The 144179-nt window shown below is 45.7% G+C and overlaps 2 protein-coding genes across 12 annotated transcripts in view; both read left to right on the top strand.

Annotated features, from left to right (window-relative positions):
* HYOU1 (hypoxia up-regulated 1) overlaps positions 1-40293 on the top strand; it is a 46333-nt gene extending 6040 nt beyond the window's left edge. For 2 of the 8 annotated variants that reach the window (XM_040425452.1, XM_040425444.1), the window contains exons 3-25: positions 15943-16036; positions 16266-16344; positions 16753-16907; positions 17997-18073; positions 18945-19126; positions 19640-19755; positions 21412-21598; positions 21690-21824; positions 22234-22316; positions 23156-23288; positions 23379-23563; positions 23664-23802; positions 24461-24521; positions 25065-25147; positions 27134-27277; positions 28996-29174; positions 31108-31195; positions 31301-31423; positions 34448-34581; positions 36156-36240; positions 36952-37195; positions 37388-37468; positions 40107-40293. In XM_040425452.1, coding sequence (XP_040281386.1) covers positions 15943-16036; positions 16266-16344; positions 16753-16907; positions 17997-18073; positions 18945-19126; positions 19640-19755; positions 21412-21598; positions 21690-21824; positions 22234-22316; positions 23156-23288; positions 23379-23563; positions 23664-23802; positions 24461-24521; positions 25065-25147; positions 27134-27277; positions 28996-29174; positions 31108-31195; positions 31301-31423; positions 34448-34581; positions 36156-36240; positions 36952-37195; positions 37388-37468; positions 40107-40159 — 2840 coding nt within the window. In that variant the 3' untranslated portion in view covers positions 40160-40293. Of the gene's footprint in view, positions 1-15942; positions 16037-16265; positions 16345-16752; positions 16908-17996; positions 18074-18944; positions 19127-19639; positions 19756-21411; positions 21599-21689; positions 21825-22233; positions 22317-23155; positions 23289-23378; positions 23564-23663; positions 23803-24460; positions 24522-25064; positions 25148-27133; positions 27278-28995; positions 29175-31107; positions 31196-31300; positions 31424-34447; positions 34582-36155; positions 36241-36951; positions 37196-37387; positions 37521-40106 lie in introns of all 8 variants that reach the window. The other 6 variants (XM_040425479.1, XM_040425461.1, XM_040425508.1 and 3 more) reach the window with 6 other exon arrangements.
* A 34167-nt stretch (positions 40294-74460) lies between these two features.
* SLC37A4 (solute carrier family 37 member 4) lies at positions 74461-137667 on the top strand. Of its 4 annotated transcripts, none has more exons than XM_040425395.1 (10): positions 74461-74595; positions 104609-105091; positions 111160-111392; positions 113025-113268; positions 115574-115735; positions 116080-116165; positions 118008-118121; positions 118264-118329; positions 130408-130546; positions 136715-136881. In XM_040425395.1, exons 2-10 carry the CDS (start codon positions 104938-104940, stop codon positions 136879-136881), a joined length of 1365 nt encoding a protein of 454 aa, XP_040281329.1. In that variant the 5' UTR covers positions 74461-74595; positions 104609-104937. The 4 variants fall into 4 exon arrangements, with proteins under 4 accessions (XP_040281329.1, XP_040281354.1, XP_040281336.1 ...); XM_040425402.1 differs by lacking the exon at positions 74461-74595 and adding an exon at positions 100046-100147; XM_040425420.1 differs by lacking the exon at positions 118264-118329 and having other exon boundaries at positions 74463-74595; positions 136715-136916.
* The last annotated feature ends 6512 nt before the right edge of the window (positions 137668-144179 follow it).

The raw sequence follows: 144179 nt of genomic DNA, 5'->3' as shown, positions 1-144179 counted from the left end.
TCTCTAAGGAGTTCATTCTGTCCACCTGACCCGGACGGGCTCTACTTGCTCTCTGCTGCACGGAGCTGGGTGGTACTCATTCATTTAGTTGGCCCTTCATCCCAGGGAGTGTTCGTGGTTCCTAGATGCGTGCCCATTCGTCCTTCCGCGGTATTGCTTCCCTGCGTTAGTGGTCACATGGTCGGGAGTGCTGTTGTCTGGAGCGCCCTCGAATTCTTCGTTGGCTCTGGCAGGACTGCGGTTCCCTTGCCTGCTGCAATTTCCTCCTCTTCGGATGTAGTGTGGTATGAGTCCTTCCTCTTGGCGCCTCTACGCTTCAGTCTGATCTGCTACCAGGTGCGGGCCGCTTTTCTCGGGGAAAGTCACCCAAATTCTCTTGGGTGCTCGATTACCCAGGTCCGGAGGACCTCCACCTTGGGTTCTCAGGGTATTCGCCTTCTGCGAGGCGGTGAACCGGGCATCTCACAGTGTAGCAGGGTTCTGCTTTTGAGCTGTCCTATGGCTTCCCTGTTGCCCACTCCTCCTTTCGATTGGAGGGTGTTATGCCGGCCTCTGTCTCGACTACCTTATCTCGCCGGCTCTGTTTGGCTCCCGCTCGGTACAGATCACTCCGATGTGGCTTCTGTCCCGCCAGACTTCAGAGGCTGTTCCTTCACTGTCCTCCCCTCTGGGGAGAGCATGGTTGTTCATGTGGATGGTTCCGGTGTTCCTTTTGGCCTCGTACTGTCTCCCTTGTTCACACTGGCTGTATTAGCTGTGCCTATTTACCGAGTCTACCGCGTTCTGTCCTCCCGCTGAGTGCAGATTGCGTGGTCCATTCTAAGTCAATGGTCCTGCTGTAGACTTACCTTCTCGGTAACTTGGGGGGACTACCTTTCGGTCCAGATTGTCCTTTGATCTCCCACACCGGGACTGTAGAACATGGCTACATCAGCATGGACTTTAGCCTGTCTTGTCCTGGCATCTGGCGGATGCTGGGCGGGCCCTTTGGTTCCTTTCAGTCTGTCCTTCTACTCCCCCGCTAGGGTGGATACGGGACAACGTTGCCCGGGGGCCGACGGGACCAGTTTTGTCGACTTCTGCCCGTGTTACTGGTCTGCGCCTGATCACATTGTTTTTTTTTTTTTTTTTCGCCCGCTTGCCAGGCGACTCCAGCGGGTTTGCTACTGTCCGCTCCTGGCTGTATTTCGTCCAGGATCTGTCGTAAGACTTATGGTTCTTTTGTCTGGGGTTCTGTGGGAAGCTGTGCATTCCCCACTCTGACCTTTTCTCTCCCCATGGTTCTGTCTTTTTTTTTTTCCAGTCCGGCCTGGACCTGGGACTGGGATTCCTTTACTTGAGGTGTCAAGTGTCAGCGCTGTTCTTCCTCTTCCAGCGTTCCCCGGCCCTCTGGGCCTGTCAAGACCTTCTTACTCGAAATGGCTCTTTGGTTCCTCTGTACTGTCCTTCGGTATCGCCCTGGGAACTACATACTGAGTTCTCGGCGCTCCAATCTTGTCCTTTGGAGCCGTTACAGAAGTTCTCTCTACCCGCCTGTCCTGTACGGTTGTGTTTCCGTATCAGTCGTGTCTCTGACTGGTGCCTGAATGGCCCCTTTTTGTTCTGAGCCTTATGTCTTTTTCCAGGACAGGGCTGTTCTACATCCCGTTCCTTCCTTCTGAAGGTGGTGTTTGCCTTTCGCTTCAACACTTCACCGATTTGGACGTTGTTTGGGCCTTGCCGGTTTTACTTGGAGATCTCCGACTCTTGTCGACGTTTGGTCTCTTGGGTTTCCTGGAGGTCCGCACTTAGAGTTGACGGACTCCAGGGTGGTTTTCCTCCGCCTTATCAGATTGGCTATTGCTGAGGTTACCGCACCGAGGGCAGGATTCTGCCTTTGCTGTCACCGTTCATTTCACCAGAGCGATCGGTGCCTCCTGGGCCGGAGACATTGGGCTTCGGCCATGCATTTGAGCAGGGCGGCCACAGGTCTTCCGTGCACGCTTTACAGAGTTCTACAGGGTGCATACTCTGGCTTCGGCGTATGCTGCCTTGGTCCGCCTGGGTCTGCAGGCGGAGGTTCCTTGATGCCTTCGGGTGCTTCGCCTTGGAGCTGTGGTCCCTCCCCTTTTGGACTGCTTTTGAACGTCCCAAGGTCTTCTGTGTCCCCCAAGGAAACTGGGCGAGAAAACGAGATTTTTGTATAACTTACCAGTAAAATCTCTTTCTCGCTCTTTCCTTGGGGGACACAGCACCCACCCATTCATTGTTTTTCTCTACACGGTTTCCGAGTTTGTGTTACCCGTTGGGTAGTTGGCTTGTTGGTTCCTTGTTGGACTTTGCCTTTTCTCACTGCTTGGACACGCAACTGGCAGTCTCTCTCTCCAGGCTGAGGGTATAGCTGTGGAGGAGGGGCTTAACAGCTTTCACTTAGTGTCACGCCTCCTATGGAGATGAGCTATACCCAAGGTCTCCTGTGTCCCCCAAGGAAAGAGCGAGAAAGAGATTTTACTGGTAAGTTATACAAAAATCTCGTTTTTACAAACGTCGTTAACCCTTTAGGTGTTCCACAAGAATTAATGGAAAATAGAGATACAATTTTAAAATTTAACTTTTTTGGCAGATTTTCCATTTTAATATATTTTTTATTTCCAGTTACAAAGCAAGGGTTAACAGCCTGATTCTGTAGTTTACAGAAACACCCCATATGTGGTCGTAAACAGCTGTACGGGCACACGGCAGGACATAGAAGGAAAGGAATGCCATGCGGTTTTTGGAAGGCAGATTTTGCTGGACTGGTTTTTTGACACCATGTCCCATTTGAAGCCCCCCTGATGCACCCCTAGAGTAGAAACTCCATAAAAGTGACCCCATTTTAGAAACTACGGGATAGAGTGGCAGTTTTTTTGGTACTAGTTTAGGGTACATATGATTTTTTTGTTGCTCTATATTACACTTTTTGTGAGGCAAGGTAACAAGAAATAGCTTTTTTCGCACTTTTTTATTTTTTTTTATTTACAACATTCATCTGACAGGTTAGATCATGTGGTATTTTTTTAGAGCAGGTTGTCACGGACGCGGTAATACCTGATATGTATACTTTTTTTTTTTTTTTTTTTTTTTTTTTTTTTTTAAGTTTTACACAATGATTTCATTTTTGAAACAAAATTTTTTTTTGTTTTAGTGTCTCCATAGTCTCAGAGCCATAGTTTTTTTTTTTCGGTTTTTGGGCGATTATCTTGGGTAGGGTATGATTTTTGCAGGATGAGATGACGGTTTGATTGGCACTATTTTGGGGTGCATATAATTTTTTGATCGCTTGCTCTTACACTTTTTGTGATGTAATGTGACAAAAAAATAGTTTATTTAGCACAGTTTTTATTTTTTACGGTGTTCATCTGAGGGGTTAGGTCATGTGATATTTTTATAGAGCCCGTCGATACTGACGCTGCGATACCTAATATGTACATTTATGTAAGTTTTACACAATAACAGCTTTTTTAAAACAAAAAAATGATGTTTTAGTGTCTCCATATTCTGAGCCATAGTTTTATTTTTATTTTTTGGGCAATTGTCTCAGGTAGGGGCTCATTTTTTGCGGGATGAGGTGACGGTTAGATTGGTACTAGGGGTGCACCGAAATGAAAATTCTGGTCCGAAACCGAAAATTCAGGATGCCCTTGACCGAAAACCGAAACCGAAACTGCCTTTTTGCCCAAATACTTTTAAAATACTTTTTTTTTAAATGATTTTATTAATAATTCTTTTTCATGAATGAAATTCATCTGTGGGTGGCGCTGTTATGGAGAGGGGGATCTGTGGGTGGCGCTGTTATGGAGAGGGGGATCTGTGGGTGGCGCTGTTATGGAGAGGGGGATCTGTGGGTGGCGCTGTTATGGAGAGGGGGATCTGTGGGTGGCGCTGTTATGGAGAGGGGGATCTGTGGGTGGCTCTGTTATGGAAAGGGGATATGTGCACTGTTATGGGCATAACAGTGCACCGATCCCTTTCCCCATAACAGTGCACCGATCCCTTTCCCCATAACAGTGCACCGATCCCTTTCCCCATAACAGTGCACCGATCCCTTTCCCCATAACAGTGCACCGATCCCTTTCCCCATAACAGTGCACCGATCCCTTTCCCCATAACAGTGCACCGATCCCTTTCCCCATAACAGTGCACCGATCCCTTTCCCCATAACAGTGCACCGATCCCTTTCCCCATAACAGTGCACCGATCCCTTTCCCCATAGCAGTGCACAGATCCCCCCTCCCCATAGCAGTGCCATAGACCGATCCCCCTACCCATAACAGCCCCGGCCCTGCTGCTCACAGCATCACTCACTGCATCTTTATTTTACCTTACAATCGTCACGCTCCAGTAAGAACTCTGCAGGCAGAGCGGAGGGCGGCGTAACGTCACTTAGTCACGTGACGCACCTGCTCCGCCCACTTTATGAATGAAGGAGGCGGAGCAGGCGCGTCACGTGAGTAAGTGACGTTACGCCGCCCTCCGCTCTGCCTGCAGAGTTGTTAGTTACTGGAGCCTCACGATTGTAAGGTAAAATAAAGATGCAGTGACAAAGTAAACCGCCCGCCCGCAGATGGTGGGTGACAAATCCCACACCCCATATTTTCGGCCGATATGTAACAATATCGGCCGAAGTGGATTAGGTGCATTTTCGGCCGATATTTTCGGCTGCCGGAATTTCGGTGCACCCCTAATTGGTACTATTTTGGTGGGTGTACGCCTTTTTTGATAGCTTGCTGTTGTACTTTTTGTGATGTAAGGTGACAAAAAAATTGTTTATTTAGCACAGTTTTTATTTTTTACGGTGTTCATCTGAGGGGTTAGGTCATGTGATATGTTTATAGAGCTGGTCGATACGGACACGACGATACCTAATGTCTATAGGTCTTTTCACTATTTTTTACAACTGATGACCTTTCCTCTGAATAGGTCATCAGTACCTGATCAGTGGTGGTCTGACACCTGCTTACCAGCTGCTTGAGAAGGCAGCAGTGCTCAGATTTGCCCAGGCCAGTGACGTCACCGTATGTTGGTCATGTGGCCTAGAAGCAGCTCAGCCCCATTGAAGTGAATACAGTGTATGGGGCTGTGTCTTGATGAGCAGAGAGAAGGTTGCGGTGGGAATCAGCTGATCAGCAGGGGTCTTGTGTGTCGGACCCCCCACAAACAGATACTAATTACCTGTCCAGAGGGTAGGTCATCAGTAAAAAAAAAAAAAAAAAAAATCAGAAAACCCCTTTAATATCGTCGGTGGGTAAGTGATAAATTTACATTTACGAACAGGGATCCCAGAGTCCCCTGTGTGGATGGAGCTGTGCCGCGTGTGACCTTTGCTCCATTGACCTCTGTCTGCCTGAGATAACGGAGTGCTGTATGTGGCAGTCCTATAGAAGTCTATAAAGCGGAGCTCAGGTCTTCACTCATTCAGTCTGATTGTCTCCTATGTTAGGCTACTTTCATATTAGCGTTTTCAATTCCGCTATTGAGATCTGTCATAGGATCTCAATAGCGGAAAAAATGCTTCAGTTTTGTCCCCATTCATTGTCAATGGGGACCAAACTAAACGGAGTGAACCAGAATGCATTCCGTTACTGTTTGGTTGCGCTCCTATCGTGGACAGAATAACTCTGCAAGCAGCGGGTTTTTTTTCTGTCCGTGATGTGGTGCAGAGCAAGATTATATTATATTATATTATATTATATTAGTACAGACCAAAAGTTTGGACACACCTTCTCATTCAAAGTTTTCTTTATTTTCATGACTATGAAAATTGTAGATTCACACTGAAGGCATCAAAACTATGAATTAACACATGTGGAATTATATACATAACAACAAACAAGTGTGAAACAACTGAAAATATGTCATATTCTAGGTTCTTCAAAGTATCCACCTTTTGCTTTGATTACTGCTTTGCACACTCTTGGCATTCTCTTGATGAGCTTCAAGAGGTAGTCCCCTGAAATGGTTTTCACTTCACAGGTGTGCCCTGTCAGGTTTAATAAGTGGGATTTCTTGCCTTATAAATGGGGTTGGGACCATCAGTTGCGTTGAGGATAAGTCAGGTGGATACACAGCTGATAGTCCTACTGAATAGACTGTTAGAATTTGTATTATGGCAAGAAAAAAGCAGCTAAGTAAAGAAAAACGAGTGGCCATCATTACTTTAAGAAATGAAGGTCAGTCAGTCCGCCGAAAAATTGGGAAAACGTTGAAAGTAAGGGCTATTTGACCATGAAGGAGAGTGATGGGGTGCTGCGCCAGATGACCTGGCCTCCACAGTCACCGGACCTGAACCCAATTGAGATGGTTTGGGGTGAGCTGGACCGCAGAGTGAAGGCAAAAGGGCCAACAAGTGCTAAGCATCTCTGGGAACTCCTTCAAGACTGTTGGAAGACCATTTGAAGCTCATCAAGAGAATGCCAAGAGTGTGCAAAGCAGTAATCAAAGCAAAAGGTGGCTACTTTGCAGAACCTAGAATATGACATATTTTCAGTTGTTTCACACTTGTTTGTTATGTATATAATTCCACATGTGTTAATTCATAGTTTTGATGCCTTCATAGTCATGAAAATAAAGAAAACTCTTTGAATGAGAAGGTGTGTCCAAACATTTGGTCTGTACTGTATATCTATCTAATCTTACCATTGAAAGTCAATGGGGGACGGATCTGTTTTCTATTGTGTCACAGAAAACGGATCCGTCCTGACCCACAATGTAAGTCAATGGGGACGGATCCGTTTTCTGTGACACAATAGAAAACGGATCCGTCCCCCATTGACTTTTAATGGTGTTCAAGACTGATCCGTCATGGCTATAGAAGACATGATACAACCGGATCCGTTAATGACGGATGCATGCGGTTGAATTATTGTAACAGAAGCGTTTTTTTCAGATCCATGTCTGCTCTGCAAAAAATGCTAATGTGAAAGTAGCTTTACCTTGGAAGACACCACATGGAGCTTCAAACGTGGTCACGCCTTGTCCTAAAGAGTTCCAAGTAGGATCTGCCTCCAGGACGGTAGTCATTTCAGTCCATTGCATCATGTGAATTGTCTCCTATGGACTGCCAAACTTCTACAAGTCCTGTAATCTGCGTGCACCAAGCATTGCAATCAGTAGGGATTAGGATCCGGTCTCTTACTGCAGGAGCTTTCCTCGCCACCTACAGTATACAGCAAGGTCTGATTAGGACTACTGGGGGACCAATCCAAGTGATATGATTTACACAGAGACTCATGGCCACCCATATCTGAGGTCGTCGAGGTTTTCTCGGGGTCATGTGGACCTGTGGGTGGGGTGATGGGGAGTATAGATTAGACATGGGTATAGTTAAAGGGGTTTCTGGAAATTAAGTATTTGACCTTTTCTCAGATCACTGGGGGTCTGACTAAATGCAGAAGGCCAAAAACAAACAGACATATCTTGGTCCTTAAAGGGGTATTCCCAACTCAGTCCTTTATGGCATATTCAAAAGACATGTCCAGTAGATGTGGGCCCTACCTCGGCACCTGTTTTCAGGAGTGGAGCCCTGAACTGGAACCCTTTGGCTATTTTCTCTAGAAGTCACAGAGGCCATGAGATGTGCTCCAGTTTTTGAGATATTTGCAGGTCCCAGCAGTGGGGCCCACACACATATTTATGTATTCAATATGCCCCTTTCGTGTTAAAATTGGCTCAGTCCTTAAGGGGGTCATCTTTTGGATGGGTCATCAGCATCTGATTGGTGGGGGCCTGACACGTAGGACCCCTGCTGATCAACTGTTTGAAAAAAACAAACAAACTGGTGCCTTCTCACTGACGTCATGACTATTGGTCACGTGGCCTAGGCGCAGCTCAAGTGAATAGGGTGAGCTGCACAAGGCCACGTGGCCGATGGTCATGACGTCACTGGCCTAAGGCAAGAAGGCCCGGCGCTCACAGGAACACTGGTGTCTTCTTAAACATCTGATTGGCGGGGGTCCTGGGTGTCGGAGCCCCACCAGTCAGTTACAAGAAGTCGAATAACCCCTTAAAGGGATTAATGACTCCAACTTTTTTAAGCGGGGAGGTCTACTAAGATCATTTTTGTCTTTTTTATCTCTGCCCTTTTTATAGTAATTTTTTTTAAGTAAGTTAGTTTTATTGGGGGTAATTGTATGGAATTTGTATAGTCTTGGGTGCTCGGGGGTGGATGTTGTGTGACTTCTGCAGATCAGGGATTAGTTGTGAGAAAAAAGAATGGGGAAGTTGGTGAAAATTAAAAATAGGAACTACTTTCACTACTTTTACGAGTGCACACAATGTAATAGGAGGAAGGCGTTGGTCTGCACGTACTAAATGTACTAGGGTTATTTTATAACTTTACGATTGGCGCTGCTTTTCCAGTTCAGACAATCTGTACATCACTACAATGTGCTTTTATCTCCTGGAAGCATCTTATACCCAGTCCCATCAGGGGAGGCCATCAGCGGAGGAGGCCATCTGTCAGCATTCTATAAAGTGCTCCAACCTTTGATCTAGTCAAGTATTTCCTTCACTTTAGGCCTCATGTACATAACCGTTGTTTTGGTCCGCATCCGAGCCGCAGTGTTTGCAGCTTGGATGCGGATCCAAGCACTTCAATGGGGGTGCAAAAGATGCGGACAGCACACAGAGTGCAGTCCGCATCCGCTGCTCTGTCCTGTGGTCAGCAAAAAAAAATATAAGCTGTCATATTGTCAGTTTTGTGGACAAGAATAGGCAGTTATATCAATGGCTGTCTGTGCCGTTCCATCCGTGTTTTGCCGATCCGCAATTTGCAGACTGCAAAACACCGGTCGTGTGCATGAGGACTAAAAGGGGTCATCCTAGTTGAAAAAAATTGTTAGTTCATCAATATCAGTTTGCCAGGGGTCCAACACCCGCCACCTCCATTGATCAACTGCGCTGCGGCCTTCTTGTAGCATACCGAGAACAGCGCCCTCCATTGAATAGTGGTTGTGTTTGGTATTGCAGCAGGGTGCTGGACCCCAGCTGATCAGCTAGTTATAGGCCATCATTTAAAGGCTGGACAATCGTTTTAAAGCTATATGCCCAACTGGACATTTATGGCACATCCTCAGGATATGCTATAAATGTCTGATAGGTGCAGGTCCAACCGCTGGAGCCCACTCCTGTCATCAGTGGGGCCCTGTCACACGCCACCAGAAATAAATAGTTCACACTGCCATGGAACTCAACCGGTTTCAGAAATCCCACAGCAGTAAATGGAGATATTTGCCCCAGATGTGGGACCTGCACCCTTCGGAAATTTATGGCAAATCCTGTGGATATGCCATAAATGCCCAGATGGGAATACTGCTTTAAAGGGGTACTCTGACGTCATGTCCATCGGTCACCTGGCCTTTCTGCAGCTCTGAAAGGGATTGCTCTTCTGGGGTAGCTCCGTCGCTGGAAGTCTGCGCCAGAACGCAATGTATGACCCTGTGCTTGGTATATTAAGAGGGAGCAATGATCGTCCGAGAATCACAGCCCAGTTTGGTGGGGGAGTCGGGCCCCCACTCATCAGATATTGATGGCCTGTCCTGGGTGTAAGTCATCAATGTTTGGGGAAAACCGTTTTCATTTGAAAGCTGGGCTCCCTTTAAGAATTTTTTTGTGTTGTGTGCCGTAGAGCCTTGACCTTCTCCCTTTCTGGGATTAGTTCCAGTGGTTTAAAAAATCTGCCAGTGTACGTCTCAATTTACATCCGTGTTGTGGTTTCCATTCATCACGGGTGCCACAGTGCTATGACGGATCCATCGTATGGGAGATTGCATAGGGATCCGTCAGGTTCTGGTAAGTGCCTGCAGTTTTAATGGGGAAAAAAACACCGACTGCCTCATATGTTTAAATGGTGGCAATATCTGCTGCAGGACCTGTAGTAGAAATCTGACGCCGAGCTGTGATTATGCATGTAGTTGATGCCCCAGATTTGGCGCCATTCAGTGGGGCTGATCTTCATGGGAAAAAATGCCAAATGAGCAAGCACTGAGGGGGAATTTATCAATTTCACACGACCGTCTAGATCCCCTGTTCGCTGGTGTTAGACTACTTTCACAATGGCGTTTTTGCTGGATCTGGCCGGGTTCAGCAAAAACTCTTCCGTTACTGATAATACAACCATCTGCATCTATTTATGAACGGATCCGGTTGTATTATCTTTAACATTGCAAAGACAGATCCATCATGAACTCCATTGAAAGTCAATGGGGGACGGATCCGTCAGAGAAAACGGATCCATCCCCATTGACTTGCATTGTGGGTCATGACGGATCCGTCTTGCTCCTCATCTCGGGACGGAAAGCAAACCGCAGCATGCTGCTCTCCGGTATGAGAACGGAACAGAATGCATTTTGAAGCACTCTGTTCTGTTCAGTTACGTTTTGTCCGCATTGACAATGAATGGGGACAAAACGGAAGTGTTTTTTTCCAGTATTGGGACCCTATGACTGATCTCAATACCAGAAAACATTAACGCTAGTGTGAAAGTAGCCTTAGATGCCCCCAAGTTATTACCCAGCATGCTTGCTAATGCATTATAGGCATCTTTTGCCCTGTGAGGCTACACCCCTCTCATTAAGGGCTAGTTTACGCAAACGTAAGGGCTCCGTGTTCCCGTATTGTGGCACGGACCCGTTGACTTGAATGGGTCTGCAATCCGTAAAATACAGCAAAAGATAGGACGCGCGTCCTATCTTTTGCATTGTGGAGGAACGGAGGACACTGAAGCGCTTCTGTGGCCTATCTGTTGCCGTATTTTTTTTATTTATTTTTTTGGCAGCGATTCTCTTGTACGTTACAGCTATTAACAGCATCTCAAAACCACAGCAATTTGCCATAAAACACATGCAGCCTTTCTACTTTTTATTTGTTTTATTTATGTGCAGCACGCCACTGCAGAGTGTGCACCCAGCCTTCATTTGGCCAAAATTCATAACCGTTGCCACGCAAACAGGTAGTCTTACAGGGATTTTTTTTTTTAGATTTTAATACCGATGGCCTATCTACAGTATAGGCCATCAATATCTGATTGGTGGGGGTCTGACACCCTGCCCCCCACTCCTCTGATTCTGGACCTCCACGGCTCCGTCCATTGTGTAGTGGACAATGCTGGTTACTGCAGCGCTGCTCCCACTGCAGTGAAGACTGCAGTTACCAGCTGCTATAGTTCCAATTTCGGTCAACAGGGCTACACTGAAGCGGTAAATCTGCAAAGGTGCAAGTTGTCAGACTCCCACCATTCAAATCAGATAGTGAGGATAAACCATCTGTATTAAAGTCCCATTAAAAAAAGCTTTTAAGGCTCTACCCCTGCATAACCAGGCAATGTTTCAAAGAGGTGGGGACGTAGCATGCAGAGAATGAGCAGTGCAACGACAATGCCCTTGTTGCACCCAAGAACTTAATTAACCTATGAATAAAAAACTTTTTTTTCCCTCTGCAATAAAGCCACAGAGCGACATGGGAGTGAGAACATTGGATTTATATAGCAGGGGCTCATCGGACATGTAGGCTGGTTCTAATGGGATGGATTTGATGAACTGTAGGAGGATGCCAGTGCACATTCAGGTTTCTAAAACTAAAATCGGGTGTAGAATCTTACCCATATGCTTCCGTTCTCTCAGGTTTGGCTTCAAAGCTGCCTCAAAAATGCATGTGTGATTCCAACCATATGGTGATTTTCTATCACGCCTGCCATTGACTTGGGTAATTAATGGCGCTTTTAAACCTGCAGGTTTCCCGTGCTCGCAGGTTCCCGCCCCGCTTATCACACAACAGACAGGATATCCTTGTCAGCGTGTAGCCACCTGTCAATATCCAAACAGTGTGGTTAGGTTTCCTGTCCTCCTGCAGCACCTTCCCCAGTCTTACACTGGGACTCGTGGGCAGATCCTCGTAATCCTTTTGGCACAGAGAAGTTTAGAGGATTAATATACCCATCTGGCACAATATATGTTCTGCAGTCGTCTTTACCAATGGAATCAAACTCTGCGTTTCTCTTTCTGGCCGCCTTCAGGTGGCTGTAATGCGAGCTCGTTTTAATGTCTTCATTCCCGCTCCAGCTGCGGGTCCATCGTGTTACGGTTTGCTATGGTGCTGTCAGTTTGGGTCATTAGATCCGCAGTCAGGCTGGGACTTTAAGCCACAATACAGGAAAAAAAAAAACCCTGATAAAATTCAGTAGGGGAAATATAAAACGCCCATAAGGAGTGATGCTAATGTCTGGAAAGTATCGGCGCCATATAAGTGTGTAAAATAAATAAACCTGATGTGCGCAGCGCTTGGGGCATCCAACGCAGAAGTGAACTGACACTAAATAGTAATATTTCTGTCGCATTCCTTAGATCTGCATGCTCTAAAACCATTTAAAACAATAGACACTGCGTCGGAACCAGAAACGCCCTATTATAAATCAATGGGGTCTGTCAGTCCTGCAACACATCCTGCATTGCCTCTTGACTTCAATAGTGCAAATGTGAATAGATCCTCAGAGGACCTGTCAGCAGGATCAGCTCTATTAAAGGGGCATTCCAGTAATTTGAACAGGGGCTCCATGCCTCTCGTGCCACCCCCTCCAGGTTGAGCATACACACTGCCGTTATATTAATCTGTATGGGAACTGCTGGAAATAGCGCTGTACTTGGCTATAGATGTATATACTAATGATGTCTTAAGCGCCCCAAAGGATGGGCCCTCGCCCCACAGTGCACCTCAGCTTCTCTGCAGTTTATGCACCCCACACTGACCGGATCAGACATGATCCCTGTCCTCTTGCCTGACCCTGTAATTACTGCCGTCAGTAACAGGGTCTAACAGGCTGCATGTCCATAGGTATTAAAGGTTAATTATCATTGGTGGCGCAGTGTGCCCCACCAGTATAAAAATAATTGGTGGCGCAGTTTGCCCCCCCCCCCTTCCCCCAAGGGGGGAAATAGTTATTCAATAAACTGTAAAAAAAAAAAAAGTTTAAAAAATACAGCAAAATAGTATAAATCACCCCCTTTCCCAGTTTTACATATTTTATTTATTGTTGATATATTTTATATTACATATCGCTTAAAAAGTCCAAACTATTAAAATATAAAAAAAACTCCTATGCTGTGAACGCCATAACAGAAATGATAAATAAATAAAAACCACACAATTCACTTTTTTTTTTTTTTTGTCACCTTTCCCGCTTTTTTGGTGTTTTTTATTTTTTTACGAGTGGTATCAAGTATCGCAATACTTTTATGTATCGAAACCGAATCAAAATTTGGGTATCGAAACAACCCTAGTCCATAGTATACTCACAGGCCAACATAATTCACTGCACTACATAAATAGTGCAGTGTATTATGTAATTGATTAAACATTTGCTTGCTGGGCTAATAAATGTAATAAAAATTTTTAAAAAAAATCTTTTTTATCAATTTAGTATTATCAGGGGGGAAATAAAACGGCAAAAACGCCTTCACAAATTTATTGACGCAACTGTCATTTTAATCTGTGTGGTAAACAACTCTTTTGCATTGTTTTTCATTATTTGTTCATCCCACCTCGCAACAAATAAATAAAAAGTGATACATAAAATAATTTTATCCCAAAATGGTACCAAACTACAGCTTGTCCTGTATGGCAGCACAAAAACAAAGGAATTTTTTAAATTGTAATTATGGTGCAAAAGAAGTAAAACATAAGAAAACTAGCCCAGAGAACCTCACGGTGAACACAGCAAAACTTAGGCCCCTATCATACGGGTGTGACGTGAACACATAGCAGCCGCACTGAATCCTGACCCATTCATTGCAATGGCTGTGTACATGAGCGCTTTTTTTCATGCATCAGTTCTGCGTTCTATATTCAGTGTTTTTCACGCATCTCTGGCCCCATAGAAGTGAATGGGGCTTCAGTGAAAAACGCATTGCATCCGGAAGCAAGTGCGGATGCGATGTGTTTTTCACTTATGGTTGCTAAGAGATGTTGTTTGTAAACCTTCCGTTTTTTTTTTCACGTGCATGAAAAACGCATTAAAACGCATTGCACCCCCCGCGGAAATGACTGAATGCAGTGGCAGACAAAAGTGACTGAACTTGCAAAATGGTGCGAGTTTCACTGAACGCATCCGGAGCCAATCCGTCACGCTTGTGTGAAAGAGGCCTTATAGTGCAAACAATATTGGTGGGGTAGCTTTTTTTTTTTTTTTTTTGTGTATATATTTCCATCCCACTAGAAAGCGTTAATAAAAGTTAAATAACTGATATGCACCCAAACTAGGGCCATTGAAAAATGCAAATTCCACAAAAGAGAGAAAAAACTATCTGTCATACAACTGGGTCGACAGAAAATAAGTGTTATATGTCTTAAAAAAGCGATATTGCTTTGTCCTAAAGACCAAAAATAGGCTGGTCCTGAAAGGGGTTAAAAGTAGTGATCGTGGCAGAGTCCTTTTTCTGCACTTGGTGTCGACCTCTCCCCAGGATGAAGTATCCGCTTACCGGGGACAATGGATCACACTTCTCTGCATTGCAAATGGAGATCTGATCTGCGTTGGGTACATGAGCAGACTTTGGCAAATGTGACCTCTGCCTCGTTCACTGCTTTTTTGGATGCTTTGGTGAATTAGCTGCTATGAAATCAGGGATCTGAGGCTGACCCTCTAATTTCTGCCTTGGTTTTGCAGTTTGAATGCTGTGGACCTCACCTCAGGTTGGCCTTGTTCAGTGGGGCTAATCCGCATGCAGACCAGGATCTGCGCCAAAAGAAATAAAGGGCAGTGTGAATTCCCATTAATAACCGCAGGAGGCGGGTTCCACGCAGGGAATCCCCCGTGTAAACAAGTGCTTAATTAGATCATATTTTTTTTAAACGGCTTACAGCACTAGGTAGAGGCTCAGGACACACATACTTTTTGTGCATTTTTTTTTTCATTTATTATCAGGAGTAGTGTGAATATGAACCTTATACTTTGATAGATTCTGCTTCTGCAAGGACACAGAAGGCGGAGCTTCTGTGCTCTCTACATTGAGCTGCTTCACAGCCCCGCCCCTCTGCTGTGAGTGACAGCTGTAGCAACCAACCAGGAGACCTCTAAAGGGGTCACTGATGGGAGTTCAGCTGTGAAGACGCTCATTGCAGAGGGCAGGTCACAGTGAGGCTCCGCCTGCTGGGCACTCACAAGAGCAAAACCCGGGAGGATAAAACTTCACACTCACACTACTCCTGATTAGTGTTGAGCGAACTTCTGTTTTAAGTTCGGCGTCTAAAGTTCGGCTTCCGGTTAGCGGAGAATCCCGATATGGATTCCGAATTCCGTTGTGGTCCGTGGTAGCGGAATCAATAATGGCCGAACTTTAGACGCCGAACTTAAAACAGAAGTTTGCTCAACACTACTCCTGATAAGAAATCTCCACATGAGGTTGGTTTATCCTGCTCTCCCCAGTTCCTGCCTACTGCTGACAGACTCCCTTTTAAAGGGGTATTTCAGGATGTTACTATTGATGGCCTATCCCTTTTGGTGATGGGGTTGAACCTGCTTTTTAAAATGATGCCTGTCTTGTGAAAATCGATTGCTTTGCTCCCAAGAAAAGACTTTTATTCTTTATGCAAATTAGGTAGTTGGTGCACTGAAGAATAGGGACTAGCCCCTCTGTGCACCTCAGCTTTCCATTGTTGACGACTCCCCTTGGTGCACAAAAGCCCTAATTTACATAAAGACTAAATCATTGTGTTTTTTTTTTTTTGTATTTTTACCCTCTAGGATACCGGTACCAATTTACAGGTATCGTTTTAAATCAGCAGGATCAACCCTAACAGGTAGTATACATTATCTAACAGGGTTGATCCTGCAAAGTGCTCTTTAAGGGTTAGCCATACACACGCTGACTGTGTAGACTTAAATTTTTTCCAATGTATATCCCTTCTGACCACATGATGTTCTTCTCCTTGCAGAGTCTGTGGCCGTAATGTCTGTTGATATGGGCTCTGAATGGATGAAAATTGCTATCGTGAAACCCGGAGTTCCTATGGAAATTGTTTTGAACAAGTAAGTCTTGCAGGTCAAAAAAGTCCCTCCCTCTGATTGCAATGGATAACCTGTCCTCCCTGGCATTAGTGCTTCATTTCTGTCACAGCAATGTACAATCATCAAGAGCTGCATTCACACTTCAGCTGAATTCTCCAAGCCTTCCTTGCTGACTCAGCGCATCGCCAGAGCCGGGTCTTCACAGATGTGGGACGTGTAGTCTGATGTGTTCGGTCATTTTATTTTACAGGGAGTCGAGGAGAAAAACGCCGTGTGCCGTGGCTTTGAAAGACAATGAGCGTCTCTTTGGGGACAATGCTGTAGGGATGGTAAGTTCCTTCTAGCCTTTCTGTAAGTGTCTTTTTAACCACCTTTATGGCAGGGGGAAAAAAAAAAACGGACAAAATTAAGTTAAAAAAATAAATTGCTCTCCTTACCCATTTCCGGCTGCTGCTGTTCTTGCGCTTACCAGGTCCCCGCACAGGAAATGGCTGAAAACACCCTCTCAGACAGTCACTGACTGAGGTCGGTACCCGCTGTGGCCAGTGATTGGCGGAGCGGGCCTTGCCTGCTATTTCCTGTGCGTTGAGACCAGGACAGGCCTCCGGTAAACATTGGTGGATGGGTGAGATGAATAATGGTTATCTTATTTTGTAACCCATTCTGTCCCTTTTCTTCAGTTATCCCGCTGGACTAGCTCTTCAAGTTTCATCGGACTTATTATTGTCTCTCCACAGGCAGCGAAGAATCCCAGGGTGACAATGCGGTACTTTCAGGACTTGCTAGGGAAGCGGGCAGAGAACCCACAAGTTGAGAGTTTTAGAAACCGGTTCCCAGAGTACAATGTTGTGAAGGATGAAGAGCGGGGCACGGTTCTTTTCAAGCTTTCAGAGTAAGCTTTATTACTGCACTCCACTATAGATTATATATTAACCGTTAAGATGTAAAACATAGCATTAGGCCCCTTTCAGACGAGCGGGTGTTACGCTGCGGACTCGCGGCGCAGCACCCGACCTGACCTTCCAGCACTGCCGGGGTCGCATAGCATTATATCGTTTTATGCTTTGTAACCCTTACAGTTCTGGAATGTATTGGATAACACTGACAGCATTGTGTCAGTGTTATCCAATACATTCCAGACCTCGAAGGTTTACATAGCATCATAAATCAATATAATGCTATGCGACCCAGTCAGTGCTGGAACGTCCGGCTGGGTGCTGCGCAGTGTGACACCCGCTTCGTTGGGCCTTAGGGCGCATTCACACGACCGTCCATATGATGTGATGCCCATGTTGTGTGTGTGTGTGTGTGTGTAGAGATAGTAGAATCAGGGCAGCACACCTGGTAATGAACAGATGGGTGCCGGCGGTGGAAACACTTTGCCAAGGTGTATGATATAGAAAAAGGAAAGACACCGCAGCACATCCGTAGGTGAAAATATAGTGGATCTTTATTCACCCTTACTAGGGTGAATAAAGATCCACTATATTTTCACCTACGGATGTGCTGCGGTGTCTTTTTTATATATATATCTATATCTATCTTGTGATTATACCTCAAGTCTCGGGAGGTGGAGCTTAAGAGGGCGGGAGAGCTGCAGCCTGAGCCAATGAGGGGACAGGAGGCGTGTCCAAGACTACCTCAGACTCCCTGCAGATGAGCTGTAGTCACAGATCACAGCTCTTCCATGATGGAGCAAAGCTAAAAGCCAAGTAGAGAGAGAAATGGCAGGGAATCATCCCCTAGGAGTGCTGACCTGCATATTATTTCTTTAGCCCATGACTGGACATTTGCTTTAATCTGGTTTAATTACTGTATAGTACCATTGCCTGTATGTTCCTGCTTCTGTTGTAGGGAAACTACAACCCCCAGCAAGCCGTGACAGCCCCACATGCTGTTTTTAGTCTCAGAAGAGTAGGGTTTTGTGTGTCTGTGCATAGAATTGCTTGTTCTGATCCTTCTTTTGACTGTGTGGTTTCAGAGAGCTGACTTACACCCCGGAGGAATTGCTGGCCATGATGCTGAATTACTCCAGAATTCTGGCTGAAGAATTTGCAGGTACCTATTAAATGGGTGCATTAGTAGTCGATCTATGTGGGATATTTATTATATAAAGGTGTTGTCACCTGAAACATTGGTGGCACATGACTAGAATATGCCACCAATGTCAAATAGGCGCACCAATCTCTAGAACAGGTCACATGTCGGCGTGCTCTCCTTTCACTTCTGTGGAAGCTCCGATAATAGCTGAGCGAGCTCGTTCAGCTGATTCCGGAAATCCCATAGAAGAGAATGGAAAGTGCAGCGAAGTCTCCATTCACCTCTGTAGGTGAAAATATCCGAGACAATGCTCAGAACTCCCATAAAAGTGAATAGAGGGTGGCCACACTTGTGCAGATCGCTCTTGTTCACTTTAGGTGCCCCGTTCTAGAGATGGGTGCACCCATGTGACATTGGCATATCCTAGCGATATGCTACCGATGTCTCAGATGACACGACTCCCTGGCCGTCACCATACATGTACAGTTGAAGTTGGGTGGATCTGTGTGGGTGTCATAGCGATGGGGTTTCTGCTGTTACACAGCAGACGCCTGGAGGCAAAGTCTGTGACCGGCGATAACTCCGATCATGGACTGCAAACTCCTCAGATGCTGTTGTCAATTGCAAACACAGCATGTGAGAGGTCTTTTGCCAGGAGGGCTGTGCTCCTGGGGCCTGAATGGCTCCCCTGCGCTGAGTTCAAGGGAACCCCTTTAATCACAGGGTAAAGAAAACCTGAGGCTGAGCCTCCGATCACACTTGCAATATTTATGTCCAGTTCTGTTTCTTTTTGACTGCTATTCTAGACTCTTACTGTAATGTTAAAAAAAATAATATAGATATCTATCTATACACACACTTCCATTTATTTCTCATCTTCAATTTTTAGAGCAAACCATTAAGGATATAGTGATTACCGTCCCAGCCTTCTTTAATCAGGCAGAACGCAGATCTGTTCTCCAAGCTGCCAAACTAGCTGGTCTGAAAGTGCTTCAGCTTATAAATGATAACACTGCCGTGGCTCTGAACTACGGCGTTTTCCGAAGAAATGATATTAACTCAACCGCACAGGTTTGTTTGCAAGCTTTCTACTTTCACACTTTGGTACGAACAGTGTGTGGACCAGACATTTTTAATAAAAATTGCAATGATTCCCATCAAAGTAATGTTTCACCAGTTGTCTCTTAAAGGGGTTGTCCAGGCTTTTTCATATTGATGACCTGTCCTCATAATGGGTCATCAATATCAGATCGGCGGGAGTCCCACTCCTGGCACCACTGCCAGTCAGCTGTACGTGCAGTGTGCATGTGCAGTCTCTCTTCCTGTTCGCTGCTGCTGTCCCATTCACCACGTCATGGGTGAGTTTGAGCGTGTCCCTACAGTAAATTGGCACAGCACCTGCAGGCAGTAAGACCCAACAGCACACCTCCTGCCAGGCTAAGCCTTCTTGGCACTGGGCCACACTACCCCATAGGCCCAGCACCACAGTAACGGCAATGGCCATGCAGCACTGCACCCTGTGGACAGATCTCCAAAGCTCCCCTCTCCATGTTTTAAATTGTATATCTGTCTTTTGTGTTACAGAACATAATGTTCTATGATATGGGATCGAGGAGTACCACATGCACGATTGTGACTTATCAGACCACCAAGACTAAAGAGTCCGGCATCCAGCCACAGCTTCAAATTCGAGGTGTTGGGTAAGAAATGAGTTGTCCTGCAAATTAAAATGTGCAAGAATTCAGTAACAAATTGTCATAATATAACGGAATAATATGTCACCTGCCGAATTGTGCTTTAGGCTGCACCTGTGAGTGCAGTTTTTTTTTTTTTTTTTTTAATATACACAAAAGGATTCATTCATTTTGTAATGAATAAGGACTGAGCACAGTCTGAAACACGTTGACTGGTGTTAGAAAATGTCCTGCTGTGTGCCATTTTTGTACTTAAAAAAATAAAATAAATTGAAATAAAAGATTTATGGTTTTATTCAAGGCCCGAGTGCTGGTCCCGCTATTTTGCCCGTACACAATGTGACCCATCAGCGGGATCCAAATCGTAGGGCTAAAGCCCGCTTCACATAGATCAGGTCTGCCCAGCTACTTCAAGCTGGAAGCCGGACACCACTTATTTATGTCCTGCATGTCGGTGCACAGATCCAGTGACTGTATGCTGATGGCGCTGGACAGAATAACGGAGCATGCAGTGTATTTCTATCTGGCGCTATTTGACATCTGGCATCACAACAGGGGCATCGGGATGTATAACAAGGATCCCATAGAAACCTATGGGATCCATTCTGGCTTCGGTTCCCCTCTGCCATTTAGCTATAAAATAGTTAAAGGGGTTCTCCCACAAATTACATTTATCACCCATCCACCCGAGAGATAAATGTCCGATCCTTGGGGGCTCCACCAAGGGTCCCAAGCCCTCTATTCTTTCTCAATGCAGTTTGGTTAAAGCTGTGGTCATGTCACTCCATCCATTCATTATTATTTTTTTTTATGGGACTGACTGGAACAGCCGACCATTATACTTACAGGTGAAACTCGAAAAATTAGAATATCGTGCAAAGTTCATTTATTTCAGTAATGCAACTTAAAAGGTGAAACTAACATATGAGAGACTCATTACAGGCAAAGCGAGATATTCCAAGCCTTTATTTGTTATAATTTGGATGATTATGGCTTACCGCTTATGAAAACCCCAAAATCGCAATCTCAGGTCCCCTTTGCTCAGGGGGTATGGATTAATTAGCTGACTTGAGTGTGACACTTTGAGCCTAGAATATTGAACCTTTTCACAAAATTTTAAGCTGCATTAATGCAATTCCTTTTAATTTGCATTACTGAAATAAATGGACTTTTGCCCGATTATTCTAATTTTTCGAGTTTCACCTGTAGATGTCTGTCAGCCCCGTAGATATTGAGTTTTTCCTCACTGCAGTCAAGAGGAGGCATGAGGGACTCGGGATCTCCATACATGTGATTGGTAAGGGCCCTTAGAGTTCAGATATTTATCACCTCTCCTGTACATAAGTGATAGATGTTTGTGGAAAAATCCATTTAAAGTAGTCTTCTAGGATTTCATGCCTGTCTTCTTCCAGAAACGGCACCACACCTGCCCATGATTGTGTCCGGTATTCTGGCTTGGCTCCATCAAGTTGGGCTGAGCTGCAATATCGCATGCATCCTGTGGACAAGTGTGGTGCTGTTTTTGGAAAAAGAATTTTTTTTTTCTAATCCTGGCGAGCTCAAGGAATACAAATGTGCCTAAGGTGCAAATCTCACAACTACTTCTTTTTTTTTTTTTTTTTTTTTTTTCCTTGCTTACTTTATCTTTCGTATCCAATTCAGATTTGACCGATCTCTTGGTGGCTTAGAGGTAGACCTGAGGCTTCGGGAACACTTGGCTAAGCTTTTCAACGAACAAAAGAAATCCAAGAAGGACGTTCGAGAGAACCCCAGGGCCATGGCTAAACTCCTCAAGGAGGCAAATCGTGTTAAGACCATCCTGAGTGCCAACAATGATCACATGGCACAGGTACAATACTCGTGTAATACAGAAACCCTAATAACTGGGAGGACACAATCCTTTATTGTATTCACACATCCACTGTTTTCTTTGTATACAGATTGAGGGGCTTATGGATGACATCGACTTTAAATCCAAAGTAACTCGTCAAGAATTAGAGGAGCTGTGTGGAGATCTCTTTGAAAGGGTTTCTTCTCCCGTGCAGAAAGCTTTGAGTAGTGCCGAGATGAAAATGGTGAGAACAGCACATGGGCAGCATACTTAAAAGGGGTTGTCCCATTTCCTATATTGATGACCTATCTTCAGCATAGGTCACCAATATCAGACTGACATCGATTGACGTTGATGCGCTGTTTAACGAGAACGCACAGCTTGTGCGAGCGCTGCCTTCTCTTCCCTGTTTACCTGCCTGCCTCCGACATTGTAGCCGTGAGCAGGTATAACTGCAGCTCCTCCATCCCCATTCACTTCAGTAGGAAGGAGCAAACTTAATGTAACTGCTCCTTCCCATTGAAGTGAATGAGGTCGGAGGATGTGATGGCAAGCAGGTAGACCGTGAAGAAAAGGCTGTGTTCTCTTCAAACAGCTGATTGGCTGGGGGTAAATATTGTGTTTTTTATTTATTTATTTTTGTTGTTTAATAGGATGAAATTGATCAGGTCATCATAGTGGGAGGCAGCACTCGTATCCCCAAAGTTCAAGAGCTACTCCTTAAAGCTGTGGGCAAGTGAGTATGATGCAAGCCAAAATTTCTTTTTCTGCAACGTTACAAGAGGTTGTCTCGCAAAGTTGACCCCTTTTTGTAATGAAGCCTGTCCTTTAATAGCTGTGGGTTATCATGATGACTGAGTGATCAGATGTTATCGTTGGGGATGTAGCCCTATTTTTATGTAGGGATATAGGGAAAGTCTTTGTGCACATTCACACAACTGTATTTTTCTGTCCACATCCGTTCCGCAATTTTATGGATCTGATGTGGACCCTTTCATTTCAATGGGGCTGCATAAGATGTAGATGGCACACACTGCTGTCTGCATCCTTACTTCCGTTCCGTGGCCCCGCAAAAAAGTTAGAACATGTCCTATTCTTGTCTGTATTTGTGGTCAAGAAATAGGCATTTCTGTTATGGAGAAGGGAGCTCCATTCCACAAAATGCGGGATGCACACGGCCGGTATCTGTGCTTTGCACAAAAAACTGATGCGGCCTTTAGGGTGAGTTAGCATACATCAGTTGTGTCCCAGCAGTGGTTTTATACCTGAGCTTAACACAACTGATAACATTTTTGTGCACCAGTCCAACACTTATAGCTGGACAGAAACATATGCTGCATTTTTCTATCCGGGGTTACAATGCTCTTGATGAGAGAAATGATCCCATAGAAAACCATGGGATCAGTTCTTTCTTTAGTTTCTCTAGCGCTTCACTACCACGCCTTGGGGGGAAAGAAGTTGATGACAGGATATAGGGGAACTCTGCCTAAGTAGGACAACCTCCAGAAGTTCTGAAACCATGCTATTTATTTAACTAATGTAATTTAGTCTTTGTAATTCCCAATTTTGTCACAGAGAGGAGCTTGGAAAGAACATAAATGCAGATGAAGCTGCCTCAATGGGGGCCGTTTACCAGGCGGCTGCTCTGAGTAAAGCATTTAAAGTGAAGCCATTTGTGGTCCGAGACGCTGCAGTTTTTCCAATACAGGTAATATTTCCAACCTGGCACGTTGCGAGTAGTCATGTATAATCGGAGAGGGAATAATGTTTGGTTAAAATGATATCTTGTACCTTTCAGGTGGAGTTTACCCGAGAAGTGGAGGAAGAAAACGTAAAAGGCTTGAAGCACAATAAGAGAATTCTCTTCCAGAGGCTGGCACCGTACCCGCAGCGCAAAGTGATTACCTTCAATCGATACAATGATGACTTTGAATTCAACATTAATTATGGAGACCTGAGCTTCCTGGACGCTGAGGATCTGAAGTCAGTAATCTCAGTCTTCAGAGTGTCTAAGGAATACTTAACTAGTTCTGTAGAAAGGTCTTGTGTGGCCACAATAAACATGTCACTTTTGTCACTTCAGGATTTTTGGATCACTGAACCTCACTACTGTTAAACTCCGTGGAGTCGGGGAGAGTTTTCAGAAGAATGTAGACTATGAGTCAAAAGGTATCAAGGCACACTTCAACATGGATGAAAGTGGAATACTCAGTCTCGACAGGGTAAGATGTCATAATGGAAAATAAATCACAGAAAACAGATAATAATGCACTAACACAATAAATGCAAGCATTATATACTCTATGATAAAATCTGAGACTCTCAGCCAATATATTGTGATTAAAACACATCTGTGCCCGCCTACCTGCGCTAAGGTAATCTCAGTCAGGAAGGTCCTACTCTAAACCTACCTATGCCGTTGGGCATCTACATTCAGGAGAGCAGACCCTACACATATAATGTGCTGCTCCTAGTAACCTCTGTGTGCATCCAGCAACTGATGAGGAGGCGCCCACACAGCTATATGTACCACCTAATAAAGATCGCCTGTGGGATAGGCAGGTTAAAGTGCACAAGAATGCTGCTCCGACAGTGTGAGTCTAAAAAGCATTAGAATCCTACTTGCAGCAAAAATACTCCCATGCCGGAGTAACTGCGTTGATGTTCAGTGGCTTTTGAAGTCCATGGCGCTTCATACTTGTGGTTTATGATCTGGCACTTTGGCAGTTCCATGGTTGCCAGATTATCACACTTTCCATTTTATGAGCGTGTTTCTGTACTTGTAGTAACTTGTTTATACTAGACCAAGGCACCTACTGGCCAGGCTAGGTATATATTTTTCTGGTTAAGTAATTTTTTTTAATGTCCCTTTTGCCTTAGGTGGAAGCTGTTTTCGAGACCGTAGTAGAGGAGAAGCCAGAGCAAGAATCCACATTGACAAGTAAGAAGCTTTGCCTGCATAGACTAGATCATATGCATGATGAATGAATGGGTTCTACTGGCTTGGAATTTGTCCCAAATTTCACCAAAAATTATCTGTCTGTCTCTATCCTGAAAAAAATAATAGTTCTAGACCAGAGTGTTATGTACCAATTTCAGAGCATATTGGATTTGGGTAGAAGTGATTTGTTCCAGAATCTAACTTTTTAACAAATTTTGTTAAATAGGACCCAAAACTAAATTTGAGAAATGTGCTCCTCTGCACATCAGACCCATTTCCTTGTAGATGGCTTGTGATACACTGCATCCTAGTGCTCCTTTTTTTTTTTTTTTTTTTGGTAATACTCCACACTTGCAATATATGAGAATATAATGAAACAAGAGCAGATTAAAATGGTTAAGTGTATGTGGTCAAGGGGTTGGATGAAGCTCATTTTAAGGAGTTGTTTCTACTGGAGCATATTTTTCTGTCCATATAAAGTTTTATTTATTTTTTACTTCATATATTTTACTGTAATGTTAAATATTACCTTGCTTTCTGCAGAGCTGGGAAATACTATATCAAGTTTATTTGGAGGAGGCAGTTCCACCGCAGAGAGTAAGGAAAATGCCACAGATAGTGTCCAGGTAAGACTTTATCACCCAAACATGTCCATATCTAGCGATTGGACATCTTCCAAAAATGATGAATATACAGTATTTATTCTATTTCATCCCAAAACTGTATGCTGTATTGAGATTAGGAGTAGGACTTTATGTAGGATAGCCAAGTCCTTTCACATCACATCAAATCTAAGTAAAAAAAAAAAAAAAAAAAAGTGAAACTGTGGTTTTTAAACTGTAAGGCTAGAAACACACTTGCAGTTTTTGAACTAAAATCAAACATGAATTCGGCAGGGAAGAGAAGGAAACGTCCTTGCTTTATATTTCCCTTTCCCTTCAAATGCTTTCACTGAAAAAACGGCATCATGCAATTCCAGCCTAAAGGGCCTTCTCCAAACTATGACTACAGACTTAGGCCTCATGCACACGACCGTTGTTCTATTGTGTCCGTTGCGCCGTTTTTCTGCGGACCTATTGATTTTCAATGGGTCCGTTGAAAACTGGGCTAATGCACCGTTTGCCGTCCGTGGTTCCAGTCCGTCCAAAAAAATATAACCTGTCCTATTTTCGTGGAAAACAGTTCGCGGGCCCATTCAAGTCAATGGGACCGCTAAAAAACGCGGAGGCAAACAAGATTGTCATCCGCGTCCGTTTTTTTCCTATCATTTGCATGGCAAACCTGTCTTAGACTTTTTTTTTTACATTCCTTTATGTCTCGTGGTCCTTCAAAAATAAAGGAAGACACACGGAAACGGATCACGGAACAACGGAACCCCATTTTGCGGAACGGAACACAACAACGTCTTGTGCATGAGGCCTTAGAAATACACAGTATTCTACTATGTCATTCTGTGCTGCAGTCCATTAACATAGAAACATAGAATGTGCCGGCAGATAAGAACCATTTGGCCCATCATTGCTGGGACTGAGGCCAAAATAATGACGTACAAACTCAGACAGTAATTGCGTCTGTATCTTACATTTTATGAAAAGAAGTATTGGGACACCTACACCTTCAAGCGCATTAATAAGGAGTTGTGCCCGCTCCTCCTTGCTCGCAAATCTCAATTCTAGTTCATCCCAAAAGTGTTGATTTGGGTTGTGACTGGGACTGTGTGGCCAGTCATCACAAACTCGCCCAATCATACCTTTTGTGGACCTTGCTTTGTGCACTGGTTCAAAGTCATGCTGGAACACAAAGGGCCTTTCTCAAACTGCTCTCGCAACCCTGGAAGCATGTAATTGGCCAGAATATCTTGGTATGCTGAAGAATTAAAATTTCCCTTCGCTGCAATTAAGGCACCAAGGCGAACCCCTGAAAAACGGCTCCACCAGACTTTACACTTGGCACAATGCAGTCAGGCAGGTAGGTTTTTTTTTTTGTTTTTTTTTCCAAACCCAGATTCATTCATCAGACTGCCAGATTAATCATACCACAGAACATGTTTCCACTGCTTCAGAGTCCTGTGGTGGCAGGCTTCACACAACTCCTTCCAACACTTGGCATTGTGCTTGGTGATGTAAGGCTTGCAAGCAGCTGCTCGGCCATGGAAACTAATGTCGTGAAGCTCCTGGCACAGTTTTTGTGCTGATCTTAATGCCAGAAGAAGGTCTGGGCTTCCTAATTATGGAGTCAGTAGAATCTTGGTGACTTAGCACTCGGATACCCTGCTCTGTAACTTTGTGGTCTCCACTTTGTGGCTGAGTTGCTGTGGTTCCTAAACACTTCCACTTTACAGTAATACCACTAACAGGTGATGGAAGGGAGGGAAGACCTTTCATGAACGGACTTGTGGCAGTGGTGACTTATTACAGGGCCATGCAGGAATGCAGCGATCTCTTTAGAACGAGCCATTCTTTTACAAGTGTCTGTAAAGGTGACTGCATGGCTAGGGGCTGGATTTTATGCACCTGTGGCAATGGGACTTACTGAAACACATGAATTCAATGATTAAGAAGTGTGAATTATTTTGTCCATAAAATGTAACTATTTTTCTATATTCTTTACAGGAAGAAGAGGAGGTGCCTACTGAGGCCACAAAAGAGGATGATCAGGCATCCACAACACCAGCTAGTGAGCAAGCTAATTCAGACACTAAAGCAGAGGACAATAAAACGGAAGAGAAAAAGGAGGGTGAAAAAGTGGAGAACAAGGTAACTTGCAAAATGTTCCTATAGAGCAGTGCTTCTCAAATAGTGGGGCGCCAGGCTCCGTAAAGGGGGGCTCGTTCAGGGCCTGGAGCTGGGGGCCGGCAATAGCGGTGGGGCGGTGCGGTCGCTGTACTATAGCCCCGCCCCACCGCTCCTCCCCAGTTATAGAATGTGTAAAATTAATGATTCTATTCATTAGGCCCCCTCTGTAGTAGAACATTCAATATATCCATCCTACTCACAGGGCTGTTATCGTAATCCAGGCCGGCCGGGCAGACGAGCGGCAGCGTCACTGACTGACGTCACGTGCCTGCCCGGCATACTTTATGAATGAAGCAGGCGGCGCAGGCACGTGACGTCTGTCCGGCCGGCCTGGATTACGATAACAGCCCTGTGAGTAGGATGGATGTATTGAATGTTCTACTACAGAGGGGGCCTCATGGATAGAATCATTATTAATTTTACACATTCTATAACTGTACTGGAACGGCAATGGGGGGGGGGGGGGGGGTCTGTGGATGGCACTGTTATGGGCTGGGGGGGGGGGGCACTGTGGATGGCACTGTTATGGGGTGGGGGGTCTGTGGATGGCACATATATAACAGTGCCAGCCACAGATCCCCCCCCCCCCCCCCCCCATAAGTGTCTGTCATCCACAGATCCCCCCCCCATAATAGTGTCCGTCATCCACAGATCCCCCCATAAGTGTGTGTCCGTCATCCACAGATCCCCCCCCCATAAGTGTGTGTCCGTCATCCACAGATCCCCCCCATAAGTGTGTGTCCGTCATCCACAGATCCCCCCCCATAAGTGTGTCCGTCATCCACAGATCCCCCCCATAAGTGTGTGTCCGTCATCCACAGATCCCCTCCATGTGTGTCCGTCATCCACAGATCCCCCCCATAAGTGTGTGTCCGTCATCCACAGATCCCCCCCATAAGTGTGTGTCCGTCATCCACAGATCCCCCCCCCCATAAGTGTGTGTCCGTCATCCACAGATCCCCCCCCCCCTAAGTGTGTGTCCGTCATCCACAGATCCCCCCATAAGTGTGTGTCCGTCATCCACAGATCCCCCCCCCATAAGTGTGTGTCTGTCATCCACAGATCCCCCCCCCCATAAGTGTGTGTCCGTCATCCACAGATCCCCCCATAAGTGTGTGTCCGTCATCCACAGATCCCCCCCCCATGTGTGTCCGTCATCCACAGATCCCCCCCATGTGTGTCCGTCATCCACAGATCCCCCCCCCCCCCCCATGTGTGTCCGTCATCCACAGATCCCCCCCCCCCCCCCCCCATGTGTGTCCGTCATCCACAGATCCCCCCCCCCCCATGTGTGTCCGTCATCCACAGATCCCCCCCCCCCCCCCCATGTGTGTCCGTCATCCACAAGCGGCGTCCCACGCGGTGTCGGTTGCCTAGCAACTCTACGGCTGGAGAGAGGGAGCCCCCGGCCCCCGACAAATGATACTATTTACAGTCGCGCAAAATGTTTTCTTCTTCCTAGGGGGGGGGCATGACAGAAAATAATTGAGAAGCACTGCTATAGAGGCATTTCCAAAGCAGATAGTGCTGGTATATCCACAGGATATGCCATAGGTTCTAGTCCAGCCTCCGGACAGGCACCTGTTCCTCATTTCCTCCAAATCACCTGGTTTACTGAGTTTACAAAAACTGGATCAACTGCTGGATTATTTAAATGTATGCTGTTATGATTTCTGCAGGACTCCAAGGAAAAAGAAGAAACTACAAAAGAAGCTGAGTCTACAAAGTCACCGGAAGAAGAGCCCAAAAAACCACCTCCTCCCAAGAAGCAGAAACTTGTTGATGAAATAGGAGCAGAGCAGACCGTTAATGATATACAAGATCTTGCAGAGGAAGACGTGAAGAGATCTGTTAAGAAGTGAGTATATGTGAAGTTAATGTGTAAAGGGTATCTGTCGTATGTGAAAGTGGCTCATTTGCAGTTTTCTCTTATCCCCCATGCTTGAATTCTACTTCCTGGTTTGTCGTGTGTCTACTGCCCCATCGTGCTTTTAGGGCAGTGAGATGTAAACTGACATCGGCAAATCATGTGACACTAATCGCGCTACTTGTTACGCTCTTCATACGTCCCACATTACAAGGCTCCAAAGCAGGTCATAACAACAAAGCGCAACTAAATATGAAAACAGATTTGCTACAGGGCGCAGTGGTTGGCTAATATCTTAAGAATAAGGCATTCTCGATACGTGGTGGTATTTGGGGAATTAAACAATTTTTAACAAAGGAGCTTATTTAAAAGAAAACAATATAGCTCAAATTTGTGTCTCCATGGTAACAGACTATATGTAGTCGGAGACTGCAGTAATATTCTTTCCTCTGCCCCCTACCTTTTGCTGACCTAGCAGGTGTATGCTGGCAAAATGGGGGCAGGTGAAAGGGAAAGTGACTGCAGCCTTACTGACACACTGCTTTGTGTAGAAGCTGTAGACACAAAATAATTGGACATTTTAATCAAAACCTATTGCAAAGGTGTTTTCATTTTAGACGTGTTGGGCAATTACTGTGATTGTGGAATAGCTATGTGATCTGTTAAAGGGGGATCTAAGGATGGATCACTTGTTTGAAATGTTGGGTTACTGCCAAGGTGGCGTGTTTTGTCTGGGTAAACAGTAGGAGCCATCTTCATGATTTTAGTAGTTAAATACAGAAACGTCTGACACAATAGCTTAAAATGGCAGTATACATGGGTCCTTGTGAAGAGAAGGGGCCAGTAAAATATCGGCACAGCAAAATCCGGTCTGGGGAGGGGGAGGGGGGGTCTCCTCAAAGATTGATTTATTGGAAAGGTTTCACTATATCTCATCCTATTAAATGTTGACCCGGATTTGTCCCTAAATTTGAAAGAAGAATATCCAGCTCAATTCAGGTGAAATTATAAATGACCTTTATTCCAGCATTAAAGGGTTTCTATCACTTTGTTTCACCTATTTAGCTTTCAGACACTAGCGATCCGCTAGTGTCTGCTTTATCTAACCATCCTAATATAAGAGCTTATTGTCCTGCCGTTTAGCTAAAAAAATAACTTATATAGATATGCAAATGAGCCTCTAGGTGCTATGGGGGCGTGATTAGCACCTAGAGGCTCCGTCTACCTTCACAAACTGCCGCCGCCCAGCGCGTCCCTCCAGCCCGCCCATCTCCTGCTGAATGCGATCCTCTCCGTGCGCGTCTCTGTTTTGCGCATGCGCAGTGAATGTCTGATCGCTTCCCTGCTCAGACATCTCCACTGCGCCTGTTCCTCGGAGCACTATGACGTCATCGGCGCAGGCGCAGTGGAGATGTCTGAGCAGGGAAGCGATCAGACATTCACTGCGCATGCGCCGAATACGAGGAGCATCGCATTCCGGAGGAGATGGGCGGGCTGGAGGGACGCGCTGGGCGGCGGCAGTTTGTTAAGGTAGACGGAGCCTCTAGGTGCTAATCACGCCCCCATAGCACCTAGAGGCTCATTTGCATATCTATATAAGTTATTTTTTTAGCTAAACGGCAGGACAATAAGCTCTTATATTAGGATGGTTAGATAAAGCAGACACTAGCGGATCGCTAGTGTCTGAAAGCTAAATAGGTGAAACGAAGTGATAGAAACCCTTTAAAATCCGTAATGCAAGTATACATCTACGCGTTTCAGACCTCTTAGATATATGGGTCCTTCCTCATGACAAGCATTTGTCCCTAAGTATATTGGCAATAAGTCTTGACTACACATTATCCATAGCCTTGGGATGCTTCGGAATGGACAAGTACTTTATTTCTCTTGTGTTAATGTTAATAATCTTTCACCTTGCCTTTAGGCTGCAGGAGCTCACTGAGCGAGACCTGGAGAAGCATGAGAGAGAAAAAGCTGCAAATAGCTTAGAAGCTTTTATATTTGAGACCCAGGTATTGATTAATAATTGTTTTTTGTGAGTGGCAGATTTAATACTAGCCATATATGTATGGTTGTTACTGGTCTTTCCATGACATCGTGTCCACTTTTTGCCTTAGGACAAACTAGAACAAAATGAGTTCCGGAAAGTGTCTACAAAAGATCAGAGAGAGGAGATCTCGCTCAGGCTTAGCCAAGCCTCAACCTGGTTAGAAGATGAGGGATATGCAGCAGCCACTAAGGTACCTCATCATGAATGGAGAGAACAGTTTGTTCTGGTTAAAGAGTAACCGTCATCTCACTTTTTTCATAAATCAATAGTACAAGGGAACCTTTGTAATATATCTCTTTACAGCAAAATCTGTGACAAACCAAATCAGTTTAACTTTCCTTTCCTTTGTTCCGGTCTCGTAGCTCATATGAGGGGACTTTCAGGTCTCTGGCAGTCACATGCAGGCTCACGATTCTCCAACATCCCCCCCAGTTGTGAGAAACTTGCTCCCCTTGTGCCACATTCCTTTGGGTGAAGAATTCATGGGATAGAATCGCTGACAATGTTGTTGCCAATGCACTCCGAGCAGGTTACCTGGATAAGAGCTGCTCATTTCATGAGAGCTCTGTTGCTCGACATGAAAGATTGGGGCCAATGGTTCTAAAGGAAATGGAGTCGCAAGAAATTCCGGATGAAATTCCGGGTTTGGAGAGTTATTGGTTCCTTGGTGATGGTTGATGGTGCAATATCAAAGAGGGAAGACCTTTAAAGAATGAACTCTTTACAGTACCACGCAGGATCGTTGAGCTTTTTAAAAGGAGCCATTTTCTCACAGATGTTTGAACAGGCAGACGGCATGGTGACAGGCTTCTCCTAGATTGTAAGCTCTTGTGAGCAGGGCCCTAACGGCCTTTAATTTTAAAATGTTTAATTTGTTTACGGTTTATCTGTATCTATACCCTGTGAATTGTGAAGTGCTGTGGAATATGTTGGTGTTATATAGATAAAGATTATAATATACACAGCGATCAGTAAGTACATTAGAATTTTTCATTATTTTATTGCTTTGACGAGCAAGTAATGACCTGACATTTAGAAGTATGAAGCTCTCATCTTAGCGGTTCTCAAAAACGAAAAAAAGCAAGATGTTGGACTCTTATCCGAAGCGAACAACGTTCTTCACATCACAGGATGAATTGAGCCAAGGGGAAAGTTCTGCCAAGCCCATGCCAGCAATAGAAAAGACACAACATATGGAATCGGGGGAAGCTACAGAATCTGTTGCTTTGCTGAGCACTGATTTACCCGTGGAAACTGTCTATTACTAAAAGTTTATCCGATGACCCAGCATCATGGTGCTCAAAGATGTGAGTTAGTAAGATAGGACCCAAGCAAATTCTGAATATCGTATTCCCACAGGATAATCAAAAATTCCAAGACGATTTATGACTGAAAATGATTTTATTTAAATGGGCAATGGAGACAAAGTTTGACGCACTTTGCTGGTGTATTCTTTGCAATCTCCAAAGTCGGATTTAACAAATGGTAGCGTATCCATAGTCATCTGAAGGAACATGAGCAGTTGCATGCAAGACTGGCATAACTCAAAAAGGGGTATTTGTGAGCAAAAAACTATTGACAGTGCAAACATGCAGCAAATTGAAATAGAAAAACCATACTGGAGATCTGTCCTCAGCAGAGCGATCCACGTTATCGGCTATTTAGCTGAACGCCACTTAGCTTTACGTGGAAGTTCAGATAAATTGTACCATCCTAGTAAACAATGAATGAGCATGTGAGAAAAATACAAAATAAAAAAAAATCAAAGATCACTACCCGAGTAAGGACATTCAAAATGTGCTAATGAACTAGATGGGCAAAAAAAATATTCCAAGTGGTTGCACAAAGGATTTGCAGTGCAAAATACTATGGAGCAATCATGGCTTGCACGCCGGACACAAGTCGCGTTGAACAACTGTCAGTTACAATTCACATTGTCAGCTGTGAACGGTCGGTCTGTGCATCAGTGTCTGAATACTTTGCAGGTTTCCTTGCACTTGGAGAAGCATTGTGCAATGTGTTCTTGCAACACGTACACAATCGGCATACATGACTGCAGAGGCCAGAGTTACAATAATTACCGTAATATGAAGGGCAAGAAACAGGTGTGAAATCCAGAATTTTGTCCATTAATAAAAGCATTGTACATGCCCTGAAGTAGCCACTGGTCACTGTTGACGCTGCTAAATCTGTCCTCCGTGTTCTTTGGAGTTTTACAGCACATTTATGTGCTCTTCAGTTCATCGACACAGCGGTGGGCAATTTTAAAGAAAAACATTACCAACTTAACCTTTAAAACTACTCGCTGGGAATGCCGCATTTACAGGTCATCTATGCAGCATCAAAAAACTATGTTAAAGCTTCAGAAGCCAAGAGCCTCTCCAGTGACATTTCATCAGGCCAGTTTATTTGCATTGTTGTCTGGTATAATGTGTTATACCATATTAATCGTGCAAGCTATTTCAGAATCCAAATGTTGGCATTGACATTCTTAAGAGAAATTAAGTCGGTGCTCCATTTTCTGCAGGACTACAGGGAAGATGGATTTGAGTCGGCCTATGCCATTGCAAAGGACATAGCTAGTAAAGCGGATATAGAATTTCCATTGCCCATTAGAAGAAAAAAAACTAAGCAAAGAATGTTTGATTATCAACAGAGATGAAGAAAACAGCAGTTGCCGGAACTGCCTGCAGGATCCAGAAATCCGTACACAAACGGATAGCATTTGTTTTCGGATGCGTGTGACAAATGCATTGCAATACTGGATCCGTCATCCGGATCCGATATTTATTTATTCATATTTTTAAAGGTCTGCACATGCGCAGACCTGGAAACCGGATCAGTTTTCCCGAACATTTGGTACCAGATCCGGATCTTTAGGTTTCATTCACACAGTCCCATGTATGTTCCAGTCCGCAAACAACGGATCCGCAAAATACAGACTCCTTCTGCGTGTATTCTTATTTTTCTCCCTCCCATCAGTAGAAAGAGCTACCCTTGTCCACAATATGGTTAGGAATAAGACATTTTTTAATTTACGGAACAGCCACACTGATCCGCCAAAAAATACAAATTCACATGGCCCCTTAGAAATGAATGAAAAAAACATAAATAGCACTTGGGTGAAAAATATGGTCGTGTGCCTGAGGGCTAAAAGTGGAATTTAGTCCATGAGAATTATTCCTGTTCATCATTTGCATCTTGTTTATTGCAGGAGCTTAAGGACAAGCTGAGTGAACTTAAGAAGGTGTGCAAGTCATTATTTTTCAAGGTTGAAGAGAGAAGAAAGTGGCCAGAAAAGTTGTCGGCTCTGGACAGTTTGCTGAATCACTCTTCTATTTTTCTGAAGTAAGTGAACTGGTGTGTATTTTGTTATTATGGAGTGAGCACTATGATCACCTTGTACACTGTAGCAGGACTTTTGACTGAGGATGGTTTCCTGCTGAAAAGGACACTTGGCAGCATCCATATTTGCTTCCATGGATGTTGCTTACAGACTGCAGCTCATTATGTCCCCTCAAATGTCCCACATTAGGGTCCATTCACACGTCCGTAAGTGTTTTGCGGATCCGCAAAACACTGACATCGGCAATGTGCATTCCGCAATTTGCGGACCGCACATCGCCAGCACTATAATAGAAAATGCCTAATCTTTTCTGTAATTGCGGAACGGATGCGGACCCATTTTGCGGATGTGCGAACAGACCCTTAGCTGGATTCCAGCCACTGTATATGCTACACTATACTCTGATACTGTGCGCTAGAATGTAGGTGCTATTGGAACCTACTAAGTTAAGTGGGGGAACTTTTGTCCCTAAATGAATAGAGCCGCAAGTCAAGCATGCACGGTGCGGCTCTATCCCATCCAGTATGGGACTGCTGGAGACAGCTGAGTACAATATCCGGCTGTCTCAGACTTTGGAACGGTGGTGCACACGCTCAATCATCACTCCATTCCGACAGGGTGCACAGGGAATTTTGTTCTCGTAGGTGGTGGTCTGACCTCTGAGGCCCTCACCGATCATGAGAACAGGTATTATTGGATATGGAATAATTTGTTCTAGAATGTAGCCATTGTCCCCCAAGCGGTATATCACTGGTTCCTATACGGACACGTCACCGCTGCACCCACTCATTGGCTGCATTGGCACATGTGACCCCTATACGTCTTGGAAGTTTACAAGTGCTAGATCGAAGAAGCCGGAACCAAGTGGCAGGGAGCAGTTAAGTATGGTCTGGTGGATGGGATAGCAAACATTTCTTGAAAAACTGGATAAAACACTATAAAGGAGTTTTCCCCCTCACGAGCGACATTTATCACCTATCCATGGGAATTGGCGTTAATGGGAACCTGTCACCATGAAATGCCATGAAAACTGCTCATTAGCATCATTTACAAACATTTTATGCAAGTTTTTGGCATAAAGTTTTTGAACGCTCGTGTGACCATTTTTTCGCACGGGCGTTTTTGTGACACATTCAACACATAGGAGTGGAAACAGGTGTAAAGGTTGGCGAATAAATACTCCAGCCAGGGGCTAGTCTAGTTTTTCCGCCAGACGCAAGGACTGCTGAAGGTACGTCTAATTAATGATGAGAGGCATGCCCCGTTAGAAGTTAAGAGGAGTAAAAGGCTGTTGTGAAAAGTCGGTCTCTGTACACGACCCCTAATTGTCTGGTTTATCAGCGAATTCCCTGCTGACACTACATTTAAATGTCTGATCTCTAGGGGGCTCCACAGTTGGACCTCCACAATAACTAGAAGCCCCCTGGGGCACAGTAAGGAGCAGTTTGCTTGGAGTGGCGGTCAGACATGCTTCCTACCAGTATTTATGGTACTGATGGTAACAGCCTCGTGCGTTCTACTTGGGTTTTTCATATAATTTTTTTGCTTTCTAATTTAACATTTGTCTTGTCTTCAGGAGTGCGAGGATGATCCCTGATGATGATCCTATATTCACAGAAATTGAGCTAAATACACTGGAAAAGCTCATTAATGACACCTGGGTAAGAAGAGTGACTCTTATTTGAGTAATTTCCTTTTGTGTCACCATAACCATTTTTATTTTTTTAGGCCAAGCTGTATCTTTTAATGGTGCCATTTTGGGGTACATGACATTTCGATCCCTCTTTCTTTTTCTTTTCTTCTTCTATATTCTTTATTTCCATTATCTTATTTTCAGGTGGGATGAACAGTAGTCCCCAAGGACTGATGCTTGTACATAACTGATACAGATTTGTCACAATTGTAGCCCATCTGTCTATTAGACGAGATTGATCACGGACTGGGAACTTTAAAGTGGCCCCCTGGAAAAAATACTAAAAGTGGCCCCGTTTTGTAGTGGGGTCTAAATTGATGGAAGGCAGGGCAGGCAATACCATATTGTGGCACCCCATATATCACCCCAACAGAGGCACAAACCACAGTCCATCTCAAAATTCTACCAGCAGCACAAAATACATACCCAAAAACTTCCACTGGCTGGCCATGAGGAGGGCCCAGTTGGCCCCCTGGGCATCTGCCTACCGGGAACTTTCCCTGTAATGTCTATGGCCAACCCGCCCCTGATCACTGAGGATGACGTGGGATATGGTAGGCCCTGCAAAACTTGATGAGGTGTCGTCCTGAAAGTAGACATTGTTACGCCGATGTTAAATGATTAGCAAAGAAGTTATTATTGTATTAATTAACTTGATTTTTCTACAATTTGTACTCAGGTCTGGAAAAACGAAACTCTGGCAGAGCAAGCAAAGTTACCAGCCACCGAGAAACCAATCTTGTTGTCTAAAGATATTGAGCAAAAGCTAGCAGCTTTAGACAGGGAGATTCAGTACCTGCTAAACAAGGCAAAGTTTTCCAAACCCAAACCTAAGCCCAAGCCGAAAAGTAACACCACAAAATCGGACAACGGAGAGAAGAATACAACGGAGAGTGCTGAGAAAAAAAAAGAGAGCACGGAAGGTAAGCCTCAATTCTAACCATGTTCCGCTGCTCTGGTAAGACTATTCCCCCTACACACCTTATTACAAGCTTAATGCACATTAGCCTGTGTTCATAGTGGCACTAGGGTAATGTTCTAGGACACATGTGAACATAGCCCAACTCTGAACTGTAAAGAATGTATAGATTTATACTTTATTTATCTGTTTTAAGCAGAGCCACCCAGTGAACCTGAGCCTGCAAAGGAGCCTCCAACAGAAGAGAAGGTTTTAGAATTGGAAGGTTCTGAAGCAGGTAATCCGAGGCATGCGGAGGAATTTTAATGCTCTGGTTACATAGTAAGATTGTGAGTATGTATCCATGAATCTGCAGGGAAATTTGAAGGGTTAATCTCAGCCAACATCTGTGCTCTTTGCACGCAGTTTGACACAAAATAAGCTAATCTATTTCTCAAAATGCTTCTGTCTGCAGATATCCTCCCTCCTCATACCAATAGCCTTTTATTGGTTTGCATAGGTTGCTCTTGGACACAGCCACCGCCATACCTTCTTTTTGGTGACCCAGCCATGTGCTTACTGTATTCCCTTATAAAAAACAAGCAGTCTCTCGTCTGTGGTTACTTATCGGCGCTGCAGATCCACCAAGCGTCGTGGGTAAAGTTCGCTTCGCAGTCAAAGTGCCAGAAAATGTTGATCGCGCTGCCTTATGAGTGTAGAGTTCCAATCTCAGACCCTTCTTTCTGGTTACCGACTGTTTGGCTACAAGGTGGATTAACCTGAACATTGGAAAGAAGGGTCTGAGATTGGAACTCTATACTCATAAGGCAGCGCGATCAACATTTTCTGGAACCTTACTGTATTCCCCATCTGCTCCTTTCCTTTCCTTGCCTATTCTCTGGACCACACAAGGTACTGCACAATGTTCCTCTTCACAGCCAGGCATTCTGATAGAGAGGAGATTAATTAAAGGGTTATTCCTATCTCATCCTTTCATGGCTGTGATGGGTATAACTGGATTAAGCACCGGCCACCATACACGGGGTTACAAAAATGGCTGAGCATTCTGTGCTCTGCTAATTCTATAACTCCCATAGCAGTGAACCAGAACTAACTCTGGGAGCAACAGACCAGATTACTTACCTGTGAGGAGGGCTTGGGATGCCCCCTATAGAGTCTATGGCCAGTCCGTCCCTGGTTGCAATATCAGACACAACCTATGGGCAGGTGCGGTGCTGTTTTTGGAAGAAAGAGGTCATGTTTTTTTAATGTGATTCACACGTTAGTCTTAAAGAGGACCTTTCACCTCTCCTGCCATGCCTGTTTAATAGCTTCATGCATTCCCCATGTAATAACAATTCTGGAGCATCTATTATGTCTGTATGTTGTGCCATTCTTGTATGATTTTCACTAGAAGTTATTAATGAATTGCTATTAGCCCTCAGTAAGGGTACAGAGGGGTGGTAACCAGTCGGGGTGTGTCCCTGCATAGTCTGAAAATGGCAGCACTGATTGAGTCTGTGCAGGTACACCCCCAACTTGTTACCTCCCCTCTGTGCCCTTACTGCAGACTGCTGGCAATTCATTCATAACTTCTAGTACAAATAGAGGAATGGCACAACATACAGACGTAAGAATAGATGTTCCAGAACTGATATTACATGGGGAATGCATGAAGAAGATATTAAAACAAGCACGTCAGGAGTGTGGACAGGTCCCTTTTTAAAGGGAATCTTGTCAGCTCATTTATGTCATACAAATTGCCCACAATACCTTTTACAATATGCTCACAGTGCTCCAAAAGTGACATTTGTTCCCCTTTTCGAACTTGTAAATCCTCTGAAAATCAACTTTAATCCTTGTCTGTCATGTGTAAATTAGCTGCGTCAAGTAGGCCAGTATTCTCCCCCCTCGAAGTCAAACTTTCCCTGCCTGACCCCACTTTTTGAACCTTGATTGATGTCCCCTAGCTCAGGTAATGTCACCCCCTGGCACCTTAGATCTTGCACAGGCCCCATTTGGTTGCATTTTCTGTGCATGACCAGTGACTTTGGGTGTACAGCCCTTGGCTTCATTCCATGTGTGCCACAAGCTCTCCTGCTGTGCAGTGAAGCCTTGAAGCCAGGGGCTGTACACCCAAAGTCACTAAGCACGCGCAGGAAATGTGACTAAAAGGAGTCTGTGCAGGATCTAAGGGGCCAGGGGATGATATTCCCTGAGCTAGGGAACATGTATCAGAATGCAGGAGGTGGCGGTAGGGCAGGGAAAGTGCTGGCCTCCTTGACTTGACGCAGCTAACTTGCATACAATGGGAACAAGGATTATAGATTTTCTACAGGTTTACAAGTTTCAAAAAGGGAAAAAAGTCACTTCTGGAGCTCTACAAGCATATTGCAAAGATACTGTGGGCAGTTTGTATTATGAGCTGACAGGGTCCCCTTTAGGGTACATTTACACGGCCGTATGTATTTTGAGGTCCGCAAAACATGGATTCGCAAAAAAATACGGATTATTTTTTTATGGACCTGTTGTGCTGTCTGCATTATTTACAGACCCATTGAAATGAATGTGTCCACTTCCAATCCACAAAAAATGCAGGTCGGATGCAGACCAAAAATACGGTTGTGTGAATGGGGCCTTACATTGCAATTCAAGTGAAATACTGCAAATTTACTAAGAGGCGCACACATTTTTGGTGCGTCCTGCACTGTCCTAAAGACAAATGCAATCTACACCTGCTATAATGCTCATTCTGTCGGAAACCTGCTGCCCACTTGTCTCGTGGCAAGAGAAAAGTTACAAATGTACGACTCCTTCTCGGGCTCGTCCAGATGGCAGGGCCGTGTAGAAATGTTTTTGGTGCGGTTTCAATCCTCTGCGGTCACTTAATTCTAATAGTTCTTTCTCTCTCCATTTTCTTTTGTTCTGCCATGTAGCAGATTCATCGACGCAGAAACCTTCAGAAGAGAAGCAGAAGACTGAGTTATAACCCTGTGTCACCCACAATCCACGCTGGCACTTGTATTTATTGACATTACTTTTTTTGTAATGGACCCCAATGGTTTCAGACAAACTGAACTCTATTTTTTCTTTTTTTTTTTTTTTTCTTTTCAAGAAAACAAAGAAAACTGTTCTTCAGATGTATATTTCTGTCGTGTCAGAGCAATGTTAGAATTTTTGTTACCTTGTGTGTTTGTCGTGTTTTATTTAACTCTGGGTGTACACAGGAAGAGACCGAATTCGTGCTGGAAAAATAGTCCCAATTTTGTTTTCTGCTTCAAGCTCGTTCGACTAACCTCATCCCTTTAAAGCAAAGGCCATTTCAATTGCTCTAGCATTTTGGAGACAACGTAGAAATCTACAGATGACAGGCCTAATGTTACTACGTGGAGCAGCTTTTTTTCCAGCATGAGAAAAATACACACAAAAAAAGCTTTGATGTAAAGAATATGTTTTGTGTGCTAAAATTTTCACTTCAGATGCTTAACTGTGACATGAAATCCTCGCCAATCGCAATAACTTTCTGATCAGCACTGCCTTTCTTCTTCGACTTTGGGTGGGAGCGCTAGCGCACTGTCTTGTTGTCCCAAGGGTCCCTTTAGGTGAATTGTTTAGGGAGTCGCTTTCAACTGGAAACATACATGCTCATCAGAAATTGAATAGATATGACAGACGCTGTATCACAGCCGTGGAACCTGTGAGCTCTGATAATCTGTTTACTTACAGAACAAAGGGACTGCTATGCTGCTGGAAGTACCTGACCCCTTTACCTGGCCTTAAGGGGGATTCACTTTTTTTTTTCATAACCATTGCAGTTTTGTGAGCCAAAGCTAGAGGTGAATCCAGCAGAGAGGAGAACTAAAAGTCTTTCCTTTTATGTTTCTCATTCCTTTTGAGTTCTGTCTTGGCTTTGGCTCAAAATACTTCCTCAATGGTGATTTCCCAAGGGCATGAAACCGCCCATAGTCTGAATGCACTAAAGTAGTCGGCTTTTTTGTGGGGGAAAGTTGGCGCAAATTTGTTTCACCAAGAATGCTCATTTCAAATTAAATACTTTATGATACACAACGCATCACGGCTGTGGAGCCTGTGAGCTCTGATCATCTGTTTACTTGCAGAAAAAAGGGACTGCTTTGCTACTGGGAGTATCTGAATGCTTTTAACCGGCCTCCAGATGGTTTAACATTCAGTGTTTTTTTTTTTGTCCCATTGAGTTTTAAAGGGCATCTGTGAGCAGATTTGTCCCTATGACCCTGGCTGAGCTGTTACATGTGCGCTTGGCAGCTGAAGGCATCTGTGTTGGTCCCATGTTCATATGTGCCCGCATTTCTGAGAAACATGTTTTAATATATGCAAATGAGACTCTAGGAGCAACGGGGGTGTTGCCATTACTCCTAAAGGCTCAGCTCTCTCTGCAACTGCCATGCCCTCATATGTTCCCGTGCTCTACTTTGAGAGGACCAGGCGTGATGATGTTTTCACTGCCTGGACCTGTCCGTGGAGAGTGAATGGGAGTAGCAGAGAGAGCTGAGCCTTTAGGCGTAATGGCAACACCCCAGCTGCTCCTAGAGTCTCGTTTGCATATATTAAAACGTGTTTCTCAGCAATGCGGGCACATATGAACATGGGACCAACACTGATGCCTTCAGCTGCCAAGTGCACATGTAACAGGTCAGCCAGTGTCATAGGGACAAAACTGCTGACAGATGCCCTTTAAATACCATTGCAGTTTTTTTTTTTTTTTTTGCCTAAGCTAGACTTGGATCCAGACTTGGACTTACAAGTCCTTTCTTTATATTTCTAACTTTTCGAGTTCAATCTTGGCTTTGGCTCCAAAAAAAAAAAAAAAACTGCATCAAAAAATGCAATGGCATTTTTCCAAGGGTATGAAACCACCCTTAGGGCTTGTTCACACGAACGTTCCATATTTTGCAGTCCCCAAATTGCGGATCTGCAAAACACTGATGCTGCCCGTGTGCCTTCTGCAATTTGCGGAATGGACGGCCCTTTATAGAAATGCCTATTCTTGTCTGCAAAACTGACAAGAATAGGACATGACTCATAATTTTTTGCGGGGCCACGGAACGGTGTGCTGTCCGCATCTTTTGTGGCCCCATTGAAGTGAATGGGTCTGCAAAAAATGCAGCTCTGATGTGGAACCAAACCACTGTCGTGTGCATGAGCCCTTAGTCTGTATGCACTATAGTAGATTACGGTTTTGTGGGCAAATATGCATCCAAAGTTCTGCCTGTTACTGGATCACTACAGCTGTTAAAGGGAATAAAACTCATAGTGACACTTGGTCTCATTTGATCAGAGGTGAACCTTTTACTGTAAAGTGGTATTCTGCCTCATCTATCACTAGGATATACCTTCAGTCTTATCCCAACTTTTTAAACTCTGACTTGCCTGAAAATTAAGGTAGCTTAGCACTGGGTCTCCTCCAAACAGTTCTTTTTTTTTTTTTTTCTTTACAGCAACACTCCTGTCCAGAACTGCAGCTTGCCCCTTAGAATGGTCCCCTGCACCAGTCGGGTGCCTAGGGCTGCTGTGAAGACTACACTAGTACTGCATCCCCTTCCTTTTTAGGATCACTGGTCTTAAGAGTTTGATAAATCCTTTTGAGCCCTGCCATTGTGCAGGTGGAATTTATATGCCTATTAAGGAGGTGGTGTAACAGCAATATAGACGCCTGGTTAGGTGAGAAGCACTTAGATTTCTTTTGCATTTGCATCAAAATTCCCTTTTTTTTTTTTTTTTGCTCTGTTCAGCAATAGTCCACAAATTGGATATTAGGGCTAATATGTATGTGTGCATTTTAAAAGTGAAATTAAACAAAACGAAATGCTCGTTTTTAGAACCTAAGATATCAGCGCTCACCTTCACTTTTTTGGAGCTAAGTGTGTGTGGTGTGGTTTGTAGTGACTGATGTGTACTGGGCTACACTCGGCCTCCACGCATGAGCTTCAGTAACTTCTTCATGTAACATGTCTGTCACGCCGTGTAGCTCCCGCCTTAATCATTCAATCTGTGACTCTTGTGAGTTCTGTACGTCATTTGGAGTTCCTGTGGATGACATTTTTGTCCCTTACCATAAGTAAAATAGTTACTTGGATGATCATTTACCGCTTATAGGGAGTGGTGAGTATACTGGATTTGAAGGGAGAACCCCTGAAATGTAGAAAAGTGTATACAACTGTCCATCCATTTAAATAGAATTCTTGATAAGATCTTGGTTCCTGTTTTCGGTTACAGACTCGTGTGGCAGGTTTGCTGGAGATTTGCCATAGTGGACAGTCTGCATCGTGTCGGATGGTATTCCACAGCAGCAAAGTCTGCATCAAACGGTGTGGAATTACTTGCAGAAATGCTGGGAGTTGCGGCAAATTTTACCCTGTCCATTGCAAAGGGTGGAATCCGAAGGCTATGTCCACACGTGACTGAGTAGCTGTGCGTTTGCTGTCACAGATTTTCGAGCGGCAGATCTGCAGTGTTCTACAGTGCCACCAAAGTGGGTGAGATTTTAGGAATCACCAAAGGCTGCAGCATACATTGGCCTGAGATGTGGATTTGAAATCTGCAGCAATCGATCATTAGCAGTCAATTTATGCTGTGGATTGTACCCTTTCTAATGAAGGTGAACTCTGCAGCCTTTAACGCTGCAAAAACAGCATGTAATACAAGCGGTATCTGCTGTAGTTTTTGCTGTGGACTTTTCCAATGTGTTTTCAGGCATGTGTGGACATAGCCTAAAAGCCAAAATAGGTGAGCGTTGCGTAACTGGTCCAATAATGGTTATATGAAGAGGTCCAAAGGCCATTCAGATTTATTTTGCTGATACAAAGTCCATATTAGCAAAAACATTGACTTGTTATAACTAGAGTTTTTTTTTTTTTTTTTTTTTTTTTTTTTTTCCGGTTTTGTTTTTCTTATTGGGCGTTCTCCTTTTTATCTCAGTCCTTTAAGTTTTTAACTAGTTCTGTTCCATAGCGCTTAGCTAGCCTTATGTTTGCACCACACTGTCCCTTTTTTATGGTGGGTTCAGTAGGCGGCATGGTATTTACATGCTTAGTGGTACAGTGCTGTTTAGTTCACATTTTCACAGCTAGTGGTAATTTGCCATTACATTCACACAATGCATTAAAACGTCACTGGAAAAAAGGGGCAGCACTGCAAACCAGTTTACTTTGAGGGGGGGGGGGGTTCAGTTCATTTCTTGGTAAGTTTTCTGGAACTACTGCAGCTGTTTGAGGCCAATGAGTGACAAAAGAAAATCTTGTATTGCTATGCAGTTTTTGCTGTGGCTTTTTGGCATTGCAGAAGTGGGGCAGCTATCAGCAGTTCTGCATTGGGCACGTCTGAATGTTCCCACAATTGCCAACGCAAAACTGCATTGTAATTGGAAGCTACTTATTGCAGTTCATCGGTTTTCCTCCTTGCTGACTGGAGTGTAGTCGGATTATATTGTACAATGGATTGTAAAGAGAGAAATGACTCCTGGCTGTTGAATAATGAAAACTATGTATGACCTTTTATAAAGTGACATGGAGCAGTGGGGAAGTTCTCTGACCACATGAATCGTCCAGAGTCCTCCTGTTCAATTGCGTCCAGTTTGGATTCTCATAACTGCGCTGTTTTATCATTTGCAGAAACTAGGAAACAAATAATAAAGTTCTTTATATTTCTGAAAGTGAGTCTTTGTGTTATTCAGAAGCCTTCTGACCCCTGTCTGCTTGATCCCACAATTGACAGTCATCACTAGGGATGAGCAAATCAACCGGATGAAACATCCGAAGTCGATTCACATAATACTTTGAATACTGTACCGAGCGAGCACTCTGTACGGTATTAGAATGTATTGGCTCCTATGAGCTGAAGTTATTACTTCAGGTAATAACTTCATATATTCATTTCTACTGTAAAAATAAATCCTGAACTTCAGCTCATAGGAGCCAATACATTCTAATACTGTACAGAGCGCTCGTGCCGTGCAGTATTCAAACGAAGTATTATGTGAATCGACCAAGGATGTTTCATCCGAAGTCGATTCGCTCATCCCTGGTCATCACCTATCCAGACTTGGACTTCTAGTAGAGTAATGGTCGGACACGCACCGTGCTGCTCCATTCACATTATGCCTTATCATGCCGTGTGCATGTTTTAAGCTGATGGGTTCCTGAGGAAGCCAAAGGGCATTTTCGTTCCCTGCAGTGCTGGACTGTGGACAACAAAACTGTGGGAGCTGCTTTTCTACTGGTGGTCTGTCCTGAGCCTCTTTGGTGACCCTCATGTAACCACTGCTCCCAACACCACCTAACAGCTCTGTCAGAACAGCGTAGATGGTGGGCAATTTGTCGAAATGAGTAAAAGAGCTTAACTCAATGCCACTGGGATAGGGGATAACTAATACCTCTCTGGGGGTTCTACCGCTGGGACCCCCCACTTCTGAGAACAGGGACCGTGGAGCCCCCTGAAAATAACTGAGCTGTTGGTCAGGCATGCGTGCGGCTGCTCCTTTCATTTTTATGACCGTTGTGGAGATATCAAGAGTGCTGCTATCAACAGAATTCCCGTAGAAATGAATGGACAGGCTGCATGCATGTGCTAATGGCCACTCCGTTTATTTTGGGGTAGTCACCTCTGAACTGGGAGAATACTTGTGATCAGTATTTGGAGCCCCGGTCAAGTTCATCTTCTACCGCTAGAACATACTCTCTCATACCTACTCAACTGTCCCGCTCACCACATTAAAGCTAAAATATTCATACTTGTCCACCTTGGTTGTCACAGGAGCAGAATGGTGAGGTGCATCACATCGTTTAGTGGCTTCGGTAACTAGAAATAGGTGCACAGACTTGTGGTAGTCAACCAAGATCTCAGCAGTCTGACATAATTGGTACTAGCCTCAGGACCGCTATGACCCGCGGAGGCCGCCTTGCTTCAAGTCTTGGTAACCGCACCCCCTTCCCCGCCCCTTTGCTGTCATTGACGGCGCTTATGCATGACAGTTCGTCTGCCTTTGCCGAACTGCCGGCTGTCAGTCACAGAGAAGAGGGCGTGGTTACCATGACTTGAAGCAAGGTGGCCGCTGCCTCCGTGACTACAAGCCTGACTAGAGAAGCGTGCCGGCAGGGGATTAAAGAACGTTTTTACAGCTTTTGCTTCATCTTCCTGCAGGAAGAAAATGATCGTTACAAACATGCTGCTGGCTACTCTCAGGTACTGCTGCCGACTTTGGATGTTTGTTGGAGGTGACAGGTTCCCTTTAAACAACCATGGTTAAAAGATTCAGTATTACCATGATGTGTAAAATGTTTTGCAGCACCAGGAAGACTTTTTCTTTCTGGATTTGCATTATTTATTGTTCAATCAGTTTTTATTAGAAATAAAAGAGAAATAACATGCACAATATATGAGCCAAATATGTTGAAGAATAGTGCAGCAAATGCTCGTGTCCAGAGCCTACTTTACATAATAATAATAGTAGGGATGAGCGAACCCGAACTGTATAGTTCGGGTTCGTACCGAATTTTGGGGTGTCCGTGACACGGACCTGAACCCGAACATTTTCGTAAAAGTCCGGGTCCGGTGCTTTCTTGGTGCTTTTTGAAAGGCTGCAAAGCAGCCAATCAACAAGCATCATACTACTTGCCCCAAGAGGCCATCACAGCCATGCCTACTATTGGCATGGCTGTGATTGGCCAGTGCAGCATGTGACCCAGCCTCTATATAAGCTTGGGTCACGTAGCGCTGCACGTCACTCTGCTGATTCAAGTGTAGGGAGAGGTTGCAGCTGTGACGTTAGGGTGAGATTAGGCAGTGATTAACTCCTCCAAAAGACTTCATTCAGTGATTGATCTACAGCTTTTCAATTGCTCACTGTTTTTAGGCTGCCCAGAGCGTTTTTCAGTCACTTTTTTCTGGGGTGATCGGCAGCTATTTTGTGGCTTGTGGTGCGCCAGCACAAGCTGCCACCAAGTACATTTAACCATCAATAGTGTGGTTATTTTTTGCTATATCCTACATCAGGGGCAAGCTGTCATCAAGTGCATTTAACCATCAATAGTATGGTTATTTTTTGGCCATATACTACATCAGGGGCAAGCTGAGCCTGTCACCCAAGTGCATTTAACCATCAATAGTGTGGTTATTTTTTGGCTATATCCTACATCAGGGTCAAGCTGAGCCTGTCACCAAGTTATTCTCAATAACTTCACACACACGCTACAGTGCAGATCCAAGTCTAATTCTGTGATTAAACGTATACCTCACATTTATATTCCTCCAAATCTGTCATTACTGCTTTAGCTGGTCAAGTTATTTAGTGTCCGTCAAAGCACAGTTTTTGTTCTGGGTTGAAATACAATTCCCAATTTTGCAATTCTCTAAATTAGTGGTTTCTGCTGTATCAGGCCTACTTTAAATCTATCCCTAAAAGGGTATATTAGATTCAAGGTGCTGATAGGGTAATTCTCAATAACTTCACACACGCTACTGTGCAGATCCAAGTCTAATTCTGTCCGTAAACGTATACCTGTCAACCAGCGCCTAAATAATAGGCCTCAAATTTATAAATTTATATTCAGCTAAATCTGTCATTACTGGTGTGCCTGTATTAGTGTAATACGGTACCTAAATAGATAGCGTTAGGTGTCTGTAAAAAAAAGGCCTGAATTTGAATTCAATACATTGGCCCGAATAATATTTTTCTTATTGTGGTGAACGGTAACAATGAGGAAAACATCTAGTAAGGGACGCGGACATGGTCGTGGTGGTGTTAGTGGACCCTCTGGTGCTGGGAGAGGACGTGGCCGTTCTGCCACAGCCACACGTCCTAGTGTACCAACTACCTCAGGTCCCAGTAGCCGCCAGAATTTACAGGGATATTTGGTGGGGCCCAATGCCGTTCTAAGGATGGTAAGGCCTGAGCAGGTACAGGCATTAGTCAATTGGGTGGCCGACAGTGCATCCAACACGTTCACATTATCTCCCACCCAGTCTTCTGCAGAAAGCGCACAGATGGCGCATGAAAACCAAGCCCATCAGTCTGTCACATCACCCCCATGCATATCAGGGAAACTGTCTGAGCCTCAAGTTATGCAGCAGTCTCTTATGCTGTTTGAAGACTCTGCTGCCAGGGTTTCCTAAGGGCATCCACCTAGCCCTTCCCCAGGGGTGGAAGAGATAGAATGCACTAACGCACAACCACTTATGTTTCCTGATGATGAGGACATGGGAATACCACCTCAGCACGTCTCTGATGATGACGAAACACAGGTGCCAACTGCTGCGTCTTTCTGCAGTGTGCAGACTGAACAGGAGGTCAGGGATCAAGACTGGGTGGAAGACGATTCAGGGGACGATGAGGTCCTAGACCCCACATGGAATGAAGGTCGTGCCACTGACTTTCACAGTTCGGAGGAAGAGGCAGTGGTGAGACCGAGCCAACAGCTTAGCAAAAGACAAAGAGGGAGCAGTGGGCAAAGCAGAACACCCGCCGCCAAGAGACTCCGCCTGCTACTGACCGCCGCCATCTGGGACTGAGCACCCCAAAGGCAGCTTCAAGGAGTTCCCTGGCATGGCACTTCTTCAAACAATGTGCTGACGACAAGACCCGAGTGGTTTGCACGCTGTGCCATCAGAGCCTGAAGCGAGGCATTAACGTTCTGAACCTTAGCACAACCTGCATGACCAGGCACCTGCATGCAAAGCATGAACTGCAGTGGAAGTCACTCAGGCTCCCCCTGCTACCTCTTCTGCTGCCGCCGCCGCCTCGGCCTCTTCTTCCGCCTCTGGAGGAACGTTGGCACCTGCCGCCCAGCAAACATGGGATGTACAACCAACACCACCACCTGTGTCACCAAGCATCTAAACCATGTCACACGGCAGCGTTCAGCTCTCCATCTCACAAACATTTGAGAGAAAGCGTAAATTCCCACCTAGCCACCCTCGATCCCTGGCCCTGAATGCCAGCATTTCTAAACTACTGGCCTATGAAATGCTGTCATTTAGGCTGGTGGACACAGACAGCTCATGTCGCTTGCTGTCCCACAGTATGTTGTTCCCAGCCGGCACTACTTCTCCAAGAGAGCCGTGCCTTCCCTGCACAACCAAGTATCCGATAAAATCAAGTGTGCATTGCGCAACGCCATCTGTGGCAAGGTCCACCTGACCACAGATACGTGGACCAGTAAGCACGGCCAGGGACGCTATATCTCGAAACTGCACACTGGGTAAATGTAGTGGTGGCTGGGCCCCAGGCGGAGAGCTGTTTGGCGCACGTCCTTCCGCCGCCAAGGATCGCAGGGCAACATTCTTTGCCTCCTGTCTCCTCCTCCTCAGCTTCCTCCTCCTCTTCTTCCACCTGCTCATCCAGTCAGCCACACACCTTCACCACCAACTTCAGCACAGCCCGGGGTAAACGTCAGCAGGCCGTTCTGAAACTCATATGTTTGGGGGACAGGCCCCACACCGCACAGGAGTTGTGGCGGGGTATAGAACAACAGACCGACGAGTGGTTGCTGCCTCAAGCCCGGTGAGCCTCAAGCCCGGCCTGGTGGTGTGCGATAATGGGCGAAATCTCGTTGCAGTTCTGGGACTAGCCGATTTGACGCACATCCCTTGCCTGGCGCATGTGCTGAATTTGGTGGTGCAGAAGTTCATTCGCAACTACCCCGACATGTCAGAGCTGCTGCATAAAGTGCGGGCCGTCTGTTCGCGCTTCTGGCGTTCACATCCTGCCGCTGCTCGCCTGTCTGCGCTACAGCGTAACTTCGGCCTTCCCGCTCACCGCCTCATATGCAACGTGCCCACCAGGTGGAACTCCACCTTGCACATGCTGGACAGACAGTGCGAGCAGCAGCAGGCCATAGTGGAGTTTCAGAAAGTCCAGCAAGGGTACCCTGTTATAACATAAGATGGCTAAATTTAATAAGAAATATAGAAGTATACATAAACACAAGAAATCTAAATAATAAATCCGAAAGAGGGGGAAAGAGAAACGGCTCCAATACAGACGCCGTGATTAGTGCGTTCCAGGATGCGTCCAGATAGTTGATTAGCCGGACGGATATCCGGTGAGTATGAGGCTGGCATACGGCGTGCGTGCCAGCATGGAACGCACGCCGGAAGTGACGCACCCCAGTTGATACAGGACCGGAAGTGCGGTGTGTGGCGTACGTCCTGCGTGCCAGCGTGGAACGCACCCCGGAAATGACGTACCCATGTTACCACTCGGCCGGAAGTGCGGTATCTAGGACCGCATACCTCCGATTGGCCAGAAGGACAGTAAGTGGGCCAGGGTGGGTACATATATTGGGAGGATGGAGAAAAATAAAAATGGTAATAATAGTAAAGCACGGAAGAAAAAACCTAACTCATGTGTTTAATATAGAGTCAGCAGGGGAAGGTAACCCCAGCTCTCCATGTACCCCATTCCAGGCCACACATGGGATAAATAATACAGAGGGTAATAGTTAAGGAAATGGGCATAACGTAAAGGGACAAGGGAGAATTAGGAAATGAGGTGGGGGGGGGCGGGGGTACTTATGTGCCAAGGGAGATATAGATAGAATAATGACTATATATACACACATATTCTTAGATGCAGAGATGGGGCTACCTTGAGGATACCAAGGACGCCCTCTAAAAGGGTGTAGGAGGATATAAGAACACCCCAAATAAGTAACATTCGGGTACTTAGCGTGCCCAGGCTACGTTTCAGGGAATAACTAATATTTTTACTGAGGCCACAAGTGCTAAGGAAACAACCCCGGATCAGGGAGGCCCCGCACCGAGACCAGAGCAGCAAGGCAAACTGGAGAATTACAGTCTAAATAAGGGTGGATGAAAGTGGGCATACAGGAGAGGTGGGCAATTAAAGAAAGCACGAAAAGGTCAGGCGCTCGTTAAGCCCACGGGGTGATTGGGAGCGGAACCTGTGAATCCACTCACTCTCCTTCTGTAGAATACCCCTCTCCAGGTCACCACCTCTAGGGGAGGGGGGTATCAATTCAAGGACAGTAAACCGGAGACAGGAGGGATCGCCCCCATGACAGTCATTAACATGCGTGGCCACAGGTGTAGGCTCCTTCTTGATGACGTCATTAACGTGTTCTAAGATTCTTCTCCTGAACTCCCGTATCGTTTTACCCACGTAGTCCATGGGGCATGGGCACTGGCATAGGTAGACAAGCCCCTTTGACAGGCAGTTGATAAAGTCCCGGACCTGGAATGAGTGACCTGTGGCAGGTGACTGATTTAGTGGTCAGGACATATTGGCAGGCCTTGCATCGACCACATTTGAAAATACCCATGGGTTTCCGGTCCAGCCAGGAGCCGCCCTTCAGGGGTGGTGAAAAGTGGCTCCGAACCAAACGGTCCCTAAGGCTCCTACCTCGTCTATAGGAGACCGAGGGGTGCTTGCTAATGATGTCCGAAAGATCCGCATCCATGTGTAAAATCGGCCAATATTTATGAAGGACTTCCCTAGTTTCACGGTTAGCGGAGTCAAAGTTTGCGATAATCCGGGCCGGTTGAGGGCCGTCATCGATTTTCCTTCTAGGAACTAAAAGTTCAGTCCGTGGTCTAGTAGATGCGCTCTGGAACGCTTCCCGTAGTACTCCTCTAGGGTAACCCCTTGCCAGGAATCTATCCTGCAGCCTGCCAGCCTCATGAAAGAAGGAAGAATCATTGGAGCAGTTTCTCCTAACCCTAAGGTATTGACCTTTGGGTATACCCCGTCTAAGAGGGGCGGGATGATAACTGCTCCAATGAAGAAGACAGTTGGTAGCCGTACTCTTCCGAAAAATATTAGTGGATAAACCATCGCCCACCTTTGTAACCCTTACATCAAGGAAGGTGATGGATTCATAATCCCACTCGCAGGTGAACTTAAGACCTACCTTATTCTCATTAAGGTCCACAACGAACCGTCTAAAACTTAGAGGATCACCCTTCCAGACAATAAACACATCGTCTATATATCTGGTCCAAAATTGGATGTAATCAGCCCACCAGACGACGTGGTCCGGAAACACGTGAGTGTCCTCCCACCAGCCCAGGAAGAGATTGGCGTATGACGGGGCACATGGGCTGCCCATCGCCGTCCCCCTGAGCTGGTGGTAGAACCGTGCATCGAACAGAAAGAAGTTATGATTGAGGGTGAACCTCAAAAGCTCACGGATAAAGGCATTGTGAGGAAAACAATGAGTACCCCTGGTTCCAAGGTAGTGGTCAACCGCTCTGAGACCCTGCTCATGTGGTATGGAGCTATAGAGAGCTTCGACGTCGATACTGCCCAGTATACACACTGGATCCAGATTCAAGGTATTGATTTTGTTGAGGAAGTCCATCGTGTCCCTCGTGTAGGCCGGGAGGGACACGACGAACTCCCTCAGAATCTGGTCCAGATAAATGCCACAGTTCTGTGTTAAGCAGTTGACGCCTGAAACTATTGGACGACCTTTAAGGGGAGAGGTACCCTTATGTACTTTAGGGAGGCCATAGAATGTCGCTACTAATGGTTTCGCTGGTAATAAAAAGGCATATTCTGCGGCGCTAATGACCTTATTTTGTACACCCATACTCAGGATATTTTTGAGTTCCCCCAAGTACACTGCAGTCGGGTTAGTCTGTAAGATCTCGTATCCCTCTCTGTCTTTAAGGAGGTCCAGGCACATGTTTTTATACATCAAAGAGTCAAGGATGACAAGATTGCCGCCCTTGTCGGATGGCTTGATCACGATCGTGTCATCCTTCTCCAGTGACCTTAGTGCCTCCATCTCCGCGACTGATAGGTTAAAGGACTTAGGTCTCACATATCCCAGCTGGTCAAGATCTCGTATGATCAACTGAAGGAATATGTCGATATGCTCGGAACTCGATGGAGGTGGCATTCTGGTGCTTTTGGGCCGTAGTTTGGTGAATGGACCTATGCCAGGGGTTCTATTGTGTTCACTGTTAAGATCAACCAGGTCCTGCAGGTCCCCATAGTCAGCCTCATCAAGGCCCAATCTACGGCATGTGTCCCTGTTGGAGTTCTTAAAGAACTTATGCCATTTTAACCTTCTACAGAAGAGATGGAGGTCCTTAGTCCAGGTAAAGAGGCTGAAGTCCGTGGTGGGTACGAACGACAGTCCCCGCCTAAGGACCCCCATCTCCTCAGGGCGAAGGGTCCGGGTGGAGAGGTTGATGATTTGAAGATCATCTGTGGGGCCCTGTCCTACCGATTGCGATCCCGAAGCTGATAGGGGACCGCCCCTTTCTCTAAAAAAGAGGACGAAGAGGAAGCAGAGGTAGCAGGAAAAGGCGGCTGTTGAGGCAAGGCGTTTTGAGAAGGGCCGGAGGGCGGGGGAGGCTGATAGACGGGGGATGGATGTTGATACCCCGATCCCCGATAGCCTCTGCCCTTGCCTCGATAGCCACTCCGTCCCGACCATCGCCGACCGCCCTGTCGTCTAAAGTCAGGTCGACCACGATTAGAGGACACGTATCGTGATTTCGAATGGGAATCGGTGTCAGAAGTATCTACGTCCGACGATGACAGTTCAGATCCAGATACCTGACTCTGTACGGATGTATATGCCCGATTCTCCCTGAAATCACCCAGGTCTCGCACAAATTGTCTGTGCTTACGTTCTTTTATAAGCAACTGGAACCTATCTACAGCTGATTGTAAAGACGCCTCCCTTCTAGCAAATTCTGGATCTTCCTTCAGTTTAAGAGCCGTGTCAATTTGTTCCTTCAATTTTTTAGAAGAGTTCTCAAACAGTAGTTTCTCTTCGTCTAAGAGAAGTGTCATAAGAGACAGAGAATTCTGAGTGAGAGTATCTTCCCATCTGACCAAAAATCCTGGTGAGGAGATTCTATCCGCAGGGCGTATGCGGATCCTGAGTCCCCGTGGTACGATTTTATGCTCAAGATAGCTTTCAAGAGACTTAATCTCCCACCAGGACTTGATGTTGTCTTTGTAACAGGTGTATAGATCACTGAATACCTGTTTACCTGAAGCTGACTGGCCCAGCGCGGGAACGACCCTATCCGAGAAAATGTCCCTTGCTTCGTTGACCAGATCGTCAGTAAAAATGGTTCCCGACAGGAAACTAGCCATAACATAAACAAAATCAAAAAAGTCCAGCAATAAAGATACCAGTATTATATCAAATCAGGGTATTTGTATAGAAAACAGAAAGTCCAGCAAGGGTACCCTGTTATAACATAAGATGGCTAAATTTAATAAGAAATATAGAAGTATACATAAACACAAGAAATCTAAATAATAAATCCGAGGTAAGAGGCCAGTATACAGCTGGATGCACTGGGTAAGTGGTGGGGAAGGAAATCCCTAGCACTGATACCCTAAACTGGTCCTCTGCCCAGGGACGTCTCCTGATGGTGGGGACGCCCTGTCCACGTGCCTATTCTCAACCTCCTGGCTGTCCCTAGTAAGATGAACAGTGGAGGGAGATAGGTAAAGAGTGGTATTCTACCGGATAACTCGGATCTAGCACACAATAGGAGATTTAGATAGGTGTCCACTGTATTCAGCCCTCGTGACAGTCTGCCAGGAGGTACAGGGTCCACCAAGAGGATAAAAAATATACATACAGACACCCGCACAAGTAAACACAAATGTAATGACAATAGATGACCTACAACCCCGACGCGTTTCACCCACAGCAGTGGGATCATCAGGGGGTGATAAGGGGTAGGTAGGACAGTGGCAATAGCAGGTCCAGTCCAAGGATATGTGCGTAAATAAATGCGTTGATAAATGAACACTTATAACGCAAAAATCAGACCCAAAATTAATAAGTGGTTGCCTAATGGCAGATTACATACGGTACATCAGCGGCACGGATAGTGGATTCAAACGCCTAGATGCAGACTGCAAATCAATATAAAGAACAGAAACTTAGGTAAGAGTATATAGAACAAAAAAAAAAAAGAATATACACACATAGCGCTAAGAAGATAAAGTCCTGGTAAGTACCTGAGATTGGCGATGGCATTAGGATCACATAGAGATAATTTGTAAAGAGGCTCATGCAGGGGCATAAAGAATAATCCCCCGAAACTGCCTAACAATACAAAACACAAAAATGAGCATAATGATACCTAGCTAAGTGACCCTGACCCATATAGCCGGAGTTAGAAAAGTCCTATATCAATACCTTGTGTGCACTCCAGGAATATGATCACAAAGTTAGTAGCTCCTCAGGTGTAGGGCTACCCTCCAGGAAGGTACCTAAAATGCATAAGTGCCTGAAGTTAGGGACTAGGCCGTATAGGGGCTATAATGGATGCAGTGTACTGGTACTTACATGTTGCCGCCGTAGGAGTGGAAAGGTGGGTCTGAGGCGGTCATGCTGTATTGCCCCGCCCTTCAAATACCCTATGTGCCCATTCCATAGGATAAAGAGAATGCTCGCCTGTCTGCGCTACAGCGTAACTTCGGCCTTCCCGCTCACCGCCTCATATGCAACGTGCCCACCAGGTGGAACTCCACCTTGCACATGCTGGACAGACAGTGCGAGCAGCAGCAGGCCATAGTGGAGTTTCAGAAAGTCCAGCAAGGGTACCCTGTTATAACATAAGATGGCTAAATTTAATAAGAAATATAGAAGTATACATAAACACAAGAAATCTAAATAATAAATCCGAAAGAGGGGGAAAGAGAAACGGCTCCAATACAGACGCCGTGATTAGTGCGTTCCAGGATGGAACGCACGCTAGGATGCGTCCAGATAGTTGATTAGCCGGACGGATATCCGGTGAGTATGAGGCTGGCATACGGCGTGCGTGCCAGCATGGAACGCACGCCGGAAGTGACGCACCCCAGTTGATACAGGACCGGAAGTGCGGTGTGTGGCGTACGTCCTGCGTGCCAGCGTGGAACGCACCCCGGAAATGACGTACCCATGTTACCACTCGGCCGGAAGTGCGGTATCTAGGACCGCATACCTCCGATTGGCCAGAAGGACAGTAAGTGGGCCAGGGTGGGTACATATATTGGGAGGATGGAGAAAAATAAAAATGGTAATAATAGTAAAGCACGGAAGTGGAGTTTCAGCTGCACCACGCACGGGTCAGTCTCACTGCGGAACAAGCACCACTTCACCACCAATGACTGGGCCTCCATGCGAGACCTGTGTGCCCTGTTGCGCTGTTTCGAGTACTCCACCAACATGGCCAGTGGCGATGACGCCGTTATCAGCGTTACAATACCACTTCTATGTCTCCTTGAGAAAACACTTAGGGCGATGATGGAAGATGAGGTGGCCCAGGAGGAGGAGGAGGAAGAGGGGTCATTTTTAGCACTTTCAGGCCAGTCTCTACGAAGTGACTCAGAGGGAGGTTTTTTGCAACAGCAGAGGCCAGGTACAAATGTGGCCAGACAGGGCCCACTACTGGAGGACGAGGATGAGGTGGAGGAGGATGAGGATGAAGCATGTTCACAGCGGGGTGGCACCCAACGCAGCTCGGGCCCATCACTGGTGCGTGGCTGGGGGGAAACGCAGGACGATGACGATACGCCTCCCACAGAGGACAGCTTGTCCTTACCTCTGGGCAGCCTGGCACACATGAGCGACTACATGCTGCAGTGCCTGCGCAACGACAGCAGAGTTGCCCACATTTTAACATGTGCGGACTACTGGGTTGCCACCCTGCTGGATCCACGGTACAAAGACAATGTGCCCACCTTACTTCCTGCACTGGAGCGTGATAGGAAGATGCGCGAGTACAAGCGCACGTTGGTAGACGCGCTACTGAGAGCATTCCCAAATGTCACAGGGGAACAAGTAGAAGCCCAAGGCGAAGGCAGAGGAGGAGCAAGAGGTCGCCAACGCAGCTGTGTCACGGCCAACTCCTCTGAGGGCAGGGTTAGCATGGCAGAGATGTGGAAAAGCTTTGTCACCACGCCACAGCTAACTGCACCACCCCCTGATACGGAACGTGTTAGCAGGGGGCAACATTTCACTAACATGGTGGAACAGTACCTGTGCACACCCCTCCACGTACTGACTGATGGTTCGGCCCCATTCAACTTCTGGGTCTCCAAATTGTCCACGTGGCCAGAGCTAGCCTTTTATGCCTTGGAGGTGCTGGCCTGCCCGGCGGCCAGCGTTTTGTCTGAACGTGTATTCAGCACGGCAGGGGGCGTCATTACAGACAAACGCAGCCGCCTGTCTACAGCCAATGTGGACAAGCTGACGTTCATAAAAATGAACCAGGCATGGATCCCACAGGACCTGTCCATCCCTTGTGCAGATTAGACATTAACTACCTCCCCTTAACCATATATTATTGTACTCCAGGCACTTCCTCATTCAATCCTATTTTTATTTTCATTTTACCATTATATTGCGGGGCAACCCAAAGTTGAATGAACCTCTCCTCTGTCTGGGTGCCGGGGCCTAAAAATATCTGACAGTGGCCTGTTCCAGTGTTGGGTGACATGAAGCCTGATTCTCTGCTATGACATGAAGACTTATTCTCTGCTGACATGAAGCCAGATTCTCTGCTATGGGACCTCTCTCCTCTGCCTGGGTGCCTGGGCCTAAATATGTGACAATGGACTGTTCCAGTGGTGGGTGACGTGAAGCCTGATTCTCTGCTATGACATGAAGACTGATTCTCTGCTGACATGAAGCCTGAATCTCTGTTATGGGACCTCTCTCCTCTGTCTGGGTGCAGGGGCCTAAAAATATCGGACAGTGGCCGGTTCCAGTGGTGGGTGACATGAAGCCTGATTCTCTGCTATGACATGAAGACTTATTCTCTGCTGACATGAAGCCAGATTCTCTGCTATGGGACCTCTCTCCTCTGCCTGGGTACCGGGGCCTAAAAATAATCTGACAGTGGCCTGTTCCAGTGGTGGGTGACATGAAGCCTGATTCTCTGCTGACATGAAGCCAGATTCTATGTTATGGGACCTCTCTCCTCTGTCTGGGTGCCGGGGCCTAAATTATATGACAATGGACTGTTCCAATGTTGGGTGACGTGAAGCCTGATTCTCTGCTATGACATGAAGACTGATTCCCTGCTGACATGAAGCCTGAATCTCTGTTATGGGACCTCTCTCTTCTGTCTGGGTGCCGGGGCCTAAAAATATCTGACAGTGGCCTGTTCCAGTGGTGGGTGACATGAAGCCTGATTCTCTGGTATGACATGAAAACTGATTCTCTGCTGACATGAAGCCTGAATCTCTGTTATGCGACCTCTCTCCTCTGTCTGGGTGCCGGGGCCTAAAAATATCTGACAGTGGCCTGTTCCAGTGGTGGGTGACATGAAGCCTGATTCTCTGCTATGACATGAAGACTGATTCTCTGCTGACATGAAGACTGATTCTCTGCTATGGGACCTCTCTCGTCTGCCTGGGCCTAAATATGTGACAATGGACTGTTCCAGTGGTGGGTGACGTGAAGCCTGATTCTCTGCTATGACATGAAGACTGATTCTCTGCTGACATGAAGCCTGAATCTCTGTTATGGGACCTCTCTCCTCTGTCTGGGTGCCGGGGCCTAAAAATATCTGACAGTGGCCTGTTCCAGTGGTGGGTGACGTGAAGCCTGATTCTCTGCTATGACATGAAGACTGATTCTCTGCTCACATGAAGCCAGATTCTATGTTATGGGACCTCTCTCTCCTCTGTCTGGGTGCCGGGGCCTAAATTATATGACAATGGACTGTTCCAATGTTGGGTGACGTGAAGCATGATTCTCTGCTATGACATGAAGACTGATTCTCTGCTGACATGAAGCCTGAATCTCTGCTATGGGACCTCTCTCCTCTGCCTGGGCCTAAATATCTGACAATGGACTGTTCCAGTGGTGGGTGACGTGAAGCCTGATTCTCTGCTATGACATGAAGACTGATTCTCTGCTATGGGACCTCTCTCCTCTGCCTGGGCCTAAATATCTGACAATGGACTGTTCCAGTGGTGGGTGACGTGAAGCCTGATTCTCTGCTATGACATGAAAATGGCAAAGTTTGTGGATAGCTCACCACCCTCCTCAATAAGGTAAGGGTGCTCTAGTCGAAAAACTGCTCACTCAGTCAGTCCAAGCGTAATGAATAAAAATGAAAAAACGACTGGCACTCACTATGTGGTTCACATCAAACAAACTATACTTTATTGACCGCCAATTCTACAGTTGAGTAATAGCAGCAATTAAAACAGCAATTAAAACGATGATGACTGTTAAAAAAACCCCTAAAAAAATAAAATACAATGCACTGGTTATATAAATATATACAGAAACGCAGCACAATAAAATCTCCTGAATATATAGTAGACTATGTATATTACAACAATGTTCCTTTGCCAGATGGCAGTGTGTATCCAAATCAGTCGTGTTCGGGATATTTGCTTTTTAGATGGAAAATGTCCATTAATATCCTACCCAATGTCCACCATATATTAGTTCAAATGATCCGGATCCGAAGGAATCCACAAGCTGCAATGGCTATAGTATTCAATGCTGCTGGGGGATGCCGTATCCCTGTATATGTTGTTTGTATTCAGCAGTCCTTTAGCCAGCTCGTGTTTACCGCCTTCAATGGCTTGGCATATTATATATTACAGGGAAATATTGCTTACCCCTGATGCGGGTCTTCAGCAGTCGGATTTGGCTGCTCACTACGCCGCTGCACCGATCGCTCTCGGCGTCCTCGCTCTCTGCTGTTTGTCACGTGGTGTCTCAGAGATATCGCGGGACTTGGAAACTTAGTTTCGATATTCTTATGCGAGGTGCTTCGGTAAGGTGAAAGACTGGAACGCTCCAATTTTGAAGAATGATCTATATCTTGTCGATCATATCTCTGCTATGACATGAAGCCTGATTCTCTGCTATGACATGAAGACTGATTCTCTGCTGACATGAAGCCTGAATCTCTGTTATGGGACCTCTCTCCTCTGTCTGGGTGCCGAGGCCTAAATATATGACAATGGACTGTTCCAGTTTTGGGTGACGTGAAGCCTGATTCTCTGCTATGACATGAAGACTGATTCTCTGCTGACATGAAGCCTGATTCTCTGCTATGGGACCTCTCTCCAATTGATATTGGTTAATTTTTATTTATTTTATTTCTATTCATTTCCCTATCCACATTTGTTTGCAGGGGATTTACCTACATGTTGCTGCCTTTTGCAGCCCTCTAGCGCTTTCCTGGATCCCGAACCCGAACATTTCCGGGAAGTTCGGCTGAACTTCTCGAACCCGAACATCCAGGTGTTCGCTCAACTCTAATTAATAGCAAAACAAGTAATGTGCTTATGAAATCATGACACAAAGATAACAAGACATAAGACAAACAATAGACTAGGGAAGGGCAGGAAAAGGGAAATTGTAGAAAAAGTATCAGGAACGTCACCAGGTGTGACCACCAGTATCCAACCAAATTTGGAATCGAGGAGAGCCCCTGAACTGCAGCCATGGTTCCCAGGTCCGTGTGTAAATTTGCGTTTGATTATGGGCCTCAGCCACTAGTTCCTCCATTCGGACCAAGGCGTCTAAAGCATGTACCCATGTGACTCTCCGCAGGCTGTCTGATGATTTCCACTGGCGCGGTATAATCTGCCTCATAGATTGAACAAACATTTTAAGAGCCCCTTTTTTGACATGCTTAAATCTACCCGAGTAAACAGAAAGCAAAGCTTTCAGGGGGGATGATGATATAGTAGTCTGGTATAGAGCATTGTAAAGAGTGAAGATATCCTGCCACAGGGGGGGGGGGGGGGGCGACCCCTGGACAGTCCCACCATATGTGGAGCATAGATCCAACTGCAGCTTGGCATCGCCAGCAAGTGTTGGGGACAGATGGATAGAATTGAAGCAGCTTGACCAGAGTCCTATACCAACGTGTGAGAATTTTATAATTCAATTCTTGCAAGCGACAGGATACAGTCAGTTTATGGGTAAATAAGAGGGAACGGGTCCATTGCTCAGCAGAAATAGAGACCGCCAATTCCCTCTTCCAACCAGAGACAAACCCAACATCTCTCAACTGGTCAGTTAATGAGCCATCCCCGGCACCGAGCAGACCATAGATCAAAGATATACCATGACAAGGACCTGTATCTGCTACACAAAGCTTTTCAAAATTTGTCAGAGGGGCGGACAATTGTGATCTAGGAGCCAGAGATCCTATAAAGCTGCGGAGTTGGAGGTAATGAAACCAGCGACCTGGAGAGTTGAGGAAGATGTGTGATAGATCACTAAGGGGTAGAAGACCTGATTCTTTATACACTGCTCAAAAAAATAAAGGGAACACTTAAACAACACAATGTAACTCCAAGTCAATCACACTTCTGTGAAATCAAACTGTCCACTTAGGAAGCAACACTGAGTTACAATCAATTTCACATGCTGTTGTGCAAATGGGATAGACAACAGGTGGAAATTATAGGCAATTAGCAAGACACCCCCAATAAAGGAGTGGTTCTGCAGGTGGTAACCACAGACCACTTCTTAGTTCCTATGCTTCCTGGCTGATGTTTTGGTCACTTTTGAATGCTGGCGGTGCTTTCACTCTAGTGGTAGCATGAGACGGAGTCTACAACCCACACAAGTGGCTCAGGTAGTGCAGCTTATCCAGGATGGCACATCAATGTGAGCTGTGGCAAGAAGGTTTGCTGTGTCTGTCAGCGTAGTGTCCAGAGCATGGAGGCGCTACCAGGAGACAGGCCAGTACGTCAGGAGACGTGGAGGAGGCCGTAGGAGGGCAACAACCCAGCAGCAGGACCGCTACCTCCACCTTTGTGCAAGGAGGAACAGGAGGAGCACTGCCAGAGCCCTGCAAAATGACCTCCAGCAGGCCACAAATGTGCATGTGTCTGCTCAAACGGTCAGAAACAGACTGCATGAGGGTGATATGAGGGCCCGACGTCCACAGGTGGGGGTTGTGCTTACAGCCCAACACCGTGCAGGACGTTTGGCATTTGCCAGAGAACAGTAAAATTGGCAAATTCGCCATGGCGCCCTGTGCTCTTCACAGATGAAAGCAGGTTCACACTGAGCACATGTGACAGAGTCTGGAGACACCGTGGAGAACATTCTGCTGCCTGCAACATCGTCCAGCATGACCAGTTTGGCATTGGGTCAGTAATGGTGTAGGGTGGCATTTCTTTGGAGGGCCGCACAGCCCTCCATGTGCTCGCCAGAGGTAGCCTGACTGCCATTAGGTACCGAGATGAGATCCTCAGACCCCTTGTGAGACCATATGCTGGTGCGGTTGGCCCTGGGTTCCTCCTAATGCAAGACAATGCTAGACCTCATGTGGCTGGAGTGTGTCAGCAGTTCCTGCAAGACGAAGGCATTGATGCTATGGACTGGCCCGCCCGTTCCCCAGACCTGAATCCAATTGAGCACATCTGGGACATCATGTCTTGCTCTATCCACCAACGTCACACCACAGACTGTCCAGGAGTTGGCAGATGCTTTAGTCCAGGTCTGGGAGGAGATCCCTCAGGAGACCATCCGCCACCTCATCAGGAGCATGCACAGGCGTTGTAGGGAGGTCATACAGGCACGTGGAGGCCACACACTACTGAGCCTCATTTTGACTTGTTTTAAGGACATTACATCAAAGTTGGATCAGCCTGTAGTGTGTTTTTCCATTTTAATTTTGAGTGTGACTCCAAATCCAGACCTCCATGGGTTAAAAAATTTGATTTCCATTTTTTTATTTTTGTGTGATTTTGTTGTCAGCACATTCAACTATGTAAAGAACAAAGTATTTCAGAAAAATATTTAATTAATTCAGATCTAGGATGTGTTATTTTTGTGTTCCCTTTATTTTTTTGAGCAGTGTATATGTCTTTTATTAGGATCTAGGAAGGAGGAGAAGCCTGGAATAATGGCATGTTTCTAACATAGGAAGGTAGATCAGGATGAGTGGCAATAGCAGTCAACGGGCCTGGTGCGGAGATTAGATTAATTTTGGAGGCAAATCTTCCGTAAGACTTTGTCAGTATTAGGAGTAATGGAGAATGTAGAGTCTGAAGGACATTACTATGTGTGGCGCTGGGAAGCCAGAAGATCCCTGGCACAAGGCGCGGGGCAAGGGTATGTTCAATGTCTACCCAGAGTTTCGAGGTACGATTATAAATTAGGTCCAACACACAGTTTGCAATGGAGGCTCTATAGTATGCCAGAAAATTAGGAAGACCCGACTCCCCCCAGATTTTTTGCTCTAGAGAGAATTTTATAGCTTATTCTAGCCCTGGAGCCGTTCCAAATAAAACGATAGGCTATTGACCGAAGCTGGATAAAGAATCTGTTAGGGATATTGCATGGGACTGTCTGGAACAGGTAGAGGACTTTGGGTAAAGTGTCCATCTTTTGGGGCGTTGATTCTGCCAAACCAAGAAATCTGAAGGGGGGACCATTTCTGGAGGTTAGATTCGATGGATCTAAGCAACGGTTTATAGTTAAGTTTAAAAAGATGATTAGGGTTAGCAGGGAGATTAATGCCTAAATGGCGAATCGAATCCGTGGCTATTTTAAACGAGAACGTTTCTCTAATATGGGTAACTTCCTGATGGGCAAGCGATATATTCAAAATTTCTGAATATTTACTTTGAAATTGCTAAGCCTGCTGAATCTCTCAAATTCCTGAAGGACCGAAGGAAGCCCGATTCTCGGGGAGGAGAGATATAGAAGCAGGTCGTCTGCAAAAAGGGATAATTTGTGTTCCGTGGCCCCAACAGTAACCCCTTTTATAGATTGGTTGCTCCGCAGGGCATTAGCCAGGGACTCCATGGTTAGAATGTAAAGGAAGGGGGAGAGGGGGCAACCTTGGCACGTTACATTTTTTATGGTGAAAGGAGTTGAAAGAAGGCCATTAACTCGGACCTGGGCTGAAGGAGAAGAGTACAGAGCCATGATGCGAGTAATCATTCTAGAGCCCAATCCCACACACTCTAGGGTTTGAGCCAGAAAGCTCCAATTGACCCTGTCAAAAGCCTTCTCTGCGTCCACTGAAAGCAGACACAGAGGAGACCTGGTAGACCTGGCTCTGGCTATAGTGCCCATGGACTTCAGGGTATTGTCACATGCTTCCCTGCCGGGGACAAAACCCACTTGTTCTTGGTGGATACATTTCAGTATGTGGGGATGTAACCGTAGGGCAATTAGCTTGGCGTATATTTTAAAATCCACATTTAGAAGGGATATTGGCCTATAGTTGGCACAATGGGAGAGGTCTTTATCGGGTTTGGGTATGACTGCTATATGTGCCTGTAGAGATTGAGGTGGAAATGGAACATCAGGTGAAATGGAGTTAAAAGTCTGGAGGAGGGTAGGAGATAACTCTTCCGTGAGAAGTTTATAGAAACATGGGGTTAGGCCATCCGGTCCCGGACTCTTCCCATTTTTAAGTTCCTTCATAACGCCTATGAGTTTCGAAGTGGAGAAATCGTCTTCTAATGTCGATGAGTCCTCAGTGGGAATACGTGTGGGACAGAATTGGCGTAGGTAGTCACGGGTGTCTAATACATAGGAGTCAGAGACCGGGTCTCTCCCAGTGTTAAGATCATAAAGGGTACCATAGTAAGTTTGAAATTCCGATGAGATTTCGGAGGGAGTATGTACAAGGCCCTTATTTGGTGTGTTTATTGAGGGAACCTGCGTCTGTGGAAGCCGAGAGTGTAGGGCCCTAGCAAGCCACTTTCCGCTTTCATCCTCATATTAAAAAAAAACGTACTTAACCCTATCCCGAAGGCAGAGAGTTCTCTGGTCAAGGATTTGGAGTATTTGTTGACGGAGAAGAGAAATGTCAGCCTTCAACTGATCAGACGGGGCAAGCTTATTTGATGCTTCCTTACTGTCGAGTGCTATAAGAAGAGAGGAAAGTTTCACGGAGCGTTCTTTCTTAAGTCTGGCACCATGGGATATAAAGATCCCTCTAAGAACGTATTTCAAAGCCTCCCATTTTATCAGAGGGGAAGACGGGTCGTTTTGATGGATATTGGTAAATTCTGTAATGGCAGTGCGAATGTCGGTCATGCAGACCAGGTCGTTTAGAAGGTTATCATTCAATCTCCACGTGAAGGAGCGGGGGTGTGCCTGTTGAAACCGGAAAAGGCCATACACAGGTGTGTGATCAGACCAAAGGAATCTGTCCATCGAACAAAGCGGATCTGAATCTAATTAATTAAGTGAGATAAAAAGATGGTCTAGTCTAGCATAGCTATTATGGGCCTGAGAATGAAAACTTAAATCTCTGACTCCCGGATGCAACACTCGCCACAAATCAACCAGACAAAGCGAAGACAGGTCCCCTCTGAATCGGTGCTGGGATGCCGGGGAGATAGAGGACTTACCAGTCGAGGAGTCTATGGCAGGGTCCATCCGCAAAGCGAGCTAGTTTTCTGAGGATCTTGGAACCAAACGGTATCTGCTCCTGGTTGGGAAAATAAACATTAGCAATCGTATACACACGCTGGCCATCAGACAGCTTGAGGAAGATATAGCGCCCCCTACCGTCAATGTCCGAAGACAAAACCGCAGGGCGGAAAGTTTTGTGGAAGGCTATGGAAACACCTCCTGAATTTTTGACAGGATTGGGACTATGAAACCAAGTGGTATAGTAACCACGTTCACACCTGGGAACCGAAGCAAGTTTAAAATGGGTCTCCTGGACCATAACAAGCATCATACGTTTCCGGTGGAGGTGATATAAGATCTGGCTACGTTTTTCTGGTTTGTTAAGGCCTCTAGCATTATAAGTGCAAAAAGAAAGGGAGGTCATCTCTTCCGCTAAGAGAATCGCCTGTGAGCTCAGGGAATAGGGTAGGTATAGAGAGGTTGAGAGCAGGAGGGCAGAGATGGGGTAGGGGACAAAACAGACAAACAACTATTAGACAGACACAAACAAAACTCCTAAAGGAGTGAGCCAGTAACGCCAATGGTCACGGTCGACACTGGGTGTCGATATCCCTAGGGAGGGGAAGGAGAGCTCAAGGGCAGAACGGCAGCCTTACTGACCTCTGGCATGTAAACACAAAATACAGCAATAAAACACACAGCATATAACACTTGAACATGAAAAAATGCACTAATCGAGCGCACATGAAGATGAAGGGTCCCGTGGCAGCCATTTAGGCTCAAGCAGGTGGTCCTGGATGGCGTCTGGAGGGCCTCTAGGGTTTCGGCGTCGCCGTCTGCCACCCCTCGCGGTCTCCGGGAGGAGGTATCAAAAGTGGCCTAGGCCACTCTGGGAGGTCCACTGCAGGCAGGTCAAATGTGGCCAGGAATTTGGGTAGGTCGGCGAGAGACTTGAAGACAGCAGATCTCCCATCCTTCCTTGCAGTGAGTTGAAAAGGCTAACCCCATCTGTACAGAATAGCATTGTCTCTAAGTATGGACAGGAGAGGTTTAAAGGCTTTCCTGAGCTGCAGGGTACGTCTTGCGAGATCCGGGAGGATTTGGATGGAATTTGGATCCATAGTAGAGCCAACTGCACTTCGGGCCGCCCTAAGGATTGTTTCCTTCTCTTTGTAAAAATGGATGCGGCATATGATGTCCCTAGGACGGTTCGGATCAGACGGTTTTGGGCCGAGAGCCCGATGTATACGGTCTATTTCAATGATTTTAGTAGGAGCTGCATTCAGTAATGCTGCAAAGTGGCTTTGCGCCCAGATCTACGGTTTCAGGGACCCCTCTGATGCGAAGGTTATTCCTCTGATTCCGATTTTCTATGTCATCAATATGAGTCAAAATGTCCTGCAACTGAGCAGCATGCGCATTTATGACTTTGTAGTGACCGTCCAGGGTATTGAGGATCTGCTTGTTTTCTATCTCCTCCACTCTCTGCCCCACATGTTTGATATCTTGGTGTAAGGCCGCCATATCCTGTTTATGGGAGGCTTCCATCCTGCTAAGCAAAGCATCCACTTCTGTGGTAGTGGGGAGAGACTTTAAGTGCATTTTCCAATCCCACTCATCAACTTGGGAGTGGATGGCAGGTGACCTGCCTGAAGAAGCCGACATGGCTGGAGATCCACGCTGGCAAAGCTGTGGGCCTGGTGAGGCTTCAGAGCTTCTGGACAGTGGGGGGGAAGACGTGGCCATTTAAATTTTCGCCTCAGGCAGCAGAAAGGCTAGGTGCACCACTGCTTTTTATTTTTTAGAATATGTTTAGCTCTGTCAAGCATCCATGGTTTGTATCCTCTGCCGATGAGATGAATGTCTAACATTAGAACTTGCTTCCCAAAACCATAGTAGTGCAATCTGTGAATGGGGGATTGTACTACCATACACGTATAGAGCAAATAGCGTGACTCAGGTCACTATTAGTGACAACATCCCACCACTAACCATATATCCAAAACACAAATTTCTGTGTATGATGAGTATAAGTTGATGTAAGATTGAAAGCATTGCTATTTGAAGGGGTTAAAGGGGTGCTTTATATTGATGACCTATCCACTTAGACCTCGTTTGCACAAGTGCACTGTGATCTGTTCTTGCTTCAGTATTTGTAAGCCAAAACCAGGAGTGGGTTTAAAACAAGGAAAAGATGTGAATATTTCCATGATTCTTTCTCTGTGTAGGTTCTGTTTCTGGTTTTGTTACTTCTGGCATACACAATTTTTTTGTAGACAGATTTAATGTTTTGGACCCAAAATGAATCAATGTGTGAGCTCTACACATTTATTTTTTCCCCATCAAAAGTGGGTGTGGCTTGTAAGGAAGTGCAGTGGCTAAGCCTCTGCTGTGAGCTATCCTCTACTACAGTGCTCAGCTGTTTGACCCTCTTTAGGCTCCAATCAGAAGTCAGTAGTGCATTGCGGATCCGCAATACACCCGGCCGGCACCCCCACCTCCAGCATGAGGGCCCCTTGGCGTAACCCCTCCACTGACCTTGGACTCTGTCTAACTGTGGGGCATCTTTGGCATTAACTCCATCCCTGGCACAAATACACAGTCCAATATTACATCAAATGCCATTTTTGCATGTAATGTTGAGGTTCACAACCCAATGGTTTGCATCACCTATTGACTTCCTGCCTGAATGTATACACCTCACAGGGCATCACTCCCGACCACAGGTGACCTGTGATGTCACCGATCTCCATATATACATCTTCACACAGGGCTTTTATATCATGGTAGTGCATGTCTGATACCTTGCTGGCGTCTACCTTGCTGGCGTAAGATAGGAGAAATATAATGAGGAAGCATGCATAAGCAAATACTTGTCAACTCTCCCAGAACATCCAGGTGGATCCCGGAAAAAGGAGGGACCGATTGAACTTGGCACATTTATCATGTTCAGTGGAAGCCTCACAGAAATCAGCCCTAACTGCTGCACAATCAGATACAGCCCCGGGGTCCAAACACACACGAGGGGGAGGTGCCGAGCCACGTATAAGGACTGTGGCCAATGTAAAAGGACATGTGTCTAGTCTAGAAAAGTAATTTCTCCCTCAGTATTGTAAACATAGTTACATAGTAAATATGGCTGAAAAAAGACATTAGTTCATCACAACCAGTTAACCAAATTCAATTGACGACTTGGTTTAATTTCACTAGCCACACCCTGGCATGATTACTGCCAGACCTGTCAAATGTAACCATCACTTACAGGGGTTGTCGCACAAATTCTACATTTTAAAAACCACCATGTGGCTGTGAATACTTTTGCCATTGCTTGTGATAATTCATTTAGTACAGCCACTGTTATTCAATAAAATGTATAGCACCACCTGCTGTTTGTTCCCATCTCTGTCTACCTTGCTGAGGTGGTCGCACATGCTCAGTTCCATTAGTCAACTTCCATCAGCACTATCTACTGCTCAAAGCAGTGACGGTGGTAGGACACGCTCCCCTGAACTGTAAGATTGAATGTGGAGATCTCTGGACCCATGGGAGGTGCAGGGCTGGTTCTAGCTTTGTTAGAAAGAGGTTGTCATGTTCTATATGATGTCTGATTTTTTACATTAATCATGGCATAACACCTTTAAACAGAATCTGTCTGGCAATGTGGAGCAGGCTAGAAGCAGTCAAAAAGCAGCACATGATGCCATGGTGCAAGGCAGGGGTCGGCGACCTTTTTTGTACGGATTGCCAATGTAAAAAAATAAAAATTAAATCTGAGCTGAAGCGCTCAGTGTGCCGTGCCATACAGGAAAAGCTTCCAACTCTTTAGAAAAATTGCCTTCTGGAAAATATATGGATAATAAATCATGTTACTGCTCCTATGAATCCGCCTAAGGTACCAATATATGAGGCACCAGTAAATGGGACACCCTCCGCACCAACCATACAATTACTGACGGTGGGGGAGAGCAGCCCTGACTCATTTTAACTTAGGGCTGCCCTCCCCCACCACTGTCCGCCATACCCCAAATGCTGGTCACTAATGCCCCAAATACTGGTCACCGCCACAATAATAACAATCAGAGCTCACCCCCATGCAAGTCATATCAAGACCAGACCTCTCACACACAGAATAACAGTCAGACTCACCATCCTGCTCCAACCCCGAAAGTAGTCATAGAGCTTGTTCCCCTTCCCCCCAACAATCATTTTCAGGGCCCACCCCCCTAGAACTCTGGCTTCCCATCATAACGTCCCTAATCCCCTCCAGCACTCATGTTTAGGCTCACCATCCTCTAGCCATCCCCTTCCCACCAAAAATCACATGCAGGCTCACCATCCTCCCCCTACCCCCAAACTAGACACAGTGCTCATTCCCCCATCCTCCCTCCGACCCCCAAACTGGTCACAGCACTCGTTCCCCCGTCTCCCCCATCCTCCCTCCGACCCCCAAACTGGTCACAGAACTCGTTCCCCCGTCTCCCCCATCCTCCCTCCGACCCCCAAACTGGTCACAGCACTCGTTCCCCCGTCTCCCCCATCCTCCCTCCGACCCCCAAACTGGTCATAGCGCTCATTCCCCCATCCTCCCCACAAACTGGTCACAGTGCTCATTCCCCAATCTCCCCATCCTCCCCCCACTCCCAAACTAGTCACAGCGCTCATTCCCCAATCTCCCCATCCTCCCCCCACTCCCAAACTAGTCACAGTGCTCATTCCCCATGATCCCAAGCTCACATCCCCCAACCGGTCACAGTGCTTGTTTTCCCATCTCCTCATCCTCCCCCCAACCCCAACTGGCCACAGCGCTCAGTCCCACATCCTTCCCCACCCCCAAACTAGTCAAAGTACCCATCCCCAAATCTCACCCCCCCCCCAAACTGGTCATAGTGCTCATTTCCACTATCTCCCCAAGCTCACCGCCCCAAAAAAACTGGTCACAGTGCTTGTCCCTCCATCCTCCCAAGCTCACCATCCTCCTTCCCGTTTTGATGAGGAGCAACACAGCAGCGACTACGCAGGCAGCCAGTAGCGTAGTAGTTGAGTCCGGCTCTCTGCTATTGCTCCTCTTTGGTGGCGGGGCAGGAAGCGTGAATGGCGGGCCTAGTAGGCACATCATGTGTGACGCGTCTGAAAGTTTTTTTCCATTAAAATGTACAGCGCAGCAGCAGGGCAACTAAAAAATGGTGACAAGACTGAAAAGTCTTGCCGTAATTTGGCAACAGCTGGCATGCCGCCTCAGGTTGCCTGGTCTAAGAATATTCAAATACAGTCATTGAAACTGACCAGTCAGGAAAGGGTTACAAAAACAACTGCTAAGGTTATGGGACCCCAGACAACCACAAAGTGCCAGTATCCACAAATTGAGAATTGGAAGAGTGGTGAACCTTCCCAGGAGTGACTGCCCTACCAAAATTTCACAAAGAGTGCATCGTCAACTCATCCAGGAGGACACAAAAGAATTCAGATGTACATCTAAGGAACAACAGGCTTCGCTTCAGTTAAGATCAATCAATGTACACAAAAGAAAAGAAATTAAACTTTCAATAAAAAAAAAGTTTTTTCGTATATCCGACTTTTATAATTGGTTAAAAATGGTAAAGAAATTTTTTTAATACACTAAACATGATTGGTATCACCTCGTCCATAAGGACCTGATCTATAAAAGGATCAAACTACTTATCCAGCACGGTTAACAACATAAAAAAAAAATAATAATAATAATAATGAATTGCAATTTTTGCCTACCTCACCGCTCAAAAAATTGTATAAAAAAAAGATCAAAAAGTCGCATGTACCCCAAAATGCTACCAATAAAAACTGAAACCCATCCCGCAAAAAAAAACAAGCCCTCAGACAGCTACATTGGTGGAAAAATAAAAATATTATGGATGTTAGTTTAATTTTACCTATTTTTTTAATAAAAAATGATTTTATGCTGAAATATTTGTAGAACATGAAAAAAAACTATAAATATATTGCCATAACCATATCAACCCACAGCATAAAGTTATCATATAATGTATAGTGCATGGAGAGCCAAGTAAAAACACTAAAAGAATTGCAATTTTTGCCCACCTCACCTCCCGAAAATGGTATAAAAAGTGATCAAAAAATTTCTTATGTACCCCAAAATGGGAAATAAATAAATAAAGCTTGTCCCACAAAAAAACAAGCCCTCAAACAACTCAGTCAACCAAAAAGTAAAAAAGTTATGGCCCATAAAAACAATTGGGGCAAATTACGTTAGAAAATCCATATGTTGTTCCTTCCCTTCTGAAAGCTGTCATGTCCCCGAACAGCAATTTACGATCACAAATGGGGTGTTTCCGTATTCAGGAAAAAATACATAGCAAGTTTTGGGGTGCATTTTCTCCTGTTACCCCTTGTGAAAATAAAAAGTTTGTAATGTAATTTTCCATTTTCAGCCAAGTGTTTCTATATTCTATGAAACGCTTGTTGGCCAATACACTAACCACACCCCTCAATGAATGTCTTGAGGGGTGTAGTTTTCAAAATAGGGTCACTTTTTTGGGGTTTCCTTTCTAGGGGTACCTCAGGGTCTCTTCAAATGTCACATGGCATCCAAAAACCATCCCAGCAAAATCTGCCCTCCAAAAAACATATGGCACTCCTCTTCTGAGCCCTGCTGTGTGGCCACACTGCTGTTTACGAGCACATATGGGGTTGCTGCCGTATTGAGGAAAAAATGGATAACAAATAGTGGGGTGCATTTTCTCCTGTTACCGCTTGTTAAAATGAAAAAGTTTGGCCTAAAGTGACATTTCGTGTTTCTTTTTTCTATGAAATAAAGTGCTTACTAACCCCCTTGAAATATTAATTGCGGGGAAAGGGGGTGTAGTTTCCAACATGGGGTAAATTTTTTGAGGTTTCCATTGTAGGGGTGCATCAGGAGGTCATAAAATGCAACATGGACCCAGAAAATTATTCCAGCAAAATCTGCCCTCCAAAACCCATATGTTGCTCCTTCCCTTCTGAGCCCCGCCGTGTGCCCATACAGCAGTTTACGACCACATATGGGGTGTTTCTGTAAACTCCAGAATCAGACTATTCAATATTGAGGTTTGTTTGGTTGTAAAACCTTGCTGTTTTACAGGAAAATTGGTTTGAAATGGAAAATTCGCAAAAAATAAATAAAATAAAAATGACCTTTTGAAATGTCTCCTCTATTTTCCTTAAATTCTTGTGGGACCCCTAAGTGGTTAACACAGTTTCTAAAATCGGTTTTGAAAAATCTGAGGGGCGTAGTTTCTAAAATGGGGTTTCTATTACATAATCCCCACAAAGTGACTTCAAAAGTGAATTGGTCCTTTAAGAAAAATGGGTTTTGGAAATTTACTTTAAAATTCGCTTCTAAACTTCTAACGTCCTAAAAAATTAAATGACATTTACAAAATTACGCCAACATAAAGTAGTCACATGGGGAATGTTAAGTAATAACTATTTTATGAGGTATCACTATCCATCTTAAAAGCAGAGAATGCCACATTTAGAAAATTACTACGGTAAATAAAAAAATAAAAATTACTAAATAAAAAATAAAAAAATACTAAATTAAAAAATAAAAATAAAAGGTAAAACTCATCAACTCAAATTTACCAATAACATGAAGTACAATGTGTCACGAGAAAATAATCTCTGAATGGTTTGGATAAGTAAAAGCGTTCCAAAGTTATTACCACATAAAGTGACATGTCAGATTTCCAAAAATGGAAATTCCTTAAGGTGAAAAAGGGTTCAGACCTGAAGGGGTTAAGGTAGCGCCCAAAGCAGTTGCACCCCTCGCATGGGCCCAGAAACACCCTTGCATATATCTATCTGCAGATAGCAGTTTTAAGGTGTTTGCCCCTCATCAGTCTATGTCCAAAGGCTTGTCAAAAAGTCAGCCTTTGGGCTCATTCAGATGGTACGGGTCCTCATCCGTTCCGAAATTTTACGGAAAGGGTGTGGACCCATTCATTTCAATGGGGCTGCAAAACATGCGGACAGCACACCGCGTGCTCTCCGCATCCGTAGTTCCGTTCTGCAGCCCCGCAAATAATATAGAGTGTGACACGGAGAAGAATAGGCATTTCCATAAAGCGCTGGCCCTGTGCGTCCGCAATTTGTGTACCGCAAAACACTCACGGCCGTCTGTATGAGCCCTTTGACTCATAGGTAGTGTTGAGCGAACTTGTGTTTTAAGTTCGGCGTCTAAAGTTCCGGTCATCGAAGAATCGCGTTATGGATTCTAAATTCCGTTATGGTCCGTAGTAGCGGAATCCATAACGCGATTCTTCGATAACCCGAACTTTAGACGCCGAACTTAAAACAGAAGTTCGCTCAACACTACTCATAGGCGCTAGTGAGATGATGGTTCTCTTTCCCTGGGAAAGCTTGGGCATATTACTATTAAGCGCATAAATTGGGCATTTCCTTGGCAGCACAGGGGTTATCAAAGATCGGCGTAAAAAAGCTGGTATTTCATAAACAACCCCCAGTTTCTGCAAATTTCGGACTGTTGGCAACTATGGGAACCAAGGAGAAAGCAGAGTCGGAGCACCTGTTTTTTGTCGCGGGTCTGTATGCTGGTTAGCGTCAATTGAACGCGTCCGCAACCCGCAAGGTGCGGTGTGGAATGGAGGCACAGAACCCCACGGAAGCACTACGGTGCGTTTCCGTGGTTTTCTGTCCGTGCCTTCGCTTCGCAAAAAAGTAGTGCAAGTGCTAATTTTTTTGGTGGTGCGGACTGTGGGATGCAAATCGTGGACCCCATTCAAGTCAGTGGGTCCTGCCTCTGCACACAGGGACCCTAAGTGTTTCACCTGTAAAATGGTAAATTACAGCAATGCAAAACCATAGGTGACCTTTCATCCGCCATTTTAATCGCACCTCACCGGCAGCTACGTGTGAATTATACCCAGGACACCATGAGCACAGCCTGGCTGATAACGGTTCGTCCTGCGGGGCAGCAGCAGACCGACAATAATGGCTGCTGCACGGGGAGGAGGAGGCGGGAACAGCCCGAGAACCGCTTCTTAGACCGCACAAGATGGAGGCGGACGGGAAGTGAGGAGAGGCGGGGGCAGTGCGGCCGGTAAGCGGGGCTCTGCAGCGGCGGCCATGTACCCGGCTGTGAGGGGAAACACGGGGGGAGAGCGCTGCTGTAATGCCGCCATGTTCTGCTGTCACCTAGCGACGCTGAAGGCGAAAATACATGACCTCCGGCGTGAGGGCAGCAGACATGATGAGGGTCGTAGTTCCTTGGCTGCATCCTGTATCACACAGGCAGTGACAGGCTCTCCCCAGAAGTCTATGGCCGCTCCAGTGTATGACAGGCGGTGGAGTAGTCCTTATATAATGCACGTTTTAAAGTGGGGCTCTGGCCTGAATGCAGAGGTTGGTTGATGGGGGTCTGGATACTGAGACCCCCAAATGACGGCTAAAAGAGCGGGGGCAGAGCGCTGTGACCCTTTGGTGCCGCTCCTATGAACTTATCCTTGAAGTGCATCTGTCAGCAGTTTTGTCCCTATGACACTGGCTGACCTGTTACATGTGCACTTGGCAGCTGAAGGCATCTGTGTTGGTCCCATGTTGATATGTGCCGAAGTGCTGGGAAAAATTAGGTTTTATATAAATATATGCAACGGGGGCGTTACCAGTACACCTAGAGGCTCTGCTCTCTCTGCAACTGCCGCGTCCTCTGCACTTTGATTGACAGGGCTGGACAGCGTAGACGTTGTGGCACCTGGCCCTGTCATTCAGAGTGCAGAGGGTCTGACACCCCCAGCGGCTTCTGCAATACCAAGTGTGGCCACTATACACTGGACGGCGCTGCGAGGTGGCCGCTTCCTCATGGACTCCACTCCTGCAGAGATTCAGCTGTATTTAGGCAGCCATTTTGTTTCTCCTAATGATGGCTTGTTTTGGCTAGGAAGCAATTATAAATAGTGTTGAGCGAAGCAAGCGTCGGATGCTACAACCAAATTCGGTTCGTTCAAAACTTCGGATCAATACTGTACGGAGATCCGTCTGCATACAGTGTCAGAATGTATGGGCTCCGATAACACAAATCAGTTATTCGCGTGAGACTTCGGTCGTTGATTTTTAAAGTGGAAAACCATTTTAAAACTTGAAACCGACCTCGGCTTTGGTCCCAAGGTGCTAGTCGGACCCGACTGGTTCTCCACTTCGAAAATCATCCATCAGCTCATCGGAGCCCATACATTCTAATGTTAGTACTTTTATTTTCTTAATTCCTGGAGAACCCCTTTTAAAGGGGTTATCCAAGACCTGAAATGCCCACCCGTATGCCAGGTCCCTCACACACAATGTACTTACCCGGCTCCCCGCTCCCTGTGCCGCTCCTGCTTCTCCCGGTGACTGGGACGAGCCTTCCTAGCGTCACTCACAATGCTAGAGAGGCTCGTCCATGTCACGGCCTGCCATTGGCTGAGCGCCGACCCGCCCCCGCGTACAGGAAGATGCAGTGGCGGCCGTGCGGGGACCAGCAGCGAAGCAGGTGCCGGGGAGCCAGGTAAGTACATTGTGTATGGGGGGGCATTTCAGGTCTCGGATAACCCTTTAATGCTGTGTTCCCACCTGCACATATTCTGTCACATTTGACACAGTAAGTAGCGCAGCATGCAGCACTTTTATTTTTTTTTGTGGCAAAACAATGGACCCATTATAAGTTAGTCGGGCGTGGCTGGGGTCCATTGTGTGACAGATTCCGCGCTGCATGGCGGTTCGCCCAGACCACATGAAGAAACTATGAGGAGCTGAAACGTGGTGAGCCCTGATGTATAAAGATACTTCTAAAATTAAAATGACTGCTTTCCTGTGAACCCCAACTTGATTTTACAGGGGTGCAGGAATTCTGCACAAATTTCCGTGCAGATTTCTGTGCATTTCTGAACCTAAATCGCACAAAAAACCGCATGTGTTACTTGAGGTGCGTATTTGAAGCTGTTGTGCTGCATGCAGCGGCATGTGTCCATCCGAAAGTCACATTTAGGCCTCTTGCACACGACCGTATGGCTTTTTCAGTATTGTGCGATCCGCTAAAAATCCGGATGACGTCCGTGTGCATTCCGTTTTTTGCGGAATGGAACAGCTGGCCCTTCATAAAACAGTTCTATCCTTGTCCGTAATGCGGACAATAATAGGACATGTTCTATCTTTGAACGGAACAGAAATACGGAAACGGAAGGCATACGGAGTATCTTCAGGTTTTTTTTGCGGATCAATTGAAATGAATTGTTCCGTATATGGAACGTAAACGGAAGCAAGAGGCTTTATACTGGAAAGCTGTCAGATCCCATTATAGTTAAAGGGGATCTGGTGGTTCCCAGCTATGCCAGACCACTCATCTGTATGCCATCCGTTTTTTTGTTTTTTTTTGGTGGATCCATTGTAACAATGCCTAAAACGGACAAGAATAGGACGTTCTATTTTTTTTGCGGGGCTATGGAACAGACATACTGATGAGGACCCATTGAAATGAATGGGTCCTCATCCAATCCGCAAAAAAAACGGAACGGACATAGAAACAAACAACGTTCGTGTGCATGTAGCCTTATGGAGTTAATTGCTGGGTATGTGAATCTACCCTTAAAGGAATTGTCTCACTTCAGTAAGTGCCATTTATCATGTAGATACAGTTAATACTAATGTACTGTGATTGTCCATGTTGCTTCCTTTGCTGGCTGGATTCATTTTCCATCACATTATACACTGCTTGTTTCCATGGTTATGACCACCCTGCAATCCATCAGTGGTGGTCGTGCTTGCACACTGTAGGAAAAAGCTCTGGCCTAAGTGGCCACCATATAGGGCAGAGCTGTTTAATATAATGTGCAAGCACGACCACCGATGATGGATTGCAGGGTGGTCGTAACCATGGAAACCAGCAGTGTATAATGTGATGAAAAATGAATCCAGCCAGCAAAGGAAGCAACATGGACAATAACAATACATTAGTAAGTGCCTTGTATTAACTTTCTCTACAGGATAAATGCCACTTAGGGCTCTTTCACACCTGCGTTATTGTCTTCCGGCATAGAGTTCCGTCGTCGGGGCTCTATGCCGGAAGAATCCTGATCAGGATTATCCTAATGCATTCTGAATGGAGAGAAATCCGTTCAGGATGCATCAGGATGTCTTCAGTTCCGGAACGGAACGTTTTTTGGCCGGAGAAAATACCGCAGCATGCTGCGCTTTTTGCTCCGGCCAAAAATCCGGAACACTTGCCGCAAGGCCGGATCCGGAATTAATGCCCATTGAAAGGCATTGATCCGGATCCGGCCTTAAGCTAAACGTCGTTTCGGCGCATTGCCGGAGCCGACATTTAGCTTTTTCAGAGTGGTTACCATGGCTGCCGGGACGCTAAAGTCCTGGCAGCCATGGTAAAGTGTAGTGGGGAGCGGGGGAGCGGTATACTTACAGTCCGTGCGGCTCCCGGGGCGCTCCAGAGTGACGTCAGGGCGCCCCACGCGCATGGATCATGTGATCGCATGGATCACGTCATCCATGCGCATGGGGCGCTCTGACGTCATTCTGGAGCGCCCCGGGAGCCGCACGGACTGTAAGTATACCGCTCCCCCGCTCCCCGCTCCTACTATGGCAACCAGGACTTTAATAGCGTCCTGGGTGCCATAGTAACACTGAACGCATTTGGAAGACGGTTCCGTCTTCAAATGCTTTCAGTACACTTGCGTTTTTCCGGATCCGGCGTGTAATTCCGGCAAGTGGAGTACACGCCGGATCCGGACAACGCAAGTGTGAAAGAGGCCTTACTGCAGTGAGAGAATTCCTTTAAGGTTATTTTAGACCCGCAGATCATCTATTCTAGGCGATTGTCAGGAGGGAAGCGTTCCTTTCTGGCATTCGCCTGCTCGTCAATGGATGTGACGGTGACACTTACATGCATCAATCTCCTCCACAGTTTGGGAAGGAGCGATCACTAATGCCATCGCTCGATCCCATGCAGAATCATTGTTTGCCGGCAGCAGAGCGCGTTTACACAGCACGATCTGTCGCTGGCATATGATGATTTTTAAACCTGCTAAAAGATTCCAATTACCCAGTGAACGAGCGCTTGACGCCAGAGCAAATATGTCTGTGTGAACGAAACCTAATGGATAAGATGAAAAATCCGGGGCAAATCCGCCAAAAATTTGAAAAAAAAGTTACTCTTGAATTCTACCGTGTATTTGCATTTGATGTTTTCTACTGAACTTGTGTCCTACGTGGACGTACCCTAAGGGCTCATGCACACAAACCTACTTTCTTTCCGTGTCCGTTCCGTTTTTTTTTTTTTTTTTGCGGACAGTATGCAGAACCAAGGTGCATTCCGTTTCCGTATTTCCATTCTGCTAAAAAATAGAACATGTCCTATCATTGTCCGCATTACGGACAAGGATAGGACTGTTCTATTAGAGGCCTGCTGTTCCGTTCTGCAAAATACGGAATGCACATGGACAGCATCCTTATTTTTGCGGACCGCAAAAAAATACGGTCGTGTGCAAGAGGCCTATGGGTGACTGCACGCTATGCAAAATCCTCATGAAAACCGCACTTTTTATCACGGTTTTGTGCATTTTTTGCGTGGCTTTTGGTGCAGATTCTCTGCAGATCTTGCCCTTCCATTAAAAAGGGTGAAAAACACAACAACAGTTGTGCTCGGATCGACTATCAGAACAGCCGTGGCCTAAGCGTAGCAGTAGAGTAGTGGCGGAACTGCTGTAAAGGGTAGCCTAAAGGGGGCCGCCCCATGGGAAGGATGAAAAAAGGGGTAGGGTGGGAGGGGCACACTCTGTCGAGCCGGAACTAGTGGAGGAAGCCGCCAGGGGGGAAGAGCACGGAGGTGCCTTAAATAGTAAGAGCGGGAGCCTCCCCTCCCACAAATACGGCAACTACGTTGCCTACACTTGTGCTCGGATCGACTATCAGAACAGCCGTGGCCTAAGCGTAGCAGTAGAGTAGTGGCGGAACTGCTGTAAAGGGTAGCCTAAAGGGGCCAAAAATACAAGACACAGTAATGTGAACAAAATACTGTATTGACACATATTACAGTAACAAATTACGGAAAGCTAAAGACATCTCGCGTTTAGGGTTGGGGATGTAGCGAGTGTAGCACAATGACTTCCAACGCCCTAATCTCTTTATAATGTGCCCCGGTACATTGTTTTTAGAGGCGGCTGATGCTGCGCCTATCCGGAATGAATGGCCGGTGATGCTCGATGGATCCACGCCTACTCCTGGCAATAAGGCGCGGATGAACCTAAGGAAGGTCTGTATAGAGAGTGGGCCGGAGTCGTAAGCCAACAATGGGGAATGAGGTGCGTCGGGTTTGACCAGCGCCAACCATACATTAAACACTGCGACCGGGCACCATGCATTGCCTGTGGGAAAATACTTAACCTTGGTGGCCTCGCCAGGTCTGGTCGTCTTGGTATGATAAAGTGTGAGCACATAGTGGGAGCCTGAGTGTTGTAAGTGTTGTTTCTGTATGAAGGAACGGCGGGAAACGGGGCACGTAAATTCCCCGGGTCGTAGGAAGCCGTAGAAGCATAGATACAGGGCGGTCTTAACTAAGGCGCTAGTCCTAACTCCGAAGGGGTTGGTATCTAGGATGGCCGCTAAGGATTTAAACATGTCCCCAGAGAAGGGTCTCCTGGAAATTGTGCTAACGGCTGCTGAATTCTGGATGCCCTTGAGGATCGTTTTAACAGGGTGAGCGGAGAATAACGAGGGTCTATCTGGGTAGGAGATGTGCCAGTAGTGTTGTATACCGGCTAAGTATGACTTGATCGTGCCGTGTGCTAGTTTGAGGTCTGAGTGGCAAAAAGCTATAAACGCGAGTAAATACGTGATATCGTCCATGGCCAGCTGTGGACACTTGATCTGGAATCTAGAAAAATGGGACCACGCCGTCTTGTATGTCCTAGCCGTGTTCTCGGACAAGGACCTCTGCATGAGGAGCCTGGCTGTGGCCAGGTGTGTGTTCAAGGCATGACTAACAGGTTGTGCGATGGTGTAGGGGTTGGTACGGGGTCCGCCTCTGGTGAAATGTGAAAGAAAAATTGCAGTTTACCTCTAGATAGAGCATCTGCTGCCACGTTTACCTTGCCAGGAATATGTGCACATTCAAAATGAAACTGGTACTGTAGAGCCAACCAGATAAACTGTCTCATGAAGGCCATGATTTCACTGGAGTCTGACCTACCCTTATTGATCAGTGCAGCCAGACCTTCATTATCGGTCAGAATCAGCACTGTGCTCTTGCGCCAGTGAGCTCCCCACGCCTGTGCTGCAGCAACAATGGGGTAAATCTCGAACAACGAGGATGACTGAAAAAACCCAGGTATGGAAGCAACCTCGGGTGGCCAAGCACTGGCCATCCAGTGGTTGCCGTAGATGGCGGCGAAGCCCAGAGCTGATGAAGCATCGGCGTGGAGGACGGGGGAGTGGCTGGACACTGAGGGAATAAACAATGAAATACCATTCCAATTGGAAAGGAACCGGTCCCACATCGCTAGATCGGCCAGAGCTTGTTGATCTAGCCTCACCTGGCTATCTTGGTCGGTGGCTGATGGAAGAAGGCTAAGGAGTCTGGAGATGAAAGTCCTGCCCTGCGGGATGATCCTCATGGCATAATTGAGCATGCCGAGCAGACTTTGGAGCTCCGCTCTGGAACAAATGCCTGCGCAAGCTAACTTATGGATTTTATCTCTGATCCTATGTAGTTTGTCCGGAGGCAAACTAGCTTGCAACGTAACGGTGTCTAATTGGATACCTAAAAAGGTCAAACTGGTGTGGGGGCCCTCAAGCTTATGATTCGCTACTGGAACTCCGAGTTTGCTGAACACTTCGATCAAAACTCCTAGATCACCTGGAGGCCGTGCCGGAGGTTCGATCAGCAGAAAGTCGTCTAGATAGTGGATGACGTGATGGGCACTGAAGGTGTGCTCCAGGATCCAGTGTAGACTACTGGCAAACTGATCGAACAGCCAAGGGCTTGATTTGGAGCCGAAAGTGAGACAGTTAGCGAAGTAATACAGCCCGTCCCACCTGACGCCATGCCACTGCCATAGTTGGGGATGAATGGGCAGCAATTTAAAAGCGTCGGTGATATCTGCTTTTGACAGCCACGTGTGCTGCCCCAAAGACAGTATGACCTGAATTGCCTCGTCTATGGACGCATATTTCATGCCGAACTCCTCGGAGGGAATGAGAGCATTGAGGCTAGGCACGTCGGAAGAATGTGGAGCTGACAGGTCGTAAATCAGGCGTCTTTTATTGGAGAATTTGCCAACAACCATGCCTATCGGACTAATTCTCCAGCAATCGAAAGGGGGCTGGCGCATAGGACCTATCAGGTAGCCCTTTGCCACCTCTGCTTGAATGAGGCCACTGACTGCCTCGGGGTTCCTGACGGCAGACAGCAAATTCCTACATTCGTACGTGGTCTGTGGTAGGGATATCTGGCCTGTGTGGAAACCTACGGTGAAACCGTTTAGGAGGAACCTCACCCACTGCTGGTCAGGATGATCAGCCAGGAATGTGGCTAGCGTGTCAACGTGCACCCTGCCTAGTCATGCCGGGTGAAGGCTTTTCTGAGGGCACGCTGTCTTGGGGTGGGCCCTAAAACAGTTGGTGCATAAATGCAGCAACCGGCATTGGCTGTAGAAGCACCCTGTGTGATTGAAGTTGTTGCAAACTTGCGATTTGCCTAGGTACTTGATGGGCCTGCCTAATTTATCGACCCCTGTGGCGGATTTGGGCATGACGCTATCGGGTGCCTGCCTAGTCTGGGAGCTGCCTGACGGAGGATTGCTGGAGGCGCACCACTCTGCGGTGTGGGAGTGTGCGCTGCAGGTGGAACAAGCGGGGGCTCTCAAGCCAGCAAAATGGCGGCAAAAAAGCTCGGTGTCGGTCACTGCCCAGTCGACGGTGTGCTGGAACTGTGTGAGCAAGGCTGCTGCCCTTGCAGAAAAAGACCTATGGTACTCGTAGAAGGCCGTGCCCCCGTATTTGTGGCCTAGGTCTACTACTTTATAGAGGTATAGGTCAAATTCTTCACGGCGACTGGGCGACACGAAACAGATGACGTCCCGATATAGGCTAAACGCCAGCACAAACTCAGTAATTCTGAGTTTGCGGTTTAGCCTGATGTCCCGTGACTTGAGGATGACAGACACCTCCCCGCAGGCGATGGTCTTATTGTCGGGTACCTCGTGTGTAGCGATAAGCAGGCAGGCTAAATTAACATCCTTACCGTCTAGAATATCCTGCCTAACGTTGGCCGGAATGAAATGCGATGGTGCGACATTAGGGAAGTTGGGGGGGGGGGGGGGGTCGCCGCAGACGTGGAGGGGACTGATGGAGACGTGAGTGTAGGGGCGCCAGCGCTGGAGGTGGAAGCCCTGTTTTGAATTTCCTCTAGTCTGGTTTGGAAGCCGGACATGGAGGACGCCATGTTATTAATTGCCGCATGTAACTGGGTGATGGAAGTCTGTATGGTATTAAGCGTCAGTAACTCTTGACTGAAGCCTGGTTCGGACTGTAGCAAACGAAAAAGTTCCTCTGCGTAACAGTTCCGTAGTTATCCTGGAGATGGTCCAAGACCTTAGGGAGGGGGTCATGCCTCTTTCAGACTGTACGTCCCCGCTGGCTTGGGATGACGCAGATGCAGTCGGAACTTGGTTGTGTGGCAGCTCCATCTAGAATACATGAAAAGCATGACACGAAGGCTAGCTACACGTGACGATTGCCTGTACCATGCACCCTGGTGGACTAATAAGGGAAGAAAGACTAACCGTGCAAGCTGTGCCTGAGGGGAAATAACCCGCCACACTCGTGTACCCTAACACCCCCTGCCACCTTGTGAACCCCGGGACGGGGCGTGTACAGCCATGACTGCTGATGTCCGTGGGGGCCCACAACTCTGTGTAAGTGGGTTATAGTGGATGCGTGTGAGACAGGAGACCTGTACGCACGTACGGTGAGCCTTACCAAGCTGCGACTAAACTGGCGCCTGTAGTCGTGACAGGACTTGCGTCGTCTCTGAAGACGTGACAGAGTAACGTATGCCTGAAGTCGTGTCAGGACTTAGACTGAGTCTGAGGACGTGACAGACTTGACGCGTGTGCCTGAAGACGTGACAGGACTTGACCGAGTCTGAAGACGTGACAGACCTGACGATTTGCCTGAGGACGTGACAGGTCTTACGTTGAGTCTGAAGACGTGACAGAACTGGCAAATGCTGAAACGTGACGGATTTGGCGTGAGAGTCTGAGCACGTGTCAGAAGTGGGCCAGCTGCGATATGCCGTGACAATCGACTGAGTCTGCGGACGTGACAGACCTGCCGCGGCTGAACGTGCCGGGACTGCGTGTGAAACTGAGGACGTGGGGAGAAACCCCCCCCTTTTTTTTTTTTTAAATATATGTTTTTTGTTTTTTTTCCCATGGCTGTACATGAACCCCTGGTGGGGAATATTACCCCTGGTGAGAAGAGAGCGAGGAAGAGAGGTGAGAGACAGGGAGGAGAGCAAACCAAATAAATTCCCTTTACCGGATCCTGATGGACGAAGTATGTGACTACCTGACTGAACGAAAGAGAGCACCAGGTCAGCTTAGGGAAAAAAATAAAAATAAAAAAATAAATAAAGCCTGACCTAACTATATTACTGAATCTACCTGCACCAGGGTTTGTAGGAGTATGATACTCAGACCGTACGAGCCTTTGAAGCCTGAGATGACACCTGTTTATGGAAAAAGCATCAATGATATAGCCAGTACTGACAACTGAATGCCCGTAATCGGACGTCTAGATAAGTATGTGCGCCCGTACGCTGCGCACGCGCGGGGTGCGCGGTACTAGTAGCTGAAAAACGACGAATGCCCAGCGTGAGTATGCTTTGAATTGCATACTGTGGTATCAAGAACGGTACGGCTGGCGACACCGAAGCTGCGGAGCGCCGAACAGATGAAACGGAATGTGGCGATATGGTGCCGCGTGCGCCATGTGTACATGATGTCTGACCCCCGACTGTGCACACGTGGTGGAGGGACCGGGCACCCTGTGACTGCGTGGGTACTATAACCCGGGGGGTATGATATCCGGCAGCACGCTGGGGCTATCACTGGAGCGACGCCTGAGGCAGTAGTCTGGGAAGTGCGTGGTGGGCCATTCGAAGACGGCAATGGCGAAGCCGACAGCACCCTCCTGCGGTCTGGGACGTGTACTAGATAAGTGGTACCGCCGCTAGGAGGAAGCTGTCGGCTGTATGCGCCCGTTAGCATGGCTGCCCGGCGAGGAGAAGTGCGGCTGCCGAGGCGACCGCCGCCTGAACGTGGGCCGGGAGACCAGGGGCATGCGCCCGTTACCTGTGCCGGGATGCCTGCCGGACGGGAGCGGCTGAAGGTGCGGTGATGAGCGCTGCTGCAGGTGGGGAGATGAGCGATGCTGTACGCAGGACGACGGCCGTCGGACGCGATCCACCACGTGACCCGGAAGTGACGCACACGCTGTCGAGCCGGAACTAGTGGAGGAACCCGCCAGGGGGGAAGAGCACGGAGGTGCCTTAAATAGTAAGAGCGGGAGCCTCCCCTCCCACAAATACGGCAACTACGTTGCCTACACTTGACATGCTGCAGACTTCAAGCGCCGCACGGCAGGTCAATTGTACATGAGATGAAAATCCGCACGGAAAACCCTCACGTAATCTGCACCAAGTGCAGCCACCCATAGGCCCCTCTCTGACGTGAGCGCATAGCACCCGCACTGAATCCTGACCCATTCATTTCAATGGGGCTGTGTACATGAGCAGTGATTTTCACTTATCAGTTCTGCGTTGCATGAAAATCGCAGCATGTTCTATACTCTGCGTTTTTCACGCAGCCCTGGCCCCATAGAAGTGAATGGGGCTTCAGTAAAAAACGCATTGCATCCGGAAGTGGGTGCGGGTGCAATGCGTTTTTCACTGATAGTTGCTAAGAGATGTTGTTTGTAAACCTTCATTTTTTTTATCACGCGCGTGAAAAGCGCATCAAAACGCATTGCACCCGCGTGGAAAAAACTGAACAAATTCTCCCTGTACTTCAGTCCATGCTCCTGAAGTAAAAACTACTCCAACCCCTGACTGGAGTAGTTTTCACTCCGCTTTTACATTATGTCCATGTGTTGGACCCGATGTCCCGTTCCCTCTTCCAAGTGGTGAGTTATTTTATGACAAATATGTCCATTTCACAAAAAAGGTAGCACATGTCCTATACTTGGCTGCAAAATGCAGCCCACAGACCCATTGAAGTAAAAAAAAAAAAATGCAGATGCTACATGGACAGTATCTTTATTTTGCAGATCTGCAATTTTCAGACCGGGCAAAACTGATACGGTCCTGTGCTCAAGGCCTTAACCTCTTAAGGACACAGGGCGTATCCTGGGACAATGCCGAGGGGGGGGGGTCCTGTGAGCTCCCCCCCCTGTATCGGCGATCGCTGCAAAATGCAGGTCAATTCAGACCACTTTCAGAAGTTTCTGATCCCTGCGGTCTGAGACCACAAAAAGTGTAATAGCAAGCGATCAAAAAGTCATACGCACCCCAAAATAGTGCCAATCAAACAGTCATCTCATCCCGCAAAAATCATACCCTACCCAAGATAATCGCCCACTAAAATGTTTTTTTGTTTTTTGTTTCAAAAATGAAATAACTGTGTAAAACTTACATAAATAAAAAAAGTAGACATATTAGGTATCGCCGCGTCCGTAATAACCTACTCTATAAAAATACCACATGATCTAACCTGTCAGATGAATGTTGTAAATAACAAAAAAAAAAAAAACGGTGCCAAAACAGCTATTTCTTGTTACCTTGTCTCACAAAAAGTATAATATAGAGCAACCAAAAATCATATGTACCTTAAACTAGTACCAACAAAACTGCCACCCTATCCCGTAGTTTCCAAAATGGGGTAACTTTTTTGGAATTTCTACTCTAGGGGTGCATCAGGGGGGCTTCAAATGGGACATGATGTCAGAAAACCAGTCCAGCAACATTTGCCTTCGAAAAACCATATGGCATTCCTTTCCTTCTGCGCCCTGCCGTGTGCCCGTACAGCGGTTTACAACCACATATGGGGTGTTTCTGTAAACTACAGAATCAGGGCAATAAATATTGAGTTTTGTTTGGCTGTTAACCCTTGCTTTGTAACTGGAAAAAATGGATTCAAATGGAAAATCTGCCAAAAAAGTGAAATTTTGAAATTTTATCTCCATTTTCCATTAATTCTTGTGGAACACCTAAAGGGTTAACAAAGTTTGTAAAATCAGTTTTGAATATTTTAAGGAGTTTAGTTTCTAGAATGGGGTCATTTTTGGGTGGTTTCTATTATGTAAGCCTCACAAAGTGACTTCAGACCTGAACTGGTCCCTAAATAGTGGGTTTTTGAACATTTCTGAAAAATTTCAAGATTTGCTTCTAAACTTCTAAGCCTTGTAACATCCCCAAAAATATAAAATGTCATTCCCAAAATGATCCAAAACATGAAGTAGACATATGGGGAATGTAAAGTAATAACTATTTTTGGAGGTATTACTATGTATTATAGAAGTAGAGAAATTGAAACTTGGAAATTTGCAAATTTTTCAAAATTTTGGTTAAATTTAGTATTTTTTTTTTACCAGTGTCATGAAGTACAATATGTGACGAAAAAACTATCTCAGAATGGCCTGGATAAGTCAAAGTGTTTTAAAGTTATTCACACATAAAGTGACACTGGTCAGATTTGCAAAAAATGGCCTGGTCCTTAAGGTGAAAATGAGCCTGGTCCTTAAGGGGTTAAAGGGGGTCTCTCACTTCAGCATATAGCATTTATCATGTAGAGAAAGTTACTACCAGGCACTTACTAATGTATTGTGATTGTCCATATTGCCTCCTTTGCTGGCTTCATTCATTTTTCACATTATACACTGCTCGTTTCCATGGTTACGACCACCCTGCAATCCAGCAGTAGCGGTGGTCGTGCTTGCACTCTATAGGAAATTGCGCTGTCCTTATTGATGGCTGGGATCGTGGGAAAGCACATAGGCACGCATGCGCAGCAACTCCCGTCCTGACCACCTCGTATCTGCGCTGCAGCGGTGGTCGTAACCATGGAAACAAGCCGTGTATAATATGATGGAAAAATGAATCCAGCCAGCAAAGGAGGCAACCTGGACAATCACAATACATTAGTAAGTGCCTTGTAGTACGGTAACTTTCTCTACATGATAAACGCCATTTACTGAAGTGAGACAACCCCTTAGCACATGACCCACTCCGAGACCGCTACCAAGACAGACATTTTTTCTTTTTGTCACCTTGCCCCACAAAAAGTGTAATACGAAGTGATCAAAAAGTCGTACGTACCCCAATGTTATTTCACTTTCTACGTCCTCTCCATGAACCTTTACACAGATCAATACAAGCTGTCAACAAACCGGTTGGACAGAATGTGCTGTGAAGTGTCCTCCGTGTTCTGCCAGAGGCTCCGCGTTTTCATCTTGTTTGCAGATCTTCTTCTCTCCGAGCGAGGTGATTAACCTGAAGGGAAAGAACCACCTCTCCCCCTGTATAGACAAGCGTCCGAATACAGGGAAAGGCTTCAGAAACTCCTAGGCCAGGGATGCCCAACCTGCGGTCCTCCAGCTGTTGCAAGACTACAACTCCCAGCATGCCTGGACAGCCTACAGCTATTAGGGCATGCTGGGAGTTGTAGTTTTGCAACAGCTAGAGGGCAGCATGTTGAGCATCCCTGTCCTAGGCCATATTCACACATTGCTGCTATGGTACATTGGGCAGATGTTCCAGTCTCATCCACATTTGGGGAGATTTATCAAGAGGTTTGTGTCCGTATTCAACTTTTGTCTGTGTGGGGGCAGGGACGGGCTGGGAACTTAAAGTGGCCCTGGAAATAGACTAAAAGTGGCTCCATGTTGTAGGAGGGTTCAAATTGACAGAAGGTGGGGTAACACAAGTAAATGAGGACAGCAATACCACAGTGCAACACAAAATACCGCCCCAGCAGAACCAAATACCACAGTGCAACACAAAATACCGCCCCAGAAGAACCAAATACCACAGTGTAATGCAAAATACCGCCACAGCAGAACCAAATACCACAGTGTAATGCAAAATACCGCCCCAGCAGAACCAAATACCACAGTGCAACACAAAATACCGCCACAGCAGAACCAAATACCACAGTGCAACACAAAATACCGCCCCAGAAGAACCAAATACCACAGTGTAATGCAAAATACCGCCACAGCAGAACCAAATACCACAGTGTAATGCAAAATACCGCCCCAGCAGAACCAAATACCACAGTGCAACACAAAATACCGCCACAGCAGAACCAAATACCACAGTGCAACACAAAATACCGCCCCAGAAGAACCAAATACCACAGTGTAATGCAAAATACCGCCACAGCAGAACCAAATACCACAGTGTAATGCAAAATACCGCCCCAGCAGAACCAAATACCACAGTGTAATGCAAAATACCGCCCCAGAAGAACCAAATACCACAGTGCAACACAAAATACCGCCCCAGAAGAACCAAATACCACAGTGTAATGCAAAATACCGCCACAGCAGAACCAAATACCACAGTGCAACGCAAAATACCGCCCCAGCAGAACCAAATACCACAGTGCAACACAAAATACCGCCACAGCAGAACCAAATACCACAGTGCAACACAAAATACCGCCCCAGAAGAACCAAATACCACAGTGCAACACAAAATACCGCCCCAGAAGAACCAAATACCACAGTGCAACACAAAATACCGCCCCAGCAGAACCAGCTACCACAGTGCAACACAAAATACCGCCCCTTCAGAACCAAATACCACAGTGCAACGCAAAATACTTCCCCAACAGAACCAAATACCACAGTGCAACGCAAAATACTTCCCCAACAGAACCAAATACCACAGTGCAACGCAAAATACTTCCCCAACAGAACCAAATACCACAGTGTAATACAAAATACCGCCAAAGCAGAACCAAATACCACAGTGCAACGCAAAACACTAATTCTTCACTAATTCGCCTTTTTTGGGCTAACCGATTAACGGTTTTACCGATATTATCGGCCGATATTCAGTATTGTGACCGTTATCGGTATCGGCATCTACGTATGGGGAGCACAGATCGCACTGCTCTCAGCGCTCTCTGTGTTCCCTCCGCAGCACAGGGGAGAAGGAAGCAGTGTCTCCTCCCCCTGTGCTGCTGCTGCCGCCAATGAGAAGAGAGAAGACAAGAGGAGGGGAGGGGCTGTGGCCACCGCTCCACCAATGATGTTGACTTACTCATTCATTCAAATTGAACAGGAGGCGGGAGCTGGCTGCAGAATCACATAGCCGGCTCCCGACCTCTATGAGCGGTAGCTGCGATCCGCGGTAGTTAACCCCTCAGGTGCCGCGGATCGTAGCTACCGCTCATAGAGGTCGGGAGCCGGCTATGTGATTCTGCAGCCAGCTCCCGCCTCCTGTATATGAATAAATGAGAGATTTATCTTCATTGGTGGCGCAGTGCGCCCCCCCAAGCCCCCCAGTATTAATCATTGGTGGCGCAGTGCGCCCCCCACCCCTATATTAAAAACATTGGTGGCGCAGTGCGCCCCCCACCCCCGCCCCAGTATTAAAAACATTGGTGGCGCAGTGCGCCTCCCCAGTATTAATCATTGGTGGCAGTGGCCACAGGGTCCCCTCCTCCTCCGATCGGAGCCCCAGCAATTTAAGCCTGGGGCTCCGATCGGTTACCATGGCAGCCAGGACGCTATTGAAGCCCTGGCTGCCATGGTAATCTCCATGCTGCTGTGTGCACAAAGCACAGAGCAGCATGGACAGTGTGAGCTCCTATTCACCCTAATAGAGCTCTATCAGGGTGAATAGGATAAGGGTTCTAGTCCCTAAGGGGGCTAAAAGTTAGTTAAAAAATATATATATATTAAGTATAAATGATAAAAAAAAAAAAAATACCCATTAACAATAAACATTCATTTTCAGCAGATTTGTGTAGGAATTTTTTTTTTTTTTTTTCCCAAAAATGAAAATTCACAGAATATTGGTATAAAATATCGGCTATCGGCCTGAAAGTTCACAAATTATCGGTATCGGCCCTAAAAAATCGGTCGATCCCTACTAAAAATGTTTCCTTTCATTTATCAAGGCGTATAGTATTTGCCACATTTATTACGTGCGCCTTTTTAAATTGGCGCTTAATTATGCTCAAATCAACGCCAACCAGGACCTGATGTAAAATTGTCACATTACATACCTTGCTGTGACTTTAAAAAAAATATATAGTTGCATGTCCTATGTGTTTTCATAAGAAGATTTCTATAACTGAAAGCCACAAAACCAATGAGAAAGAAGATCTACAAGTCTCCCCGCTCCCATATATAGCCTTTGATACATACATTGGTCTGTATTCACACTGGCTTCATAAGTTCTGTTTTACAGCATCCCTGGGGAGTCTGTTTTTATTAACTTACAGTGGGTCCACCGGGTATTTTTTCTTGCAGTGTATATTCAAGGGCAAGTGAAATCTGATGGGACAGAGCCTAACGTCAAGGTGAACAAGCACACCCTAGATAGCGGTCAGCCAAATATTCATATGAGCGATGGTTATCCCTTCTGCACCCCGTATTGCACTTCCACTAAGCTTCCATTCACATCTGGGGGAGATTTATCAAAACTGGTGGAACAAAAAATTGGCTCAGGGTACTTTCACACTAGCATTAGAGGAATCCGGCAGGCAGTTCAGTTGCCTGAACTGCCTGCAGGATCCGGAAATCCGTGTGCAAACGGATACCATTTGTTTCCGGACCCGGATGCGGATCAGCTTGACAAATGCATTGAAATACCGGATCCGTCTCTCGGGTGTATTTATTTTTTTCACATTTGTAAAGGTCTGCGCATGCGCAGACCGGAAAACCAGATCCGTTTTTCTGGAACACTTGGTACCGGATCCAGCATTAATACATTTCAATACTGCATGCTGCGGTATTTTCTCCGGCCAAATACCGTAAAAGTGACTGAACTGAAGACATCCTGATGCATCCTGAACGGATTGCTCTCCATTTAGAATGCATTGGGACAAAACGGAAGCGTTGTTTTTTTTCCAGTATTGAGCCCCTAGAACGGAACTCAATACCGGAAAACTTTTAACGCAAGTGTGAAAGTAGCCTTAGTTGCCCATAGCAACCAATCCGATTCCACCTTTCATTTTTCAGAGCTGCTTTGAAAAATGAAAGGTGGAATCTGATTGGTGGCTATGGGCACGAAGTCGGTTTTCCTCCACACCGGCTTTGATAAGTCTCCCCTCTGGTGTCCTTAAGGCAGGGCTTGACAAATTTCCTTGGAATTTAGGAGCCGTTTTTTTTACCTTTTTATAAAGCCTTATTTTCAGCGACAAAAATAACACCTCCTAAATTAGAAGTCTAGAACCAAACAACATGGGCATTAACAACATATACAGCGGCAGTGTACAGAACCGCGCACACATACAGCGGCAGTGTACAGAACCGCACACACATATACAGCGGCAGTGTACAGAGTCGCACACACATATACAGCGGCAGTGTACAGAGTCGCACACACATATACAGCGGCAGTGTACAGAGTCGCACACACATATACAGCGGCAGTGTACAGAGTCGCACACACATATACAGCGGCAGTGTACAGTGTCGCACACACATATACAGCGGCAGTGTACAGAGTCGCACACACATATACAGCGGCAGTGTACAGTGTCGCACACACATATACAGCGGCAGTTTACAGAGTCGCACACACATATACAGCGGCAGTGTACAGAGTCGCACACACATATACAGCGGCAGTGTACAGAGTCGCACACACATATACAGCGGCAGTGTACAGTGTCGCACACATATACAGCGGCAGTGTACAGTGTCGCACACACATATACAGTGGCAGTGTACAGAGTCGCACACACATATACAGCGGCAGTGTACAGAGTCGCACACACATATACAGCGGCAGTGTACAGTGTCGCACACACATATACAGCGGCAGTGTACAGTGTCGCACACACATATACAGCGGCAGTGTACAGAGTCGCACACACATATACAGCGGCAGTGTACAGTGCCGCACACACATATACAGCGGCAGTGTACAGTGTCGCACACACATATACAGTGGCAGTGTACAGAGTCGCACACACATATACAGCGGCAGTGTACAGTGTCGCACACACATATACAGCGGCAGTGTACAGTGTCGCACACACATATACAGCGGCAGTGTACAGTGTCGCACACACATATACAGCGGCAGTGTACAGAGTCGCACACACATATACAGCGGCAGTGTACAGTGCCGCACACACATATACAGCGGCAGTGTACAGTGTCGCACACACATATACAGCGGCAGTGTACAGTGTCGCACACACATATACAGCGGCAGTGTACAGAGTCGCACACACATATACAGCGGCAGTGTACAGTGCCGCACACACATATACAGCGGCAGTGTACAGAGTCGCACACACATATACAGCGGCAGTGTACAGAGTCGCACACACATATACAGCGGCAGTGTACAGTGTCGCACACACATATACAGCGGCAGTGTACAGTGTCGCACACACACATACAGCGGCAGTGTACAGTGTCGCACACACACATACAGCGGCAGTGTACAGTGTCGCACACACACATACAGCGGCAGTGTACAGTGTCGCACACACACATACAGCGGCAGTGTACAGTGTCGCACACACACATACAGCGGCAGTGTACAGTGTCGCACACACACATACAGCGGCAGTGTACAGTGTCGCACACACACATACAGCGGCAGTGTACAGAGTCGCACACACACATACAGCGGCAGTGTACAGAGTCGCACACACATATACAGCGGCAGTGTACAGAGTCGCACACACATATACAGCGGCAGTGTACAGAGTCGCACACACATATACAGCGGCAGTGTACAGAGTCGCACACACATATACAGCGGCAGTGTACAGTGTCGCACACACATATACAGCGGCAGTGTACAGTGTCGCACACACACATACAGCGGCAGTGTACAGTGTCGCACACACACATACAGCGGCAGTGTACAGTGTCGCACACACATATACAGCGGCAGTGTACAGTGCCGCACACACATATACAGCGGCAGTGTACAGAGTCGCACACACATATACAGCGGCAGTGTACAGAGTCGCACACACATATACAGCGGCAGTGTACAGAGTCGCACACACATATACAGCGGCAGTGTACAGAGTCGCACACACATATGCAGCGGCAGTGTACAGAGTCGCACACACATATACAGCGGCAGTGTACAGAGTCGCACACACATATACAGCGGCAGTGTACAGTGTCGCACACACATATACAGCGGCAGTGTACAGAGTCGCACACACACATACAGCGGCAGTGTACAGTGTCGCACACACACATACAGCGGCAGTGTACAGTGTCGCACACACACATACAGCGGCAGTGTACAGTGTCGCACACACATATACAGCGGCAGTGTACAGAGTCGCACACACATATACAGCGGCAGTGTACAGTGCCGCACACACATATACAGCGGCAGTGTACAGAGTCGCACACACATATACAGCGGCAGTGTACAGAGTCGCACACACATATACAGCGGCAGTGTACAGTGTCGCACACACATATACAGCGGCAGTGTACAGAGTCGCACACACACATACAGCGGCAGTGTACAGTGTCGCACACACACATACAGCGGCAGTGTACAGTGTCGCACACACACATACAGCGGCAGTGTACAGTGTCGCACACACATATACAGCGGCAGTGTACAGAGTCGCACACACATATACAGCGGCAGTGTACAGTGCCGCACACACATATACAGCGGCAGTGTACAGAGTCGCACACACATATACAGCGGCAGTGTACAGAGTCGCACACACATATACAGCGGCAGTGTACAGTGCCGCACACACATATACAGCGGCAGTGTACAGTGCCGCACACACATATACAGCGGCAGTATACAGTGTCGCACACACATATACTGCGGCAGTTTACAGAGATTTTTTTTAACAAATCTTTATTTAAGATTTTCAGCATTTGTAAAGACAGTAATCAAATCCTTATTAACAGAAAAGGAAATAACATAATAGTACATCCACAATGTGATACTTGTTGCTCATGATACATAATTTTGGTTCGCAAGAATTACATTTGTATATATTTGCATAATGACACAAGCAAATGACATAAGCAAATTGCGATGGCTAGAGGGTTACAATTATAGGTATATTACAATTACAAATACTGTTAATGGCTGCATCTAGAAATGGGAGGAACATAGAAAAAGAAAACTCCTAAGGCGATTTATGCATATTGTTTGAGTACACAAGAAGACCAACCTCTTGTGTTATTCGACACTACTAGGCCTGGGTGATAACGGTGATAGCAGGTCATTCTGATGTTTAGCCTGCCACTTCAGCCATGGAGACCACATCAGCAAATATCTGTCATGGGACAGGGACTCCCAGCTAGACATCTCTTCCATCAAGCGGATCTCTTGTACCTTATTGATCCAATCCACCAGCCCTGGTATTTTTGTGTTAAGCCAAAACATTGGGATCAGCAATTAGATATGTAATAAAGTACCTGTAGAATCCCTACATCTCCAACATTGATCCGAGTATGTGGGGTCCATGGCATGAAGTTTGACTGGCGTGTTGTACCACCTAGTTACCAGTTTATAGGCGTTCTCCTGTATCCTAATACATCTGGAGTATCAATGGGAGTGACATAAGATCTTATTTACTGTGTTATCGTCAAAGGTGATACTCATCTCCTTTTCCCATTGGGATATGAACCAGGGTCTATTGGAGCCTACGTCATCTAACAATTTGTTGTATAACCTAGAAACTGACCCTTTTTTGTCCTGCCTGCTGTGATAGAAACATGTCATACCAGGTGGGATCAAGTTTACTAGGAGTACTTGCTAAGTATTGGTTGCATACTTTCAAGAACTGAGAATAGTGTATAGTTGACCAAGTGATGCGAGGAAAACGTACTTTCAAATTTTGAATAGTAGGGACTAGGGATCGACCGATATTGATTTTTTAGGGCCGATACCGATACCGATAATTTGTGAACTTTCAGGCCGATAGCCGATAATTTATACCGATATTCTGGGAATTTTCATTTTTGAGAAAAAAAAAAATTCCTACACAAATCTGCTGAAAATTAATATGTTTATTGTTAATGTGTATTTTTTTGTTTATTGTTAATGTGTATTTTTTTTTTATAAGTCTTTTTCATTTATACTTAATATTTTTGTGTTTTTTTTTTTTTTACTAACTTTTAGCCCCCTTAGGGACTAGAACCCTTGTCCTATTCCCCCTGATAGATCTCTATCAGGGTGAATAGGATCTCACACTGTCCCTGCTGCTCTGTGCTTTGTGCACACAGCAGCATGGAGCTTACCATGGCAGCCAGGGCTTCAATAGCGTCCTGGCTGTCATGGTAACCGATCGGAGCCCCAGGCTCGGAGCAGGGGAGAGGGGATCCTGTGGCCACTGCCACCAATGAGTAATACTGGGTGGGGGGGCGCACTGCGCCACCAATGTTTTTACTATTGGCCGGGATTGGGGTGGGGGCGCACTGCGCCACCAATGATTAATACTGGGGGGCTTGGGGGGAGGGGGGGGGGGGGGCGCACTGCGCCACCAATGAAGATAAGTCTCTCAATCATTCATATACAGGAGGCGGGAGCTGGCTGCAGAATCACATAGCCGGTTCCCGACCTCTATGAGCGGTAGCTGCGATCCGCGGCACCTGAGGAGTTAACTACCGCGGACCGCAGCTATCGCTCATAGAGGCCGGGAGCCGGCTATGTGATTCTGCAGCCAGCTCCCGCCTCCTGTATATGAATGAATGAAAGGCTTATCTTCATTGGTGGCGCAGCGGCCACAGCCCCGCCCCTCCTCTTGTCTTCTCTTCTGTCATTGGCGGCAGCGGCAGCACAGGGGGAGGAGACACTGCTTCCTTCTCCCCGGTGCTGCGGAGGGAACACAGAACGCGCTGAGAGCAGCGCGTTCTGTGTTCCCAAAACGTTATCGGTATATCGGCAAAATAGATGCCGATACCGATAACGTTCAAAATCCTCAATATCGGCCGATAATATCGGCCAAACCGATAATCGGTCGATCCCTAGTAGGGACACACCGTTGTTTCAAGACATCCCCTATAGCCTCAAAGCCTAACGCCTTCCAAAGACCTAAATCATCTTGAAAACCCTGCATTGTCAAATATGGAACATAACAAATGGGAGTGAACGGGGAAATGCAAGGGGAAGAACGTAATGACGGTGATTTTTTAGACCATGTGTTTATAACTCCCTTCAGTGGGTCAAGCCCTTTTTTATCTACACTTCTACTCGTCACTGGTTTGGGATCCCATAAGGACGCCACACCCCCCGGTCCCAATAGGTTTCTGGCTATCCTGCACCCTAACTTGGAATTTGTGGGGGTTACTAATTTCGGAATGTAATCTGAGTTGAATTGCCTTGTAGTAGGTTACCACATCAGGGAGTCCGAAGCCTCCCCCAGAAATGGGTTTAGTAAGGACCTTGTGCGCCAGTCTGGGTCTACCTCCACTCCATATAAAAGAGGCGAAAAAGCTACGTATCCGAGCTAGAAAAGATAGGGGTAGAGGTATAGGTAAGGTCTGCATAGTGTATAGTAATTTAGGTAAAATGTATGTCTTTAATAAGTTTTTTTCTACCCATCCATGACAAGAAGAGGGGATCTTTATGTCAGCTAATTGTTGTTTGATACTTGAGAGCAGTGGCGGATAATTCTGTTGAAAAAGTTGGCCAGGATCTTTTGTTACGTTGATTCCTAAGTATTTAATATGTGAGTTATGCCTTTTAAATGGGAAATCCCTCTCGAATTTTGCTACAGAGGTTAGGGAAATATTAATGCCAATTGCCGTGCCTTTGGAAAGATTAATTTTAAAATTGGACAGGGAGCCGTAAATTTCTAATTTCTTTAGTAGAGCCGGCAGCGCCTCTTCAGGGTTTGTAAAAAAGATAAGCATGTCGTCCGCAAATGCGGCAACTGCATGCACATCTCTGTCCACCTTAAGCCCTATAATTTCGGGGTCTTGTCTCATGGATTGTATAAATGTTTCCAAGCATAAAATAAACAATGTGGGCGAAAGTGGGCAGCCCTGACGTGTCCCGTTTGAAATCTCAAAGGGGGGTGACAGAACTCCATTTACTTGCACTCTTGCAGAGGGGTTAGAGTACAGAGACAGAACCGCCTCCACGAACTGAGGGGGAAGCCCAAACTTCAACAGTGTGGCTTTCATATATTCCCAATCAACTCTGTCAAATGCCTTTTCAGCATCAGTGCTGAGGAGTACTAGCTTCTTTCCTTTTTTCAAGGCAAATTGTTGGGCCTGCAAGGCTCTGAAGGTGCTGTCTCTGCACTCCCTGCCCCCCACAAAGCCAGACTGCTCAGGAGATATAATCCCTGGTAGAAAAGGGGAGAGCCTGCTGGCTAGAAGTTTAGCCCACAGTTTCACGTCTGCGTTTAGCAGAGATATTGGTCTGAAACTAGAGGGGATCTCAATGTCTTTGCCCGGCTTTGGTAGTACAACTATGTGTGCCTCCAGAGCTTGTCAGTTAGGGGTGTACCATTCAACAAGGCATTGAAGAAATTCACTAGTTGCGGGCCTAGGACCGAAAAAAACTTTTTGTAATAAGCCACAGTGAGTCCGTCAGGTCCCGGGCTCTTGCCAGATGGCGTCGTGTTTAGGACCTTTTTTACCTCAGCTAAGGTGACAGGGGCCATCAGTGATAATCTAGAGTTGTCACTAAGAACCGGCAAGTTCAATGTCCCCAAGAAGTTATCTATTTTCCCCTTACGCGCTGTCTGTACATCATTCTGTTCCTCACTCCTAAGATTATATAAATCTTGATAGTAATCTCTAAAGATCCTAGATATCTTTTGAGTATCCGTTACAAGGGATCCCTCTTGCGACCTCATGCGTTTAATAAAGACCTGGTCCTCCCGTTTTTTAATAAGTGCAGACATTATCTTGCCATCTCTGTTCCCGTGAACATAGTGTTTATGTTTAACCTTCAAGTAGGCTTTGGACGCCCTGATATTTAATAACTCCTGCAACTCTCGTCTCACGGCTTTTAATTCTTCCAGATCTTTAAGCGCATATGAGCGTTTATGCGATGATTCCAAGTTAGCAATACGGGATATAAGTTCCGTAAATTTTTTCGCTCTATCCTTATTAACATGTGATCCCAGTGCGACAAACTCCCCCCTAATTACCGCCTTATGCGCCTCCCAGATTATCGCACAAGACATATTGGGAGTTACATTCAGTGCAGTTTCTAGGTAAAATTTCTCTCAGGGCGAGTGTCAAAAAAACTCCCCCCCCCCCCCCCCCCCCCCCATTGTAAAAAATGTGTAACCACATTGCACGGACGGTCACAGTGACGCACTGTCCCACAGACTCAGGCGCTGTATATGTGTGTGCGGCACTGTATACTGCCGCTGTATATGTGTGTGCGACACTGTATACTGCCGCTGTATATGTGTGTGCGGCACTGTATACTGCCGCTGTATATGTGTGTGCGACACTGTACACTGCCGCTGTATATGTGTGTGCGACACTGTACACTGCCGCTGTATATGTGTGTGCGACACTGTACACTGCCGCTGTATATGTGTGTGCGACACTGTACACTGCCGCTGTATATGTGTGTGCGACACTGTACACTGCCGCTGTATATGTGTGTGCGACTCTGTACACTGCCGCTGTATATGTGTGTGCGACACTGTACACTGCCGCTGTATATGTGTGTGCGACACTGTATACTGCCGCTGTATATGTGTGTGCGACACTGTACACTGCCGCTGTATATGTGTGTGCGACACTGTACACTGCCGCTGTATATGTGTGTGCGACACTGTACACTGCCGCTGTATATGTGTGTGCGACACTGTACACTGCCGCTGTATATGTGTGTGCGACACTGTATACTGCCGCTGTATATGTGTGTGCGACACTGTACACTGCCGCTGTATATGTGTGTGCGACACTGTACACTGCCGCTGTATATGTGTGTGCGGCACTGTACACTGCCGCTGTATATGTGTGTGCGGCACTGTACACTGCCGCTGTATATGTGTGTGCGGCACTGTATACTGCCGCTGTATATGTGTGTGCGGCACTGTACACTGCCGCTGTATATGTGTGTGCCGTACTCCTCTGACAGTGGCTTATCTCCCTTGGGAACAATGCCCAATCCATATGTCATAGGAGAAACAGGACCCCCCCCCCCTTCTCCATTACACATTAGATGGGGGGGGGGGGGGGGGGTCTGAACATGAGTCCTCTAACTAGAAGTAGTTCATTATCCCAAGTGCCTCTCACTTTTGCCCTTTTGCTATTTGAGAAGGGCAGCGTGCCAGCCTCCAGAGCCGCACAGCTCAGCAGCTTTTATATTTAGCTGCTGCATTTCATGTGTGGTGCTGTGTCGCCGGCCTGCAAGAGGCCACAGAAGAAGTGACCGAGAGGTAATGTCTGAATGAATGGAGGGCTTGTGGATTTAGCGATGAGCGATTGTAGCAAACCTGCAGCAACCATTCAGATCATCCTGTTGGTTTTAGTCTATGCATTGATTATAGGTCACTTCCCGGCGACTTGTAGTTATTATATTCCTGCATAAGATGCTCTTATTTTAGGACTTTAATGGGTGTAGTAATTAATTATTTTTAAAGGGAGCATGTCATAACGAAATGCACAGCAATCTACAGGCAGCATGTTATAGAGCAGGAGGAGCTGAGCAGACTGATATATAGTTTTCGGGGGAAAAGATTCTGCAAGACTTGTAATTTATACATTTAAATTTCTCTTTCTGACTTGTTCACAAGTGAGGTGTTATTAGTGATTGATAGGATTATCTGTGTAAGTGTGTATACAGAGACAGCTGTCAGTCACTGATAGCTGTACACGGGGCTGTGTTATCAGTGATTAATAGTATTCCCTGTGTAAGTGTGTATATGTAAACAGAGATAGCTGTACATAGGGGACATGTTAGCAGTGATTGATAGTATTATCTGTGTAAGTGTGTATACAGAGACAGCTGTCAGTCACTGATAGCTGTACACAGGTAGCCAACTTAAGTTCAGAAAGAACAGAGATATGAGTGAATAAATTTCCACTTTTTCCATAAAACTATATATTCATTGAATAGGGAAGAACTGCTAGATTGTTGGGGGCCCGTCTATAACGAGAAGGAAGGTCCCTGTTTGAATGGAGCGGTGATTGACCTCTGTCCATCAGACCCATAGACAGCGGTGAATGGATGATTGACCTCTGTCCATCGGACCCATAGACGGCGGTGAATGGATGATTGACCTCTGTCCATCAGACCCATAGACAGCGGTGAATGGATGATTGACCTCTGTCCATCGGACCCATAGACAGCGGTGAATGGATGATTGACCTCTGTCCATCGGACCCATAGACAGCGGTGAATGGAGCAGTAGTGTGCTTGATTGACCATTGCTTCATTCAAGTGGGGGACTTAGGATAGAGCCCCCAGGATCTGTAGGGGTCCCAGCAGTCAGACCAGCTGTTGGTGTCCATTTTATGACTGCTTCATCTTTGGTTTGCATTCTGTTCTTTTTTTTTTTTATTATTATGACCGTTGTAGAGCAAATGTGAACAAAGCCTAAATATTGCTGGTAACTATACTGTAGTTTCAGAAACCCAGTGTGTGACCCTAGCCTTATAGGTGCTCGGTTATTGTGGCCGCTGTATGCTGCCATAGCTGGACGCAGGGACGGACTTGGCAGCTGCAGGTCTTGTTTGGCCTGTCTATTTGGACCTTGTGCACCTCGTAAATTTCGTTTTTCTGTTTTCTCCCCTATGTCTACATAAGGCACGTCTGCCCATAGGAAAAAAACACCTCCTGGAATTTGTCCTTTTCTAGCTCATTCACTTTCAACTTTTACAAGGTGGTTTACTCTGTATCTGTATTAGATAAAGTAGGTAATGATTCATTCTAAGGGAAGGACCCTAATGGTAAATTCTCATTTCACAGATCATTAAAACCCCACCACCAAAAAAACTGAGACCAAAATTTACTAATGTGTTTGTGCCACAAAACTGGCAATTTGGGGCATCTATTGCCTGGTGTTTTGGGGTTCTTTACCCTCAGTACATAATCGGTAACCCCCACCCACCCCTTCTCTGTGTCTGAGGCATCTCATCCGGCCAGTTAGTACTCTGCTGTGTACAGGCTCATGCACACGACCGTTGTTGTTTTGTGGTCCGCAAATTGTGGATCCGCAAAACACAGATACTGCCCATGTTCGTTCTGCATTAAGCGGAACGGAACAGCTGGCCCCTAATAGAACAGTCCTATCCTTGTCCATAAGGGTACATTCACACGACCGTATGTGTTTTGTGGTCTGCAAATTGCAGATCGGCAAAACATGGATACTGGCCGTGTGAATGTAGCCGGCCCCATGATAGAAATGCCTAATAGAACATACTCTATCTTTTTTGAGGGGCCGTGGAACGGATCTACGGATGCGGACAGCACATTGTGTGCTGTCAGCATTGAAATGAATGGGTCCGCACCCATTCCGCAAAATTGCGGAACGGATGCAGAGCCAAAAATACGGTCGTGTGAATGTACCCTAATGTGGATATGTTCTATTTTTTTTTTTTGCAGAACAGACATAAGGACACAGAGTCATATCCGTGTTTTTTTTTTTTTTCATACGCCACAAAAAAAACTAACTGAATGAATACGGACATGAAATACGTTTGTGTGCATGAGCACACTGAAAGAACCCCCGAAACACATGTCTACAAATGGGCCCCTCTTCCTCTTGGAGGAGTCTCTGGTTTGCCTGACATGAGCTAATTTGCCTTTAAGGGTCCCTACACTTAAACTGTGCAGATTTGTGTCCAGAAAATCTGCACAAAAAACGGACACTATCTCTGTTTTTGCACTTTTTTGGTTGCAGATTTAACATACCAAAAAATGCGACAACAGTTGACATGCAGCAGATTTCTAAATCTAAGACCATCGTTTTAGACACCGATCTTGAAAACCCCTATATCTGGCAGTGGATCCGCTGCAGCTGCGAAGAGGCGCCGGCCTCTCCATAACTTCGGCGCATCCAGCTTCCGACCTGTCTTACATATAGACAATTTTCTACACCTAAAACCGGCGTGGAAAATGATGAATGAGGCTGGCCTGCCTGCCGGCTCGTCCCCTTCCCTGCCCACTTTTTTTTTTTTTTAAGACCTGGAGTGAGCGGGGAAAAGTCGTAGATTGCAGCGCAAAGGACCTTTGCGCCAGAAATATGCCAAATAACAAATGACCCCCAAAGTGTCTATGAGATCTATCTAATGCCATGCACTTTGCTGGTCCTGTATTAGGGCTCCTGCACATGACCATATGTATTTTGTGGTCCGTAAAACACAGATCCTGAAAACAATACAGATTCTGCGGATTTTAAAATCCACACGGAAAAAAATCTGCATCGTGTGCATTGAGAATTTCTAATTTTCATAGAATACAATGTACATGACCTACTGTGTGGATTTTCCACACGCAATCCTGATGGTGTGCATTTAGCCTAAGGCCCCTTTCACACGGGCGAGTATTCCGCGCGGATGCGATGCGTGAGGTGAACGCATTGCACCCGCACTGAATCCGGACCCATTCATTTCTATGGGGCTGTGCACACGAGCGGTGATTTTCACGCATCACTTGTGCGTTGCGTGAAAATCGCAGCATGCTCCTCTTTGTGCGTTTTTCACGTAACGCAGGCCCCATAGAAATGAATGGGGTTGCGTGAAAATCTCAAGCATCCGCAAGCAAGTGCGGATGCGGTGCGGTTTTCACGCACGGTTGCTAGGTGACGATCGGGATGGGGACCCGATTATTATTATTTCCCCTTATAACATGGTTATAAGGGAAAATAATAGCATTATGAATACAGAATGCATAGTACAATAGCGCTAAAAAAATAGGGTTAATTTTTTTTTTTTAACTCTCCTTAATCTCCTTGTTCGCGCAGCCGGCATCTCTTCTGTCTTCATCTGTGAGCAATAGGACCTTTGATGATGTCACTACACTCATCACATGATCCATCACCATGGTGATGGATCATGTGATGGACCATGTGATGAACGCAGTGACGTCATCAAAGGTCCTATTGCTCACAGATGAAGACAGAAGAGATGCCGGCTGCGCAAACAAGTGGATTAAGGTGAGTTAAATTATATATTTTTTTTTAACCCCTCCAGCGCTATTGTACTATGCATTCTGTATTCAGAATGCTATTATTTTCCCTTATAACCATGTTATAAGGGGAAATAATACAATCTACACTACAACTAACCAAAACCTGAACTTCTGTGAAGAAGTTCGGGTCTGGGTACCACAGTCAGTTTTTTATCACGCGTGTGCAAAACGCATTGCACCCGCGCGATAAAAACTGAACATCGGAGCGCAATTGCAGTCAAAACTGACTGCAATTGCGTTCCTGCTCGCGCGGGTTTGCCGCAATGCACCGGGACGCATCCGGACCTAATCCGGACACGCTCGTCTGCAAGGGGCCTAAGGTTTCTTTTTTTTTTTGCGGACCCATTGTAACAGTGCCTATTACATGAATTGGACATATTCTATCTTTTTTGCGGGACTGTGGAACGGATATACAGTTGCGGACAGCGCATGGTGTGCTCAGTGCTGTTAGCATTTTTTGCGACCCCATTGAAATGAATGGTTCCACATCCAAACTGCAAAAAATGTGGATGCGGACCAGAAATATGGTGGTGTGAATGGGGCCATAGGCGTATGATCTGGTTTGCAGATTCTGGATGCGTGGGGGATGATTTCGCCCCCTGCCTTGGAATAGCTTTCTTAGATCTCCTGTTGCATGCTCCGAGGTCTCGTCAGCTTTTCACTTTGCACGTTCAGTAAATGATCTCCTTTCTTCCTGTCCCTGCAGCGTTGTGACACCTCGGGGTTAATCATTGGCCCAGGACAGATATAACAGCCTACCTGGAAGAGGACAGAGAACAAACTCCCAGCTCAGCAGAAGGAAGAGATTGGCAGAAGCATTCCCCTCCTCTGACCGTCTCCGTTTACCAGCGTGGGGGCTCGACCTGTGGCTTGTTTCTTCACTTGGGAATCCATCTGGCATATGCACGCTGACCCGATCTATATATATATATATATATACAGTATATGCCTTACTTCGAGCTGCTCGAGCTCTGACATCTTTAAATGAAGCAGCGGTTATAAGTCTCTGAGAGCACCCTTTGGACACAAGGCAAGATGGGATCACAAGGGCAGGGATATGCCTATTACCGGACGGTCATCTTCGGGGCCATGTTTGTGGGCTACACCCTCTACTACTTCAATCGCAAGACCTTCTCCTTTGTCATGCCGTCTGTAATGCAGGAAATAAAACTGGACAAGGATGATTTGGGTAAGTGGCCTTTTGCTTTACTGTCTGCCGCCATATCATACAATGTGCAGATTCAGGAGTTCTCGGTAACTTTACTCCGCCGAGTCAGCATTAAGTGAAACTCCGCTCTCCCATCAGCAATTTGGAATAAATTTTGATGAAAAGCAAAATTCAGAATGACAGAGAAAGAGAGCTGACCTTTGGGACGAGGGAAAAGAGACTGGCTGTTTTCTGATCATGCCCATGATGACCACACGGTCAGTAAACTGAACAGAGCATGCTGGGACATGTAGTCCCTAGCACTGATTCCTGCCTTGGTAATGAATGAATTTGTCAATTATAAAAAAAAAAAAAAAAAAAAGAGAAACCGGATAACGTAGTTTTTATTTTATATACTTTTAGGGCCATTGTAATTGCAGAATCTCTCTGCATCCCAAAAGTGGATCTTCATTGTTAGAAAGGAGCGTTAGGCTCTCCTGACATGTCTGCTGTAGTAACTACTTGCATCCCCCCATGTAATGTCAATTCTGGAGCATCTTACCTTATAATCTTTGTTCCTCTGTTAGTCCTCCTAGAAACTGATGAATAACTTTACCATTTGCTTTATTAAAGGGTCATGACCTTACATAGTCTGACACTGGCAGCACTGAATGGACAATGTCACAGCGTGCAGGGACAGACCCCCCCCTCAGCTATTAATTCATCCATGAATTTCTAGGAGGAATAACCAAGGAAGGGCACGGCATACTTATGAGACAAGGTGCTTCAAGGGTATATGCACATGGGACATTACATGACTAATTAAGAATTATGCAGTCGGTTCTAGCAGCGAGCAGGGGTTATTTTATGTGTATAGATTTCATTTATTGTTTGTTTTTTCAATTTTCAGAAAAGACCTTTATAAATTTTGATACTCATTGCCAAAAACATTCTGCACCCAGATAGAAATGTCAGATTGCTGCAAAACTTTGCACGCGGTTATGTCTCAGGGAGATATGTAAATGGTTACAGGTATGATCTGATAGACACTGGGTCTTGCCACAAGAGCTTCCCCCACTGCCCTTTAAAGAGGCTCACAGAGGCTACTTTTGGGTAGTGTGCATCTTGAAAATAATGCGTCCCCATTGACAGACTTTGAGAGGGGACGCATCATTGGATTGAAAGAAGCAGAGCGGATGTTTCTATGAATTGCCCACCATCTAGGCAAGGGATCAGCAACCTCCGGCACTACAATTCCCAGAATCCTCTTTTCACTTCTACGCGAGTTACAAGAGCAGCTGAGTAAGTGTGCATGCTGGGAGTTGTAGTTTCACAGCATCTGGCGTGCCGAAGGTTGCTGATCCCTGATCGAGGCCGTTGTAACTTAGCTGTTAGGAGCATCGGTTCTGTTTGGGATCCCACGATGGTTGGGTTTGAGTATGGGGCCCTGGTGGTGAGCTCTTCAATCCTGCCTATGCTGTGGAGTGACACCTTGCCCCAACTGCTGGCGGGATGATCTGGGGAGCCACCACGTACAACAGTCTGTCACCCCTAGTAGTGATACAGGGGACACTACCAGCTCAGCGATATGTGCAGGACATCCTGCCATCACATGTGTTCCTCCATCCAATTTTGCGGAACGGGTACGGACCCATTCATTTAAATGGTGCCGCAAAAGATGCGGACAGCACACCATGTGCTGTCTGCATCAGTTGTACCGTTCCGCGGCCCCGCAAAAAATATGGAGCATGTCCTATTCTTGTCCACGCTTGTGGACAAGAATGGGCATTCTCTATATAGCGCCGGCCATGTGCGGTCCGCAAAATGCGGAACGCACACGGCTGGAATCTGTGTTTTGCGGGACCGCAAAACACTTACGGTTGTGTGAATGCACACTAATGCTCAACCACACACTGCAAGGGATTCCCAGGAATGTCTCCACCAGATTACACTTCCTTGGCTGCCCGGTCACCAGATTTATCACCAGTCAAGCATTTATGGGATCAGCTGGGACGCCAGCTTCAGCAACTGTAGAGTGTACAGGATCTACAGGTCCTTCTCAAAAAATTAGCATATTGTGATTAAGTTCATTATTTTCTGTAATGTACTGATAAACATTAGACTTTCATATATTTTAGATTCATTACACACAACTGAAGTAGTTCAAGCCTTTTCTTGTTTTAATATTGATGATTTTGGCATACAGCTCATGAAAACCCCAAATTCCTATCTCAAAAAATTAGCATATTTCATCCGACCAATAAAAGAAAAGTGTTTTTAATACAAAAAAAGTCAACTTTCAAATAATTAAGTTCAGTTATGCACTCAATACTTGGTCGGGAATCCTTTTGCAGAAATGACTGCTTCAATGCGGCGTGGCATGGAGGCAATCAGCCTGTGGCACTGCTGAGGTGTTATGGAGGCCCAGGATGCTTCGATAGCGGCCTTAAGCTCATCCAGAGTGTTGGGTCTTGCGTCTCTCAACTTTCTCTTCCCAATATCCCACAGATTCTCTATGGGGTTCAGGTCAGGAGAGTTGGCAGGCCAATTGAGCACAGTAATACCATGGTCAGTAAACCATTTACCAGTGGTTTTGGCACTGTGAGCAGGTGCCAGGTCGTGCTGAAAAATGAAATGTTCATCTCCATAAAGCTTTTCAGCAGATGGAAGCATGAAGTGCTCCAAAATCTCCTGATAGCTACAGGTAGCTGCATTGTCCCTGCCCTTGATAAAACACAGTGGACCAACACCAGCAGCTGACATGGCACCCCAGACCATCATTGACTGTGGGTACTTGACACTGGACTTCAGGCATTTTGGCATTTTTCTCTCCCCAGTCTTCCTCCAGACTCAGTCCACTGCTTCCGCAGGTCCCCCAAGGTCTGGAATCGGTCCTTCTCCACAATCTTCCTCAGGGTCCGGTCACCTCTTCTCGTTGTGCAGCGTTTTCTGCCACACTTTTTCCTTCCCACACACTTCCCACTGAGGTGCCTTGATACAGCACTCTGGGAACAGCCTATTCGTTCAGAAATTTCTTTCTGTGTCATACCCTCTTGCTTGAGGGTGTCAATGATGGCCTTCTGGACAGCAGTCAAGTCGGCAGTCTTACCCATGATTGTGGTTTTGAGTAATGAACCAGGCTGGGAGTTTTTAAAAGCCTCAGGAATCTTTTGCAGGTGTTTAGAGTTAATTAGTTGATTCAGATGATTAGGTTAATAGCTCGTTTAGAGAACCTTTTCATGATATGCTAATTTTTTGAGATAGGAATTTTGGGTTTTCATGAGCTGTATGCCAAAATCATCAATATTAAAACAAGAAAAGGCTTGAACTACTTCAGTTGTGTGTAATGAATCTAAAATATATGAAAGTCTAATGTTTATCAGTACATTACAGAAAATAATGAACTTTATCACAATATGCTAATTTTTTGAGAAGGACCTGTACAGGCCCAGCTGTAACATCTGTGGGCAAATGTGCTGCAGGATACCATACAGAACCTGTATGCCTCCATGGCCAACCGTATCTCGTCTTGTATCCAGGCTAGAGGCCGTCTCTCGTCTTGTATCCAGGCTAGAGGCCGTCTCTCGTCTTGTATCCAGGCTAGAGGCCGTCTCTCGTCTTGTATCCAGGCTAGAGGCCGTCTCTCGTCTTGTATCCAGGCTAGAGGCCGTCTCTCGTCTTGTATCCAGGCTAGAGGCCGTCTCTCGTCTTGTATCCAGGCTAGAGGCCGTCTCTCGTCTTGTATCCAGGCTAGAGGCCGTCTCTCGTCTTGTATCCAGGCTAGAGGCCGTCTCTCGTCTTGTATCCAGGCTAGAGGCCGTCTCTCGTCTTGTATCCAGGCTAGAGGCCGTCTCTCGTCTTGTATCCAGGCTAGAGGCCGTCTCTCGTCTTGTATCCAGGCTAGAGGCCGTCTCTCGTCTTGTATCCAGGCTAGAGGCCGTCTCTCTTCTTGTATCCAGGCTAGAGGCCGTCTCTCTTCTTGTATCCAGGCTAGAGGCCGTCTCTCTTCTTGTATCCAGGCTAGAGGCCGTCTCTCTTCTTGTATCCAGGCTAGAGGCCGTCTCTCGTCTTGTATCCAGGCTAGAGGCCGTCTCTCGTCTTGTATCCAGGCTAGAGGCCGTCTCTCGTCTTGTATCCAGGCTAGAGGCCGTCTCTCGTCTTGTATCCAGGCTAGAGGCCGTCTCTCGTCTTGTATCCAGGCTAGAGGCCGTCTCTCGTCTTGTATCCAGGCTAGAGGCCGTCTCTCGTCTTGTATCCAGGCTAGAGGCCGTCTCTCGTCTTGTATCCAGGCTAGAGGCCGTCTCTCGTCTTGTATCCAGGCTAGAGGCCGTCTCTCGTCTTGTATCCAGGCTAGAGGCCGTCTCTCGTCTTGTATCCAGGCTAGAGCCTCCTTACAATTGTAGAGGTATTTCCTTATCATCTTCATTACATTCACACAGAGAAAGTTTCATTGTAACAACTCCTTCTTGGTGCTTTATTTTTTAAATTTATTTTTTTGGTCAATGAGTATATGTGCGTATATATAATTCTGTTTAAATAAAAATAAAACAGTGCAGAAGAAAAGAAGCAGCGTGCTCTATCTTGGAGCGGAATCTGCTTTGATTTTCCCATTTAAAAAAAATGGGAAGCTGAAAAAAAAGCGCCCAAAATGATTTTATTTTCCAGCGTGTTTTCCAAATCCGTCTTGGGAACACAGTCTTAGAGCTGTGCTGGGCCTAGTTAGACCCATCAGCAGCCTCCTGCTATAGGCATCCTGCTGATCATCATCACAAGCAATAAAGGTATTTAAAAAAAGAAGTATAAAAGCAATAAAGCTTGGTGAGCGCTGTGTATATGAGAACAGTGCAGACAGAGGCGGTGAACAACACTTCTGTCTCCTCTCCAGGGTCCACAGTCACTGCTAATAGATTAAGGACCTGGACCCAACCGATCATGAGGACAGGGGCCCTGCACCCCTTGAATGAATGGAACGGCAGGTCGAGGATGTGCCCTGCTGCTCCATTCATCACTGCCGGAGATAATCGTGCACTTTACTCACCTATCTTCGGCCTTCTCTTACAGTTTGAATAGAGCAGCATTGAACATGCTGGACCTGTCATTCCATTCATATTGGGGCTCAGGACCCCTGTTCATGTAATCGGTGGGAGTCCCAGCAGTCAGACCAAAACATGAATAAGAAATAATTTGCCACTTTTTATGCAGCGACCACGTTCCACATTTCCACATTATTTTCCTGTCACCTTGTGACATGTTTGAAGTGGCACCAAAAGACTTTGCCTGGAGGTTGCATCACACGGATCACCATGTTTACTTCTTGTAGTCCTGTTTTCATAGTAAGTTGGTTGAAAAAGACCTGTTGGTCGAGTTCTAGGGGTTGTCCAGGGTTAGAATAACATGACTGTCTTTGTTTTCCCAAAAACTGTCCACAGTGTCCTCAGCCCCATTCACATTAGTAGAACTGAATTACAGTACCAGACACAACCTCAACTGATTACAAATACCAATTCTTGAGGGGGTTATCCAGCTCTTTGTAACTGATAACTCTGGATAGATCATCAGCATCTGATCAGTGGGGACCGACACCCAGGACCCCCGCCGATCCGCCGTTTGAGAAGGCCTCGCGCTCCTTTGAGCACCGCAGCCTTCTCACTGCTTGTCCTAGGCCAGTGATGTCATGGCCATCAGTCATGAGGCCTAGGTGTGGGTCAGCTCCATTGACTTGAACGGGGCTGAGCTGTGCCTAGGTGACGTCTGCCCAAAAACAAATGCCGATCAACGATCTAGCATGACGGCAAGGCTTGTCCAGTAGGATCAAATGGAACAATCATCCTACTGTATGGGGGCCATTCATGCAGTTTGCTTATTATTGGCAGTGCATCTTTACACAAGAGGATGTCCTTAACAAAAGGTGAGTTTTCTGCCTTGATAAAAGATGCAATCAGTGACAAACAATAATTTTATTTAGATCTTCACACCCTTTGTTCATTTAGATGCTTGTGCCTATCTGTAATAAGTGAAGACGTTGATAATGAGTGGCCTATTTACCTATGGAAATTCTGTATTGAAGCAGATGTAACGGTTGAATAACTAGATCTGTATGTTGTCCACAGGTCTGATCACCAGCAGCCAGTCCGCAGCCTATGCAATCAGCAAGTTCATCAGCGGGGTCCTGTCTGACCAAATGAGTGCTCGCTGGCTCTTTTCTACCGGACTCTGCTTAGTGGGGGTGGTAAATGTGCTGTTTTCCTGGAGCTCCACTGTGTCCGTTTTTGCCATCCTCTGGTTCTTTAATGGTCTTGCACAAGGACTTGGCTGGCCGCCCTGTGGGAAGGTTCTTCGGAAGGTAAGTGTACAGCTGTTCGTTGGGTATCTGCAATTTTTGTAAAGAGATTATTCACGATTTACAGGAGTATTTACTTGCTCAGCTGCTAGTACTACAGGGAAGGAGGTACAATGGCTATGGATGCCTTTGTCAAGGAAAAAAAGATTTTTATATGTTAAGCGTGATTTGAAATCTGCATTAAAGAGGACCTGTCACCACTCCTGACATGCCTGTTTTAATAGCTACACGCATTCCCCATGTAATAACAATTCTGGAGCATCTATTCTTATGGTTATGTTGTGCCATTCCTTTATTATTCCTGCTAGAAGTTATGAATTAATTGCTAGCAGTCTGCAGTAAGGGTACAGAAGAGGGGAGGTAACAAGTTGGGGGGGTGTACCTGCACAGACTCCCTCTATCCAATCAGTGCTGCCATTTTCAGTCTGTGCAGGTACACCCCCCAACTGGTTACCTCCCCTCTATACCCTTACTGCAGACTGCTAGCAATTCATTCATAACTTCTAGTAGAAATAATACAGGAATGGCACAACATACAGACATAAGAATAGCTGCTCCAGAATTGTTATTACATGGGGAATGCATGAAGCTATTAAAACAGGCATGTCAGGAGTGGTGAAAGGTCCTCTTTAAGTGTTTCTGTTTATCTATACTATCGCAGGAGCAGAAAAACAGAATTGAATACTGTGATGGATCCATACAAGGCACTTACTAATGTATTGTGACTAATGTTGCCTCCTTTGCTGGCTGGATTTATTTTTCCATCACAGTATACACTGCTTGTATCCAGGGTTTAGGACCACCCTGCAGTCCAGCAGCGGTGGTCGTGCTTGCACACTATAGGAAAAAGTGCCAGCCTCTCCGGTGGCTGGGGTTGCGCATAGGAACGCATGCGCAGCAGTTCCATCCCGGCCACCTCATATCCGCTCTGCAGCGGTGGTCGTAACCGCTGGAAACAAGCAGTGTACAATGTGGTGGAAAAACGAATCTAGCTTACATTAGTAAGTGCCTTGTATTAACTTTGTCTACGTGATAAAAAAAATGCCATTTACTGAAGTGAGACAACCCCTTTAGGATAATTGTGTCATTCATTCATTCAGTGTGTAACCCGCTCCCAGTTTCAGACTTTTGTGGATGTGCTCCTCACTGTAATATATGCTGCTTGTGAGCTCAGGATACTGCTGCTTTCACTAGCTTTACTTCCTGCAATATACAAGGACCTCCTCTTCCCTGGTGATAGCTCTAGAGAAGGGAGGGGGAAAGCAAAGAGAAAGAGAGTAGATACTGTCCAACCCTGGACAACATCACCAGGAAATTGATTGTTAAACCAGACACAATGGGACACCATTAACTTAGCGATGTGTTGCTTCATTCTGCAAAAAAAATACTATTAATCCATATTCCTGCCAGGCCATCTCTCTCCTTGATTGACAAGGCCAGGTTCCTGCATATGTTTCCTGGCATTGTCAGTCAAGAAGGAGAGGATGGGGGCACAAGGGGGGTGCTCAGAGTGGCTCTGGCATCTGAAGTAAAAATATATCCGGTATATATTGACGCTGAATAGATGCTTGCACATATGTCTCGTTGCCTCATTTGTAAGATAATCTTTGCACCTATTTTCCTCTTGCCTTTCAGTGGTTCGAGCCTTCACAATTTGGCACATGGTGGGCAGTGCTGTCGTGCAGTATGAACCTCGCAGGAAGCCTAGGGCCTATTATTGCTACCCTAGTAGCGGCTAGTTACAGCTGGCGCAGTACCCTGTCCTTCTCTGGTCTCATCTGCATTGGAGTGTCTGTGGTTTGTCTTATACTTATCAAGAATGAGCCGTCCGACGTGGGGCTTAAGAACATTGAGCTGGGGGCCAAGAAAGGGAAGAAAGGTGAACACCTCTTATTTTGCCTTTGGTTCTTTATATCCCACAGAAAACCTACAGGTGAAACTGGAAAAATTAGAATATCGTGCAAAAGTTCATTTATTTCAGTAATGCAACTTAATAGGTGAAACTAACATATGAGAGACTCATTACATGCAAAGCGAGATATTTCAAACCTTTGTTATAATTTGGATGATTATGGCTTACAGCTTATGAAACCCCAAATTCACAATCTCAGAAAATTAGAATATTGTGAAAAGGTTCAATATTCTAGGCTCAAAGTGTCACACTCTAGTCAGCTAATGAATCCATATCCCCCTGAGCAAAGGGGACCTGAGCCTATAAATTGTCTCTGTCTGAATCACAATCATGGGAAAGACTGCTGACCGGACAGTTGTGCAGAAAACCATCATTGACCCCCTCCATAAAGGAGGGAAAGCCTCAATAGGTAATTGCAAAAGAAGAAGTTGGATGTTCCAAAAGTGCTGTATCAAAGCACATTAATAGAAAGTTATGTGGAAGGGACAAGTGTGGACTATAAAGGTGCACAAGCAGCAGGGATGACGGCAGCCTGGAGAGGATGGTCAGGAAAAGGTCATTCAAAAGTGTTGGGGACTTTCACAAGGAGTGGACTGAGGATGGAGTTAGTGCATCAAGAGCCGCCACACACAGCCGGATCCTGGACATGGGCTTCAAATGTCGTATTCCTCTTGTCAAGCCTCTCCTGAACAACAAACGTCAGAAGGGTCTTACCTGGGCTAAAGAGAAAAAGAACTGGTCTGTTGCTCAGTGGTCCGATTTTGGAGCACTTCATGCTTCCTTCCGCAGACTAGCTTTATGGAGATGTTGACTTCATTTTCCAGCAGGACTTGGCACCTGCCCACACTGCCCAAAGTACCAAAACCTGGTTCAGTGACCATGGGATTACTGTGCTTGATTGGCCAGCAAACTCGCCTGACCTGAACCCCATAGAGAATATATGGGGCATTGCCAAGAGAAAGATGAGACATGAGACCAAACGATGCAGAAGAGCTGAAGGCTGCTATTAAGGCGTCCTGGTTTTCCTTGCCATGCCACAACGCACTGAGGGGCCCAAACCAAGTACTGAGTACATATGCATGATTATACTTTTCAGAGGTCCTACATTTTTCTATGTAACATCCTTTTTTTTTTTTTTTTTATTGATTTCATGTAATAATCTAATTTTTTGAGATTGTGACTTTGGGGTTTCATAAACTGTAAGCCATAATCATCCAAATTATAACAAATAAAGTCTTGACATATCTCACTTTGCATGTAATGAGTCTCTCATATGTTAGTTTCACCTTAAGTTGCATTACTGAAATAAATGAACTTTGCACGATATTCAAATTTTTCGAGTTTCACCTGTACACGCATAACCTGTTTTTCCACTTAACCTGATGACCTTTAGCTGTACATATACGCCATGTGGGTCCTGGTCTTTAAAATCGCACTGTTGTAAATGTATAGCATGATTTTAAAGTGGTTCTCTGGGATTTACACATTGAGGACCTATCCTCAGTAGAAGGCTGCGGCGCCCCTGTGAGCACCGTGGCCTGCCCACAGCTTATGCAGCACAGCGCTGTACATTGTATAGTGGCTGTGCTTGGTATTGCAGCTCAAACCCATTCATTCAAATGGGGCTGAGTTGTGCCTAGGCCATGTGACCGATGAACGTGACATTACATGGCCTAGGAAGATGCTGGAGCGCTCAGAGGGCTGCGGCCTCTTCGTACAGCTGAGGATAGTTCATCAATATGTAAATCCTAGAGAACCCCTTTAAAGTTCCTGCTCTTGCTATCTAGCGGGAGCAGGTCCTGTGCAAATTTAGGACCAAAACACTGGTCTGACCCTGACGGCTCTGATTTGGATAATGTCAGACTGTGCAGGGCCACACCCCCAACTGGTAACACCCAGTTGGACCTTCATTGCAAACTGCTAGTAATTCATTTATGACTTGTAGCAGGTATAATAGAGGAATGGCACAACGCAGAGTCAAAAGAACAGATGCTCCAGAATTGTTATTACATGGGGGATGCAAGTAGTTACTAAACAGACATGTCAGGAGAGGGGGCAGCTCCTCTTTTATACTAACCCATGTGCCAAGACCAATTGCTGGCATGCTTGTTTAATGGTCCCTCTTGCTCATTTGTCCCCACAGAGAAATGGGAGACACAAAATATGTATTTTACAATGCTCACTACAGTTCACGTGAGGAGTCATTTGGCCCTTGTGTTATACATGATTTTTTTCTTCATTTATTATCCTGTCCCTTCGGCTGCGATTCCAGGGTCCCAGTCTGCAGATGAGACCACTCTGAAAGAGTTCCTGCTCTCGCCTTACCTGTGGTTGCTGTGCGCTGGGTATCTGGTGGTATTTGGAGCGAAAACCTGCTGTACAGATTGGGGGCAGCTCTTCTTGATTCAAGACAAAGGGCAGTCAGCATTGATAGGTAAGTGGCAGACATGGACGTCATTTTCCTTCTTCTCTGCACATATAATTGCGTATAGTTTACACAAATGATGTGTAATCCACAGCCAAATATCTATTCTCTGTCAGACATACGTCGCTGCCACATGAGGCAGACTTGAGGGTTCATCCCAGATTGTGGTGATTGTGGTGCAGCCACAGGGTTCAGGGGCATCCGGCATCATGGAGCTCCTGAAGATGTACATAAGGATAGACAATCCTATTCAGAAACCAGAACAACATGTACTGAGCGCTTCAGGCACAAATCATCTTTATATTTTCACATGAAATATTAAATTTACATTTGACATTTTTTGTCTTTTGCAGGAAGCTCGTACATGAGCGCTCTAGAGGTGGGAGGTCTCCTAGGCAGTATTGCTGCAGGATTACTGTCCGACCGTGCTGTGGCAAAAGTAAGAAACGTGAATGCAGCCATTACAAACTCATCATTTTTTATGGCCGTTTACAGCATAATGCTTTTACCTTTTAGGCTTTGTTCAGACTTCAGTTTTTCGGTCAGTGATTTCCATCAGTGATTGTGAGCCAACAAACAAGGGTGGAGCCTCCACAGAGCTAAATTAGACCTGCACCTGGTTTCGGCTCACAATAAGGGCCCATTCACACGGCCATATGAACGGGTCCCCACCCGTTCCGCAATTTTGCATAACGGGTGTGGACCTATTCATTTCAATGGGGCTGCAAAAGATGCGGACAGCACATCGTGTACTGTCCGCATCCGTAGTTCTGTTCCGCAGCCTGCAAAAAAAGATAGAACATGTCCTATTCTTGTCCGCAATTGCGGCTGATAGTGCCAGCCATGTGTGGTCTGCAAATTGCGGAACGCACATGGGCCGGCATCTGTGTTTTGCAAAACAGTACGGTCGTCTGAATGAGCCCTAACTGATGGAAATACTGACCAAATCACTAAAATGTGAACTAGGCCTTACAGAAGACAGGTATCAAAAGAAGATCTAAGTCCTTTTATCAGAAATGTTTTATGCCAGTTTGCACAACTATAAGGGGCGCTTATGAAATCTGATATCATAAGGCCTGTTTGAGATGTCTGCAACATGGCTAAAAAAAAATTTGTCTGATATGGCCTCAATATCTGAGCATTAAAGGGCTTGTGCAGGTGATATATATATATATATATCTATCTATGACCTATCCTTAATACAGGTCATCAATGGGGGTGCCAATTGTCAGACCTCCACTGTTCAGATATTGGTGACCGATCCTACATGCGGCACCCACACCGAACAACTGCTTGGAGAGGTTCAGCACTGCTTCATCTTCATTATCCTTTAGTTATTGCTCCATGCACTTGTAATGTACTGAAGAGGAATCGGCGCTCAAATGGAATGCTGCTTACTCTTCAAACAGCTGATCGGCGGCTGTGCCGGGTGTCGGACGCCCTCCGATCAGATATTGATGACCTATGCTGAGGACAGGTCATCAATATATACAGCCTGCACAACCCTTTAAGTGTACTGGACGGAACATAAAGGGTGGGCCACTTCATAAGATATATCCTGTTTATTTACTGCCAAGAACAAGATTGGGTCCCATCACATTGTAAGGGAAAGCTTAAAAGATTATGTACGACAGAATCTGAAACTATGCCTGCCACTAAATACACAGCTCCTGTATAAGGCCTTCCAATGCCATGGCTTCCGTTATAAACGTCAACCATGACCCTGCACCAGCTGCAAAGAAAAAGGGGGTCAGTCAGCACATCCCAAAGCGCAGGGGCACGTTGCTATGGCTGAGAACAAGACTGTAAAACAAAACATGCAATGCAACAGCTCTCTGCAAACCAAATAAAGTACAAAATTGAATCATAATTGCAAATGCTATACTAATAAGTTAGAGATGCTTGGCAAATCGTTTTGTACAAAATTATTTGAGCCCGTCTGCCGCACGTCAAGGCGATCTCTAGTTAGACGGGTTCCTAACACTAATTTTTACCTGTTATGTGCCATGACGGCTATCATATAATTCAGAAAGTGCAGGTTCCACATGACACTGCACCAGATCCATCATTCCTCCACGGTTTCCAGTCATGTTGACTGCATTCATTGCTAGTCTTCCCATAAAATATGATGGAAGTAGAGAAAGCGGGACCAAAGCAGATGTGAACATAACCGTAATGAGCACTGAACAGAACTAGAGGGATCTATAATATGTATTTTATGGTTTTAATTATTTCACTTGCATTAACGGTTTTTCAATGTCCTTTCTGTGGTCACCATCAGGCAGGTTTGAGGAACTATGGCAACCCTCGTCACGGCCTGCTTCTGTCTATGATGGCCGGAATGGTTGTGTCTTTGTTTCTGTTCCGTGTTACAGTCACTCCAGGGTCATCGAAGGTAAGGTAAAGCTTGGGCAGAAAGTTTTACTCTTTGTGCGTGTCATTAGACCTAGCCTGGTGCAGTGCTTGCTCGATTTCTCATCTTCTCTCTGCACTTAATATGTATACTGTTTTCTTCTTTGCTCTTCACATTCTCTTAGGTTGACGGGATCTTGTCTCTCGCCCTCCAGCCTCTCGCTGAGATGTCCAATCTGAATGAACAAGAGGTTTCTGTCTTTCTTTGAATACGTCTGTCACTCCTTTCATTTAACTAAGAGTTGTAAATGGATACTTCTCTCCTGGCTTTAAGACTTGACCTCAAAGGGAATGTGTCATCATAAACTGACCTATTGTTTAACTCCTTAACCACCTCAGCCCCCATAGCTTAAACACCCTGAAAGACCAGGCCACTTTTTACACTTCTGACCTACACTACTTTCACCGTTTATTGCTCGGTCATGCAACTTACCACCCAAATGAATTTTACCTCCTTTTCTTCTCACTAATAGAGCTTTCATTTGGTGGTATTTCATTGCTGCTGACATTTTTACTTTTTTTGTTATTAATCGAAATTTAACGATTTTTTTGCAAAAAAATGACATTTTTCACTTTCAGTTGTAAAATTTTGCAAAAAAAACGAGATCCATATATACATTTTGCTCTAAATTTATTGTTCTACATGTCTTTGATAAAAAAGAAAATGTTTGGGTAAAAAAAAAAATGGTTTGGGTAAAAGTTATAGCGTTTACAAACTATGGTACAAAAATGTGAATTTCCGCTTTTTGAAGCAGCTCTGACTTTCTGAGCACCTGTCATGTTTCCTGAGGTTCTACAATGGCCAGACAGTACAAACACCCCACAAATGACCCCATTTCGGAAAGTAGACACCCTAAGGTATTCGCTGATGGGCATAGTGAGTTCATAGAACTTTTTATTTTTTGTCACAAGTTAGCGGAAAATGAGTTTTTTTTTGTTTTTGTTTTTTTTTTCTTACAAAGTCTCATATTCCACTAACTTGTGACAAAAAATAAAAACTTCCATGAACTCACTATGCCCATCAGCGAATACCTTGGGGTGTCTTCTTTGCAAAATGGGGTCACTTGTGGGGTAGTTATACTGCCCTGGCATTCTAGGGGCCCAAATGTGTGGTAAGGAGTTTGAAATCAAATTCTGTAAAAAATGGCCGGTGAAATCCGAAAGGTGCTCTTTGGAATGTGGGCCCCTTTGCCCACCTAGGCTGCAAAAAAGTGCCACACATGTGGTATCTCCGTATTCAGGAGAAGTTGGGGAATGTGTTTTGGGGTGTCATTTTACATATACCCATGCTGGGTGAGAGAAATATCTTGGCAAAAGACAACTTTTCCCATTTTTTTATACAAAGTTGTCTTTTGCCAAGATATTTCTCTCACCCAGCATGGGTATATGTAAAATGACACCCCAAAACACATTCCCCAACTTCTCCCGATTACGGAGATACCAGATGTGTGACACTTTTTTGCAGCCTAGGTGGGCAAAGGGGCCCACATTCCAAAGAGCACCTTTCGGATTTCACCGGCCATTTTTTACAGAATTTGATTTCAAACTCCTTACCACACATTTGGGCCCCTAGAATGCCAGGGCAGTATAACTACCCCACAAGTGACCCCATTTTGCAAAGAAGACACCCCAAGGTATTCGCTGATGGGCATAGTGAGTTCATGGAAGTTTTTATTTTTTGTCACAAGTTAGTGGAATATGAGACTTTGTAAGAAAAAAAAAAAAAAATCATCATTTTCCACTAACTTGTGACAAAAAATAAAAAATTCTAGGAACTCGCCATGCCCCTCACGGAATACCTTGGGGTGTCTTCTTTCCAAAATGGGGTCACTTGTGGGGTAGTTATACTGCCCTGGCATTTTCCAGGGGCCCTAATGTGTGGTAAGTAGGTAAATGACCTGTGAAATCCTAAAGGTGCTCTTTGGAATGTGGGCCCCTTTGCCCACCTAGGCTGCAAAAAAGTGTCACACATGTGGTATCTCCGTATTCAGGAGAAGTTGGGGAATGTGTTTTGGGGTGTCATTTTACATATACCCATGCTGGGTGAGAGAAATATCTTGGCAAAAGACAACTTTTCCCATTTTTTTTATACAAAGTTGGCATTTGACCAAGATATTTCTCTCACCCAGCATGGGTATATGTAAAATGACACCCCAAAACACATTCCCCAACTTCTCCTGAGTACGGCGATACCAGATGTGTGACACTTTTTTGCAGCCTAGATGCGCAAAGGTGCCCAAATTCCTTTTAGGAGGGCATTTTTAGACATTTGGATACCAGACTTCTTCTCACGCTTTGGGGCCCCTAGAATGCCAGGGCAGTATAAATACCCCACATGTGACCCCATTTTGGAAAGAAGACACCCCAAGGTATTCAATGAGGGGCATGGCGAGTTCATAGAAATTTTATTTTTTTGGCACAAGTTAGCGGAAATTGATATATTTTTTTTTTTTTCTCACAAAGTCTCCCTTTCCGCTAACTTGGGATAAAAATTTCAATCTTTCATGGACTCAATATGCCCCTCACGGAATACCTTGGGGTGTCTTCTTTCCGAAATGGGGTCACATGTGGGGTATTTATACTGCCCTGGCATTCTAGGGGCCCTAAAGCGTGAGAAGAAGTCTTGAATATAAATGTCTAAAAAATTTTACGCATTTGGATTCCGTGAGGGGTATGGTGAGTTCATGTGAGATTTTATTTTTTGACACAAGTTAGTGGAATATGAGACTTTGTAAGAAAAAAAATAATAATTTCCGCTAACTTGGGCCAAAAAAATGTCTGAATGGTGATCAATGACAGGGGGGTGATCAATGACAGGGGGGTGATCAGGGAGTCTATATGGGGTGATCACCCCCTGTCATTGATCACCCCCCTATAAGGCTCCATTCAGACATCCGTATGTGTTTTGCGGATCCGATCCATGTATCAGTGGATCCGTAAAAATCATACGGACATCTGAATGCAGCCTGGTGATCAATGACAGGGGGGTGATCAATGACAGGGGGGTGATCAGGGAGTCTATATGGGGTGATCACCCCCCTGTCATTGATCACCCCCCTATAAGGCTCCATTCAGATGTCCGTGTTTTGCGGATCCGATCCATGTTTCAGTGGATCCGTAAAAATCATACGGACATCTGAATGCAGCCTTACAGGGGGGTGATCAATGACAGGGGGGTGATCAATGACAGGGGGGTGATCAGGGAGTCCATATGGGGTGATCACCCCCCTGTAAGGCTCCATTCAGACGTCCGTATGTGTTTTGCGGATCCGATCCATCTATCAGTGGATCCGTAAAATTCATACGGACGTCTGAATGCAGCCTTACAGGGGGGTGATCAATGACAGGGGGGTGATCAGGGAGTCTATATGGGGTGATCACCACAGTCATTGATCACTCCCCTGTAAGGCTCCATTCAGACGTCCGTATGTGTTTTGCGGATCCGATCAATCTATCAGTGGATCCGTAAAATTCATACGGACCTCTGAATGGAGCCTTACAGGGGGTTATCAATGACAGGGGGGTGATCAGTGACAGGGGGTGATCAGGGAGTCTATATGGGGTGATCTGGGGTGATCAGGGGTGAATAAGGGGTTAATAAGTGATGGGGGGGGGGGTGTAGTGTAGTGTAGTGTAGTGGTGGTTGGTGCAACATATTACTGAGCTACCGGTGTCCTCTGGTGGTCGATCCAAACAAAGGGGACCACCAGAGGACCAGGTAGCAGGTATATTAGACGCTGTTATCATAACAGCGTCTAATATACCTGTTAGGGGTTAAAAAAAATCACATCTCCAGCCTGCCAGCGAACGATCGCCGCTGGCAGGCTGGAGATCCACTCTCTTACCTTCCGTTCCTGTGAGCGCGCGCGCCTGTGTGCGCGCGTTCACAGGAAATCTCGCGTCTCGCGAGATGACGCACGGATGCGTCCAGGAGGAATGAATCAACCACCTTCCGGACGCGTCGCTGCGTTAGGCGGTCGGGAGGTGGTTAAGGACCGGGCTCATTTTCACCTTAAGGACCAGGCCATTTTTTGCAAATCTGACCAGTGTCACTTTATGTGGTGATAACTTTAAAATGCTTTGACTTATCCAGGCCATTCTGAGATAGTTTTTTCGTCACATATTGTACTTAATGACACTGGTAAAATGGAGTAAAAAAAAAATCATTTTTATTTATAAAAAAAATACCAAATTTGCCCAAAATTTTGAAAAATTAGCAAATTTCCACGTTTCAATTTCTCTACTTCTATAATACATAGTAATACCTACCAAAATAGTTATTACTTTACATTCCCCATATGTCTACTTCATGTTTGGATCATTTTGAGAATGATATTTTATTTTTGGGGGACGTTACAAGGCTTAGAAGTTTAGAAGCAAAAACAACTATTTAAGGACCAGTTCAGGTCTGAAGTCACTTTGCGAGGCTTACATAATAGAAACCACCCAAAAATGACCCCGTTCTAGAAACTACACCCGTCAAGGTATTCAAAACTGATTTTACAAACTTTGTTAACCCTTTAGGTGTTCCACAAGAATTAATGGAAAATAGAGATACAATTTCAAAATTTCACTTTTTTGGCAGAATTTCCATTTTAATATTTTTTTTTTCCAGTTACAAAGCAAGGGTTAACAGCCAAACAAAACTCAATATTTATGGCCCTGATTCTGTAGTTTACAGAAACGCCCCATATGTAGTCGTAAACCGCTGTACGGGCACACGGCAGGGCGCAGAAGGAAAGGAATGCCATACGGTTTTTGGAAGGCAGATTTGGCTGGACTTGTTTTTTGACACCATGTCCCATTTGAAGCCCCCCTGATGCACCCCTAGTGACCCCATTTTAGAAACTATGGGATAGGGTGGCAGTTTTGTTGGTACTAGTTTAGGGTACATATGATTTTTGGTTGCTCTATATTACACTTTTTGTGAGGCAAGGTAACAAGAAATAGCTGTTTTGGCACCGTTTTTATTTTTTGTTATTTACAACATTCATCTGACAGGCTAGATCATGTGGTATTTTTTTAGACCAGGTTGTCACGGACAATTTCTTTTATTTATGTAAGTTTTGTCATCGCTGTCATCAGAAACTTTACTGCCCAACCTTAGAGCCTATTTCCATGGGCTAATATATGGCAAAGTCCTCTTAATTGACTCCTCTTTTGGCTGTCCATGCACCAGGAGCTGAAATCTACACCAGGTATGAGCTTGTAATACACTGACAGGACAGATCCAGCGTGCTGCAGTGCAACATGCTTTATCAGCTGATATACAGTCAAGGTCCTCTTGGGCTACTTTCACACTATCGTTTTAGTTTTCCGGTATTGAGATCCGCCATAGGGGCTCAATACTGGCAAAAAACACGTCAGTTTTGTCCCCATTCATTGTCAATGGGGACAAAACTGAGCAGAACGGAGTGCTCCAAAATTAATTTCATTCTGTTTTGTTGTGTTCCCATACCGGAGAGCAAACCGCAACATGTTGTAGTTTGCTTTCCGTTCTGGGATGTGGAGCAAGACGGATCCGGCATGACCCCCAATGCAAGTCAACGGGGACGGATCAGTTTTCTCTGCCACAATAGAAAATGGATCCGTCCCCCATTGATTTTCAATGGAGTTCATGACTGATCCGTCTTGGCTATGTTGAAGATAATACAACCGGATCCGTTCATAACGGATGCAGATGGTTGTATTATCAGTAACGGAAGCGTTTTTTTGCTGAACCCGACCAGATCCAGCAAAAACGCTAGTGTGAAAGTAGCCTTAGATGGAGGAGTGATTATTGCCCAAATGTTCATTCCTGATCATTTCCTTCTGTAAACGCGTCCATTTATCAAACCACAAATAGTTTGCTCATGTTTCATTGATCACACCTTTTATACAGAAATACAATTTTTGCCAGCAACACATACCCCCATTTAAAGTAGAAAAGTATATGACTGGAGGGAGTGAACATACAATCATACATACATTGCAACATATACAGTAAATGTAAGAAATGATCACCAGTGGACACGCTATATTGTTAAACGGCATCTGTCAGCAGATTTGTACCTATGACACCGGCTGACCTGTTACATGTGCACTTGGCAGCAGAAGGCATCGGTGTTGGTCCCATGTTCATATGTGCCCGCATTGCTGAGAAAAATAAAGTTTTGATGTATGCAAATGAGCCTCTAAGGGCAATAGGGGCGTTACCATTACACCTCTATGCTCCACTCTCTCAGCATCTGCCGTGCCCTCTGCACTTTGACAGGACCAGGCAGTGAAAATATTATCACACCTGTTCCTGTCAAAGTGCAGAGGATGCGGCAGTTGCAGAGAGCGCAGGGCCTCTAGGTGTAATGGTAACGCCCCCATTGCTCCTAGAGGCTGATTTGCATATATTCAAACATAATTTCTTATCCGTATGATTGGGGGACACAGGCTTGACCATGGGTATAGCTGCTGCCGTTAGGAGGCGGACACTTAGCACAAAAGTGTGAGCACCTCCCTTTAGCTATAGCCTTCCTACAGGGACTAAGCTAAAACAGTTTTAGCTTGGTGTCCGTAGGAGGCAGACCTTCTCTGCTTTGCAGGTCTGCTCATCTTTTTCTCTTTTCTTTCTTCCTTTTAGCTTGGCTGCAGGCTGCTTCCGCTGCCTGTGTTCCCACCCAGGAGATGGGAGTCCAGGGGGTCCTGAAGCGGTTCCCAAAGCCTCTGTATCCTGCCAGCTTTCAGGTCACCAGGTCCGGCCTCTGCTAAGTCATGTCTGTTACCGGTGTAGCAACCCTAACCAAGGGGCAGCACACCGAAGCTGGTGACCCTGCTGGAGCCAGATGCCAGACTGATGAGTATTATCTAAGTCCCCAAGGCCCTCTTCCTCCTCCCTCCCCCTTCTCAGGTTTTCCTATAGGAATGTGCCCCACGGAGGCCTGCTTACCTTCCCCTGAGGCCTCAGTTTCGGCAGGCGTCCCCCTCCCGGCTGGGGGATTGCCATGCCAACATTTTCTGCGCTCCGCCCACTCCTACTGCAGAAGGAACATTGCAGGACTCTGACACCAGGCTCTGGACAAGCCACCCCCCCCCCCCCCCTCCATTTTCTACAGGGTCGAGCCTTCTCCCCTCATTCTCTTCCTGTCACTACAGGGTAATTACTATGTCCGAGCCCAGGCCCCAAAGCAGGCGGCGAGTTCTGTGCGCCATTTTGCCTGTGCTTCTTGTCGCTCTGAATTTCCATGCGGTCAGTTAGATCCCCAAGTGGCTCCGACCCTGACCCAGTCGCCCCTCCTTCCCATCCCATGGTAGAACCGGAGTGGGTGCGTTACCTGTCAAAGATGGTACAGGACGTCTCCCATACAAAGCCATCGTGGAAATTCTGGGGTGTTTGTTCCGCTTAGACACCCCTCTGACCAGTCTGACTCTGGGGATCCTGTGGCCACTTACCATTGTGGTCGCCCTGCAAAATGGGCCAGACCACCCTCCACCAGAAGGGTATCTGCGTTGCCAGCTTCTTTGGTCTCACCACCGCCTCCCAGAGAGTCTCACTCGGATGTTTCCTCCCTGGAGAAGGCTTGCTCTGAAGAAACATTTTCAGATGCAGACTTTGTGTCTTCTGAGGACCAGTCTTCAAAACTGTCCTCTATGGTAGACAACCTCATTTCAGCGGTTATAGAAACCTTACAGGTTGAGGACCCTGCACCCTCATCAGCCGGCTCGAGTTTTTCTTTCAGACGTTCCTGTCGCTAGCCAAAATGTTTCCCCAACCACCAGGATTTTGATTCCTCTTTCCAAGCAGTGGAATTCCGCTGACGTTTTACTTTGCCTAAACACTTAGATGTCTTATATCCCTTTATGGAAGATTTGACGAAGAAGTGGTCGTCGTCCCCTATTATGGACCCTCCCGTATCTCGCTTGGCAAAACATACTACCTTGCCTATGGCGGATGGGTTTTAGTTTTCCGACCACAGGGATAAAAAATTGGAAGCTTTTGCAAAGTCATCCTTTGAAGCAGTGGGCACAGCACTGCGCCCGGTTTTTGCCTCTATATGGGTCAGCAAAGAGTGAGCAGACAGGCAACGCTGGCGACCACTCGGAGGAACTATCTGATATTGTCCTGCAGCTTTCCCAGGCCAGTTCTTATGTTTGCGAAGCTTTTCTGGACGCGGCCAGACTTGTGGCCCGCTCGTCAGCTCTCTTGGTGGCTATTCGCCGTAACCTTTGGCTCTCCTGCTGGATGGCAGATAATGCCTCAAAACGAGCCTTGGCGGCCCTTCCTTTCGCCCGCAGCAGGCTTTTTGGAAAATGCATGGACGAAATTATCTCTGACACTACAGGTGGTAAGAGCACTTATTTACCACAGAACAGGACAGTCTTCAACAGATCAAAAAAGCGTAGGCCTCTTTTTCGCCCCTTTTGGAGCTTTTCCAGCCCTAAGCGGCCAGCCGATAAGGCTACCCCAGATCAGAAGCGCAAGCCTTCGTTCAAACATGCATGGAATAGCCTTCCTGCAGAAGTGGTAGCTGCAAATACAGTTAAGTAGTTTAAGCATGCATGGGATAGGCATAAGGCCATCCTTCATATAAAATAAGGCCAAGGGCTATTCATAGTATTCAATATATTGGGCAGACTAGATGGGCCAAATGGTTCTTATCTGCCGACACATTCTATGTTTCTATGTTAAACCTCGCTCTTCCTGGCGTCCCCGCCAATAGGGCTCCAAGTCCTATGCCTCCAAGACTTCCTCGGCATCACGGGCGGTTTTCAACGCTCCCCAAACGGGTGGGCGGCCGCCTTCATCTGTTTCATCATGTTTGGCTGGCTCACATCTCGGATGCCTGGGTGAAAGAAGTCATCTCAGAGGGTTACAAGCTGGAATTCAGCTCCCCCCTCCTCCACCCCGTTTTTTCTGCTCATCTCCTCTGACCTCTCACCCGGCTCCTCATTCCTTTTTTCAGGCCATGCTCCCCCTCCTGCGGCATGGAGTGATCGTCCTGTTTCCTGCTCAAGACTGTTTTCGCGGGTTTTACTCCTATCTTTGTGGTTCCTATCTTGGACCTCAAAGCCGCTCTTGGATGGAGTCCTTGAGATCAGTCATCGCGTCCATGGAACCGGGGGAGTTGCTTGCCTCGATAGACATCAAGGACGCTTATGGCGGTCATGATTCTTCTCCATGCCAGGGGAATAGTAGCGATCCCATACTTAGACGATATCCTAAAAAAAAGGTCCGTCATTCCAGGAAATGACGAACAGCCTGTGCCTGACAGTCATGGACACCCTGGAACAATTCGGATGGGTTCTGAACCGACCAAAGTCATGTCTCCATCCTTCTCAGTGACTGACTATTCTGGGCATGTTATTCGACACCCTTCAGGCCAAGGTATCCTTGTCCCCGGAGAAGCTACCCACTCTCCGGCTTCAGATTCTTCCCTTGTTGCGGCCCCGTCCTCTCCCCATTCATCTCTGCATGAGGGTTCTGGGTCATACGGTCTTTGCCTTCGAGGCAGTGCCCTATGTTCAGCTCCATACCAGGACTCTTCAGTGGGACCGATCCCCAACCTCCCTGGATTGGCTTGTACGCCTCCCGGTTCAAACCGCCCTCAGGTGGTGGTTGGTTTCCCCGATGCTGATGTCGGGTCGCTCTTTCCTTCCCCCTCAGCTGGACGGTGTTGACAACGGACACCAGCCTCCAGGGCTGAGGGGGAGTATTAGGAAATCTCTTCGTTCAGGGCACATGGACACGCAAGGAACGCTCTCTTCCCATCAACATTCTGGAACTGTGGGCGATTCTTCTCTCTCTGCTTCATTGGATCGACCACCTACGGAAACGTCTGGTTCGGGTTTAGTCCATCAATTTCACGGCGGTGGCGTTTCTCAACCACCAAGGCAGCACTTGGAGCCCGGCAGCCATTGCAGAAACAGCACTGATTCTCAGCTGGGCAGAGAACCATGTCCCTTTGCTGTCTGCAGTTCACATCCCCGGCGTCCACAACGCCGACTTCCTCAGCCGGGAGCGTCTCGATCCCGGCAAATAGGCAAATCACCCGCAGGTTTTTCTAGTGATCTGCGAGCTGTAGGGTCGGACGGACGTGGATCTCATGACCTCTCGCTTCAACCACAAGGTCGAGAACTTCGTCGTGCAGTCCAAGGATCCCCTGGCCCTGGCGTACGACGCTTTCATAATTCCGTGGAGTCAGTTCACGTTTCCTTACATGTTCCCTCCTCTTCCCCTCCTTCTGCGTTTTCTCTGGAAAATCAGGTCCAAAGGTCTGCCCCGGATTGGCCGCGCCGAGTGTGGCACGCATCCCTAGTCTCCCTTCTCGCCGACGAACACTGGCGTCGTCCCCTTCCACTGAATCTAAGGTCTCTACATTTAACGGCATGGCTGTTGAAGCCGCTGTACTAGGGGCTCGAGGTTTCTCGGATGCTGTTGTCCAGACCATGATTCGTGCCAGACCATGATTCGTTCCCCCGGATCTATCACCGGACCTGGAAGTCCTACTTTAGTTGGTGCGAGCGCCACCAGCTGTCCCCCATTCGTTTTTCGCTGCCGCGACTCTTGTCCTTCCTGCAGTAGGGCATGGACTTGGGACTGGCTCTCAGTTCCCTCAAAGGGCAAGTTTTGGCTCTTTCCGTTTTATTTCAGCGGAACTTGGCTTTGCTGTCTGAGATTCAGACCTATCTGCAGGGGGTGGCGCACGCTGTGCCCCCTTACCGCCCTCCGTTAAATCCTTCGGACCTTAATCTGGTGCTCAGCGCTCTTCAGTCATCTCCGTTTGAGCCTTTGCAACAGGTGTCCCTTCGCTTCCTGTACTACAAAGTGGTCTTTTTAGTCGCGATCACTTCCATCCGTAGGGTGTTGGAACTTGCAGCTCTTTCCTGTCGATCGCCCTTCCTGATCGTCCATCAGGATAAAGTAGTCGTTTGCCCTGTTCAGTCACATCACACACTGGATTTGGTACGAGCCGTTCGCCTCTATCTGTCTCAGACGTCCTCTTTCCGACAGATGGATTCGCTATTTGTCATTCCAGAGGAGCCGAGAGCAGAGGGCTGGCTGCTTCCAAAGCTTCCATTTCCCGATGGATTTGTTTGGCCATTGTGGAAGCGTGCCGCGTCAGTGATCGGGCCTCACCCTTCTGGGTTACTGATCATTCTGCTCGGGCAGTGGGGGCCTCTTGGGCAGTGCATCATGGGGCTTCGGCCCATATGCAAGGCGACTACCTGGTCGTCTTTGCACACTTTTTCAAAGTTTTACAGAGTACACAACTTTGCGTCCTCTGACGCTTCTCTGGGGCGTAGAGTTTTACAGACAGCAGTTCTCTAATTCACCGGAAGGTTTCTTTGTTTATGGCCCACCCTTGGAACTGCTCTGTAACATCCCATGATCAAGCCTGTGTCCCCCAATGATACGGATGAGAAGATTTTTGTACTTACCATAAAATCTGTTTCTCTTCCGTTCATTGGGGGGACACAGCTCCCACCCGTTCTCTCTTTTACGGGCCTCTTATGGCCTACGTGGTTCTGGGTTTGTACATCGTTTGGTTTCCTGTGTGTTCTTGCTTCTACTGCTTTTGCACTAACTGTTTTAGCTTAGTCCCTGTAGGAAGGGTATAGCTGGAGGGAGGAGCTCACACCTTTGTGTTTAGTGTTGCCTCCTAGTGGCAGCAGCTATAGCCATGGTCAAACCTGTGTCCCCCAATGAACGGAAGAGAAACAGATTTTATGGTAAGTACAAAAATCAAATTTTTTCTCATCAATGCTGGCGCATATGAACATGGGACCAACACAGATGCCTTCTGCTGCCAAGCGCACATGTAACAGGTCAGCCAGTTTTATAGGGACAAATCTGCTGATGGATGCCCTTTAATTAGAGCTCACAGATAGGGGCAGGACCCTCTTCGCAGTTGGCTTTGAGAGGAGCATCCTGCACTTGGCAGCATTTATCAGTTTTTCCCCTAATCTGCAGAATCTCCCTGCCTCAGCCCCTGAAAAATAAGAGTGGTTGAGCATGCATGTGAGTAGGGGGTTCAGGAGTGATCGATGTCGGCAAATCAGCTGACAGCTACTCCACTCCTTCCCATGTAACATCTTCAGTACATGAACCGCTGGGGTTCTTGACGACTGGATTGGGAAACGCTTCTCTAGTAGAAAGGGAAAGAATACAGTTGTTATGGGCCATTTTCATGTACTACTTCGAGTTAACTATAGGTTGTGATTTATATGTCGCTGGCCACATCCATGATGACGCTGTCATTCTTTTATTGCCTTGTTAATCTGATTTCTTACTGTGCTAGGTGTGGATCCTGATTCTTGGAGCTGTCTTTGGTTTTTGCTCTTATGGTCCCATAGCTCTGTTTGGAGTTATTGCCAATGAAAGTGCCCCTTCAAATTTCTGCGGTACCTCCCATGCGATTGTGGCCCTGTCAGCTAACGGTAAGTGTAACTTGTAAAGTAAGTTTTTTTTTAGTTTTTTTTTATTTATTTTTTTATTTACTGTATGAATTTCTACTGATCACATCTTATGAAATAAAATGTTATGGTTCAATAAGATTTTATTATCTTTTATAGTCATAAAGGAAACATCATAAGTTGCAGTATAGACACCACATACATAGTTACAGTGCAACATGAAATCATAAACAGTAGTATGGCATCAAGGACATGGTATAAGCATGTATCTGTATCTGCATTGCAAACAACCAGCTGTCAAATAGACAGCGGAATCAAAGGCCCCATATAAATAATATATAGGCCAATAATTCTAGACAAATACTGACAAAAGAGGGGGAAGACGAGACTACACACATGAGGAGGGGGGGAGAGGGGAGTAATCATAAGGCATAGCTGGTGAATAACTAGGCACTTTTATGGAGGGGAATCAGGGAGAACCCCAGAAGCCACCCAAACAGGGAACGAGGTAGAGGCTCTAAACCTGGACCATGGCTCCCAACACTTAAGAAACGCCGGAATCTTGTTATGATCAGAATGAAATAAAATTTTAAATCTTAACCACCATATTACAGCTCCAGACTAAAAAAAATAAACAGGAGCCATTGGCTCCTAAACTGAAAAATTTAGGAGCCAAATAAAATTTTTATAAAGTAAAAAATTGGGCTGAGCACTCAAATACTGGAATACTGCATGTATAGGGTCATAAATTATTTATTCTCTGCAAAGCATACACAATAAAAACAAAATAAAACTGACATATATAGCAATTACGGACATAAGATAAATTCAGCATAAAATGGATCCAAATAAATGTGACGATATAATGCAATATAATCTCAGTTGATCCTCTCACATGAAGGGGTTAAATGCATGTAGTAGTAGAATCAGCAGGTTTGGTGTGTGTATCCACCTCAGGTTATAATGGTGAGTGTGTATACACCTCAAGTTCAGTTTGCCAGTGTCATTAATAGATTAATCGGCAGGTGTGTTCCTCCACCTGCAGGAATATACCCACTCTATTCCAAGACAGATTGGTAACAAATGAAGCGGTCATTGTTTTACAGATAACCTATCATAAAATAGGCGATATGGCAGAAAGATTTGCGGTGTATGTGTGGCGTCCCACTATACCGCACTGCCTAAAACGCCTTTTACCTTTCCGGACGGCTTCTATTGCTGTAAATGTCCTTTGTGAACGGGCCCGTTCATATGATCCTCAATTGACCAGGTTTGTGGTGAGTATTACAGGGATCTCAAGGTGTGTAATGCAGCCAGTGTCCGGCAACACCAGGGAGTCTGTGGGTTCCAGAGGGATATCTTTCAATCTGGATTTTTCAAAGAAGACGGTGGATAAAGGCAAATATGTTGTTGTTCATCCGTACATACAGCAGGTCCTAACCAAATGCGTTTCGGGATTTCCACTATACTCCTTCCTCACACACCAAACCTGCTGATTCTACTACTACATGCATTTAACCCCTTCATGTGAGAGGATCAACTGAGATTATATTGCATTATATCGTCACATTTATTTGGATCCATTTTATGCTGAATTTATGTCCGTAATTGCTATATATGTCAGTTTTATTTTGTTTTTATTGTGTATGCTTTGCAGAGAATAAATAATTTTTGACCCTATACATGCAGTATTCCAGTATTTGAGTGCTCAGCCCAATTTTTTACTTTCTACATATACTATTGTGTTGGTTTGGTGGACCAACAGGGCTTTGCAAAACCACTCCTTTGTTAAAGGCACAGTGAACTACTATTAACTTTTTTGTCTTTTCTACAAATTTTTAGTCGCCAAATTGAAAATATATGTAATTAAAATAAAAATAAAAAAAGACTTGGAGAAGATGAGACGCAGGTCACAGTAATGAGCCAGCACTACATATTAGGGGTGTCACGATACCAACATTTTTAATCGGTTTCGATACCATAAAAAAGTATTGCGATACTCGATACCATTCGATACCACGCAAAAAAAAAACACCATTCCGCATTTTATGGAACGTCCGGCCCATAATAGAACAGCCCTATCCTATTTTTTGGGGGGGACAAGGTGACACAGTTATTATTATTTTTTCCTTTTACGACGTTCACCGCATAGGAGATATTTTTTTATATTTTAATAGTTTATACTTTTTGGACGTGGCAATATGTAATATGTTTATTGTTTATATATTTTATAAGTGAAATTGGGAAAGGGGGCGATTTATACTTAATATTTTGGTGTTCGTGTTTTTTTAAACTTCTTTTTTTTTTTTTTTTTTTTTTTTTACTTTTTATTTACTAACTATTAGCCCCCTTCAGGGCTACAACCCTTGTCCTATTCACCGTAATAGAGCTCTATTAGGGTGAATAGGACCTCACACTCTCCCTGCTGCCCTGGGCTTTCTGCACACAGCAGCAGGGAGCTTACCATGACAGCCAAGGCTTCAGTAGCGTCCTGGCTGCCATGGCACTGTGCCACCATTGATGTTAACTCGCCCATTAATTCAAACACAGGCACCCGACCTCTGACAGGTAGCTAAGATCCGTGGCAGTTAACCCCTCACGTGCGGCACCTGAGGGGTTAACTGCCGCGGCTCGCGGCACCCTGTCATAGAGGTCGGGTTCCGGCTATGTGATTCTGCAATCAGTACCCGCCTCCCGTATTTGAATTAATGGGTGAGTTAAAATCATTGGTGGCACAGTGGCCACAGCCCCTCCCCTCCCCTCCTCTTCCCCTCTCTCTTTTAATTGGTGGCAGCGGCGGCACAGGGGGGAGGGAGAAACTGCTTCCTTCTCCCCTGTGCTGCTGAGTGAACGCCTGCGCTGGGGCAGTGGGGAAAGGAATTATTGGATCCCATGCCCCGCCGCAATATTCAGCTACAGCGCAGCAGCCCTGTCGCAAATGGCGACAAGGCTTAAAAGTCTTGTCGCCATCTTCAAATTTTAAGGCACATTGGCGACCATTTTGGTCGCCATCTGGAGCGTTGCATTAGATGAATATGAACCTAACCTGCTAACGTGTGTCGGGCCCATCTACCGGCATCAAGGTGGCTTCTGCAGATGGGAACCTAACACTAACTGAACTGCCTCTCCTGGGCCTAACCTAAGCCTACAATGTTCAGGGTGGTGTAGGAACCAGCTACATTTATACTCTGCTCAGAAGCCCTGGGCAGACGGGCGGGGAGTGTTTACTCTAAAGGAGGCAGCTACTCTCCATACAAACTGCAAGAAAATTTAGACTGGCACATCTAAAGTCACAGGTGCACATCCATAAAGCTAGCGTGCAGACAGCAAACAAAAAGGTATGGCAGCACACCATCCAGTTTGTATGGAGAGTAGCTGCCTCCCTTAAATTAAACACTCCCCGCCCATCTGCCCAGGGCTTCTGAGCAGAGTATAAATGTAGCTGGTTCCTACACCGCCCCGAACATTGTAGGCTTAGGTTAGGCCCAGGAGAAACAGTTCAGTTAGTGTTAGGTTCCCATCTGCAGAAGCCACCTTGATGCCAGTAGATGGGCCCGACACACGTTTGATCAAAAATGTGAGCAAAGAGCTTCCTTTTTTTATGTATAGTACTGCTGTAATCCAGAATAACCCCTAATCCTTAGCTCTATTGTTTGCATGTGTAATGGTTTTACTCAACCACAGAAATAAGTGCAAAACACACCAATAATAGACAATTAAAATATAGTATTTATTAATATCCAATATTAAAAAGTGATATACACCGTACAACAATAATAAAATGAGTGGGGAAAAGAACACAGAACACCTCAGATAGCCGCTCTCCAATGTGTGACTCCTCCTCAGGACGCTGTCATATGCGAAACGCGCGTTGAGGAGCGCTATCACCCCTTTCATTGTCTCTCTTCTAATTGGTATGTTGCCATCCATGTTGTATCTGTAGGTAATGAGCATATATGTATGTCACTTTACTGCTCATTCTACGCATAGGTCACTTTATGGCATACCATTGCACTTTATATAGACCCCGTTGTTATACTTGTATTCGGAGGTTGTCACTGCCATCTTTATAGGTCGTTATATTGTTGCATTTTTTTCACACATTGGAGAGCGGCTATCTGAGGTGTTCTGTGTTCTTTTCCCCAATCATGTTATTATTGTTGTACTGTGTATATCACTTTTTAATATTTGATATTAATAAATACTATATTTTAATCGTCTATTATTGGTGTGTTTTGCACTCTTTTCTGTGGTTGAGTAATATATTAGGAGTGTGCCGTTTATTTGAGACCGTATGGTGATTTAACTGTGTAATGGTGTGCTGCCATACGTTTTTTGTTTGCTGTCTGCATGTTGGCTTTATGGATGTGTAACCTGTGACTATGGATGTGTAACCTGGGACTATGGATGTGTAACCTGGGACTATGGATGTGTAACCTGGGACTATGGATGTGTAACCTGGGACTATGGATGTGTAACCTGGGACTATGGATGTGTAACCTGGGACTATGGATGTGTAACCTGGGACTATGGATGTGTAACCTGGGACTATGGATGTGTAACCTGGGACTATGGATGTGTAACCTGGGACTATGGATGTGTAACCTGGGACTATGGATGTGTAACCTGGGACTATGGATGTGTAACCTGGGACTATGGATGTGCTTGTCTAAATTTTCTTGCAGTAACATTTTGAAATAATTATTGATTTTGTTTTTAATTTTCCCTGTATTCCACATATTTAAACAAAAAAGATAAAATCGCACTTTACCCCAGTTATCTATTATTCTAAACCTGCCTGTAATGAGAAGTTATCACCTCTGTGTACAGATAAGACCGGATCCTCCAGTCACACACAATAGGTGATTGTCAAAGCTTATCTGTTCTTTCCTTGTACAATGACCTCTGCACGGGTCACAGAGCATGCCCAGAAGACTCTCCCATAGAAGTCACCGAGGTCCCCTCCAGACCATTGTGTCTATGGCCAATGCAGCTGCCGTGAAGCAATTATCTTAATGCTTTGTAAATGCTGTTAAGAACAGCTCAGGCAAGATGGCCGCCCCCATAATCCTGTTCAGGAAATAGAAGAAATAAATCTGCAATCAGAAAATAAGAATAGAATAGAAGAAAAGGGTATGTGTTACTATCTGGTGTTAACTGGCAGATAAAAATTTTGGTGACAGGATTTCCTCTCTGTTCACGTCATTCACCTCCAACTATCGCTTAAATCCCTACCGACTAGTATTCGCTGCATAAGACTGACTGCCCTGTTCCCCCATTTTTGAGGGGGAAAAAATGCGTCTTACAAAGCGAAAAAGTTGGTATGCGTTCAAGTCCACTTAATAACTAGTTTTTTTTCTCATGGATTTATACCGTCTGTCATTCATTTTCATATTCTGTTGCATTCACTTGTAAAGTTGACGCAAATTTCTTTATATTGAAAAGATGAAATCATACAATCCACAGATTTCTCATTGACATAAAACCTTTGTTGGCAGTGACATAGTTACCAATCCACAAGGACAGTTCCTGGTGCGGATCTGGTGTGCTCACGCTCAACCTGTCCGTGGGGACTGATACATATGGACTTTTCATATTGTAATATGGGCAGTGCTTAGTAAGTTACAAATGTTTTATGTCAATGAGTCACAGATGTAATATGCTAAAAGGAATCTGTGGATTGTATGATTTTACATTTTTAATATAAAGAAACTTTCATTGACTTGGGTATTTGTGTTTTAACACGCGAATACGACAAGGGCTCGGGAGGACTTCTAGCCTTATATATATACGGTGCCATTTACTCTTGGGACTTGAAGGAAGTATATTCTGTGGCATTCCACACTATGGAGGTATTGTCCCCTAGAAGGATTGCTATGCTCCATAGACCTCCGCAAGAAGGACTGACATTTGTACATAATGCTAGAATTGACTGATTCCTCACTCACACATCAGTGTTCTGTCAGTGATTTCCATCAGTTATTTTGAGCCAAAACCAGGATTGGAGCCTCCACGAACTTTAGGTATAAGGGAAAGATCTGCACCTGTTCTGTGTTTAGAGCTGCACCTGGTTTTGGCTCAAAATCACCGATTGAAATCACTGATCGAACACTGACGTGTGAATGAGGCATGATACTTGTCAGAGATAAAAGCTGATTTTTTTTTTTTCACTGAAACCGTTTTTCTTGGCAGTTGGAGGATTTCTCGCCGGATTACCTTTCAGCACAGTTGCCAAACATTATGGTTGGGACACAGCGTTCTGGACGGCTCAGATGACCTGCTTAGCAGTTACCATAGTCTTCCTTCTGCTGAGGAACATCCAGACCAAGATGGGTCGCTTGCCTAAAAAATCTGATTGAGACGGAGTTCAAGAATCCTCCCCTAAGCACACGCAAGAACACGAAAAGACAAATCAGGAGATGGGAGGAGGGGGGGTGGATTCAGAGTTATCGGTAGCGTTCATTTCTGAGTACTGCAGGATTATTACGCAGTGTGCCAAGCGGGTCATCTGGCCTTTCCCCATTCAGTCTCAGATGGGTCCCACCTGCAGGACATCCTCCCCTTCCTGTGCTAACGAAAGGAAAAATGACACCTAACACTTCAGATTCCAGATTGTTACCTCTATCACCGCGGGGCGACTTCCGGGAAAGCTAATTGCACTGGTTAATGTGAAATCATGTAGTCCATCTACATATTATGGAAGAGACTCTGGTGATGGGCAGGCCGGTGCACATGTCAGACTGTATATACAATACTGCATTTACCTAAATGAAGGAGACCTATGCCACTAGTGGAATATCTCACATCTGGAATAGGATTCTGGCAATAGAATTGCTCCATTAGATACAAGAGAGGTTAGGAAATATATTTGGGAAATGTTATTCATTTCTAGTTCATAGCTGCTGATGAGAGTCAGGGAATCTTCATCTTCTGCACTACTTTCCAGTTACTAATGGGAGAACAGGATTAGAACATATTTTACATATATTCCAATATATGTGTAGAGTAGCCTCATCTCACTACTAATGTCAGTGCTTAAAGGGCATCTGTCAGCAGTTTTGTACCTATGACACTGGCTGACCTGTTCCATGTTCACTTGGCAGCTGAAGACATCTGTGTTGGTCCCATGTTAATTTGCACCTGCGTTGCTGAGAAAAAGGATTTTTTAATATATGAAAATGAGCCTCTATGAGCAACCGGGGCGTTACCATTACACTTAGAGGCTCTGCTCTCTCAGCAACTGCCGCGTCCTCTGCACTTTGATTGACAGGACCAGGTGTGATCACATTTATACTGCCCGGTCCTGTCAATCAAAGTGCAGAGAGGAGAGCCTCTAGGTGTAATGGTAACGCCCCCGTTGCTCCTAGAGGCTCATTTGCATATATTAAAACATAATTTTTCTCAGTAATGCGGGCACATATGAACATGGGACCAACACAGATGCCTTCAGCTGCCAAGTGCACATGGAACAGGTCCGCTAGTGTCATAGGTACAAAACTGCTGACAGATGCCCTTTAAAAAGAGGTATTCTGGTTTATATAACATTGTGTGTGATATTTCTTTCTGTATCAATTCTTTATGGTTTTTAACATTTCTGCTTGAAGTCTTCCATAAGAACTTGTAGTGGATAAAAACTTGCCCGTTGTCATAGGAAGGACATACCAGTGTATGACTCGTTAGGGCAGGGCCACACATGCAGGTGTTTTGATGCAGCTTTTGAAGCCAAAATCAGGAGTGGATCATGAGGGAAGTATGAAGGACAGTTTATTTTTTTGTGTTTTTTTTTATTTTATTACTTTTACTCTGATTTGCCTTTAAACTAGACAGAAGTTTGATTTACATAACGTAACCCTAACGAGCCTCGCACCTCGCTGTCCATCACACAACCAGGACAGGTTTTTTTAATTCAGTGACAGCAAGCAGAGATCCTGACAACTGTGAGAAATTGATGGAGAGAGCATATTTGACAGTTGTATTACTGTATTCATTTTCTGTATATTCTACCCCAAAAAAATGTAAAGAAATAATGCCTAAAAATTATGGTGAACCTGAAGACAACATGTTTAAAGGGGTTGATAAATGTATGATCTCTAGAGGTCCAACTGTTCCACCTGCAGTCCCATAGACCGTGAATGGAGCAGTGGTCACACGTGCACTATTACTACATTCTCCCAGAAGACCTGGGGAACTCTGTTCTTATGATCATTCGGGGTCCCAACTGTTTGTGGGCCATTTTATTGGGTTGTCTGAGGCTAAGTTCACGATTTTGTTGCGGCTTCCGTTTTTAATGACGCCGGGTCCATTGCATGATGGATACCACCAGTGCCCGACAGACCCTATTGATGGATATAGTAATATTTCATCTTACAGCACATTCTAACACATTTTTAAGAATTTGTCTCTGTACATTTGACGGTATTAATCATTAACTGGAAAACCAGGAGCCTTGTATTGAAAGCTGTGTCGCTGGAAGTGACTGGATCATGGGAAATGCCTTTTTGTAGGTAGCACAATGCTAGACACATGAATAACATGTAAATTGTGATGTTCTCATTGTAAATTCAGAAAATAAAGATTGGTACATCCTGCCCGCTGTTAGAACTGCCTATTCTTGTCCGCAAAAAGGACAAGAATAGGACGGGTGTTTTGTGTTTTTTTTTGTTGTTTTTTTTTTTGCATGCATTCAAATAAATTGGTCTGCATCTGATCCACAAAAAATGCGGATCAAAATTCTGGTTGTGTGGATGAGCCCTAATGGATTTTTGGCACAGAATTTACAACTCCAGTGCAGGTAAGTGCCCGTACACATTATCGGCAAAAATCTGCATGGATTGGAGGGCATGCTGTGGGTGTTTTATTTTTATTTTTTAGATTTCATGCAGTTTTTAACCATTGCATTATATTTGATACATAAGGATTTTTAGACCACCCCACAGTGGATCACATTGCCTTTGTGTGAACATATCCAAACCTTTTTAAAGAATAATGGGGGGGCATTTACAAACGGCGCTATGCCAGCATTTCCATTAAAATGTTGCAAGGGCCTTTTTTTTGGGGACTTTTTAACTTAAGGACCACGGGTTTATACCCCCCTAGTGACCAGGCTCTTTTTTACAAATCGGCACTTCACAACTTTAACGGTTTATTGCTCGGTCATACAACTTGGCACCCAAATGAATTTTGCCTCCTTTTCTTCTCACAAATACAGCTTTCTTTTGGTGGTATTTGATTGCTGCTAAGATTTTTCGTTTTTCCGATATTAATCAAAATAGGCCGCAATATTCTCAAAAAAAGTGTATTTTTAACTTTCTCTGGTTAAATTGTTCATATATAATTACATTTCTATACAAGTTTGTGTCAGAATTTATTGTGCTACATGTCTTTGGTAGAAAAAAATCCAATAAGTGTATATTTATTGGTTTGCGCAAAAGTTATAGCGTTTACAAACTATGGTACAAAAATGTGAATTTCCGCATTTTGAAGCAGCTCTGACTTTCTGAGCAACTGTCATGTTTCTTGAGGTGCTAGAATGCCAGGATAGTATAAATACCCCACAAGTGACCCCATTTTGGAAAGAAGACACCCCAAGGTATTCCGTGAGGGGCATGGCGAGTTCCTAGAATTTTTTTGGGCACAAGTTAGCGGAAAATAATATAGATTTTTTTTTCTTACAAAGTCTCATATTCTACTAACTTGTGACAAAAAATTTAGTTTTACATGAACTCGCCATGCCCCTCACGAAATACCTTGGGGTGTCTTCTTTCCAAAATGGGGTCACTTGTGTGGTATTTATACTGCCCTGGCATTTTAGGGGACCTAAAGCGTGAGAAGTAGTTTGGAATCCAAATGCGTAAAAAATGTCCTGTGAAATCCTAAAGGTGCTCTTTAGAATTTGGGCCCCTTTGCGCACCTAGGCTGCAAAAAAGTGTCACACATGTGGTATCGCCGTACTCAGAAGAAGTAGGGCAATGTGTTTTGGGGTGTATTTTTACATATACCCATGCTGGGTGAGAAAAATATCTCTGTAAAAGACAACTTTTCCCATTTTTTTTTTATACAAAGTTGTCATTTTACAGAGATATTTCTCTCACCCAGCATGGGTATATGTAAAAAGACACCCCAAAACACATTGCCGAACTTCTCCTGAGTACGACGATACCACATGTGTGACACTTTTTTGCAGCCTAGGTGCGCAAAGGGGCCCAAATTCTAAAGAGCACCTTTAGGATTTCACAGGGCATTTTTTACGCATTTGGATTCCAAACTACTTCTCACGCTTTAGGTCCCCTAAAATGCCAGGGCAGTATAAATACCCCACAAGTGACCGCATTTTGAAAAGAAGACACCCCAAGGTATTCCCTGAGGGGCATGGCGAGTTCCTAGAATTTTTATTTATTTTTTGGCACAAGTTAGCGGAAAAAGATTTTTTTTATATTTTTTTTTTTTCTTACAAAGTCTCAAATTCCACTAACTTGTGCCCAAAATTTTTTTTTTACATGAACTCGCCATGCCCCTCACGAAATACCTTGGGGTGTCTCCTTTCCAAAATGGGGTCACTTGTGGGGTATTTATACTGCCCTTGCATTTTAGGGGACCTAAAGCGTGAGAAGTAGTTTGGAATCCAAATGCGTAAAAAATGCCCTGTGAAATCCTAAAGGTACTCTTTAGAATTTGGGCTCCTTTGCGCACCTAGGCTGCAAAAAAGTGTCACACATGTGGTATCGCCGTACAACTTTTCCCATTTTTTTTTTATACAAAGTTGTCATTTTACAGAGATATTTCTCTCATCCAGCATGGGTATATGTAAAAAGACACCCCAAAACACATTGCCCTACTTCTCCTGAGTACGGCGATACCACATGTGTGATACTTTTTTGCAGCCTAGGTGCGCAAAGGGGCCCAAATTCCAATGAGTACCTTTTAGGAGGGCATTTTTAGACATTTGGATTCCAGACTTCTTCTCACGCTTTAGGGCCTCTAAAATGCCAGGGCAGTATAAATACCCCACAAGTGACCCCATTTTGGAAAGAAGACACCCCAAGGTATTCCGTGAGGGGCATGGCGAGTTCATAGAAGATTTTTTTTTTTTGGCACAAGTTAGCGGAAATTGATTTATTTTTTTGTTTTTTCTCACAAAGTCTCCCTTTCCGCTAACATGGGACAAAAAGTTCAATATTTCATGGACTCAATATGCCCCTCAGCGAATACCTTGGGGTGTCTTCTTTCCAAAATGGGGTCATTTGTGGGGTGTTTGTACTGCCCTGGCATTTGAGGGTCTCCACAATCATTACATGTATGGCCAGCATTAGGAGTTTCTGCAATTCTCCTTATATTGAGCATACAGGTAATGAGATTTTTTTTTTCTGTTCAGCCTCTGGGCTGAAAGATAAAATGAACGGCACAGATTTCTTCATTCACATCGATCAATGTGGATGAAAAAATCTCTGCCAAAAAATGTGCAAAAAAAAAAAAGAGGGGAAAGGCGTCTGCCAGGACATAGGAGCTCCGCCCAACTCCAAAGCCACTTAGCCCGTATGCCCTGGCAAACCCGATTTCTCCATTCACATCAATCGATGTGGATGAATAAATCATTCACGGAATTTTTTTATTTTTTTTATTTTTATACAAAGTGTTTGCCAAAGCATATGAACACCGCCCCTCATCTCATAAGCCTCGGCAAACGTATCTTTTTTACTGCAGAGGAGAAATCTCGTCTTGCAGCGCCGCATACAGTACACCGACTTTTGTGTAATCTGACAGCAGTGCAATGCTTCTGTCCGAATGCACATCAGTGCTGCAGCTGCTTGATCGCTTGGTCCCCCTAGAAGGTAAAAAAAATATATATATTTTTATTAACATTAACTTTATATAACATTTGAACAGAACATTAACTTTTATAAACTTTATTGAACTTTTGAAACAGAACATTAACTTTTTTGCTTACCTGTTTTTTGTTTTTTACCTTTAGAGGACAAACCTCTCCTTCCCCATGGGACAATGTGCAAAGCGCAAATTGCCCAGAGATGTGGCGAAGTACATTATGCACTTTGTCCCAGGTGTAAGGAGAGGTTTGTGGCAGCTCTGTGTGAAAGGGCCCTAAGGCCCCTGTGTAACGCGATTCCTACACTAATAGTGTACCTGTGTATGGTACTTGTGGAAACACTCCCCTATGCATAGGGCAGGCTGGTCAGGACATAAAAAGGTGGTGTCACGCCTTATTCCACCCCTGCTACAGACACGACATTTTTTTCTTGGGGAACGTTGAGTTGGGATACCAGGATAGACACTGGAGAAGTGTCTGCCATGTAGCCGGCTCACTACATCAGGGACTTGGGGCATGGACCCTCCTGGATACAGGATTTCCGAAATGATCTCTTACTGGAATTTTGGGAAGGATCCTGTTCTCCCAGCCTTACTGTAGAGAACAAAACTATTATATACAGCCAATTGAATTAAACATACAGACACCTTCTTATACCAGCGTCTGGTGCGGCGGGACACTAAATACGGAGACAACATCTGGTCATTGAAGTCCACCCCTCCCATGTGAAGGTTATAGTCGTGGACAGAGAGGGGTTTTTACAATGACTCCAGTTGCCCTTTCAATTTGGACAGTCGTGTCTGCGTGAATGGTGGACAGAAGGTAAACGTCCTTCTTGTCCCTCCACTTCACCGCAAGCAGTTCTTGGTCACACAAGGCAGCCCTCTCCCCCCGTGCAAGTCGGGTACTAACGAGCTGTTGGGGGAAGCCCCGACGACTAGGTCGCGCGGTGCCACAGCATTGAATTCCGACTAGATGTAAGTGCCGAAAGAGGGCCACGCTTGAGTAAAAATTGTCCACGTAGAAGTGGTACCCCTTGTGGAGTAAGGGTGACACAAAGTCCCAGACAATCTTGCCACTGCTCCCCAGGTAGTCAGGACATCCGACCGGCTCCAGTTTTGAGTCTTTTCCCTCATAGACCCTAAAACGATATGTATAGCCTGTGGCCCTTTCACAGAGCTTATACAGTTTGACCCCATACCGGGCGCGCTTGCTGGGGATGTACTGTTTGATGCCAAGGCGCCCGGTAAAATGTACTAGGGACTCGTCTATGCAGATGTTGATTGGGGGTATACACATCTGCAAACCTGGATGACAAACGGTCTATAAGGGGCCGAATTTTGTGGAGCCGGTCATAAGCAGGATGGCCTCTTGGATGACAGGTGTTATTGTCAGCGAAATGCATAAAGCACATGATGACCTCAAAACGTGTCCTGGACATTGCAGCAGAGAACATGGGCATGTAATGTATTGGGTCTTTAGACCAATATGACCACAATAAATTTTTATATATTTAGACCCATGCTGAGGATAAGGCCCAAAAAAAAAAAAAAAATTCGGAAACTGTGACTGGTTTCCACCGGTAAGGCTGGGCATAGAAGCTTTCCGGATTGGCGGTAATAAACTGTGTGGCGTAGCGGTTGGTTTCTGCCACAACTAGGTCATAGAGATCCGCGGTGAAGAACAGCTCAAAAAACTCGAGGGCTGATCCTAAATGAGCCGTCTCTACGCGAACTCCAGACTGGGCGGTGAAAGGGGGCAATACGGGTGCGGCGGAAGCAGGGGAGTGCCAATTAGGATTTGCCAGCACCTCTGGGAGACTAAGGGTTCTACGGG

This window comes from Bufo bufo, chromosome 1 (genome assembly GCF_905171765.1).
Source record: "Bufo bufo chromosome 1, aBufBuf1.1, whole genome shotgun sequence".
Classification (NCBI taxonomy): Eukaryota; Metazoa; Chordata; class Amphibia; order Anura; family Bufonidae; genus Bufo; species Bufo bufo.
This window is presented reverse-complemented; position numbering and strand designations above follow the sequence as displayed.

Coding starts and splice junctions, on each gene's coding strand:
- SLC37A4 (XM_040425410.1), top strand. CDS start 104,938: ATGGGATCACAAGGGCAGGGATATGCCTATTACCGGACGGTCATCTTC. Junction 111,393..113,024: donor GTGGGAAGGTTCTTCGGAAG/GTAAGTGTACAG, acceptor CTTGCCTTTCAG/TGGTTCGAGCCTTCACAATT. Junction 113,269..115,573: donor GGCCAAGAAAGGGAAGAAAG/GTGAACACCTCT, acceptor CTGCGATTCCAG/GGTCCCAGTCTGCAGATGAG.